General features: G+C 41.2%; 2 protein-coding genes across 4 annotated transcripts in view; one reads left to right on the top strand and one right to left on the bottom strand.

Annotated features, from left to right (window-relative positions):
* Positions 1-26,644: 26,644 nt before the first annotated feature.
* Positions 26,645-122,479, top strand: LOC133402757 (alpha-1,3-mannosyl-glycoprotein 4-beta-N-acetylglucosaminyltransferase C-like). Of its 2 annotated transcripts, XM_061676861.1 has the most exons (6): positions 61,711-61,759; positions 75,858-75,920; positions 103,852-103,989; positions 118,471-118,610; positions 118,689-118,836; positions 119,470-122,479. In XM_061676861.1, exons 4-6 carry the CDS (start codon positions 118,482-118,484, stop codon positions 120,624-120,626), a joined length of 1,434 nt encoding a protein of 477 aa, XP_061532845.1. In that variant the 5' UTR covers positions 61,711-61,759; positions 75,858-75,920; positions 103,852-103,989; positions 118,471-118,481; the 3' UTR covers positions 120,627-122,479. The 2 variants fall into 2 exon arrangements, with proteins under 2 accessions (XP_061532846.1, XP_061532845.1); XM_061676862.1 differs by lacking the exons at positions 61,711-61,759; positions 75,858-75,920 and adding an exon at positions 26,645-26,696.
* Positions 122,480-142,005: 19,526 nt separating this feature from the next.
* nts (neurotensin) overlaps positions 142,006-144,179 on the bottom strand; it is a 6,226-nt gene continuing 4,052 nt past the window's right edge. For both annotated transcript variants that reach the window (XM_061676852.1, XM_061676851.1), the window contains 2 exons: positions 143,056-143,313; positions 142,006-142,261 (listed from right to left, as the gene is read on the bottom strand). In XM_061676852.1, coding sequence (XP_061532836.1) covers positions 142,115-142,261; positions 143,056-143,313 — 405 coding nt within the window. In that variant the 3' untranslated portion in view covers positions 142,006-142,114. The remainder of the gene's footprint in view (positions 142,262-143,055; positions 143,314-144,179) is intronic.

Here is a 144,179-nt window from a genome sequence, read left to right as displayed (position 1 = left end):
TTATTTTTAGTTACGTGTCATGTGACCGACATGTGCAGCCTCGTGTTGTTTCATTAGCGAATGTTTCGTTCAAAAGACCGAATCTTTTCAGTGACCGTAATGAACGAATCCGTTTATGAAACAATTGGTTCTTTGAGCTCGGTCGCCATTAGCGAGTTGGCTGAGGGCGGAAACGGAATTGCTGCAGCGTTCTGTGCAGTCTTCACTTGTCAATTGAGACGTACAGCTGTTGCGGCGGAGAAGATCCGGTCCCTTTTAAAAATAAAACACATTTGACACGCGAAAGGCAATACAACGAAAATTATATAAATTAGTCATTCTATTTATGCGGCCCGGTAACCGGTCCGCGGACCAGGGGTTGGGAACCACTGCTCTACACGACTGTGAAACAAGCAGCGTGAGTGATAACAGGACCTGCAGGAAAGGGGTGGGGGCGCTAGGTTTAATTCACTGTCAATATTAAAGCTGGACCAACGGGCCGCCCCTCTTCATTTGTTGAAGAGGTTGGGACGATTTCCTACTTTATTCATATTGGTTCAATCCACTGTCTATATTAAATATGGAGCAACGGGCCACCACCTCTAAATTGTGGGTCAGTCCCTTAGAAAAAAGAAAAACAACAACAACAGTGTCGTAATCATCCTCAGAGTACTGCTGGTCTACGCGCTGCTGTCAGGGGAAAAGTGCATGTGATGTGTTCATAATGCACACATTTGTACAGGTAGACGCACAGGCTCACACATACGCACACACAGACACTTGCATTAAAGTATAGCAAAATAAAGCAGCGAGCTCGGAGATGCGGCACGCATGAAAGATGAGCGCATGGGACGGTCTGAGGCGTCCCTGAGAGTTTAGGCTTTGAAAGTAGCTCATTCATATTTGAATCACACTGGAGGCTAAATTAATCACAGTTTAAGGGTGAAAGCAATGAATATTCACGCGCTGAGCCGCTCGACTTCTGACCCCCGCTGAATAATATTCCCACGCATCCCCGCTCCTCTGCCACGACTCCTCAGGGTCTTTCAAGGTTGTTCCTTTCGTGGCCTGACATGCTCAAGACGACTGCTTTTTTTATTTTTGGAAAACAGAATACAGGGCCATTTTGTTTGTGGTCTTGAAGGGTGTTTTACAGGCTCATACAATCCACTTGCTTTGAACTATTATGTTTTGACAACGACATCCTCAATGACTTTATTTATTAGTTTGAATATCTACAGTGTATGTATACTGTACCACACACACACACACACACACACACACAGTGGTGTGCTGAGATGCGAGTTTAATTTATTCAGTGTCCATGCTTTGAACTCAAAACACTCTTATCTCAAATCATCTTTCCCCATTGAAATGAAATCCCTTTAATCTGTTCTGGCCTTCCCACCCCAGAAAAATCTGTGTTTTTGTTTTTAAATAAGGAAACTAGCACTATAGAATATTGTACATGATAAAAACAGAACATTAGAATAATTAAATACAATGTAAAGCATTAAAGTTTTTGAATCATGACTGAATAATAATAATAATAATAATAATAACAAATGCCCCTCCTGGAAGCCCTCACCTTATTGTGGTGGTGTCCCAATGATCCTAGGAGCTAAGTTGTCTGGGGCTTCAAGCCCCTGGTAGGGTCACCCATGGCAAACAGGTCCAAGGTGAGAGCCCTTTAAAGCACGACCAAAAGACCCCTCTGATGAAAAATAATGGATCTAGGTTTCCCTTGCCCGGATGTGGGTCACCAGGGCCCCCCTATGGAGCCACGCCTGGAGGTGGGGCTGGAAGGAGAGCGCCTGGTGGCCGGGCCTGCACCCATGGGGCCCGATGGTGGGGGAAGATGCCTGTCCGACGTGGCAGGCCCAAACGTATTGTGAGGGTCTGCTGGGAACGTCTGGCAGAATCCCCTGTAAGGAGTTTCAACTCCCACCTCCGACAGAACTTTGCTCACGTTCCGGGGGAGGCGGGGGACATCGAGTCCGAGTGGACCATGTTCCGCACCTCCATTGCTGAGGCGGCCGACTGGAGTTGTGGCCGTAAGGTTGTCGGTGCCTGTCGTGGCGGAAATCCCTGAACCTGTTTGTGGACATCAACGGTGAGGGATGGCGTCAAGCTGAAGAAGGAGTCCTATCAGGCCTTTTTGGCATGTGGGACTCCTGAGGCAGCTGATGGGTACCGGCTGGCCAAGCGGAATGCAGCTTTGGTGGTTGCTGAAGCAAAACCTCGGGCATGGGAGGAGTTCAGTGAGGCCATGGAGAAAGACTTATGGACGGCTTTGAGGAAATTCTGGTCCACCATCCGGCATCTAAGGAGGGGGAAGCAGTGCACCATCAACACTGTGTATAGTGGGGATGGGGCACTGCTGACCTCGACTCGGGACATTGTGAGCTGGTGGGGAGAATACTTTTAAGACCTCCACACGCCTTCCCATGAGGAAGCAGAGTCTGGGTTCTCTGAGGTGGGCTCTCCTATCGCCGGGGTTGAGTTCACCGAGGTGGTTAAAAAGCTCCTCGATGGCAAGGTTCTGGGGGTGGATGAGATTCGCCCAGAGTTCCTAAAGGCTCTGGATGTTGTGGGGCTGTCCTGGTTGACACGCCTCTGCAACATCGCGTGGACACCGGGGACAGTGCCTCTGGATTGGCACACTGGGGTGGTGGTCCCCCTTTTTAAGAAGGGGGACCGGAGGGTGTGTTCCAACTACAGGGGGATCACACTCCTCAGCCTCCCTAGTAAGGTCTATTCAGGGGTGCTGGAGAGGAGGGTCCGTCGGGAAGTCGAATCTCAGATTCAGGAGGAGCAGTGTGGTTTTCCTCCTGGCCGTGGAACAGTGGACCAGCTCTACACCCTCGGCAGGGTCCTCGAGGGTGCATGTGAGTTTGCCCAACCAGTCTACTTGTGTTATGTTGACCTGGAGAAGCCGTTCGAGCGTGTTCTGTTTTTATTTATGTTTAACACAACATCCCAACTTCATTGGTATTGGGGTTGTACGTTCCTACCCTCACCTATGGTCACGGGCTGTGGGTCGTGACCGAAAGAACAAAATCCCGGATACAAGCAGCAGAAATGAGTTTCCTCCGCAGGGTGTCCGGGCTCTCCCTTAGAGAGAGGGTGAGAAGCTCGGTCATCCGGAAGGATCTCAGAGTATAGCCGCTGCTCCTCCATTGGTTTACATATGCCATGTGGAATTGTCTTTGTTCTATGCTCAGTTTGACCATAAACGTCATGTGTCTGAAGCATGTGAGAGGGGTAAAAACTTTTTTAAATGGTCTCTTTGCATTGCAGCCTCGTAAGGGTGGGTCTGGAACATATCCTCTCGCAATAAACGGAGATTCACCGTATGCTTACTTGACTGAATAAAGTTCAGTTAAACAGACCGGTGTGCTTCTTGTTGAAAGCCGAAATAATGACCTACTGCAGATTTAGTTAGAGTGTAAAAAGTGGAGAGTAAAAGTCGCCGAATCTGCAGCGTCCGTGTCATTTGTTACGGCACACAAAACCTCCTTCGTCTTGGCTTCCCGGCCCACTTGTGCAGCTGAGCGACCCGCGCTTCTGACCCACTTTCCGACCTTATCCGTCACGCCAGACTCCCGCTCATTTCCCTAGAATCCAATTTAGTCCTGCTGAGCTTCTGTCATCATAACCCCCACCCCCTTTTACCCATTTGAATATTTCATTATAGAGCTGAAACATTTTAAATATGCCATGGGATGGGATTCATACAGGGTATGATTCATACTGGGTGTAATTCATACGGGATGTGATTCATATGGGTGAGGAGTTTTTCTGAAGTGTTGTTATGGATGACCCGAAGAATTAGCAATGCGAGCGGGAAGAACAGCGCCACCTGATGACCTCGCTGGAGGCAACCAGACTGAATTGATTTTAAAGCCTTAACTCTCGGGAGCTTTCAAATGGATCCGGGGCCCCGAAGCAGCTACTTTAACTTTGCCTGGAAAAGCTTGTTTTTTTTCTACTGTGGCTGTTCTGTGTGAAAGGTCGAGACAGGAGTAATATTATATTATTATTATAAACCAATCCGTCAATGTCCGTAAAGCTATGCAGAGCTGCCACAAGCCAAGCAAAAACAGTATGTAAAAGTAGTAGTAGTATATATGTGTTGTGTTATACAACAATATTATAATACATTTATAATGTTGAATGTAATTGCAGTCACTGCCACCAAACGTACGCAACAGATGCACGTCGAGTCGCGAGCTGGTGGGTGACGTTATGGTGATTGAATGCTTCTAAAAGTATCCTCTTCTCTTTTTTTGCTTCACCTATGTGACACGTCCCCTCCTCTGTGGGTTGTGAGTTGTTGAGCAGTGGGTGTACAATCCAGCGCTTGGTCAATTCTGACTCACAATGATCGTAAGACCCCCCAAAAGGTCGCTATGAATGCTTGGCCTGGCCGGTGAGGTAATGCCATTCGCCAACGGCAAGTCAGAGCGAAGCTGTTTTCCGTATTTAAATTGAGAAGATGAATGCTCCAATCAGCACAAAGCTGATTTACATGTCACATATTCATGAGAAATCCAGCGGTTTCAAAATACCAACTCGAATTGAAAAGACTTTCTGGGAATTTTCAACCCAAATTATCTTGCATGTCTGATACCAGGACATCAAAGATTATGAAAAATTATTTGCAAAAAAATGTGATGAAGGGGGCCTTTAAGATGAAAGTTAAGGGAAGAAACTTGAATGTGAAACACTGAAGTTGAAATTTTACTTTGACGACTGGATGGCAGCTTGCCAGACTGCCACCACAGTTCGATGGTTTTGTCATCAACTTGACGAACAACACGTCGAAACAGCGTATCCCTCCCGCTTCCCTCCTCCACCCCCCAATCCAAGTATCAGATGATTAAAAAGAAACAATTCCCTATTGATTTCCTGCTGGAGGCGCTCTGGCACACTTCTTTTGTTTATTACGAATCACAACAGACCGAGCACAGTGGGGAAAGAGTCATTACAAATGCAAATTTCCAATAAGTGCCTGCGAGCTTTTGTGCAAAAAAAAAAAACAAAAGCCCTCTGCTGAATATAATTACAGCACGGCCTTGATTACCTTTTACAGGCAGACGAGGACCGACGCCTCCGATTCGGCCCAGCCAACAAACGGAAAAAGCCCCTGCCTGCGTAACATTTGAATTAAACTGATTACGACGTCGAGAGCTGGAGTGTGAAGTGGCACCTCTCAGAAGGCTTTATTAACACTCTTAAAACACAGCGTGACCACGCTGGCTTTGCAATGCCAGGCTGTTATTCCTTCTCATGACGAGCACCCTCAGATACGTTAAGCCGAGATAAACGCGACGAGGGCTTGCACGTTAAACACTGATCACTAATCGCGTCGTCTCAAGCGACTCCACGAAATTGATTGGAGATTTTGTTAACGTGATGAAAGGGAAATTCACCCCTCATTGGAAAGAAAAGAGTGTATTATTGTGATCGTAACTGTTTGGACGATTAGTTTTTATTTGTGTAACTTTTTTTTTTTTTTTTTTAACTTTAGCAAATTTTGTTATAAAATATATCACTGACAGGTGACTTTTTTTTCCACCTGCGAGTAGCATTTCCGCTTCAAACACGTTGCTGGCAGCTTGGAGTTGTTTTTTTTTTAAAGTGCAGGGGTCCCACTACAGTCATTGTAATGGTGCGATGGTGAGTTTCATGTTGAATCATTTGTTTTTATTTGCTTTGTCGGTCATCAAATACGTTAAAATGACTTGCCTGGTCCGTGTCGCAAGAAAGCTACTACACCACTGAGCTATCCCTTTTTGATTGATCCATTCAGTCATAAGCACAGTATTCTATGTTATTTCGATGTTTCTGTCATGTTTCAGGCTCACTGTTGATGACTTTGATCGACTGTGACTTTTATTTCACCTAAAAAAACAACTTTGATTGCGCCAGCCAGATTGTAGACAAAGTGGCTCCACTTTAAAAACCAATCACCCTTTGTAACTGCCGTTTACAGAACAATCAAATGGACCAAAAGAACATTGATTAAAAAAAGCAGCCCTCACTCAGTTCAATAGAAGCTTCAATAGAATCATTTCATCCGCTCTTTTCAGTGGCGTTGTGAAGGCAGAGGCACCAGCTTGGTCGCTGTGACCTTTCTGTTTTGGCTGCCAACGCAGATAACAATTTTTCAGCGGGACGCCACCCCTCCGATGAAGAACCAGCCACGTTCACGCCGGACAGATGGAAAATAGCTGGCGAACCACTGGGAAGAGCTTTTGGAAGCATAGTGGAGGCCGGACTGTTGCTGCTTCTTTATTCCCTCTGCACACACAAAATGCGAACATAATGTGAATATTGGCTCGTCTACTTGTCAATCACAAGATGTAGCCATTGGGTGGTTGGTGATTTGACTCAATTCAATCAATTTGGGTTGCTTGTAAAACTGAATTGCCCCTCTGGAACTCATAAAGGAATCTGAATATCAATTATAAAACACAGTACCATTGATTGGTTGGTCATTCAACTCATTCCCTATACAAATATTACTCAGTCTTCAGCTCATTCATAATGCACAGCACTATTAATTGTCTTGTCATCAGTACCCTCCGCTTACAAACACTGGTCAGTAATTTTGATCATTCCTAATGCAAACATTGATCAGTCTACATATAAATTATTACAAGGAAGACACCAAGGAAGACACCATTCATCTCCTAGTTTTAGTGGAGGCTATTCCATTAGTTGTTGTCACGACAGCAGATGAATAGAATACATGAAAACATGCACATCTTTTCAAATCATTCAAGATTGTGTGGTTCATAAGTCAAAGCCCTTGCTTGTGATGATGTGTTTACTGCTTCCTCCTCCAGCTGACGCTTGAAAATGTGCTTATGAGCCACCCTGCTCAGAAGCACATTATTATTTATCCATGTCTATAAGGGTCTGACAGAGGCCCACCGGGCTGCAGGGCTTCTCTTTTGACACATCAGCCCAGTCGACTAAACCACGCGAGCCCACCAGTGCTGGCTCCCCCGACCTGTTATATTGCTCGTTCAGCCAAACGATAAGCGTTACACGCTGTTGTGCCCGTGGCGTACAGCTACTCGTCTGCGCTGACCTGCATTCTGCTGATGTTTACTGACATGCAGAGAACGACTTATCAGGATGCCCCCGGCAGGCTTCCTCCTGCAACCATCTCAAGATGTTTTGTTGCCTCCCGCTTGAACATGAAGATGCTCTTACAGCCTGTCACTCCCCTGACTATTTTTTTATCCGCTGTGAAAGTTAAAATGAGTGGAACAAAACAGCCAATACATCAAAGCAACAACATGAGCAGATCGAGGGCATACTGGTGCCAAGACTAAACCTTCTCCGATTGTGTTGTAGGCAAGACACGCCCCGTTGCCACATGATTGGCTCCTGCATTGGGGGAAGAGCCGGCTACGCAGCTCTAATGAGACGACCATTACAAATATCTATCACAATTGTACAAAATAAGTACGAACAAGTTTGTTATGGTTAGGTTTAGGGCTAGGATTTGGGTTAAGGCGATCTAGAATGGGTTAAGGTTATGTTTAGTTGGATTCTTATTAACGCCTCCACACTTAAGCCACATACTTCTTTTCCCGCCAGGGAGCAGTAGGGCGTGTTCTACCAGGACACAGTAGCCAATGATATTGCAGCTGCGCATGATCCTGCAGTCAGTAATATTGGAGCAGGGCGTGGCCTAGAACACGAGTGGGATTCCTAATAATGTGACGCTGCCCCACTAGGCCAAAATGCAAGTCGACTGTAAGGGCAACACTAAAATATACAAATAAAACAAACTAATGGACTGACGGACTGACTAATTAACAGACTGACTGACTGACTAATCGACAAAGGATGGATGACCCAAACGAATTTAACTAACTTATGAATTAAACAATCTAACAAATTAACCAACCAACTAAATGAAGGGACAAACAAGCTAGCTAGCTAACTAAACAAACAAAAAAATGAACTAATAACCAACCAACTGACCAAATAAAGAAACAAACTAATGAATTAAACTAATCAACATCTCAAAGGACTAACAAACTAACTAACTAAATAACTAACTAAAGGAAGTAAGAATTTCAGTGAACAAAAAACTGACAAACCAAATTACAAATGACCGAACTAAATACGACCATCCAGCCATTTTCTACATTGCTTATCCCTATTAGGGTTGCGGCCGTGCTGGAGCGTATCCCAGCTGACTTTGGGTGGGAAGCAGGGTGCTAACAAATTAAACAAACTAACCAACCGTCTAACTAACAAATGACAAACACCAGAATGACCTAACTAAACAAATTAAAATAACAAATTGAAGTAACCATGAATGACCTAATCAACTAAAAAATTAATTTCAAAAGTATTAATGAATTAAACCAAAGGACAAAGAATGAACATACAAATCAACGAACAGATCAATGACCTGACTAAACTAAGTAATATTTAAATCACTCACTAACCAACCGACAAAATTACGAGAGTGGCAATAAACAGGTTAGCCAAATTTTTGAACATCTACTAATGTTATCTGCCAAACTGCTGCTTGCTGCAAAGCGAGTTAGGCCACCTACCACAGTACAGCGCTCATAACTTTCATTTACACTTGCAAATCAATAATCAGTCAATCGACGGCTCGTAGCTTCAAAAACTCGTAAGTTGAGTCACTTGTTTCTCAAGGCACCACTGCATCATTATTGTCTGTTTTTTTAATTCATTTATTTCAGTATTTTTCAACATTTTATTTTATTTTATTTTAAGAGATTGACTAAATTACTCCAAATGTAGTACTGCAAGATAAAAACTTTTATTTGATGCTTGTTGTTCCGTACTGTACTGTTCTGGTTTTTCTTCGATGAAAACCAGGAGACTGTAGGTGTAGTATATTTCCTAGCATTGCAACAGATGTTCATCCATGCTAACTGGTGACAGTTTGACGTGGAAGAATGTTGTCAGAATTTCAAAGTTATAATCTAATTAAAATATAATAAAATATATAATTAAATCATAATATATAATTTAAAAAATATATAATTAAAATATAATAAAATATATAATATATATACAGTTGTTGTTTTTTTTAAACCGTTTTTTTCTATCCATCTGTGACACAAAACAAAAGCACCCCATGGTTTCTGTAAACATTATTGTGTTTGTTTCTGGTTGTATAGATTGTGTAGCGTTTAAATCAGAGGATCAGAAACACAACAAAGTTGACGTCGGCAGTGGTGATAGATGGGCCTCAGCGGAGGGATGACGGCCAAGTGAGCGGCCATGTTTATCACTGTGATTGATGACCTCCAAATCACCCCAAAAATTCAGAAAGCCCAATAGAGAGTTGGTGCGCCAACACATCACCATTTTTCTCACTAAATATATTTGCAAAGGTGCTACTGACATGAAAATTTCACCAGATGTTGGGAACAATGCAAGTAATCCTACATACAAAGAAAGAAGACAAATAAGATCATAAATTGTGTGTAATAATGTGAAATGACACAGGGAAAAAGTATTGAACACATGAAGAAAGGGAGGTGCAAAAAGGCATGGAAAGCCAAGACAACACCTACAATCTATCAATAATCAAAGAGCAATCCAGCCCCTTGTCAGTGCAAATGAATATCAGCTGGTTCAGTCCAAATTGATGGCCTACAAAAATGTCTCATTGCCAAGGTGTGAGTAAAGACACATCCCATGATGGCTAAGAGCAAAGAGCTGTCTCAAGACCATCGCAAAGTAATTGTTGCAAAACATCACCTTGGCATTGGTTACAGGTGCATATCTAAGCTTCTGAACGTTCCAGTGAGCATGGTTGGGGCCGTAATACGTAGGAAGAAAGCTAATCATACCACCATAAATTTGCCTCGATCAGGTATTATATATATATATATATATATATATATATATATATATATATATATATATATATATATATATATATTTATATACTCCACCAGCCAGCACTGCAAATGGACTTGTATCAAGTGATAGCGCTCAGATGTAAACTCGTGTCCAAGTCCATTTGTATTAAGCGGTGTGTTGTTGTGTTTCTACCAACTGACAAGATAAATGCTGACGTTCCTGACAGGCTGAAAGCAGAATGCTGCTCACGCCGTTGTATCAACTCTGAGAACAAGCTATGGACTTAATGAGAGGCTCCCTAGTACTTGGGATCATCTAATAATCATAATCTTAATGTGCTAGTGTTAGCATTCCGCTTGCAAGACAAGATCAGTGAATGAGGAGTGTTTGCAATCGTCTATACTCGGACATACTGCACAGTAGATTGCTTTGGTGGTGTCATACATCTGACGCTGCTAAAGCAGTGATTTTCAACCTTTATGGAGCCAAGGCACATATTTTACAATTGAAAAATCTTACAGCACACCTTCAAACAAATATGTCACAAAAAGTGGATACATTCATTACTGTATGTACTTCCTGGCATCTAATAGAAAAGCATATATTCCTTCTTTCTGTCACTATGCCTCACTGGCATAAATAGATGAAGAAATATACATTGTTTCATGTAAAGAAAATGTTTTGGAGCAATTAAGTAAAATTTGATAACTTCTCACAGCACAGCTGAAAAGTGCTCTCGGCACACTAATGTGCCACGGCCCACTGGTTGGGAATCACTGTGCTCAAGAGTATGTTGCACTCAGCAGTAGTTAGCTTAATTCATTATTTTATTTATTTTTTAGGCACACGGGGTAACAATTAGCATGTATGTGGCAGTGTTGTTACCCTTCAAGCAACGGCTATCTGAACACAAACGGTGCAGCAACACATGTCGACAGATAATATAACAATAATCACAAGCATATATTCTTTATCATCTCTGAAGAACGACTAACATTAGTGCCTCAATAGGAGGCCGAGAGAGGAGCTGAGTCTCCGCTGCAGTATATTTGTATGTTTGTTTTATACTGCTCCCAGGTGGTGATTTTTTTTTTTTTTTGTGTGCAAAAATTTTAATCCAAATTATGAATTGTACAAAGTGAGGGGGTTGGACTTGGCCCAAATTGTCATACGATAATATCATTTGATTTTTCATGCAATTTTAACATTAGAACAGATCAAATTCCTTTGATTTGTCACAGTATGGTAAAATGATGCAGGATAGAAGTTGGAATTTAGAAGTTTTTAGAAATCTTTCGTTATATGGTGATATAAATTATATTAAGAGTAGAAATTCAGAAGTAAAAACTGGAATTGGCCCAAATACATTACATTACAATGGTACCTTGATTTACGAGTGACCCAACTTTTCAGGTTTTTCAAATTATTGTAATGTGGACAAAGAGAGCCACAGTCTCCAATGTTTATTGAACAAAAATGCATATGCATGATACAGTTTGAACGCTGATATTTTTTCCACAAAATTAGAGTTGAATTCTCAATTTGTACCAGGTATACCTTTGTATTTAAATCCATTGTTTAGTTGCGGCGCTATTGAACGCTCTTAAATTGATCATGAACGTGTCGATGCTTAACTGAATAAATGTCAAAGAATGAGCAGCTAGCTGGATACGTAAACACCGCTTCCAGGTCCACTTGTGTTTAAAATTGCTCATTTGAGCCCGTGGAAGAAGGACTGATCTGACCAATCTCAAGCGGTGAACTTTAACACGGACCCAAACGCATGCCTACGGCGCATCACGGTGCAGAGAATTGATGCGGTGATGACACGGCATTGAATATATTTTAGTCTCGTCGACTGCCATTCAATAAACGTTTGGCCCCGCCAGTGAGAGCGGAAAATCCGACGGGACTTCCAGAGACGGGTAAAGGCTCAGCACGGCGTCAAATGACATTTGACTATTGATTTATTTCCCATTTAGAGGCTGTTTTCTCCCGTTGATTCATTCTTTCTGACAGTGCCCTTGTATTGCTTTTCTTTTTCACACACTTGACTGAGATTGACTCACACTAATACTTGTCTTTTTACCTCTACCTCATCAGAGCTCAGTTCAACGTACTTTTTCATTGTTCAATTTTTTTGAGACACAACGCCGCTAATTTTCTGAATTCTCAATTCGACTGTAATGTTTGTTAAAAAAAAAAATACGTTTCTTAAAAAAAAAAAAAGTGATCAAAGGAGTTCAAACTGCATTTTCGGGGATGGTTCCTCCCCAAAAAATTAAAAAGAAAAAAAAAAAACTACAAAATAATCGGTATTTTTTTTATCCAAAAAAATGTAACAACAAAAAAAGAAAAAGAAAAAAACATCCGTGGATAGGTGAATCCATGGGTGCCGAACAGCGAGTATGCGGGGTCCACTGTAATTAGTTTGTTAGCTAGTTAGTAGTAGCATGGGACTTTCTGCTGTTAGCTGGGGGCCATAACTAATTGTTCCTACCAGCAGTGATGAAGACTTACCTTCTTAAAAAAACTGTCCATCCTTCGTTCTTTTCCTCATGCTGCTTTTAGTCAGCCCTGTATTGTAAAGCTCCTGTCCTGACTTCACAATGGGTGTTTACATACAGATGGAGGTCATAGAGTGAACTTAATGCATGAATTCACACCGTGAACCAACATACACTATGTATACATATCTTTTTGTATAAGAAAATAAAAATATGTTAAAAAACAGACTGAAATAACATTAAAAATCTAATGGTGACTTTTAACTTTTACCCAGTATTGTATTGTTTTAAAATCTGTCCAAAAACGTTAAAACGCAATTTCTCAGTCTTCAGCTATTTGTGAAATTTTGTGCTCGCACGCTACATTCGCAAGGGCAAATCCTGGGGGCTAAGCCCCCCGATTCATAAAACCTAGAGACGACCCTGTGTTAAATTGTCAAGAGAGATCAAATAAGTACAAACTACTATAATGTTAGCATTTCACAAAGGTTAAAATTCTCTATTATATTTGAGCCAAGTCAACGCTCCTGAGGTTGTACAATTCTGAATTCGACGGACAATTTTAAGAAAAACATATAACAAAGCAAACGATGTTTGAACTACTATGTTTGCAACGTTTGCATATCCATCCATCCATCCATTTTCTGAGCCGCTTCTCCTCACAAGGGTCGCGGGAGTGCTGGAGCCTATCCCAGCTATCATCGGGCAGGAGGCGGGGTACATCCTGAACTGGTTTCCAGCCAATCGCAGGGCTTGTTTGCATATCATAAGAGTTCAAAGTATTGACTCATATGACATGTCTGGGTCAAGTCCAACAAAAAATACAACAAAATATGACTGACATTTTTGGGTAAAAGGTCACAGTTCCAACCGCTGTTGTGCAAAATGTTATCATTTTGTGAGACGTCAAAGGTGTTTGAAATGTAATGTTAGCATTTCATGAGTGATCAAAGGTTAAGTCGAACGCCCCGGTGTTTGTACAATTTTGTGGAAAAACTTCAGCAATCGTACTGCTATTATGAGTATTCAATCGTATAACATATTAAGGTCAAGACCAACATCCCTGAGTTTGTAAAATTTGGAGTTCGACTGAGATTTCTGCCAAAAAAAGTCACTGTTCCAACTGCTATCGTGCAAGATGTTATCATTTCACGAGAATTCAAAGGATAAAATCCTCCATCATGTCTGGGCCAAGTGCAACATTACTGAGTTTGTACAATTTGTAATTCAACAGTTTTGAGAAATATTTCAGTGTTTAAACTGTTATCATGCATTATGTTAGCATATCATGATAGCTCAAAGTATTAAATTACATAACGTATTTTGGTCAAGTCCAGCGCCACAGAGTTTCTACAAATTCATAATCTGACCAAAATTTGGAGAAATTCTTCAGTGTTCAAACAGCTGTCATGCATGATGTTAACAAAAGTATAAAGTATACAAAGTATAACATCATACGACATATTTGGACCACTTCGCCACTGAGTTTGTGACTTGACACTTCCAACTACTATCTTGCAAGATGCTTAAATGATAAAATCTATGGTGGGCCATGTACACTACACTCACGCAGCATGAGCTGCCACTGCATATTTATACTTTTACCTCTTTAAGTGGATGATTGTTATACATAATGTTTATCCTGCTTTTTTTAAAAACACATTTTGTACATCGTATGTCGTGTTATTACTGCGGCTTAGGGTTGTTGCCACGGGCTCCATTGTCAGACTTATTGACATAATTCCCTGGGTCACATTGTCTAATGGATGGTGCGAAAGAGCCACAGCAGCAACAACAACAGCAGCATTGTCGTCAAGATCGTCATGCGAATGCATAAAATACGAGATGCATCCCCTGGGCCGCACTGTTTACGACGCGGGGCAAACGAAGACACATGGGGTTATTATTTTGGGATTAAGAAATGAAGGCGAGCTGAATTTATCCAAAGGCAAAAACATTTGAGGTATAAAAAGAGATGAATTACATCCACCAAAATGTTGCTTTAATAATGTATTATTGCGCTTTCATTCGCTTTTAGACCAATCTTCATCTGACCATGAGGCTATATTTAAAAGAAATAACTCTGAAAATCAGCCTGAATGTTTGAAAACAAAACAGACGGCTGTTTTGAAATAAAATGGAAACAATCACTCCTACCCAGAAATCTGCCACAGTAAAAGAAAAGATTTCTATGCAATAGTCATTTAATTAGCTGCTTATTTAAAAAAAAAACAAAAGAAACACAAAATATTTCCAAACTTTTTCAGTGTTAAAAATGGCTTGGTAAAAGATGATGTTTCTATAATATGTATGTAATATGTATTCGGTCCAATTCCCTTAAATTTGTTCAATTTGGATTTCGTATTTCGTCTGAGTCCAACCTAGACATTGCATAGTTGACTGGTCGACGCATCGACTTTACCACTCCTCAATGACAATTCTAACTTTCGGACGATGAATCGCCAATCACGTGTTTTGACAATAACAACACGGACGCCTCAATGAATTCAACATGTGGTGGGTTTTCACAGCCATTTACCAGCAGTGCTTCAAGCGTGTGGGGAATATTTAACAAAAAAAATGTAATTGGTTGCACGGTCACTTGCAAAATAAACAAGTCTATTCTAAAATATAAACCCATCTGAAAAGGCACCTACTAACGCTAGCTGACCGGCCGCCTTAAATCCTCACGTAACAGTGAAAAAAGACAGACAACATATTGCAGCGTCTGCATTGACGATGAAACAAAGACAAGCAGCAGTCGAACAATAACCTCTTCTTGCAACAATGAAAGGTTAATGTGACTAAAGCAAGCATCCAACTGGCAATCTCAACCATCAGCCTTCATCCCGCAGGCAGCCAGACATTGCAATCCTCTTCCTTCTCCCACTAACCCCGCCACCCAACTCACTCAATCAATATAGATCACAGAAACCGTCAGGTCATCACAGACAGTGGGATCTTATAAAACGTTTTCAACAATTCACATAGTGACCAGTTGTGCTACATAAATTGATGGTTAGAGTTTTAGAATTTCCAACTGTCTGCGAGGCAATGAAAATGTCTTATTGTGATTGGATAAACAAGTCAGGGGACGGGGCCAGTACAACCGAGGACGGCGGGAAGAGTGAACGAGCTTGTGTTTGGAAGGAGGCACAGCGAGTTGACAAAAAAACAAAAATCAGTGATGCCATCGATTAATCGGAATTGACTCGACTCTCAACACCTTAGCTTCGACTCCAAAATAATTGAAGTCATTCAACCCCTAGTCCAACCTGAGTTTGTAGTTTGAAAGTTGACCGAAGTCAGTGTGAAAACTTGTTCGAACTGCTTTGACGCATGATGTTATTACATCATAAAATATAAGATTACATTACGTTTGAGCCAAGTTAAACCCGGGTTTGTACAATTTAGAATTTGACAGAAATCCTTCCCCAAAAATTTTTTCAAACATTAACATGAGACAAGAGATCACTAGCATACAATCACGATCATATTAAAATAGAACATACAGTAATTAGTAATCGTAACGACATAGTTGCAATCCAGATGTCAAATAATGAACAGATGGGAAGTGACATCATTGGGAAAGATTTACAACGAGCCCATTAAGCCTTTTGTGCAAAAATATGCTAACGTTTGAGTACTGAGGTCATTTCTCACCGCAAGGGAATAAAATGGCTACTCCCTCTTGTTACACAGGGCACTCAATTGATTTTCTGGACGGTCTCATTATTGGACTACACATGAGGAAATGGGCTCTCGCGGTAATTAAAAAGCGTTTTTTTTTTTTTTAGGGGCTTTTGGTGCACCTCATTAAAATCTCAGCATTATCTTGTGAAATGACAGCCAGGTAGTTGACAACACCGGTGAAATGAAGCCTCAACAATGGCAGGGGTGTCGCATTCAGCTCATCGTTTCCCCGCCGAAAGATAGCGGCTAATTGGTGGCTACGTCTCAAATGACGCCCCCCCAATGGACAGTTCTGTGCGTGAAAAGGTTAAGCCATTGTTAATTCCTTCTCGTCTCATCCTTCTTCTTCGGAAGTAGCCGTTCTTCAATTTCTAAATTTGTCAATCAATCAATGCTGTTACCTGATTTTTTTTTCCTCCTGCATAATCTACTGCCTAATTTAAAGTACCGTATTTCTGCAAATAGTGGCTCTGGGTGTTATTTAATGCTACATTTCATTTGCTTTTTTAATCCCTGTTAGTGTTTAATTGCAATATATTGAAACTAAATAAAAAGGAGCGATGAGAGACTTACTTGTAACAAGGTCAAAAATTTATTTCTGACGAACCACACAGACTCAGATGTCATATTAAAGATTTTGATTATTGTATTCTTGATTTCTCCTTATGTAGATGGTATTTCCTTTTGAGATGAAGCGATTAAAAACAACTTTTTTTTGCGTGAACATTTTATTCTCCAATATGCAAGAAGCTTACCATATAGGTTCTGTGACAATTGTAATAGGTCAAATTATTAAAGAAAAACTGCGTAAAACCCTTGGGGCCAAGGTGGGCTATAGGTTCCACGCCATTGCCCTCAATCAAAGTTTACCACAAAGACAAAAATCAATTTGTGACAAACCAAATCGGGTCATATATAGCATATTGAGGGCTCTGATAAGCAATTTCTAGATCTGGCATTATTTCATGAATGCCTCTTTATAAGGTGACACATTGGTAATTAAAAAAAAAAAAAAAAAACTCATCCCTGATCGAATTTTAATTACAACTAGGTCAAAAATCAATTTGGGACAAACCACACTGAATCGTACGTCATATTAAAGACCTTGATACAGCAAGCGCTTTTCAGATCTGTCAGGAGTTTGTCAGTACCTCCTTATAAAGTACCATAGTTCACTTTGTTCGAGAATACTATTGAACTAAATCTAAATTTACCAGCAACTAGCTTAAAAATCTATTTGCGACAAACCACGGACTTATCAGTCATATTTAAGGACTTGAGCTGTCATTATTTTGTCAAAAACGGTCTTTATAAGGTGACTCAATGGTGAAAAAGTCATTCTACTTAAATATCTCCGCCTTCGATCAAAGTTTACCAGAAAATAGAAAAGAAATCAGTTTGAGACAAACCACATCCTCATGGTCATGCTACAGGGCTTCATAAAGCACTTTCCAGATCCTTGATGGATATTGTCAATATGACCACATGAGATGAAGCAATGACTGAAAAACATGTTTCTTTTATTTCACAGGAAAAAAATGTGGAGTATTGTATTAAAAAAAAAAGCCGCCTGCTTTACCTTTTTTTCCCCTTATCTCCTACTCTTGATGCAAAAGTACAAAAAGTAAATAATAAAAGACTAATAATAGATTCAGTGGGGATTGGTGCGCATTTTGTTTGAAGCCTACTGAAAATCTTTGCTTGGGGAAAGGCACTGAGGACTCATTTTGAGTCCTCTCCTTGTGAGCCTGTCATCTGTGCTTACACAGAAAGAAGCATCACAGTCATGTGCGAGGGGTGGGCCCGCCTTCATCACCAACCACCACAACAACAACAAGGCGCACCAATCAGTCACTCCACAATGCAACTTGTGTCCTACAGGAGGCCAAGTTGTCATTTCAACCGTCCGTCCACAAGATGAATGTCCCCTAATTCCCGCCGCCCGAACGCTGCAAAACAAATTTATGACAGCGGGCGGGCCCCCACGGATGAACGATGACACGGCCTCGAGAAGGAGAGGTAATTTGATCTTAATGTAGTGCCGTAAACATTTATCATTGCGGGAAGGCGATGGAGGCGATTCTGACTAGTGTTATAGTGTCATTGCTCTACCTTAACTCACTTAAGTCGCCTAAGTGACAACAAATAACAAGGAACACATTTATTTTAAAAAACACTATCAGTGTTTTCCGACTGTTATTGAGCCAAGGCACACATTTTATGTTGGAAAACTCTAACACCACACCACCAAACAAAAATGTTGCAAAAAGTAGATACAGGGGTACCTTGACTTACAAGCGCCGCAACTTATGCTTTTTTTCCTTCTGAGCTGTCTCTGGGTCGACTTTAATTTTTTTTAATTTTGCTTCATGTCGAGCTTCAGGTGTTCTGCCACTAGATGGCAACAGTGAGGTTCACAATGTCTGGCCACCATCAGTTCATGTTGGTTACCTCACCGTGTCTGTTGCGTTTTGTCCTCGCATTTTCTGTTTTAATTTAAAAGTGTTTTAGACAGTGAGTGTTGAGAAGAAGAAGCGGATGATGTATTTTGAGTGAAACCCAAGGAATGCATGTTGGACTAGCTGGCAAATAATTCTACTTCGCTCGTTAACCAAATTGCTAACAATATGCTATTAATGCCCAGTTACTGGCTCATTAGGCGAACTAGGCGCTCCTAGTTCCAACATTTGTATTGGCCAAGTTCGTTCTGCCTAGTTAGCCAGCTAAGATAACGAGGCTATTTCCTGATTGCAACATTTGTATAGAACTTGTTAGCTCTGGATAAAGCTATGCTTGTCAGCACACTCATTTGAATCTCAAGAAATAAACAAACAGGCACACCTTTTGCCTGTTGATAGCCCTTTGACGAAAATACGGATGTTATGTGACTTATGTGAAGCGTTGTCACTGTCAGTTACCAGCTAACGAAGCTAGCTAAAAAAAAGACCAAGTCGGAAACCTTGGTGTACTGCTAGATTCCGACCTGACTTTCAACAGTCATATCAAATTAATTACTAAAACTGCCTTCTACTATCTGAAGAACATATCCAGAGTGAAGGCTTGCATGTGCCAAGCAGAACAGGAGAAGCTCATCCATGCTTTTATCTCAAGTAGACTTGACTATTGTAATGGTCTTCTGACTGGACTCCCCCAAAGAGCATTAAACAGCTGCTGCTCATTCAGAATGCTGCAGCTCGGGTTCTGACCAGAACAAAGAGGTCAGAGCATATTACTCTAAAGTCTTACTTAAGTCTTTACACTGTCAGTTTTAGAATACATTTTAAAGTTCTGCTACTGGTCTATAGGTCCTGAATACATCAAAGAAATGCTAATGGCATATACTCCAAGTAGGGCTCTGAGAGCTACAGACTCAGGTCAAATAGTGGAGCACAGAGTCCATATCAAACATGGTGAAGCAGCATTTAGCTATTATGCTGCACACAAATGGAATAAGTTGCCAACAGAAGTGACGTCAGCCCCAAGTGTGAATCTTTTTAAGTGCAGGCTGTTGTTTATCACTGGACAGCGACTGGGATCAGTATTTCCTGGTTGTGCCGCTGTTGTCACAGATATGAGTACTAGATTCGGCTAACCGACGTGCCTACCTGGTGGCCATGTTGGCATTGGTGATGTTCCCATCAAAGGCAAGGCATGGACATTAGCTTGGCGTCACCGTAAGCACTTAGCTCAAAAGGGGCGTCTTGAATTTCCCTATTCATATATCTATGGCTGTTGTTTACTGGAGCTATCGTCGTGTCTCATCTCTCGAACATTCTACACTGATTTTGATGCAGTATACAGTTGCTTTTGGGCAATCCCTTCACTATGGCATATAATCGCAATGGAAGTGGAAAAAGGAAGCACACTAACCTTACTATTGGTGACAAATTAGAACTTTTTAAGAATCTGGAGTATGTGAGGGCTGTGGGGTGAAAAAACAAACTGTAAGTGACATATATAAGAGTAAGGAAAAACTCCAAGCTTTTGCAGTGAAATTTAACGTGGACCCTACCAAAGATAAGAAACGTGTTGTGCATAAGAACCACATGAAATTCTGTGAAATTAGGGACCTACAAGTGGTATGTGCAACAGCACTTTCATGGTAGTATAGACCAATGTTTAAATGTAACTTAATATCCAAAGTTACCTTACCTAGCTTCAATGTTTTTTTTTTACATTCCTTACAATAATTTTGGACTGTACCGGGGGTTTTTAGGCCATGAAAAAAAGTGCTTCAAATTTACGGAAAAAACAGAATTAACGGATGCCCCCTGTCCCCTATTAGTCCGTTAAATCGAGGTTCTACTTTACTTATGTTAGCTTTTTTGTTAACACAAAACACTAACGTTATGCTACGAATGTGAGCACTAGTTTACAGCGAAAGCCAAACAAATTCCCACATGATTACAGTTCAGTATTGGGAAGCAGACAATGAATGTTATTTGCTTCATTAAGACAACCCTTGTTTCGCTAATTAGCCTCCCCAATTAGAAGCATGCCTGCTAGTTCGTCTGTCAGTGTACATTTGTTTCTAAGAAATGAGTGTAATCCATTCAGGGTACAGTGAATGCAGCAATTAGCCAAATGTCAACTTTGTTGTTCAAGTCGCTCTCCATTGTTATGTCGACCAGATCCGGATCTTTTTTTTATTACAGAGCATAAGTAATGATTGTGCATTTTTGGATGCATCGCAGTATACTATGCTATACTGCGATGCATCCTCTTCTAAACTATACTATACTAAAACGCCCAGTACAGTACAGAGTTATTGTAAATATAATAAAAGCTTGAAAATGTTTGAAAGTTTCACATTTTATCCAAATTTACCATGCCGGTGTGCTTGGTCACTGTGACACAGTTGACATCAGTGTTGTACCTGAACGAGTTCAAAGAACGAAAGTTCATTAACTAGTTCATATTTTGGGACAACGTGAACTGAACGTAGTTCAGAAGAACATTATTGAGAACGCGTTCTTTTTGGTGTCAAAAAACAGTTTTCAATATAAGACGAGATAGACAAAATATTTTGTCAATATCATCAGCCAACAGCTGCAAGGAATGACAAGTTATCAATGTCCTTTCACCGTCGTTCCTATCATACCGTGTTACATGTTTTTGTTTGCACATTAAGGACAAAAGTCCTGTTTTTGTTTTAATTCCTCATTTAAAAACAGGACTATTCAAGCAACAGGTTTTTCTCATGTTTTTGAGATTGTAGGGTGAAAGCAGACGCTGGCTACTAGTGAGGACTGAATGGGTGGCAACAATGGGGAAATGAAATGCCAGTATTTTGAGGGTAAATAGCCCATCAGCAACATGTTGGGGGGGAAAAAAATAACTATGAACTTGGTCATTTTTGGAACGATGAACTTAGTTACAAATTTTGAATTATGAATTGAACGAGATCATTTTTGAAACGGTGAACTGAACTTTGTAGTTGTTCGCATAGAAAATGAACTTTCCCAACACTGGTTGACGTACAGTACTCATCGTAGGCGCTTCATGAGCCGCGGGAAATCCGTGTGGTTCCTAGGCCCAAACCTTTTGCTAAAGGCAAACGACTTGACAAAAAAAAAAAAACCGGTTACTGTCATTGTCGTCATTGTCTTCTTTCTGATATATACTCTAGGGATCCAAGTTAAAAATAATCTGAGAAAACGCCCAGTTCTCTTTTGGATGCCTAGCAGCATACCATTCACTATTGTGACTCTTGCCACATAACACTAACAACAGCCATTCTTTATCACAATCCAAGTGGAAAGAAAAGTGAGAAAATGTTGCGTTTTGGCAAGTATTGTGTTGACCTTCGGCTGTTGTGTCATTGCCGAAGCGGTCCGAGCTATTTTTGGCATTTGGCGGCGCGGCGGCCGTGATTCAACCGCGAGGTGTGACGTGCCGAGATGCGTCACTCCGCTAATTGTCGCTCCGGCTTATCCCAAGCCGTTCTCGAGGGCCCATGAGCTCTCCTCTGACCTCAGCTTCGCTACGACGATGCTACCTCAGGGAAGTATTCTCTACAACAACAACACGAACTCGGTTAATGACTATTTCTGTTGTATACTGTAAAAATCACCTCAACAGACCTCATTTCAGCCAGCATCAAAGGATTAATGCTGGGCCAGTCTTTTGCTATTCCTTTTGCTTTTTAGCAACCCCAATGTTTGTGCTGTGTTTGACAAGGAGCACTGAGTGACGATGTAGACTGCTACGTTATCTTCTTGCGCTAGGTGCTAATTACTTGTCCGACAGTTCATGATAAAAAAGGAAGAGATGTGTGTCTCATTTTGAGAAAAACATTTGAAATAAAAAAAGTCATACAGCTCTAGTTTAAAAAGACAAAACATAACAGTATTTCACTAACGGCGGCAACCTGTGCTACAGACAGACTGCTGTTAACTTCCCCACGTTGTGCTTTAACTTTAATAAGCCTTCTCCTTTGCTTTCCACATTCACTTGTTTCCTTCTCGCCTTCTGCACAAGCTCTAACATTTTACTGCGTTTAAAAAATATCTATATTTTAATTTTTTTTTACTGCTGCCGAGACGGAGTCAACGATGCGGGGTCTTGAAACATTTTACTGTGTGCACATTTCATTGTCACTTTGATGCCAGGCCATGTCCACTGGCAGGAATACAAAGCATCCTACATTTCCACTGTTACGCCTCACCTTCTTCTTTAACACCTATTGTGAGGCTGCTCCTCCTTGTATTGCAAAAAAGTGAAACAGTAAGAGAAGTGAGGTCTTTTACAGCCGAACTCATGTCTCATGACGTCGAATTCTGAAAGTTTTGTGCGACTTCAGAGATGTAATTTACAATGAAAATATAGGGTTCAATAACACATTTTATGACCTTATGACCTCAACATGGCAATATCAGAGGGGGAAATTGTATTGAAAAGAAATTCCCAAGAAAATTGTCAAAATATTACCAGAATAGTCTTTCTTAAAACAACAACAACAACAACAACAACAAAAAAACATCCAAATATTAAGATATTTTGGATATTGTGACAACAACCATATTTTTTCCCAAAATTTTTTAATTTGATGAAATTAAAGTAAATTTTCAGGAATTAAAAAGTCATGTTTTCTGAAGTTGTGACAGATAGTAATTCAGTTTATATTTCACATTTTTGTTCATTTACTTCATCTTCATTTGTGAACAAATTACTTCAGTTTAGAACTTTCTGTGAGTGGTGTGGTGTATTTGAGTCAATCAGTTTGACAAGAAGGAGCTTCTTTGTTATCTTAGCATGCTAGCCATTAGCGAGACAACTGGCTGTTTCGTCCAAATTCGGTTCTTTTAGACCAAATAGAGTTTCCATTATTATTCTGACTTTAAAACTAAAAATATGAATTATTCCAATCAGCAGTTATTGTACATGCACAACCAAAAACATTTCCATTAGTGCCTATTATTGTATGTCAAGGCAGCGTGAAATTATTCGTGAGTAAAACACAGAATGGGAATAATTACCGGCTGGCTTTTTAAATAATGCAATCAGCATTTTAATGCACAAGACAGGTGAGATAATTTCCGTGTGCTGACGCCAAACGTAATGTGCAGCTGTTAATCAGTGTTTCTGTATGCAAATGTTATGGAGAATAATGTGGATTTAAAAAAAAAAAAAGGTGTGCTGCATTAATAGTCAATTGCTAATTGTTATGTAGATGAGCACTATCATGAGTTACGATCATGAGCAGACAAATAACGAGTATGGCGAAGGAACCAAGTGCAAAACACTGAACCACCAGTGAAGTTAGAAAGGATTTTAACAATCAATTCAAGATCAACTGTGACAGGTCAATTCGAAGCCAGGCTGCAGAGTAGTGATGGGCACGGCAGTTCTTTTGAGTGTACTGAATCATTCGAATCAGTTCATTCAAAAGATTCGTTCACCGAATTGTTCAGTTCTTTTTTATTATAATATATTATAATAATTATAGTTAATCCAGGCAGCAGGGTGGACAACTGGTTAGAGCGTCGGCCTCACAGTTCTGAGGACCGGGGTTCAATCTCCGGCCCCGCCTGTGTGGAGTTTGAATGTTCTCCCCGTGCCTGCGTGGGTTTTCTCCGGGCACTCCGGTTTACTCCCACATTCCAAAAACATGCGTGGTAGGTTAATTGACAACTCTAAATTTCCCGTAGGTGTGAATGTTGAGTGTGAATGGTTGTTTGTTTGTATGTGCCCTGCGATTGGCTGGCAACCAGTTCAGGGTGTTGCCCACCTAATGCCCGATGATAGCTGGGATAGGCTCCAGCACGCCCGCGACCCTTGTGAGGAGAAGTGGCTCAGAAAATGGATGGATGGATGGATGGATGAATAGTTAATCCGTGATTCACAGGCAGCAGAGACAGGGAAAGACACACCTTGTTGACCTTGTGGCAGACTGCACAACAGCCACGGGGACAGGAACAGGTAAACGTGATAAGGCAGAACTCTCACTGGGTCACGCTGAAGTGTCTTGCATGTATGATTGTCGGACACTCCGACTCTGATTGCATCATCAACAAGACCTTAAATAGGGGTTGTATCACTTCAGCTAGTACAACCCCAATTCCAATGAAGTTAGGACGTTGTGTTAAACATAAATAAAAACAGAATACAATGATTTGCAAATCATGTTTAAGCTATATTTAATTGAATACACAAGAAAGAAAAGATATTTAATTTTAAAACTGATAAACTTTATTGTTTTTAGGAAATAATCATTAACTTTGAATTTTATGGCTGCAACACGTTCCAAAAAAAGATGGGACAGGGTCATGTTTGCCACCGTGTTACATCACCTTTTCTTTTAACAACATTCAATAAATGTTCGGGAACTGAGGACAGTAATTGTTGAAGCTTTGTACGTGGAATTCTTTCCGATTCTTGCTTCAGCTGTTCAACAGTCCGGGGTCTCCGTTGTCGTATTTTACGCTTCATAACGCTACTAAAACTGCATAAAATAACACTGCATAATGCAGTCTAGTACCCGCACTCTTTTACTACGAAGCCATGCTGTTGTAACACATGCAGAAAGTGGTTTGGCATTGTCTTACTGACATAAGCAGGGGTGTCCATGAAAAAGACATTGCTTGGATGGCAACATATGTTTCTCCAAAACCTGTATGTACCTTTCAGCAATAATGGTGCCTTCACAGATGTGTAAGTTACCCATGCCATTGGCACTAACACAGCCCCATACCATCACAGACGCTGGCTTTAGAACTTTGCGTCCATAACAGTCCGGGTGGTTCTTTTCCTCTTTGGCCCGGAGGACACGACGTCCACAATTTCCCAAAACAATTTGAAATGTGGACTCGTCGGACCACGGAACACTTTTCCACTTTGCATCAGTCCATCTTAGATGAGCTCGGGCCCAGAGAAGCCGGCGGCGTTTCTGGGTGTTGTTGATAAATGGCTTTTGCTTTGCATAGTAGTGTTTTAAGTTGCACTTACGGATGAAGCGCCTAACTGTATTTACTGACATTGGTTTTCAGAACTGTTCCTGAGCCCATGTGGTGATATCCTTGACACATTGATGTCAGTTTTTGAAGCAGTGCCGCCTGAGGGATCGAAGGTCACGGGCATTCATTGTTGGTTTTCGGCCTTGCCGCTTACATGCAGTTATTTCTCCAGATTCTCTGAACCTTTTGATGATATTATGGACCGTAGATGATGAAATCCCTAAATCCTTGCAATTGTACGTTGAGGAACATTGTCCTTAAACTGTTCGACTATTTTCTCACGCACTTGTTCACAAAGAGGTGAACCTAGCCCCATCTTTGCTTGTGAATGACTGAGCAATTCAGGGAAGTTTAATGTTTCAGTACTTTTTGTAGAACTTTCTCTCTCTCTCTCTTTCTCTCTCTTTCCCCCCCCCCCCTCTCTCTCTCTGTCTAACAAGCATGAATGGCAAAATATACAAGTGTTTGATCCAGGATAATGTCCAGTGACATCCACTTCTGTGCCTTTCTGTGACTCTTCCAATCTCTTTGCATCTCGAAATGTAGCAACATGCCGATGAGACTCCGTGACATTTAAGTGCACGTGTATACTCTTCATACGTACAGCTCTGGAAAAAAATAACTGCAAAATGATTGGTTTCTCTGATTTTGTATAGCTTTATGTTTGATTAAATTAGACACTTTTGCTCAGGAATGGCCTCTTTTCTATCACCAGTAGGCCTACCGCACCTATTATCGTGTGTGTGTGTGTGCGCGCGTGTGTGCGCGCGCGCGCGTTCCTGACAGGTGTGTCCAGGCCAGCCGAGGCTCAGTGCACAAGCGTGCACACAGCTGGAGCAAGCGTTCTCCCCAATCTGCTTGCGTCTCTCGCACTGCCCCTCCCGAGCTCTCAGCTCCGCGCCGCCGCGAAGATCCGCTCCAAGAAAGCAGCGGCAGACAGCGCACAGAATCCGGACCGATGGCACCTCTGGGATGCGGCAGCAGTTCAGACGGCTAAGAAAATCAATTCAAAAAAGTGGAGCGAGCTCAGCAGGGAACGAGGAGGCAGCGACGCCTGCGTGGAGCCTGCCTGCCTGCACCGCCGCCCGCCCGCCCGCCCGGTGCTTTGTGGCGGCGTCGCCCGGTGCTGTGCTGCCGGAGCGCGGGAATCCGGCGGCGGACATCCGCGTGTGCTGACGCGGAGGTGAGTGACGCACGCGCGCACGTTTGGAAGTGAGCGTGGACATGCAAGCCAATGTATTATCATCACGGGTGTCTTTACTTATTCCCATTTTACTCTTAATGGTTTAACGTATTACTATGACGTTATTACCGTGAATGACTTTGGTTATTTTATGGATGGCCTTAATTATTACTATTATTACTATTGATGGCGTTACTTATTACTATTGACCTATAACTGTTAATGGCTTTACTCAATACCATGGATGACTTTACTTAATAGGTTTACTTATTACTATTGATGGCTTTAGTTATTTATTTGGATGGATTTAGTTGTTACTATGGATGGTTTTACTCATAACTACATAAGGTTTTCCTTGTGACTATGGCTTTACGTTATAACGATGGAAATATTTTTTTATGGATGGTTTACTTATTACGATGGATGGCTTTATTTATTGCTATTAATGGCTTTCCTAATTACTATTGATGACTATAGTTGGGTTGTAGTTATCACTAATGGCATGAATTATTACTGATTACTAAGGTTTTGCTTCTTATTATGGAAAGCTGTACTTCTTACTAGAGATGTCTGGATCACATTTTTTTTGCACCTGACTCAGAGTACGAGTCACTTGACTTTTGAGTATCTGCTGATATACCGAGTCCTGATCTGATACCTTGTCATTTGATTAAGAATAAAAAGAGTGCATCCAAATTGTCTTACTTTTTTTGTGTCTATATGGCTGTAAATCTAGTGCAGCATTGGTTCAAAACAAGTAAACAAATAACAGTGTTCGCACAGCTTTATTTGTGACCTCCAAAAATTAAGAAAATTATCAAATCTGATATTTTTCACCCGATACTGATCAGCTGAAAATTATGTGATTGCCCCCGATTTCCAATCACTCGACTGGATCGGGACAACCGTACTTCTTACTATGGATGACTTTAGTTATTACTGTGAGCGAATTCAGTTATTACTTTGCATGGCTTTACACATTACTATTGATGGATTTACTTATTGCTATAGATGGCTTAAATTATTACTATTTATTTCAGGCCAGTACTACCTCATAAAAAAGATCAAAGAGAAATTCTAATTCTACATCATTAGAATGCCTGACTTCCTTTTGCTGCCGGCTCTCCCCGTCCTTTATCTACTACAATCACAGACTTTTATTTTATTTTAATCACGCAAAACACAAAAAGAGTCACACGTCGACAAGGTCAGACAAAGTGGCGAAGGAATTGCGTCATGTTCGGGTTTCTGCCGCCGGTGTCCCACATGCACACAGGTTTCTTGTTTTAATAAGAAGGCACAATGATTCATCGGGAAAAGATTAGTTTTATAGGGGTCAAAATCAACAGCATTCTTGCACTGATGCAGCACAGTACCATCATGTATCCTTAAATTTAGTCCATAACGTAGCCCTTTCTTGCATCAATATTGGCTGTAAATGTTCAAACACTCCTCCTTGGTGTGAGTCCTGAGGTTAATCAAAATGCACTCTGCAATATCAAAAGTTATTAACATAAATATGGAGTAAGTGCAACGATGCTGTGATTAATATTAAAATTATTCACTGTCTCGATTGGTCATAAAAGTCAATTCGTTTTAGGAGTAGCTCTGTAATTAAGTGCATTTTCTCAGGAGAAAAAAAAAACTCGACATATTGGTTTTCTTAATTCGGTACAGGTATATAATTCAATTTAAATTTGCTAGTTTTATGTAATTAGATTTTAGAGTTATTTTTTTTATATTAAAAAAATAATTTAAAAAATTAGCGGAGAGTAACTAAATGTCTTGGTTTGTTAAAGGTTGTGACAGGTTGGCCCCCAAAGCAATAAAGTGTGGAAGTAATGACTAAAAGTCTTTATTTCAATAAAGATTCACCAAAAAGTGCTACTGTACCAATGAGTAGATGAGGACTGTGCATGCAAAAGTACTAAATAAGAAGGCTTTTAACAATAGGCTCTAGTAACTAGTAGGAAAACGTATCAAACTAAAAGACTAATCAAGAGTGAGAGATGTTTGGAACAAATAGTAATTTACAAAGTACCAAAAGAACAGAGAAATAAACAAAGTGCTGCAAATACTGTTAAGTAGTAGGGTAAGTTACAACGTACAAACGAACATTGAGTAACAAGAAAAGAGTAAACCAGGGAATATTACCAGAAAAAAATATGAAAACTTACTACAAAAAACACAGAGCACAGAAAATATCCAACCGAGAGAAATGCAGGGAGCGTCAACTGAACATGACATGGTTTATTTTTTTGTAATGTATTACTTCAATTGAATTAGTTTTTCATGACATTTTATTATTTTAAAGTGCAACATACTTCACCTACCTGCCTATGTCTACTACCTATCTTTCTGTCTGTTTCTCTACTATCACTTCATTGTGTGTCCATTTCAAATAATCATCCGTGAAAGGTTAGACAAATGCTAGCAATAATGGTTGTAATGCTGCAACCCCCCGTTTGTCTCTCCCCTTGTTGGTTGTCTGCACTAGTGGAGGTCATAAAGGTCCTTATGACTCATTCCACCTGCACAACATGATAAACCCTGCTGATGCACCTTACGCATCTTTTGCCTCCAACCCCTAAAACCTAACGTACGTGTGCTACGAAACATCAAAGACAATTTAGAGTCTTCAGTAAACCAAAAGTATGCATTTTTCTCCATCTATCTATATAGGTGCTGTATCGAAAACACTTAACGTTTTTGTGAATCAAAGACAATTCACTATTCAACAAAGCTAATGTGTTTGAATGCAACAATTTAGAATATTATATGTACCTAGCGTACATGTTTTTATGAACAACTAAGGCTCTTTAAAGCTAGCATTGTTTGTAAAAACATTTAGGATTTTCAACAAAGCCGTGTGTTTTGAATCATTATAGCCACTTTAGAATGGTCCTTGTAACTAGTGTATGTTTGAACATTGTACGTGTTTTTATGAACATCAAAGGCCATTTAGCGTCTCTGAAGCTAACATTGTGTTTAAAAACATCACAGACAATTTAAAGAATCTTTTCTACGGAGCTAATAACACGTTTTTGGAAATATCAGACAATTCTGTCCTTAATAATGCATACAATGTTTATTGTAAGACTCAACATTTTGAATTTTGAAAATTCAGAAACCAAAGACAATTTAGTCTTTAATAAAACGAATGTGGCGGCACGGTGAACGACTTGTTAGAGCGTCAGCCTCACAGTTCGGAGGACTGGGGTTCAATCCCCGGCCCCGCCTGTGTGGAGTTTGCATGCTCTTCCCGTGCCTGCATGGGTTTTCTCCGGGCACTCCGGTTTCCTCCCACATCCCAAAAACATGCATGGTAGGTTAATTGACAACTCTAAATTGCCCGGAGGTGTGAATGTGAGTGCAAATGGTTGTTTGTTTATATGTGCCCTGCGATTGGCTGGCAACCAGTTCAGGGTGTACCCCGCCTCCTGCCCGATGACAGCTGGGATAGGCTCCAGCACGCCCGCGACCCTAGTGGGGAGAAGCGGCTCAGAAAATGGATGGATGGATAAAATGAATGTTGTTTTTGAAAACGTCGAAGACGATTCAGTCTGCTGTGACGTTAAATCACCAAAGACAATCTATAGTCTTGAAAAAAGGTATTATCGTGTTTTTGAAAACTTCAAAGACAAATTACAGCTGTCAAAACAAAGCTTATGTTGTTTTGGAAAACTTCAAAGACATTTTAGAATCTACGACCGCAACGTACAACCCCAATTCCAATGAAGTTGGGACATTGTGTTAAACATAAATAAAAACAGAATACAATGATTTGCAAATCATGTTCAACCTATATTTCAATGAATGCACTACAAAGACAAGGCATTTAATGTTCAAACTGATAAACGTTATTGTTTTTAGCAAATAATCATTAACTTAGAATTTTATGGCTGGAAGATGTTCCAAAAAAGATGGGACAGGTGGCAAAAAAGACTGAGAAATTTGAGGAATGCTCATCAAACACCTGTTTGGAACATCCCACAGGTGAACAGGCTAATTGGGAATAGGTGGGTGCCATGATTGGGTTTAAAAGGAGTTTCCCTGAATTGCTCAGTCATTCACAAGCAAAGATGGGGCGAGGTTCACCTCTTTGTGAACAAGTGCGTGAGAAAATAGTTGAACAGTTTAAGGACAATGTTCCTCAACGTACAATTGCAAGGATTTAGGGATTTCATCATCTACGGTCCATAATATCATCAAAAGGTTCAGAGAATCTGCAGAAATCACTGCATGTAAGCGGCAAGTCCAAAAACCAACAAGGAATGCCCGTGACCTTCGATCCCTCAGGCGGCACTGCATCAAAAACAGACATCAATGTGTCAAGGATATCACCACATGGGCTCAGGAACACTTCATAAAACCAATGTCAGTAAATACAGTTTGGCGCTACATCCGTAAGTACAACTTGAAACTCTACTATGCAAAGCAAAAGCCATTTATCAACAACACCCAGAAATGCCGCCGGCTTCTCTGGGCCCGAGCTCATCTAAGATGGACCGATGGAAAGTGGAAAAGTGTTCCGTGGTCCGACGAGTCCACATTTCAAATTGTTTTGGGAAATTGTGGACGTCGTGTCCTCCGGGCCAAAGAGGAAAAGAACCATCCGGACTGTTATGGACACAAAGTTCAAAAGCCAGCATCTGTGAATGTATGGGGCTGTGTTAGTGCCAATGGCATGGGTAACTTACACACCTGTGAAGGCACCATTAATGCGGAAAGGTACATACCGGTTTTGGAGAAACATGCTGCCATCCAAGCAACGTCTTTTTCAAGGACGGCCCTCCTTATTTCAGCAAGACAATGCCAAACCACATTCTGCATGTGTTACAACAGCGTGGCTTTGTAGTAAAAGAGTGCGGGTACGAGACTGGCCTGCCTCCAGTCCGGACTTGTCTCCCATGTGTGGTGCATTATGAAGCGTAAAATACGACAACGGAGACCCCGGACTGTTGAACAGCTGAAGCTGTACATCAAGCAAGAATGGGAATTCCACCTACAAAGCTTCAACAATTAGTGTCCTCAGTTCCCGAACGTTTATCGAATGTTGTTAAAAGAAAAGGTGATGTAACACAGTGGTAAACATGACCTTGTCCTAGCTTTTTTGGAACGTGTTGCAGCCATAACATTCTAAGTTCATGATTATTTATCAGTTTATCAGTATTTATCAGTTTGAACATTAAATATATTTTTTTTGTTGTGTATTCAATTACATATTCTGCTTTTATTCATGTTTAACACAATGTCCCAACTTCATTGGAATTGGGGTTGTACATGTTTTTGAAAATAAGGACAATCTAGTCTTCAATGGGGCGGCACGGGAGCCGACTGGTTAGCACGTCCACCTCACAGTTCTGAGTTCAAATCTGGTGTCACCTGTGTGGAGTTTGCATGTTCTCCCCGTGCCTGCATGGGTTTTCTCCGGGCATTCCGGTTTCCTCCGACATCCCAAAAACATGCATGGTAGGTTAATTGAAGACGCTAAGTTGTCCGAAGGTATGAATGTGAGTGTGCATGGTTGTTTGTTTGCATGTGCCCTGCGATCGGCTGGCGACCAGTTCAGGGTGTACCCCGCTTCCTGCCCGCAGTTAGTTGGGATTGACTCCAGCATACCCGCGATCCAAGTGAGGATAAGCGGTGTAGAAAATGGATGGATCGTCTTTAATGACGCTAATGTATATATATTTTTTTGCAAACAGTGAAGATATTCCATTTTCTCCAATGAATCAGATAAAAAACGACCCTATCGGTGTAGGGCTTTGTGGAACCAGTGCTCTTTTAAAACTATACTGAGGAACCGTTAGTCGTTGAGCTTCAGTAACTCGATAACGTTGTCCACAAAAACCTCCAAAGCACATTTATTCGCATTGAAACAAATGTTTCTCATGCCGTTAACTAATGTACAAACACGTTAGTCGGCCTGTCACTTCCGTTTAAGCGTCCTTCCTTGCAACCCTACTTTCTAGGTGGGGAAGCTGCCGCCACATCGCCTCGATCAATAAATGGTAAAGATGACGAGATAATGTCCCACGTTCCATCTCTCCAAACCACAACTCCGCTGTCCTCTGGTGGGCATCTGCACGCCGTCGCCACATCAATGGCGCTCATGAATTATGGAGGCATGTCCCGCTTCTGTCTTTCACCCGTAAGTCTATGGTAATTAGCTTGGCCTTGACACCTCTCATCACCGTGTGCCAAGTAGAGGTTTTGGGGAGCTTCTGTTGTTCATTGGGTGATCCTTTGGATTTCCATCAAGCGCGTCAATCCAGTTAGGGATGTTTTTCTTTGTGTGGTGTCTGCATAGGTGGGATGGTGATAGCACGACATCATAGCGTGGCGACACATGAATTCAATGGAACGGCATTTTTAAAAAAACACACAATTAAGTGCTTGTTTCGGTAAACATCAAAGACAATTTCGTCTTCAATGAAGCTACCTGTGAGGTTTTTGAAAACAAAGACAATTTAATTGTTTTATAAACCTAGGGTACATGTGTTTTGTGAAAATCTTATGTTTTTCTATAGCTCAAAGGCAATTTAGGGTCCTCTACGAAGCTAACGTCACATGTATGAAGACATCAAAGACAATTTAGTCTTCAGTGACGCTAATGTATTATGTTTTTAGTGTACAAAAAAACTATTGAATCGACGAATCTAATGTTGTTTTCCAAAAACAATTGGGGTGGTGTCGTGCAGAGGGTAAGCGAATGCCCTGCAACCAGAGGGTTGCCGGTTCATATCACCACCCAAGCACATGTTGTCGTTGTGTCCTTGGCCAAGACACGTAACCCACATTGCCTACAAATGAAAGTGTTTGAATGTTTGGTGGTGGTGGCAAGGGCGGCAGGCGCAGAATGTCAGCCACGCTGTCGTCACACTGCCCCGGGGCAGCTGTGGCTACACAAGTAGCTTACCACCTGTGACTGATGAATGATGCATGAAATTGTAAAGCGTCTTTGAGTGCCTAGTACAGCGCTATGTAGGTGTAATGTATTATTATTCAGTTAACCTAAATACAGGTTTTCATGAATACCAAATTTAAAGTGTTTTAGTACACATTAAAACGGTTTTCTTTCGAAAGAGACTTAATGTATGTGTTTTTGTAAAACTCACAGAGCATTTTGTTTTTAAATTAACCTAACATTTTTGTGCACCTCAAACACAATTTGGAGTCTTCAATGAACACAACGTGCATGTTATCATAAATATCAAAGACTGTTTTCGTCTTCAATGAACTTAACACACGTTTTTGTAAACACCAGAGACAATTTAGTGTCCAACGCACCGAACATCGTACTTTGAAAATATCAAAAACTATTTAATTTTCAATTAAGCTTACGATCACACATTTGTAAATGGAAAAAAAAGACAATTTCGAACTTTCTACAAACCTAACCTTTGTGCTTTTGTCAATACCAAAGACAATTTAGTCTTTAGTGAACTAACATGTTTTGAAAAACCCAAGACAATGTTGTCTTCAGTGAACCTAACAGATGTTTTTTGCATACATCACCTATTGAACCTAACCTACATGTTTTTTAAGTACCAAAAACTATTTATTCTTCAATCAAACTAATATGTTTTGAAAAATATGAGGCAATTTAGTTTTCAATCAACCTAAGGTGTTTTTGTAAAACCAAATAAAATGTTATCTTCAATGAACCTAGCATGTTTTTTTTTTGTTTTTTTTTCAATAAAAAAAAGCTCCCCAAGGGAATGTTTACAAATGGCTAAACCGCATGTCCAACCTACTTGGCTCCGTTTGCCGCCAATGTCTGCTCAGGCTGATGAAGTGCTCGCGATGTGGCTCAGGTGATCCCTGAGAAGAAGTGGAGGTGATGTCGAGGTATGAGGGGAGAGGTGGGGGTCCGTCTGGTCAGCTGATGGACGCTAAGGAGCCTGAGATTTATGACCCCGGCAGAACAAAGCTGTGTCTGCCAAGGGCCCGTGAAGCATAAATCAGCCAGAAGTGGGTCAGGTTGGGTCAGCATGGCAGATCTGCTTTCCCCGCTTTTTTAGTTCCTAAAGGTGCACTCGTTTTTTTGTGTGCAGATGATGCTCTGCTCTTTAACTCAGCATGACATTGAATTAATCCCCGTTTTTTATATGCTAAATGCTTTTAGGGTTGTGTGTGTCACCGCTAATTCACATTGTGCGATCTGAGGCTGCTCGAGTCTTGAATGAAGCTCATGCTAACATAGGTTTTTATAAAGATTAAAGACAATTTTGAGTTTTTAGTGAACCGAACCTCCGTCTCTGTAAACACCAGACAGTTAAGAGGCTAGAATGAACCTAATGTACGTTTTTCTAAACATCAAAGGCAATGTTTGGTCTTTAATGAATCGAACATACTTGTTTTTGTAATCATCAAATACATTTTAGCCTTCTATGAACCTAATGTCATTTATTTTGTAAACATCGAAGACAATTTTTTACCAAACAAAAGGTTTTTTTTTGCAATCATCAGAGGATTTAATCTTAAATGAAGCAAAACATGATTTTTGTAAACACCAAAGACAATTCAGAGCCTTACATGAGCCTCATACATGTTATGGAAACAACAAAGACATTTTCCAGTCTTTGATAACCCTTATGAACTTAATGTGTGTTTTTGTATTGGAGAAGAAAATAAGTGAAGCTACCGTGCATATTTTTTGTTAACTGACGACAATTTCAAAAACGCTTTGTGATGGCTTTTCCACTCTTGCGGCCATTTTAGTTCTCATGGCTTCTTTTCCCGTCCACTTTGGTGAGTCGTCTTCCTGCAGGCTGCCAGAGTACACGTGGAACATTTATTTAATACGCGAAGATTACTGTTGCGCGCTACAGGCCTCCGCGTTACATTACGCTGATTAATCCGGGATCGGCACGCACGTAGGCACGCACACGCAGATGAAAAGATGCTATCGGGTTAGCGCAACAAGCTCGAATGCATGTTTGCCCAAGTTGAGATGGCTCGAGTGCAGAGATAAATAATCAGCGGCAGCAAGTACGCATCATTTCTTTGTCTGCGCTGTTAACCCTTTTAAAACGACGGGGATCTCCAGTGACACTGTGCCGCATGTGTATTTAAAATTATCGTAACTCCTCGCTACTTCGTGCAATTTTAATCAATTCAAACTGCCCCTAAAAGCTGTGAAACTAATAAATACATCTATTATTATGGTGCTAAAAGGGTTAAAGACCACAATGAACCTGACTCAAATTAGTTGTAAACAGCAAAGAGTTTAGAGTCTAAAGACAGATTTGATAGTTTTCTTTCTAAACATCAAAGACAATTTTGAATCCTCAATCACGTTTTTTTCTTTGTAAACATCAATTACAATTTAAGCATCATCAATGACTTTGTAAACATCCATCCAAACTATGGTCTGGTCACCAGTCCATTTCAAAGCACATTTAGAAAAATGATAAATTGATTGCCAGTCAATTTCAGGGCACATATTAAAAAAAAATAAATAAAAAAAAAACATACAGTGGAACCTCGAACTGAACGGACTAATAGGGGAGGGGGGTCAATTGTCTGTTACATTGAAGCACGTTTTCTTTAAGGCCATATGCACCCGTATTACTGTACAGTACAAAAATATTGTTTTGTAGTATTTTTTTCGTGGCCTGAAACCCCCAGTACACAACAAAGTTATTGTATAAGAATATATATATATATATATATATATATATATATATATATATATATATATATATATATATATATATTCTCTCACATTGTTCAGTCCTGTTGGTCTGATTTAGCCAATATCATTTATATCGGAGTCCGTTTTATCAAGGTTCCACTGTACACACATATAAACAACCATTCACTCACATTCTCTCCTATGGGGAATTTTGAGTCTTTATTGAACTTAACATGTTTGATTTGGGAATGAGGGACAAAGCCACAGAGCATGGGGAGTATAAGCACATTCCACACAGGAAAGCAGGAGCTGAGATTGGAACCTTAACCTCAAAATTGTGAGACAGACATTCAAACCACTTGTTTACTGCTCTACCTGTCGCAAATCAAACAAATGCAAAAACATGTCTGCCATCTAATGCAAATAAAACTGAATTTCATAGTCGTGTTTATGATGAAGTGCGTCACATTGTCTTCAGTAGAGGGCGAACAGGAAATGAGCGGGTGCTAGCGGGAGGCGTGCGGTGCTATTGTTCTGCTCTTTGTGATGGTAATTTCTTCCCGGTGTGCGCAGCGAGGGAACAATTTCCCCGCCACGTAATCCAATTTGAACATTTACACATTTATTGTGGAAAGGCGAATACACACAGAAGCTAACAGCAAGTTTTCTTTTTAGCTCGCAGATAAACACTTGAAAAGAGAGAACCAATCATGTTTGGCTTCAAGTGTGAAACAAAGACAGCCTCTTGAATATGTATGATTATGCTTTTTATTTGTTTTTGTTTAAAATCTTGTTGTTTTCAAATGTATTTTTTGGAGAAGAGACAAATTCAGTTGCAGCCTATTTCATTTCCATGTTCGATATTAATAATACGAAACAAAGACAGCCTTAAGGGAGCTAATGTAAGTGTTTCCTAAACATCAAAGGCAATTTGGAGTCTATAATGAACCTAAAGTGTTTTTGTAAACATCAAAGACTTTTATTTAACCGTTATTTAACCAGGTAAAAGAGCAGTTGAAACAGAACATCTCATTCGCAATGGTGAACTGGCCAAGAAGGCAGTAAGTTAAATGTCAAATACACGTCAACAAATGAGATACCATCACATCGACTATCCACGCAACAAATAAGGAGCACAATTATTACACATTTAGTCTTTAGCAAAGTCGTGTTTTTGGAAACATTATACAGCCTTCAATGACTCATCAAAGAAAATTTCTAGTTGTCAATGAATGTTTTGTAAACATCAAAGACAATTTAGAGTCTTAATTATCCTAAAAGTGCAGAGACCATTTAGTCTTCAATTAACCTAATGTGTGCATTTTGGAAAACATCAAAGACCGTTTAGTCTTTGACTAAGCTGTTTTGTAAACATCAAAGACAATTTGAGCCTTTTGTTAATATCAAAGACAATTTTGAATGAACCTAACATGTTTTGTAAACACTTCAGTGTCAATTAGTGTCTTAAAAGTATTTTTTTGTAAACATAAGAGAATTTAGTCTTCAGGTTTTCGTGACATGAAAAGGCTATTTAGTATTGGTTGGTACCTCAGCATATAGGTACATATTGGTACCTCGCACTACTCGCTTGAAGTCTCGGCGCCCTTTGCACAATGGTCCTTGCACCGGACTATTGCAATATTAGTCATTCGAACTGCTCTAAGTGCTAGAGGACTCTGCATCTTTTTGCACAATTGTCAAAAAATAAATAAATTACAATAATAATATTTTACCGGCATTACCAGATAACTAGCAACCCTTTATTGCTCAGTGACTGTTTTTGTCAATGTCTTGATGCAAATAAAGACGATTCTGATTCTGATATGTACCTTAAGTAAACATTAAAGACAACTGAATCTTCAATTAAAAATTTTTAAACATCAAATACAATTTAGTCTTTTTTTTTACAATTTAGGAGGTTTTGTACATATCAAAGACAATTTAGATGTGCACCAGATTAGAAATTTTATCTTAATTAGATTAGAAATTGAATCTTAATGGGAACACTAAATTATCTTCATGTTGCAAAAAAAACAAAAAACAGCAAAACATGTGCTTTGATCCATGCTTTAGACCCTGATATTTTCAGTACATTACCCAATTGTACAACCTCAGCAAAATACCGCTTACCCTGTTTAGGGTCACGGGATGCTGCACCCTATCCCAGCTGACTTCGGGCCAGAGGTGGACTACACCCTGAAGTGGTCACCAGTCAGTTGCAGGATACATATAGACATAGACAACCATTTGCATTCACATTCAAACATCACTGAGTGGGAACTGAACCCACGCTGCCTGCACCAAAGTCAGGCGAGTGTACCACTACACCATCAGTGACTGGGAAAAGTCATTGTGTCAGAAAACAATTTTCACAATTTTTTTTTTTTTAACAACAAGAAAGGTAAGGCTCTAAGAGGAAAAAGATGCTTTGCTGTTTTCTAGATTTTTTTCCCCAATTTCTTCTCCCAACGCATCATAAAGATTTCTTGAAATGTGCAGAATGCTCCTCTTTACCTTTTTAGAAGGTTGTCTCTGAGGAACCTGCTGAGCTCTCTAGGAAAAGGCTTTTTCTTCTTCTTTTTTTCAAGCTCTTTGAATTCAACATCTTTTCTCTGGCTTGAAGTCATGGCTGGCCCCAGTATGATAATTCCTCCCCCGACAACTTTGAATGAGGCATGATGTCTCACGTCGTGCGCTGACGCTCGTTAGCTCGCCACTTAAAGACGACGGCAGGCAATCACGACATTTTTATGACGTCTTGGAGTTTCTTGAGCGCGAATTAATTCCAAGATGACATAAATGTGTAAGCTGTTATTTATTCTACCTCGGGTTCGGAATGGGGCCATAAAGGATGACGACGGTGATAAAAGTGGACATCAGGCTGGCTGTCAGTGTGACGTATCATCCTATTGTATTGCATCGCAATTGGAGCGAATCCTATTGTGATTTAATAGATATTGCAGTGTAGCATATCGCCTCTTATCAAAATTGGACTGAATCGAATCATGTTATTGAATCATAATTGAAGCTAATTATATCGTATCAAAAATGAAATTTAGTTTATACGAAGTGGAGACAATCGTATTGTACTGTATCCTACTGTATCGTGTCATATCGATAAAAGTAGAGTTCAACAATTGTGGCATGTCATCAGTGTGATCTCAGCACATGGTGCAATTGAACGGTCGTCACGTACAGTACATGGCAAACTCGGATAATGATATCACTTTATTACATTTTTATGGAATAAATGTAATACCAGATTCATTTCCACTAATTGGAGTGCATTGTATGCTCATATATCACATCGTAATTGGAGTGAATTGTATCGTATCAGTTCACGAAGCATCATATTGCATTTTATTGTAAGTAGAGTGAATCATATTGTGTTGTATTGTTGTATCATAGTTGGAGTGAATCGTATTGTCTTGTATCACATCACACTGGAATTGGACTGAATCGTATTGTAACGTGTCGTATCATATCGCATCACATTAAAATGTAATTCGAATGAATTGTATTGCATCGCCTCGTAATTTGATTTAATCATCCATCCATCCGTCCATCCATCCATTTTCTGAGCCGCTTCTCCTCCATAGGGTCGCGGGCGTGCGGGAGCCCATCCCAGCTATCATCGGGCAGGAGGCGGAGTACACCCTGAACTGGTTGCCAGCCAATCGCAGGGCACATACAAACACACAACCATTCACACCTACGGGCAATTTAGAGGTGTCAATTAACCTAGCATGCATGTTTTTGGGATGTGGGAGGAACCCGGAGTGCCCGGATAAAAACCCACGCAGGCACGGGGAGAACATGCAAACGCCTCACAGTTCTGAGGACCGGGGATTGAACCCCGATCCTCAGAACTGTGAGGCAGACGCTCTAACCAGTTGGCTACCGTGCCGCGCTGATTTAATCACATATCATAATTGTAGTGAATCATCTCGTATCGTAATTTGAAAGAATCGTATCGTATCATAATTGTAATAAATCATATCGTATTGAAATGTGTCACATTATAATTTGATAGTATCGCAATGTATATCAAATTGTAATCTGGTAGAATCATATCTTATCATAATTGGAGTGAATTAGATTTAATTGTAACTGGAGAGGATGCTATTGTATCGTGATGTATCACACAGTAACTGTATCGTGTCATAATTGGACTGAAATGTATCATATTGTTTTGTATATTGTATCGTATCGTAATATTGTATTTGGAGAGCATCGTATCATATCGTATCAGATGGTAATTGGATTTAATCGTATTGTATGTCATAATTGGAGTGAATTGTATCTTTTGGAGTCACTTGTATTGCATCATATGGTATTTTAATTGCATTTGATTTGTATTGTATCGTATAATATTGTATCACATCTTATCACGATTGGAGTGAATTCTATTACATTGTATTGGAGATAATCATATCGTAATTGTAGTAAATTGTGTAGGATCATAGCATATCGGAATCGGAGTGAATTGCGTTGTATTGCATTGGATCATAATTGGAGTGTATTGTGTTATAATTGAAATAAATTTTGTTGTGTCATATCGTAATCAAAATTGGAGTGGACTATCGTACCAAAATGCACTGTATTTGGGGTGAATCATATTGTAAGCAAAGGGATTGTATCATAATTAGAGCTAATCATATGTCATCGGAACTGAAATGTTATTATTTTGCATCGCTATTGAATGAATCTTGTTGTATTTTTATTGGAATCATATTGTAATCATATCATAATTAGAAACTTATCGTATTGAATCATAAGAAGCTTTCCCTATTGTACGGCCCAGTCCTCAGTGTGGTGAATTCACATCATAGTATACGCAGTATCTCGAAGTCATCGGGAGGCAGCCGCTCGCCTCGACCTTCCCCGCACGGCGTTGTTGTGCCACCTGGACGTCGCCAACGAACGTGCGCTGATTGCCGATTGTCTTATCGCAGGTGAAATTCCCGCTGCTTCGTGTTGTGTGTTGAACGCGAGCGAACGCGGCCTTGGCGGCGGCGAGATTAGGCTGGAAATTGACACTGACAGATCTCATGCGTTATGGCTTCTGGGAGGCAACTATGTGGGCCCGGCGAGGCGGCAGGCAGCGCATCCCATCAAATCGCACCGCCTTTTCGTCAATATGCCTGTAGCACGCTGGCAGGATGCGAGCCAGCCAGCCTGCCTGCCTCCTTCTCCAGCGGAGATAAGGCCAGGTGTGCTCGGAGACGATTCATTGGACTAATGTGTTTACGGCAACCGTAATGAATAGAGTGTGAGTCATTAATTTTAGTTCTTCCAGCTAAATAACAAAGCAAATAAGGGCAAAACTGTTTCATTTCCCTTTGGAACAGAAAGCAACACCTCCCCGCTACGAGCCCACCCCCGTACAAACCCCCACCAGCCTCCTACTGCATCTGCACTAATGAGATAAAACCAGCCTGCTTTGATAAGAAATCCTACTTTGTTGTTTTTGATCTGCTTTAGTGGAAAAATGAAGGATGGAATTTGCAACCAAGCATTTACATACATTTCTTCGCTTTAATATTTTTTGGATGGGATTTACTTTCGCCTACCTTGGTAGCATTTTTATGCAACAAAAAAAATGGCATCGCATGCACATTAGAGCGAATTGGATTGTATCATAATTGGGGTTAGCGTTCCCCTATTATTATGGGTGGAAGTCAACTAATCACTAATCATGTGTTTTTGACATCCAGTCTTCCCATTGTCCAATTTGCAGAGGACTTTTGACTCACCCATCTGCTGCCATCGCTGGACTATAGCGCTCTCTGAAGCAGCGAAATGTCGAGATCTGCGTGGGTCCAAGAGTACGAATGTAAGCTTCTAATGGATGAGAATACTGGTCGGCTAGCTCGTTTCGGCTATTCTGATCGCCGCTAGTTTTAAGAGATTCATACGAGCGGTACCTCGGGATTGGCGGCGAAGAACCATGCACGGACTACTTCTGTGTGCTAACAAGAACGTTAGTCATCATGGAAGTTGTTTGCTACAACACACACCAAAATCGCCATATGAATTGTAATGCCTCTTATCACAAATTATGATGTCTTTTCAGGATGTAGCTGTATGTTTACAAACAAGTTACTTTCGATTCGGTATTGTAATATTTTTCCGACACTACAATACCATAAATATCTCAATACAGTTCGAATAATCTACAATGTTTTTTTTAGTGTGACTTTACTACTTTTCATCCTACAAAATAATACAGTCATGATATTCGCTATGTATTAACATACTAGCTGTAGATTTGCGGAACTAAAATATCATAAAACAGTGATATATCTTTCAGTTTCCCTGGGTTTTCTCCATAATGGTCTTTTTTTTTTTTTAGTTTTAAACTCCACTGTGACACACAATAAATTATAATTCAATGCTATCATTCTTCAAGATTAGTCCAAAAAATGCTTCACCCCATCTGCAGTAAAATAAAATTTAAAAAAAATGGAAATACATGACAGGAGTTAGCGTATGAATAGTAGTGTATATTTCTTTCTTTTGGACACTCAAGGGTGCTCTGGGCATTGCCTGGCAACAAAACGTGTCCCTGGAAGATCTCTCTGAATTTTGGTGAAAAGTGTTAAGTGTCAATTTTGAGAGTGTAAAAGTGTTCCTTTCCCCTCGACATGTACCATGTCTTCTATTGAGCTTAGAGAGAGGTGCTACGAGGTGACCATGAGTGTAATTGACTGATCTATTCACTCCTCATAGATGACATATCACTGAAAAATTAAATATCAGCTGTTTACACACTCCTTTTGTGGCTTGCAGGGTGCGTACAAAAAGCTGGAGAACTTTGCCCTGTGTAGTCTTTTGTTTGATTGACACTATCGGAGAGGAGGTCATTTAATAAACATTTTGTTAAATGAATACCTCTCAAAAGAGAATGTTATTATTATTTTTAAAAGGTAATTTATTGCATCAATCTCATTACATTATGCAAGAGGTATACCTAATGCTGTGTCCATTCAACGTATAGTACATAGGGTTAGGCATTGTTTGAATTTGAGCGATTCCGGTCCTGATTCCGGTTCCTCATTCGATTCTGGTTCCAAACGATTCTCGATTCCGACTCTTTTAGGGGGCTGGGTCAAAAAAACCAAAAAGTTTGCATGGTTTAAATAATGGGTGTCCAAATTATAAACATCCATTTTCTTAGCAGCCCGCAGCGTAGACAAAAGTGAACATTTGATTCGGGGTCCGTAATGAGGTTCTCGGCGTTCTTTATAACCAGTCTCAATATCAAACCTATGAACTAAAAGGCAATGTGTGTGGAACTAACCCAATTGACTTAATATTCATGAATTAATGTTTCAGCTAAAAGTTAAATATAGCATTGTTAAAATAGTTATTTGGGACTGTTTTATCACATCAAATGTTCTACATGTGTAAGTTTTAACTTGACTTCCTGTTGTAAGCTTGTAGCCTTTTATTTTGAAGAGTACGCACTGGAACTCAGCGTTTTGGCACGAAAAGTAACTTCACACGACACCGGTGAATTTTGAAAAGGAAAGTAAACCTAGATGGGAAGAAAAAGAGTAATAAATGGAACCAAATACTATAAAACGTTGATTCCTTTACCTACCCACCAATGAGACACAAGGTTAGTGTTTGTGATACTGTGAGACCTTTATGTGAATTTTGTTCCAATTCATTGTGATTTCAAGTTGCTAGTTTGACCTTTGGTGAAGTTTTAGCACAATGTTAAACTTTTTTTTTCTGTCATCGGCTCTTATGTTAGTTTGAAGACTAAAATAAACGCTAAGAAAACATCAGTGCAAAAGTGCAACCCACCGTTTAACTTTTATGCTGCAGCACTGTTGGGATAAATGTATTTTATTGTTTCACTGACCCAATTTGACTCGACTGAAGTTCCGCGTGGTGTAGACTGAGGCTCGGAGAGAAAGGGAGTACATCAGACTTCTACACATCGTGAAAGTTTCATTTGCGCAAGATAATCTTATTCCAAGTGATGCAATGAGGCAACTTGTCATTTATTTTAACATAGTGAGGGATGTCTTTTGGAATTGGAGCTAGTCATATTGTATATCTGTGACCCGGAAATGCGTCAGTACCATTCTCTGCCTGCATTCTGCCACAGCGCCTGTGAACAACAATGGGCAAAACAAAAACAAAACAAAAAAGTAATAATATACACATATGTATGTATATATATATATATATATATATATATATATATATATATATATATATATATAATTTGTAAACATTGTTTCTGCATTTTTTAATTTTATAATCATGTTTATTTGTTTGTGGTTCATTTTAAAATGTTATTTTGTATTTTCATTATTGTCATGTAATTAGTTTTTTATTATACATACATACTTTTTTTTTTGTCCATCCATCCATCCATCCATTTTCTACCGCTTATCCAGCTCTTCCGGGGGGATCCCGAGGCGTTCCCAGGCCAGCCGAAGGACGTAGTCTCTCCAGCGTGTCCTGGGTCATCCCCGGGGTCTCCTCCCGGTGGGACGTGCCCGGAACACCTCACCGGGGAGGCGTCCGGGAGGCATCCGAATCAGATGCCCCAGCCACCTCATCTGGCTCCTCTCGATGTGGAGGAGCAGCGACTCTACTCTGAGATCCTCCCGGATGACCGCGCTTCTCACCTATCTCTAAGGAAGAGCCCAGACACCCTGCAGAGGAAATTTCGGCCTCTTGTATCCGGGATCTTGTTCTTTCGGTCACGATCCACAGCTCGTGACCATAGGTGAGGTTAGGAACGGAGATCGACCGGTAAATCGAGAGCTTCGCCTTTCGGCTTAGCTCCTTCTTTACCACAACGGACCGTTTCAAAGTCCGCATCACTGACGCTGCACCAATCCGCCTGTCGATCTCCCGTTCCATTCTTCCCTCACTTGTGAACAAGACCCCAAGATACTTGAACTCCTCCACTTGGGGCAGGATCTCATCCCCGACCTGGAGAGGGCATGCCACCCTTTTCTGACTGAGGAACATGGTCTCAAATTTGGAGGTGCTGATTCTCATCCCAGCCGCTTCGCACTCGGCTGCGAACTGCTCCAGTGAGAGTTGGAGGTCACGGCTTGATGAAGCCAACAGAACCACATCATCTGCAAAAAGCAGAGATGCAATACTGAGGCCACCAAACCGGACCCCCTATACGCCACGGCTGCTAAATAGAAATTTTGTCCATAAAAGTTATGAACAGAATTGGTGACAAAGGGCAGCCTTGGCGGAGTCCAACCCTCACAATACGTTTGGGCCTGCCACGTCGGACCGGCATCTTCCCCCACCATCGGAGCCAACTCACCACCGGGTGGTGATCAGTTGACAGCTCCGCCCCTCTCTTCACCCGAGTGTCCAAGACATGCGGCCGCAAGTCCGATGACACGACCACAAAGTCGATCATCAAACTGCGACCTAGGGTGTCCTGGTGCTAAGTGCACGTGTGGACACCCTTATGCTTGAACATGGTGTTCGTTATGGACAATCTGTGACAAGCACAGAAGTCCAATAACAGAACACCGCTCGGGTTCTGATCGGGGGGGCCGTTCCTCCCAATCACGCTCTTCCAGGTCTCACTGTCATTGCCCACGTGAGCATTGAAGTCCCCCAGCAGAATGATGGAGTACCCAGCGGGAGCGCTCTCCAGCACCCCCTCCAAGGACTCCAAAAAGGGTGGGTACTCTGAACTGCTGTTTGGTGCATAGGCACAAACAACAGTCAGGACCCGTCCCCCCCACCCGAAGGCAGAGGGAGGCTACCCTCTCGTCCACCGGTGTGAACCCCAACGTACAGGCGCCAAGCCGGGGGGCAATAAGTATACCCGCACCTGCTCGGCGCCTCTCACCGTGGGCAACTCCAGAGTGGAAGAGAGTCCAACCCCTCTCGAGAGACTATATCTAGTCGGAACTTCTCGACCTCACACATCAGCTCGGGCTCCTTTCCTGCCAGAGCTGGTGACATTCCACATCCCTAGAGCCAGCTTCCGTAGCCGGGGATCGGATCGCCAAGGTCCCCGGCTTCGGCCACCGCCCAGCTCACACTGCACCCGACCGCTATGGCCCCTCCCACAGGTGGTGAGCCCATGGGAAGGGGGACCCACGTTACCCTTTCGGGGCCCCATGGGTGCAGGCCCGTCCACCAGGCGCTCGCCTTAGAGCCCCACCACCAGGCCTGGCTCCAGTGGGGGGCCCCGGTGACCCGCGTCCGGGCAAGGGAAAACGAAGTCCATTGGTTGTCGTCATCATTAGGGGTCTTTGAGGCGTGCTTTGTCTGGTCCCTCACCTAGGACCTGTTTGTCATGGGTGACCCTACCAGGGGCACAAAGCCCCAGACAACTTAGCTCCTAGGATCACTGGGACACACAACCCCCCCCACCACGACAAGGTGACGGCTCAAGGAGGGGCTTTTATTTTGTAATTTAAAAGAATATTTTAATTTTATAATTATGGATATTGTTATGCATGTATGTATTCTTTGAATTTTCTATTTTTCTTCAAATAATATTTAATTTTTTCAATCATTTTTATTTTCTTGTTTTGTATTCCTAATTAGTTTATAATTTAGTTTTTGTTTTATTTATTTATAGTCAGTATTTTTATTTTATATTTTTTATTTTATATCTGTACCGCTTATCCTCACTAAGGTTGCAGGTTTAATTTTGTAATTTTTTTAAACATAGTGCAGCATCACGCTGAGCACATGGAGGCACTGCAATCAAGCTCCCTCACGTTAAACACGATGCTGTGTGTCACGGACAAACATTTTTTTGCCTTATGGGCCTGATTGCGACAATCACAGTCACCTTCTCATATTTTTTCTCCCGTTTATTTATTTATTTATTTATGAGTCCATTTTTCCAGCTGATGTTCATGTGCACCAAGTGGACCAAAACCAATCACAGACTCATGACGCCATCGTTTCCAGCCGTTCTTAGTCTTTGACTTATATCAAAATAGTGTTTCTACCTTGTTGTCCATGTGAAGGCACCGTGATGGTCTTAACCCACTTTGAGTGCCAAGGCGCATAACAAGCTGTAGTGTTGCTCTTTGGAGAGTGACACGAGAAAGGCGGAAACTTGAAAAGAGGCCGGGAGCGCTAATGAGCCTTATTTTAAGAAACACAACACGCCTCATGAATATTTAACAGCTCGTCTCCTTGATGAACCGCAGCCACAACATGAAGGGGAAAAAAAACACATTATGTGTGAAAAATAAAAATCATGTCTACACTCTGCTGCTGCCAATGATGGACTCGTTCACCGCGCCAACTTTGTGCTGCTCCGACAAGTGTAAATAGAAGTTTACCACTAGTTAGAGGTGGCAGAAAATAGTAACACTGTGTACTTTTAAGTCCCTGTAAAGTCCAAATAAATACAGTATGTCTTGTAAATTTGACACACCACAGAGAAGAGTGTTGTAAACAACCCTGCCAAATTTGAATGGTTAAAAAAAAAAAAAAAAACACTCAGTATATAAAATGAGCATTCAAAATCATGAAAAATCAATCCGTTGTAAAGGAACCTGTGTTTTAAAATCACCTATTAACTCTCGAGGTTCCAAGCGTGTTCGTTTTTTTTGAAAGAACTACGATTATAACGACGTGTTAAAAGCCAACCAATTTATTCCTGACAGAGGAGTCTATACATACTTCAGAACTCTGGATCCGGAGCTACCCCTATCTTAGCCTTAGCAGAGATAGTGTAGTCCGAACAAAGCTATCTGTTCCTGCCCCAGACTTATACAATTTTTCAAAGAGGAAGCGGGGAGTTGTTTTCATCTGGTTGGTCCAGGGTCCATTGACGTGATCGTTGCTATGCAGAATGATGGCCGTTTGCCGCTGGTGCCAGACGCTGTCTCAACACTTCTCACTTCTCATAAAGTTTGCAGCAACGCTTTGTAGCCACTGTTATCTCCGACAGATGTTTCCTGTGACCTCCACATGCACCCTACTGGGAGCTTTCAGGCAGCACACCCCCACACCATTATCTTCACTTCATTTTATCTTCACTGCAACAAAGCACCACTGTTCAAGCACAAACCAATTAAACGGCAAAACCATATCACATTAGTTGTCTCCACTCTCGAATGCTGTGGGCGTGTCACCTGCATGCGCTGAAACCACGCCCTGCTCAACTGTCAATCAAGTAACACTGCTCCAACCAGGAAAAATGGATGCCACTACGACCATATTTCTTATACCTACACATAGGTACATGATTGAGTTGTGAAAATATAACCGTTAAAGCCTCTAGTGGCTGGAATATATCCCACCGGGTCGTTGCGGGACATTTCCTTGCTGCGACAACGAGGCACTCTAAAGCGGCCACACAAGTGCAAAACTGCCTGTCAAGGCAGGGCTGCCTGTCAAGTCAGACTTAAAAAAAAACAACAAATCAGCCCTCCTCGCTCTTCCGTCTTTCTCTGCATGACATCCATGTTTCCCAGAGTTTCTGACTGACCGCTTTCGTCCATTGTACAAAAAGAAGCGCTGTCTGTAAAATATTATCATATAATAGTATATAATAGTATAGTATAATATACTTTATGCATGACAATGCACCATGCTCTCATGCTGCAAGGCATACCTGTGCGTCATTGGCTGCAGTTTGAATGAAAGGTGAGAAACTCAGAACTGCAGCTCCTATTCTTCCCTGACCTTAACCCTGTTGAGAACCTTTGGCGCATCCTCAAGCAAAAGATTTATTTGGACGGGAAAGATCTATGAGGGTGGGCGGCAGTCCACATCCAAACAGCAGCTTGAGGAAGCTATTCTGACATCCTGCAAAGAAATTCAAGTAGAAACTCTAAAAGAAGAACAAAACAAAAAAACAAGTTGAATACCTGTACGAATTGGGAATCTGCTGTCAAATAAGGGGTCCTATGTTAAAATGTAACTTGACCTGTGCAGATGTTTTCGACTGAAATAGCTTTTGATTTCAGTAAATGACCTCCTAATGCTCCAAATTGAAAATATGAATATTTTCAGTTCTTTAAAACCTACGAAATCTCTTTGAACTCTGTTGTGTGTAATATATGAATGTTTTTTTTCCAAAAATAACAAAAATAATTTTACCATTGGGAGGTTTGTTCAAAAACATTCCAATAATGCTCTAACAGTTGAGAACTTGAAAATTATGCTGACTGGCATTTGCATCGACTATTTAGGAATATGAGAGACAAATATCATTTGGAACGCAATGTATTTATCACATGTAGACCCCTGCCAATCCTCCACCGTGACACGCCCCCTCAAAACCGATTGCTTGTCGGCATTGCGACTTGTCTATTAAATAATGCTGCAATCTCCCCTCTTCCCCCAGCCATATTTCTCCGTGCCGCTCAGCGACTCGCCGTATATTTTAGTTACGGCGGAGGCTTCATCACCCTTCAGCGGCGACGTCCCCTGTAAATATCCCGCACACAATTAGGCCGACGGGACACAAGTACGCACAACAAAACGAGTTAGTGAGCGCGGCGCACCGAGAGGAGGACTCAATTAACGAGGCGGCGTTCAATCACCGGAGACGGGCTGGACCCCCCGAGGAGTCAAACCAAACGTTATTGGTGAAAAAGAGACTTTACGTCACCCACTGTGGTCAACGCCGTCAATTATTTGTGTGGACTCATCGTACCGCCTTCAACTGTCCAGAAGAAACGATGACGCCGATGAAAAGTGGGACAATCACAATGATCCATGGTGTTTATCCCTCTTTTTTATTATTACTGCAGTAAGCCCCCTGGCTCCCCAATGCTTAAATCTTTAAATGGATGCCATAAAAAAAACACACACACACACACACACACGCACACACACACACACACACACACTGTACACTCGTATTTCACATTGTGCTTGCTACTGATGGACTTGTGCACAAAGATACACAAATATTGGGAATAGGGCTGTAATTAACGATTATTTTAATAATCGATTAATCTGTTGATTATTTTTGGGATGAATCAGCAAATTTTTTTTTTACATTTTTAAATCTCCATCCTTTTTAATAAAAGGACATTTCAAATCGACAGTATAGAAAATCCAAAAACATTAATGGATTATGATTCAGTTACTGCCTGGTGAGTATAGACAATAATATAAAATGTGACAAGAAATTGTAAAAAATATTTTTAAAATGCACAAATGACGGCAAAAATAGGAAAAATAAAATAGTACAACATGGTAAACAAGAAAATATAACATTAGGAAAAAACTAAACTATTCCAAAAAACAAAAACTATTCCAAAAAATACAAAAAGATTAGCTATAAAATAAAGTATTAAAAAAAAGTATGAAATTTTTTTTCAACAATAATACATATATTCAACGAATAAGTGAATACTGGAATAATAATAAAAAATGGGCCAAAAATATTTGACAATGCAAAATATTAGAAAATAATACAAAACAGGCAATGTAATTTAATAATAAAAATACTAAAATACTGAACACAACAGTACTCAGTAATACTCAACAGTAATATTGGAATTTTTTTTGAAAAATATGACAAAACATGACAATAGAACTAAATATTTGACAATACTAAAATATTAAAGAATTTAAAAATATTAGGAAAACACTTTTAGAATAATGAAAAATATTAAAAGACTAAAATATTTTACAATACAAATGTGAATTATAAAAAAGGAAAAATATTTGAAACTGATAAAAAAATAGAAGATAATACACAAATAGTGCTACAATAATTCAAATTATTACATGAAAAAATATTTGATGAAAAATAGTACAAATCATACAAAGTATTAGAAAATCATACAAAATACGAGACAAACATGCAAAAACACTCAAATATTATAAAAAGACAAGTAGTACAAAAAAATACAAACCAGACAAAAATCCAGAAATTGCGAACAATACAAACCTTTATATACAATACAAAATAGTGAATAAAAAATACAAATACATGTTTATAAAATAAAATAGATGAAAAATGCACAAATATTGCAATATGTTTAGAAAATTACACAAAAAATAAGAGAAAAACAAAATCAGACTAACAAGTTAGATGAAAATAATTCAAGAATATTCGAAAATACTCCAAAATGAATTGATATAAACTAAAAAGACAATACAAAATAGACTGAAAATTCATATGAAAAAAACAATTCTTCAAGATTTTTGAAATTATACAAATATTACTACATTATTGTTACAATAGACAAAGATCACAAAACATAATTGCATATTAGACAGAAAAACAATTAAATACAATGGGTGAATATTAGACAAAACAAATGCACTGAAAGAAAAAAAATCTGTCTTCTGTCTGTGGAGAAGACAGAAAACTACTAATTTCCGAGACTCTTAATAATAAAAATACATTTGCAGTAGTAGCACTAAGAACCATGTGAAAATTTGATCACTAAACCGTTTTCAGCTCGACTTGGAACATACCAAAATACCCTTTGCTATCAAGCCACATGCTGCTTCCTCAGACATCATCTCCTCACCTGTAGCTGCATTTTGTGCTCAATTTCAAATTACAGATCCCCTCCAAAATACTGGTTACCTTTGTGTAGTTTCAAAATAAATGTAAAGTAAACGTTTATTGAATTAGATGCGCTTCCTGCCCTTCGGATGTCCGCTGTGTTTCCTCGCGGCTCAGCGGCCAGCATCGGTCCACCCACAGAGTGCACCTGTGGGCTGACGGAAACAAGAGTGAGCTCTTGTAACGGGCCACGGCCAGCGTGTAATGGAATTGCAAGCTCATTTCACAGAGTGCGGCAAAGCGCGGCCCCGCTTCGGGGACACCAAATCCCAGCGTAGGCAAACTTTTTTTCCCCCAAAACTGCTTTACACTTTGTTGAGTAACAACTTAACATCTGTCACTGTCACATAAATGTAAAAAAGGACAAATGGATAATACAAGTAAAATAATTATAAAACCTGTCATCCTTTGAGCAGAGCTGAAAGACACCTGTTGGTGAATTTTAAATTCTACTTTGAAGCCAGGGTTAAGGTTTCAAGCAAGGGTTAATATTAGGGAAATTAGGGTTTCGACACGGTTTGATGTTCGGCAGGTGCGTCGCTAGGCCTAGGCTGAAGCCCTCCCCCAGGACCAGGTTTTACTGTCTTAGCCCCCTAAAACAAATATTAAGCCCCCCTAAACTATTTTGTAGTGCACCCAAAATCCTAACCCCCTGTCTTGAAACTGTAATTTGTAACCCTAACTTGAAACACTGACCGCCTGAAGACAGGGTTAGGATTTCAAACAAGGTTTCAAGACAGGGTTTGGGTGTCAACTTGGGGTTTCAAGGTAGGTTTAGGATTCCAAGCTAAGGTTAGGGCTTTAAATTAGAATTTGGACCATTTTGGGTTTCAGAGATGCGTTAATGTTTCAAAGCAGAGATATGGTTTAAAGTAGGGGTTTCAAGACAGTGTTAGTTTTAAATCACAATTTCAAGCCTGTGTTCGGGTTTTAAGCAGGGGGTAAGGTTTAATTTCGGGTTTCAAGTTTTGAAGCTACGATTTCAAGACAAAGTTAGGGTTTCAAATTAACGTTTCAATGAACGGCTGAAGAGGGGAAAAAAAACAGTCTGGAAGGGCCTGGGTCAGCGTCAGTGTCTGACCTGAGACTCCTCTCGAGCGAGGAACAGCGCGAGTAGGCCTGGGCACTTGGCTGGTGACTTTTCCCAAAGTGTGTTTCTAAAAATGTCTCGTTAAGATGAAGAATTAACACTCAGGCACAACTCAGGCTCCGGTCCAGCTCTCCATTGATGAATTAATTGATTAAGAGGCTTTTGTCCATATTGTGTATTTGGTTGCAGGAGCAGCCAAGCAGTAAATTGCCTTTTATTGGGCTCACCTTTTTACTTGTGGGGGGTCATCGACGAGAGTTCTCTGCTCCACATTCTTAATTTGTAATTAGTTCACACTACACAGAATGTGGACGGTCTTTGAGGTGCCTTTGAAAGTCACAAGCAAACTAACACTAAACACTTTAGGCCTGATTTACTATAGGTTTGCAACCTGGATTGCGTCTGCCAAACTGCCGCACAGTTCAGGAGCAGCTATGCAAATGGCTTAATTTAGCAAGCGCAATGTGAGTTATCAAGTCTGAGACGAATTGCGCTTGCTGATTTTGTGTCTTCAAAGGCAGGTTCTCTTTTGCCTGGGCTATGTTGCCAGCATAGCCCAAGCAAAATGAGACGTGATGGAGAACGTTTCTGTAAACATTTATGAAATGTCATGAACAAAAAGGATTCAGACATATGGTCTATTTAAGCAAAGTAATTTTGGAGCTTATCAATGATCTCAGGGCTGACTTGGACCCGGTCACAAGAAGGAGTCATGCCATATCACCGATGACAAAACGCTGCATCAACTCTGCATTTTGTGTGTGCTTTCCCAATTTTTAAAATACAGCATTATACAGGATGTGTCACGATACGAAGGTATCAGTTGTGACTGGACCCGGAAACAAGCGGAGTCTGAGAAGTTTGTGGTGAACGGGTTATTGAAAAGGAAATTGGAAATGTGAGGCATAATGACAGGGAGCGTGCGGCAGCGTGAGCAGGTGGATGGCTTGGCGGTATGGTGGAAGAGTTCAACAAGGCAGGGAACACAGCAGGAGCACTGAGGATGAGGAAGAACATAGAAATCAGAGTAATAAAGCTTAGCTTACATGCAAGTACTAGGCCGGTGTACCACGAGTGAACATTAATACTCTGGTGAGGGCTTCCAGGATCTGACAGGCTGTTATGCAGCCAGAGATGATGACGGCTGATTGAAAACAGGTGCGCGGCCAAGGTGGTGCTGATTACAGGGAAGGGAGAGAGAGACACAGAGAGAGAGAGAGAGACAGAGAGAGAGAGAGAGAGAGAGAGAGAGAGAGAGAGGGCAAGAGGGGCGCAAAGTGCCACAAAGTGCCACCCAAGCTCCAAAACAGGAACTACAAGGATAGCTCATGACAGGATGGGCACTTACATCCAATTGCCACACACTTGGGCAAGTTACATAAAACAAAACGTGTATTTGCTGACTACCCTAAAGTTATCAGAGTGATTAATATATTTCCTGTAATATTTGTTTACCTAAACTGTCTTTTAAATACAGTGGTCTCCATCACTTTAGCATCTTTTCCCAACAGCACATGCAATCTGTTCGAGTGAAAGCGCGCTTTAGCACCCACTATTTTGGATTCTAGTAAATCAGGCCCTTAGTCTTATGTACACTAATGCAGCCCGATGGGGGGCACAAGCCCTGAGCCCCTTCCTGTTTGTAGTGGTGATGGATAGGCTGACAGATGCGGTTAAACTGGAATCCCCGAGGACCATGATGTGTGCAGATGACATTGTGATCTGCAGTGAAAGCAGGGAGCAGGTGGAGGAACAGTTAAAAAGATGGAGGCATGCACTGGAAAGCAGAGTTAGCATTTCCAATTAGGGTTTGAAAGCAAGGTTAAGGTTTCAAACATGAGTTACAGGTTTCAAATGAGGGTTTCGAGACCAGGATTCAAACAAGCATTAGGATTTTAAATAAAGCTTTGAAAGTAAGTTTAGAGTTTCAAATTAGGGGGTCTGTGTAGGGTTTCAAGCCTGGGTTCATGTTTGAAACCAGCGCATTAAGAAAAAAACATCAATTGGTTAATATGCAAAACATTTCATGGCATGCATTAGTCTGCTGATCACTGCTAATAAGATGACTTTGAATAGCCAGAGGAGACACTTGAAAACAAAGGTGTGCCTGTAGATTTTTGACACATACTGTATAATAATGCCTATTAGTCAGATGCTCTACTTTTGTTATTAATGTCCTCCATCTCTAATGAGGAGTCACCCCGGGAGGCAGATGGCACATTAGTGCTAATCAAGCAAATCGGACTCGCAGCCATCCTGTCATACGTTTGTGCTGTGTTGTATAATGTATCTGGGTCGGGCCAAGAGGTGTGCGACGTGTTCAACCGTGTCAGACTCTGTGGCAACGCATCATATGTTGACGCGGAGATAACAAAAAAGGAGCGACGTCAGCGTTTAAACTTGCTGATGGCACGATTTGTTGTTGTCAGCAATCTGGTGAAACGTTATCCAGGCTTATTGTACATGCTTCAACATACCGTATTTTCATGACCATAAGGCGCACTTAAAAGTCTTAAATTTTCTCCAAAATGGACAGGGCGCCTGATAATGTGTGCACCGAGTTCCAAAATCTGTAAATGTTGTGTGACTTTGATGAGCGCTGCGCTTGACTGACTGGGAGCATTTCCTGGCAACACGCTGCTTATATAGAGGAAAGGCGGACGTGACTTGAGTACAGCATGCGGACGTAAGGGGGAAGGGTGCGCGTGAAGGAGGATGCTAAAGGCACGCCCCCAGTAGGTATATAGCAGCTGTATGGACATTGTGCAAAACAACATCGGTTTGGCTAAGGCCCCCCGAAAATGGCACATATGAAGAGACACGCTTACGCTGCACAGTTTAAACTGCAAGCTATCAGTTACGCGGAGGAACATGGGAATCGAGCGCCCGCGAGAGAATTCAAGATCAACGAATCCATGGATCGCAAGCGGAGGAAGCAGGAAAACGAGGTTTCCCAAGTCAAGAAGACGAAGCTGAGTTTCTGCGGAAACAAGGCGAGGTGGCGCCAGTTGGAAGAGCAACTCGAGCAATGGATTAATGAGCAAAGAACGGCCGGGAGAAGCGTCTCTGCAGTCACCATTCGACTGAGGGCAATAACGCTTGCAGAAGAAATGAGAATCGAACATTTTCAAGGAGGTCCGTCTTGGTGCTTTCGGTTTATGAAACGGTGCCATCTATCCATCCGGGCAAGGACTACCGTGGCGGTGGCTTTGATGGATTTGTGAATGATGATTGATCAAAAAAGAATGTGAGTACATTGTTAAATACTTCAGTAAAGTACAACCGAACTCAGTTTTGCTCCCGCTGCCTTTTTAAAAACATTGTTTTAGTGTGCATGCACGCTACCGTATGTTTTAAGCTAGCGTATGTTTTACCATGCCTGCACCCAATAATACGGCGCGCCTTATGTATGTGTTAAATACAGAAATAGAGACTCCGCCTTTTAATACGGTGCGCCATATGGTCGTGACAATATGGCACATTACACGTGTCCTATGGACTTTTAAACGAGTATTTGTGTGTGGTTGGGGGGGTTGGTTGCGCCAACTCTTTTTCTGATTTTTATTGGTGCGCCAAGGCAGGCTTTTTTTTTGGAACAAATCCAACTCCGGATTTTGGGGGGATTTTTTTGTGTACAGAGAGGGTTTGCTCAAGAACAGGTTTATTTGGATTTATGAATTAAAGGTAGCCCACTCTGGCAATATTTTTACATTTTAGTGTGCGTTAAAGAAGGGGGTGCTCCAAATCAAGTTTTAAAAAAACAACAACTATTTGCATATGTGTGCTTTTTTTTTAGCGTGGGGAGAGGATGTATGCCAACTCTGGGATTTGTATTGTCTTCTGAGTAGAGGGGGTGTTCTAATTCATTTATTTATGTTCTATTTATTTATGTGTGTGTGTGTGTGCTGGGGAGAAGAGATGCAGGGACAGGGTGTGTTGAAGTTGAAGCTTTTAATTGCTTTTTTTGTATTGGTGTGGGTACAGGGTAACTTTGTGTGCAAGGGAGACGGGTGTGGGCCAACTGCGTCTGGCTTTTTTGGAGAGCTTTTTTTTTTTTATTGCAGTAAGTCTTGCAAAGCACTTACTCACCAGGTTGTCTTGATGTAATGAATACATTCAACGTGATTGTTTTTAAGGTGATCTTGGCCGCGATGTGACATTATTGATCTGCGAATATAAACACACGCACACACACTCGCACGCACACGTTCACATACTGTGAATGTGGTCACATGAGGTTTTCACACCTCCTTGTCAGTGAAAATGAGCAATATTCATTTTTTAAAATTGTGTTTGGGATGGCGGCACGGTGGGCGACTGGTTAGAGCGTCAGCCTCATAGTTCTGAGGACCGGGGTTCAATCCCCGGCCCAACCTGTGTGGAGTTTGCATGTTTCCCTGTGCCTGCCTGGGTTTTCTCCGGGCAATCCGATTTCCTCCCACATCCCAAAAACACGTGTGGTAGGTTGATTGAAGACTCTAAATTGCCAGTTCAGGGTGTACCCTGCTGTTTATAGCTGGGATAGGCTCCAGCACTCCCGCGACACTAGTGAGAATAAGCGGCTCAGAAAATGGATGGCTGTGTTTGGGATAGTGTGGGTGAACCAACTCAGGCTTCTTTTTAAATGATGAGCCCATGTACCAATTCAGACTTTTAATGTACCTTTTTGTCAGGCCTTTCTTTTATATGTGTGAGGAGAGGATGGATGCCAAATGGGGGTGGGGGGGTGGTGCTGGTCAATGTGATATTTTTGTGTGCAGGTAGATGCTTTGTTTTTTAGTGTGAGGAAGTGGGGGTGCACAAAATCAAGTTGGCCACATTTTGGTGTTTTTGTTTACAGGCAAGACGAGGTCTGCCAGCTTGTTTTAATTTTTTTTTCAAACTCTTTTTGTACGAGGAGAGGTGTTGTACTAGCTGAGGCTTTTTTCTTTGTTTTTAAAATGTAGTTTTTTCAGACTTTATATGTGTGTGGAGACAGGCGGTGTACCAAATCAGGCTTTTTGGACTTTAATCGTATTCAGGGTATAGGGTGCGTATATTTGTTTTGTTTGGAGACTCTTGGCTCAGTGTGACGAGTTGTGGCCGCCCGAGGCTGCGACTGAGGAGATTATGGAGGGAGGTGGGAGGTAGGCTGCGGATTAAAGATGATATCGTGCGGCGGCGCAGGAATGATGGCGGCGATACAAGACGGAGGCCGAGTTGCTGGGAAAGTAGTTTTAAGTTTTCTCATAGAATATTGACGAGAGGAGTGGGGTGCCTCAGAGCATTTGAGACTCAATTTCACTTGTTTGGCTCGCACCAAAATCAGTTTTGCGGTGGCTGAGAGGGTTTAGGGTTTGTTAAGTGTGCAATGGGGTTTGCCTGTTTAGCACACACCGCTTGTTTGGTGTGCACTGAGGTAGACTTGAGTGGTGTGCACCAGGATTTGCATGTTTGGCTGGTTCAGTTGTCCAGTTTCAAACTTTAGTGCGCTCCAAACAACTGAGTGGTTCGGTTGTTAGGTGCACAGCAAGGCTCCGTTGTCTGGTGCTCATTGAAGTTAACTAAATTGGAGCGTTCCATTGTTTGCTCGGCCCCAGAGTTTGAACGTTTTGGTCTGCACCCAAGTTTGCTCGTTTGGCGCACCAAAGTTCTTTGGTGCGTACAAAACAAGCAAACATAAGTACCAGGCTTCACTTGTTTTGTTGGCACAAGGGATCACTTGTTTATTTCGTTGTTTGGCGCTCACCACCTTTTTGATGTGTCCCAGGGTTCAGTTTTTTGGTGCATACCAGCGATCACTTTGACCAGGGCTTACCTGTACGGAGCACAGTGGTGTTTAGTTGTTTGGTGTACACTGTGGTTACCTTGTCTGGTGTGCATTAGGATTCAGTTTTTTTAGGGGTGCATCAGGGATCGCTTGAACCAGGTTTAAATTGTTTGATGCACACCTCAGTTCATTCGTTTGGTATGTACCCAAATTGATTTGTTTGGTTTTTGGCTTTGCTAATTAGTTGTGCACCAGGATTATTTTTTTTTGTCCACTCTGGGATCACTTGTTTGGTGTGCACCAGGTTTCATTATTTAAATTTGTTTTTGGTTTTTTATTTTGGGGGGGGGGGGGGGTGCACATCAAGGACCACTTGCACCAGGGTTCAGTAGTTTTGTGCACACTTGGCGCACAAGTGCTCACCTGTTTGACTCGCACAAAAATAGAATTGATTGGTGTACCCCTGGTTTAATCCCATTTTGTCACATGGACCAGGAGTACCTGATAAAGTGTCCAGTTGTTTTTTTGTTTTTTTATGAGGATCCCATCAGGATAACGAATAAAAAAGATGCATAAATAGTAAAAGCAAAGAGAGGATGAAGTGCACCCATTAATCCCGGAGTCAGAGCAGTCTTGTAATCCACTCACTATGCTAATTGCCTGTTCTTTCTGCAGCAGAGGGGCCTTTTACAGGCCATTAAATGGCGCTGAGCGCTTGACAAAGGATCGCCAGCACGCGCACCCATCTCACTACACACCACTGCCCATCCACTCGCTCTCTATTTTAGACTCAGTCACACTGTTGCGTGCCCACATGCTGCTCCTCCAAATAAAATGGTGGAAAATAAGTGGCGCTGGAGGACGTTGTTTATTTTTTAGATATTGTCGGCAAGGACGTGCAAATTGAGTTCCCGCTGCGACACAAAGGCGACAAAATGTGCGTCTTGGAAAAAACACACCTTTTGATCTCGGCGTGCGTGCTGTTGCTTGTTCCTGGTGAATAATGTATGACATGCTGAGAGCTGTTGTCCTCAGACGCTAGTGCAAAAATATGGCCACACCGATTTGTTTGTGTGCGGTGGAAAGGGGGTGCACCAACTCATTTTTTTTTTTTTTCTTGCACTCGCCCCCCAAGTGAGTATGTGCACAAAGTGTTTTGGGTGGAGTGGTAGCGCCAAATCAGGCTTCTTTTGTACTTTTTTTGTGTGTGAGGAAAAAAGAGGTCTCAGCAACTTTCATCCATCCATCCATTTTCTGAGCCGCTTCTCCTCACTAGGGTCGCGGGAGTGCTGGAGCCTATCCCAGCTATCATCGGGCAGGAGGCGGGGTACAACCTGAACTGGTTGCCAGCCAATCGCAGGGCACATACAAACAAACCGGAGTGCCCGGAGAAAACCTACGCAGGCACGGGGAGAACATGCAAACTCCACACAGGCGGGGCCGGGGATTGAACCCCAGTCCTCAGAACTGTGAGGCAGACGCTCTAACCAGTCGTCCACCGTGCCGCGGGTGCACCAACTTGTGCTTTTTATTTTTACTTGCACTCACCCCCAAGTGAGTGAGCAACAAGCTGTTGCTTTTTTTTTTTGAGAGGAGATCCACCAAATCAAGCCTTTTCATTACTGTTTGTGATGGAAGAGGGAGTGTGCCAACCCGGGCATCTTTTTGCGATTGTGTGCCAAATCAAGCTTTTTTAGTACTTTTTTGTGAGTGAGGAAAAAAGGGGGCGGCACGGTGGCCGACAGTTCTGAGGACCGGGGCTCAATCCCCAGCTCCGCCTGTGTGGAGTTTGCATTTTCTCCCCGTGCCTGCGTGGGTTTTCTCCGAGCACTCCGGTTTCCTCCCACATCCCAAAAACATGCATGAATTGGAGACTCTAAATTGCCGGTAGGTGTGAATGTGAGTGCGAATGGTTGTTTGTTTGTATGTGCCCTGCGATTGGCTGGCAACCAGTTCAGGGTGTTGCCCACCTAATGCCCGATGATAGCTGGGATAGGCTGCAGCACGCCCGCGACCCTATTGAGGAGAAGTGGCTCGGAAAATGGATGGATGGATGGAAAAAAGGGGGTGCGCCAACTTATTTTTATTTTTAGTTGCACTCACACCCTATCGAGTTTGTGCACCAAGTGTTATTTTTGTAGTGCGCCAACTCTTTTTATATGCAGAGTAGAGAAGGGTGTGCTCACTGGACCTTTTTAAAAAAAAACAACAAATGTGTGGTGGAGAGGGGGTGCATCAACTCTGGCTTTTTCTGGGCGAGGGGGTGCTATATAGACAAAAGTAGTGCTTTGCTGCTGTCTTGTGACATCCATAGGCAATTAAAAAAAACATTTTGGGGGGGTGTGTCATTATTTGCTCAGTTTTACGGGGCAGCACTTCAAACACAATATGCATGCAGAAGCTGCTGTCTGCCACAGCTCACAACAAGACACACACACAAACTCGCCAATGTCACATAGCATGCCACCAGGCCCCACCTCTTAAAGGCACATGCATCTATAAAGACTCGACTATATACAGTATTTTCTACACGTTTTATGCTTGCATTTAAAGTGCGTCAAAGTGTGTTTTGACAAGTTGGTTGATATGGTCTGTCAATATTGTGGATTTTCACCTATTGCTGGTGGGTCTGGAGCATATCCCCCGCAATAAACCTGGGTTCACTGTACTGTATAGGTAAAAAAAGAAGGTCATATAAGAGCGTCCTCACCCTCTCTCAACTGCCATCCATTAGTGGCAAGGTGCAAGTGTCAGTGCAGGACGATGGGTTTAGGAGCCCCCCAAAATTAACAACAAACTAAAGGCGGCCAATCGATAGATTGTGTCTGGAGAAATGATGAAGCGGCACTTCGCAGGAGGGAAAATCAATGTCACTTGCTCTCCCTCGTGCGCCTCCATCTTTCTTTCACACAACTTCAACTTGAGCTTTACTGGACTTGTGTGTGTGTGTGTGTGTGTGTGTGTGTAGGAGAGAGCCATTTAATGTTCCTTTTGTTTCTTCCCTTTTAAGCCGTAAGGACCCTCTGCCACTTTGATCTGTGAGCTCAGCGATGGCCCTGCAGTGGAAGTAAGTACTCTAAGTGTGCCACCTTCACCGTTTATTGTCCCGCTCGTTTATCCACATACAACTCTCTTAGGTTTTCATATTGGTTACACCGCTCACTATGTAGTGTAAATTTAGCCCTCACGGGCAAAACACAACATATGACATGCATTCAGTGGTCGTTACTGCTTGAGTTCTGATTATAATGAATTTTATTTTAATTGTGGAGAATCACATCCGGTGAATCACATGACATTGCAATTGGAATTTATTATATTGTATCGGAATTGGATGAATCATATCATAATAGAATCTAATTGTATTGTAATGCTAATGAATCATATTGAATCATAATTGGAGAGAATCATATTGTAATTGAAGTAGGTCATGTTGTAATTAGAGTGAAACATGGTATCTTAATTGGAGTGAATTGTATCATAATTGAATTTAATTATATTGTGTTTGAAGTAAATGGGATCAGAGTTTAAATGAATTGTATCATAATGTGAATTAATTGTATTGTAATTGGAGTGAATCATATAATTGGACTTGTTTGATTTGTAAATAAAGTTAATTATATAGTAATTGGAGTGAATTGTTGCATAATTGGAGCGAATTGTATTGTAATTACAATGAATCATATTGAATCATGATTGGAGTAATTCATATTGTAATTTTTTTTCTATATTGTAAAAAGTTGTGTTGTAATTGGATTAAAACATATAGTATCGTAATTGGTGTGACTTGTATCACAATTGAGATGAATCATATCGTAATTAAAGTGAGTTATATCATAATTCGATGGAATCAGAGCTTATTTGGAGTGAATCTTGTAATATAAGAATATTGTAGTTGAAATTAACGGTATTGTAACTGGTGTGAACAGTATCATAATTGAAGTGAATCGTATCGTATTTAGTGAATTGTATTGTAAATGGTGTGAATCATATCACATTGTAATTGTGGTGTGTCATAAGTAAGGTTTTATTGAATCATAGTGGAGTTGGAGTGTCTCTTATCATAATTGTAGGAAATGGTATCGTGACTGGAGTGTATCGCATCTTAATTATCATGAATAGCACTGTCATAATGTTCAACATTGAGCGCTATTTATTCCTTGGGTTGACACACCCCGCAGTAGAGGGAGGCGGGGTGAGCAGTGGCTCATTTGCATGTGACAGGACAGGCCCCCAAAACCGGCTGATTTCAACACAGCTGTAAAAATATGGAAAGTCTCCTGTAATTCTTGATTCTTGGCCTAGTTTGACATTTACATTCTTTTTTTAAATAACTATAACGTACATAACGTCAGGCCGCCACAAATGAAGACGTGCAAAAAAACTCACCAGTCCAGCGTCGTTTTTTTTCCATTTTTTTTTCATTTTAATTCTTCTGGAATGACAACATGGCGAGCCTTTGAAAAATAATCCCATTATGTTTCCCCGGCATTACGTTAATAAAGTTCTCAGAGCGGAAAATCGGAGCCTCTGGAGCTCGACATTAGCTCTCACAGAGTGGTAGCCGTCCAGTTGAAGAAAATAAAAAAATATATGGATAAATAAATAAAGAGACGTCACAAGAGAAGAAAGGGTGTGTGAGTTTTTGCGAACAGCACAATATTGGCTCTGTAATGTGTTGTTGTTGTATTATGACGCAGTGCAGAATAAGTACCGTATTGGACGGGTATAAAAGAGTCATGTGACGTTACGGACTTGATGCGTGTTGACGGTTGATTGGATAGAATCGTATCGAAATGGGACTTTATTGTTAGACATCATTATTGGTGTGAATTGTATCGCATCTTGATTGGAGGGAATCACATTGCGTCGTAATGGTACGGTAAAAAAACGGTGAAAAGAAGTCTGCTTTTCAAGGAACTTTTGACGTCATTGACCTTCAAAGATCGTCCATCGGGACAGCGACTGTGTTGCGTTTGTCCAACAACCTGTCTGGATGAAAGGGACTCAAGCAGCACGTCTCCTGCTTCCCCCGTCGGCCGTCTGCGTCCCGCTGAGGTGGCTTGCAGTAGTCCGATGCCTAGCCACCTCCACCTGAGATGAAAGATGAGTTCGCCTCAGTGGAGGTTCCCTGCTCGAGATCTTGAAGCGTTTGGACGTTTGTCACCGAACAAAGAAACAAGCATACTAGTGTGTCCAACCTCAGAAGGAGGTGAATGCCGGGCCAGCACTCTGGTCTCAGAGCTCCACAAGGATAAAGAGCTTTGACCTAATTAGCTGACTTTGTTAAGTAAAAGTGTACAGAGACCAACCCCCCTCCTCTACAACGTGATTACAGCTTTAATGAGCTGCTGTGAGACTGTACGCATCCTTACACTGGATGCACTAATCCAGTGGTTTTAACATTTTTAACAAGTACCACCTTAAAAAATACAAGTACCACCATCATGACCAACAGCTGGGTAAGAGGCCTTTGTGTTAATCAAAAATGAGGCAGAGGTTTTATCCCAAATATTATATTTATTATTAGAAACTGTGAAGATTATACAATGGTTGAACTTTAAACTGCCGCTGAATTACAGGAGGAAAAACTGTACTTAAATTATGATTCAATAAAAGGTATTGCACATAAAAGTAAAATAAAAATATTGCTGAATAAATGTTTAAAAACGAACCATTCTTAAAGACTGAAAGTGAAGTTAAAGACAACTGAACTGTACTTAGGCAGTGATTCTTTGTGGACCACTAGAGGTACTGTGATGGATGAATGCAGGCCCCCTTTTACTTCGGGATGGGAGAGCGATCGACAGGCGATGATGATGATAACGAAGACTCTGGGAATCTATTGCTCGTTGAACAAAATAGAAATTGTCAGTAAGCAATAGCATTTAACATCGTCTGCAGTTTCTTGGGAGAGACGAATTTGAAAATGGTGACTACCCCGTCACGTCGCAAATACATGCTTATAAAGCCTTTATAATGTCAGCGCGTTGGAGTACCACCATCCCGTGCCAGAGTATCGGAATATCGGCAACATTTTTTTTTATCCTGGTTTGGTTGCCAGTTAATCACCACGGTCTGGTCACCCTGTACTGGTGGTCTGATACCATTTACTTGGTAGCAGACCGATGCCAATTCTTGAAATTGGTAGTCGACGCATTGGGCCGTGGACTGGTTGCCAATCAACCACCCTGGATTTATCACTAGCTGGTCACCACAGATTGTTGACGAGTCGTTCACCCCAGACTGGTCGCAGGTCAGTCACTCTGGACTGGTTACCAGTTAATTTCCCTGGAATGGTCGCCTGCCAATCAGCACAGATCGGTCACTAGTTAGTCACCCTGTACTGGTCACCCGTCAATCACCTTAAACTGTCCGCCAGTCAATCACAAGAAACATAACAGGAGTTTTAAAAGGCTCCAGTGCGACAGCATCATGAAAGCTTGATTTGCAACCTCCAAGTCATCCTTCCCTGCCTGCCTTTGTGCTTCTTGCTCTGAGGCTAATCACGCCGCAGCCAGATGATCAATGGCGCCTTCCATGGCCAAACGCTCTGGCGGACTTCAACAACCAGCCTGTCACCACGCAAAGATTTTCTGCTGTTGATGGCTGAGGATTTTCTTTGACTATAGTGCCTCGCTCTAGTCTAGACGCACGTTCCCACACAATTTCCGACCAGGACAGAAAATGCAGGGGAAGCATCTGCTTTTTTTTTTTTTAGTCTTCCTTTAGTTTAGCAAGAATCTGGTTTTGTTTCCATTGTTGAAGGATTCTGTTTTGTATGACGGGTAGAACCCTCTTGATATTGAAAGATGTCAAACCCTTAGACGTCTCTATAACATGTAACGCATCGTTTTCAAGTCAGCGCAAGAACCCTATTCATTTTGAATGACACCAGATAAGAGGTCATTGATTGAAGGTAAAGTACTCCGATTTTAAACAAAATTTCAGATGTGCAAATTTTTTGTTTTATAGTGCCCAAGGCCTCTGTTGATATTGACGTACGCAAGGTGAGTGTCCATATTTACCCAAGCAGTATAACAATCACAATTCCCAACCTTTACCTATGGCTCCTGGAAAAAAGAAAATCAATTCAAAGCTACCTGTCCCTGTGCGAAAAGTAATTGCCTCCTAAACCTAATAACTGTTTGGGCTACCCTCAGCAGCAACAACTCAAATTAAGCGTTGTTTATGACTGCCAATGAGTCTTTCACATCTCTGTGGAAATATTTTGCCCCACTCTTCCTTGCAATATTGTTTTCATTCAGCAACAATGGAGGGGTTTTGAGCATGCGCGGCTCTTTTTAGGTCATCCCACAGCATTTCAATCGGATTCAAGTCTAGACTTTGACTAGGCCACGGCCAAATGTTTTTTTAAGCCATTCAGAAGTTGACTTGCTGGTGTTTTTTTTTGGGATCATTAGCCCGCTGCAGAAACCAAGTGCGCTTCAACTTGAGGTCACGAACTGATGGCTGAGCATTCCCCTTCAGGATTTTCTGGTAAAGAGCAGAATTCATGGTTTCATCAATCACAGCAAGTCGTCCAAGTCCTGAAGTAGTGGTAATCATTCAGATGTTTTTTGAAAAAGTAAGACGAGCCTTTATGCTCTTTTTTGTCGACAGTGGTTTTTGCCTCGAAACTCTGCCATGGATGCCATTTTTGCCCAGTCTTTTACTTATTGTTGAGTCAAGAACACTGACCTTAACTGAGGCAAGGGAGGCCTGCAGTTCTTTAGATGTTGTCCTGGGTTCCTTTGTGACCTCCTGGGTGAGTAGTCGCTGTGCTCTTGGGGTAATTTTTGTAGGCTGGCAACTCCTGGGAAGGTTCACAACTGTTCCAAGTTTTCTCCATTTAAGGATAATGGCTCTCGCCGTGGTTCTAAAGCTTTCGTAATGGCTTTGTAACCCTGTCCAGACTGATGGATGTCAATTACTTTATTTGTCATCTGTTCTTGAATTTCTTTGAATCATGGCATTTTGTTGCAACTTTTTGAGATCCTTTAGCTGACTTCATTGTGTCAAACAGGTTCTATTTAAGTGATTTCTTGATTGAACATGTCTGGATGTATTCAAGCTTGGGTGTGGTCCATGAAAATGAACCAAAAAAATTTCATTAGCCGACAGTTAATTTATTATTTACCAAGGGGGGCCATTACTTTTTCACACAGGGCCGGGTAGCTTTAAATAGTTTATTTTCCCTTAGTAAATAAAATGACCATTTATAAACAGCATTTTATGTTTCCTGGGTTATCTTTGTCTGATATTTAGATGTGTTTGATGATTTTAAACATTAAAGTGGGGAAACTATGCAAAATATAAGAATTTGAGAAGGGGGCCAATACTGTAGTTCTCAGTCTTCGCACGATTTCAACAATTAACTTCAAGTGTGTATAATGTATTTAGAAACAAATGTTTGAATTCACTTTAGAGGGTCTTTAATCGTCTTTCTGACTAATACCAAAACCCATAATGCTTAAATCCCTGATACTAAACCCCTAACCCTAATGTTAACATTAGTACAACTACCTACCGGTTTCATTATTGTTCAATATCTGCGCAAGCACCCTATCGATTTGTCATGATAATTGTTCTGACTAGTTTTAAACAATAGATGGGGGGGAACTACACATGAATTCAAGAGACGCCTCTATTCTTCTTCTTCCATTATCCTGGCATATATTAAATCAATTTCACACAGGAGCGCCAAGTAGCACCTTAGGAAAATGTATCAGGTAGCAATAGCGAGCTGAAGGACTCACAGCATACCTTTAATGATGACTCAACAACAGGCGCAAAAAATAAATCTCGGAGATTAAATCCTCTGCAGACGTGCACGTGTGGAGGCGGGAGGAAATGTAAACGAGTGAGGGAGAGCATGTAGGGAGAGCTGTGACAGCCTGCTTGTCAAAAGTCTACCATGAATATTGCACCACACTTCACATTCGCAACACACACACACGCACACATCCACACACATGCACGCGCACACACACATGCTTGCACAGTAAAGATGACTGCTGAGGCGTGCAGGGATGGACGAATGGATGGATTAATGATGATGTGGGATGGATGGATGGAAGTCTGGCTGTGGATGGATGATGCTGAGGGATGGATGATGTTGTATATGGATGGATGTACATATAGAAAGATGGATGGATGGATGTACAGACGGACGGACGGACAGACAGACAGACAGATGGAAGGTTGGCTTGTTGATGTGGCTGGATGGAGAGATGAATGGTATTGAGGTATAGATGGATGAGGTGGATGGATATATGGTGTACACTCCTTGAAGTCTCGGTGCCCTTTGCACAATGGTCATTGCACCGGACTATTGCAATATTAGTCATTCAAACTGCTATAAGTGCTAGAGGACTCTGCATCTTTTGCACAATTGTCAAAAAAAAAAAAAATGTACCGGCATTACCAGACAACTAGCAACCCTTTATTGCTCAGTTTTTTTTTTGTCAATGTCTTTATGTCTCAAAAGTGTTCTCTGTCAATTGACTGTCTGTTGTCATACTAGAGCGGCTCCAACTACCGGAGACAAATTCCTTGTGTGTTTTTTTTTTGGACATACTTGGCAAATAAAGATGATTCTGATTCTGATTCTGGACAGATGGATGTTGATGTGGATGGATAGATAGATGGATAGATAGATAGAGTCAGTGAATGCATGGATTACTAATAGATATTGTAGAACGATGAATGGCTTGATGGATGATGTGGATGGATGGATTGATGGATGGCGTTAGGGCTGTCACGATCGAATCTTTATCGAATAATCGAATAACAGTCTCTCTCTTATCATTATTATTATTTATTTACAATTAACATGCATTTTATTGAATCTCAGATTCAGGAGGAGCAGTGTGGTTTTCGTCCTGGCCGTGGAACAGTGGACCAACTCTACACCCTCGGCAGGGTCCTCGAGGGTGCATAGGGAGTTCGCCCAACCAGTCTATATGTGTTTTGTGGACTTGGAGAAGGTGTTCGACCGTGTCACTCGGGGAGTCCTGTGAGCGGTGCTTCGGGAGTGTGGGGTACCGAACCCCCTGATACGGGTTGTTCGGTCCCTGTACGACCGGAGTCAGAGTTTGGTCCGCATATCCGGTAGTAAGTCGGACTCGTTTCCGTTGAGGGTTGGACTCCACCAAGGCTGCCCTTTGTCACTGATTCTGTTCATAACTTTTATGGACAGAATTTCTATGCGCAGCCGAGGTGTAGAGGGGGTCCGGTTTGATGGCCCCAGAATTGCATCTCTGCTTTTTGCAGATGATGCGGTTCTGTTGGCTTCATCAAGCCGTGACCTCCAACTCTCACTGGAGCAGTTCGCAGCTGAGTGTGAAGCGGCTGTGATGAGAATCAGCACCTCCAAATCTGAGACCATGGGCCTCAGTCGGAAAAGGGTGGCGTGCACTCCCCAGGTCGGGGATGAGATCCTGCCCCAAGTGGAGGAGTTCAAGTATCTTGGGCTCTTGTTCACGAGTGAGGGAAGAATGGAACGAGAGATCGACAGGCGGATCAGTGCAGCGTCTGCAGTCATCCGGACTTTGTATCGAGCCGTTGTGGTAAAGAGCTAAGCCGAAAGGCGAAGCTCTCGATTTACTGGTCGATCTACGTTCCTACCCTCACCTGTGGTCACGAGCTGTGGGTCGTGACCGAAAGAACAAGATCCCAGATACAAGCGGCCCAAATGAGTTTCCTCCGCAGGGTGTCCGGGCTCTCCCTCATCCGGGAGGAGTAGAGCCGCTGCTCCTCCACATCTAGAGGAGCCAGATGAGGTGGCTGGGGCATCTGATTCAGATGCCTCCCGGTCGCCTCCCTGGTGAGGTGTTCCGGGCACGTGCCACTGGGAGGAGACCCCTGGGACCTCCCAGGACACGCTGGAGAGACTACGTCCTTCGGCTGGCCTGGGAACGCCTCGGGATTCCCCCGGAAGAGCTGGATGAAGTGGCTGGGGAGAGCGAAGTCTGGGAGTCCCTGCTAAAGCGACTGGCCCCGCAACCTGACCTCGGATAAGCGGTAGAAAATGGATGGATGAATGGATGCATTTTATTGTCATTTATGAGTAATGGACTTCGATGCTTGAACTGCATCTGTCGGGACTGAGTGTGTGGTATATATTTGGTGTACCGAATTTCAGAGAGCAAAATGCTAAATGCTAAACGGTGAGCAATCGCAATTAGCATTAGCGCTCTAGTGATTACCATTGTAGGTCAAAAACGCTAACTACTATTCAGCTCACTCATACATCATGTAACAGTACATGTACAGTACATTACACGTCTAACAGTGTCTTAAAAATCACGCTCCTCATTTTTGGCAAATTTTCTTCTGGTCCAATACGGCATAAATTTTGCGGCTACCTATTTTTTAAGTCGACTTAGCCGAGTTATTCAAGATTCTTTCCTAGCCCTAGATGGCTGATGAACTAGTAGATGGGTTATCCATCCATCCATTTTCCAAACCGCTTCTTCTCACTCGGGTCACAGGTGTGCTGGAGCCTATCCCAGCTATCATCAGGCAGGAGGCGGGGTACACCCTGAACTGGTTGCCAGCCAATCACAGGGCACATACAAACAAACAACCATTCGCACTCACACCTACGGGCAAGTTAGAGTCTCCAATTAATGCACGTTTTTGGGATGTGGGAGGAAACCGGAGTGCCCGGAGAAAACCCACGCAGGCACGGGTAGAACATGCAAACTCCCCACAGGCGGGGCCGGGGATTGAACCCCGCTCCTCAGAACTGTAAGGCTGATGCTCTCACCAGTCGTCCACCGTGCCGCAAGATGGGTTATGTCAATGGATAATGAAATGGATGGATAGAATAATGAATGTAGGAATGGATGCATGGATTCCGTATAGATGTTGAATTTAGATGACGGATGACATGGATGGATGTTGATGGATGGATGAGTAGGTGGGTTGGTGGATGGATGAGGCAGTGGTCGTTTCATTAGGTACACTTGCATTGCATCATCAGAGAGGATCTCTGCTTGCTTAAAAAAGATACAAGTCCTCAGCACTGCCATTTCAGCGCTTCACTCAATCGCACTCCATTGTAATCCACGTTGCAAGTGCCTCACGTGGCCGCCAACCTGGGTGTAAGTGTCCCCGTGGGCTTCCAATCAACAGAGCCTGCAAGGAGTCCTGGAGAGAGTGATCGTCACGCCGACCTGATTTCTCTCTGTTGTTTCTATCTCGCTCTCACTTGAGACTCTTTGGGGTCCATTTTGTGGAGAGGACCACTCTGAAATGACACCATGCTTACAGTCCACTGGCTTGAGCATTGTCATTTTTCATGATTTTGTCAAATTAATGTGGTGCATAATTGCCTTCTTTATGATGCCTGACACCACCATGAATACTGCACCAAGTCATCATTACTGAAGAGGAAACGGCATCCGTCCATTTTCTATTGCGCTTATCCTACGTACGACCACGTCTGAGCTGGAGTCCATTTCAGCTGATGGTAAAAGTAGACTACACACTGTGAATCTACCCGGACTGGTCGCCAGTCAGTCACCCCAGATTTGTCAACAGTTCATCATGCTGGATTGTTCATCAGTCAATCACACTGGATTATTCGCCAATCACCTTGGAATGGTCACCGGTCAGTAGCCCTGGATTGGTCAAAAATCCTTCACCTCATGCTCGTCACCAGTCAGTCACAGTGGATTTGTTGCTTGTGAGTCTCCCTGGACTGGATGCCAGTCGCAGCTGTTGGCACAATAAAGGACAAAAAAAAGAGCCTCTTTGCGATTGGATTGCGATGGAAACACCTGCCCCATCACCTCAACCATCAAAATCAAATTCCACACCAGAACGTATGCACAAATCGGGAAGGGGGTGCTGCCTTGGCATATGACTAAATCATTAAAAGAAGAATGCTGCATAATTGCCTGTCAGATAATTAATTAGTGTTTTATGGTGGAGTTGGCCACATATATTAGGTCGGCTGGCAGGCGCCTGCCATATCAATGGCACAGCTAATTAGGGCAATAATGAGGTTAGCTTTAGGACCATGTTGGATGCCACATCTGCACCACAATATCACACATTTTTCATCTTCTGCTCTGTAAGATAACTACCCCTGTAGTTGTCTTTTACCATCCCTCAAGGTCCAGTCTCCTCCCTATAGGGATAATTATTAGAATCCAAAAGTACTGGTTCCAAATGCTAAACAGGTACGGGTGTATTCACTGACTGTAGCCCTAGCTGCATATATAAAATATATAAACTTTTATTCCCAGTAGATAGTACTTACGGACTGTAAAGATTCCTCATGAGAATTTAGACAGGAATTTAGAATTACCAAAAATCCCTCCAGATAAGATTCTTCTCTGCATGCATCGCTATATGTATAAAATATGATTCAATCTAATTATGATACAATATGTTAAACCCAAAATAAAATGAGATTTGATGCTCCATTTAAGAAACCTCCTGATACATTTAACCTTAATTATGATACCATTCTCTACAAGTACAATGAGATTCAATGTGATTCGCCCCAGTTACAATATGATACAATAAGATACGTTTCACGCTAACTACGATACTATTCACTCCAATTTTGATGTTATGCGATACATTGAACGCCAATTTTGATGCAATAGACTTCACTCCATTGCGATATGATACAAAACATTGAAATCCAATTACAATGCCATAGGATCCACTCCATTACTACGTTTGCCTCAAATTTGGCATGATTCACTCCAATTACGATGATACGATACGATCCACTCCATGTACGGTGTGATACATTTAACAGCAATTGCAATGCAATTAACACCAAGTACAGAGAGATATATATGTTTTACATATGTCCAGCCCATATATTTTTTTACAATTGCAATACAAATCACTCCAAGGACTATGTGCTACAGTATGTTTACCTTCAATTCTGATGAATTATAATATGAGATGTTGAACTAATTATGATACGATTCACTCCAATTAGGATGCGATGCGATACTATTCACTACAATTATTAAGCGACACAATATGATACTCTTAACTGCAACAACAAAGCGATATGATCATGGTATAATACCTTACGATTCATTCTTACTTAAAGGTACATTGTTATGATTCACTGTATGTACGAGGATACACTGGTTAATTCCAAGTACGAAGTGATACATACAATGAGGAAAGTTTAATTCTGTTTATGATGCGATACAATTCTCTTCAACTACAATGCCATGCAATATATTTTATTTCAATCCAAACCCAATAGAATTCCCTCTAATTACGATGCGATATGATAAATTCAACTCCACTTTCAATATTTTATCCTGTCATTCACTCCAGTTATAATGTGATGCTATACACTCCAATTACATTGCGCTATTATAGGGTTAACTGCAATTACAGTGCCGCCCCATTTTCTGAAGTGATTGCTTTTTTTAAAATGTGTTTTTACTGCTGTTGGCCATAGCTCACGCCCAGACACTCACACATAAACTCACCAAACTCACCCGCCACCCCACCAGGCCTCGCCTCTGAAAGGCACATGCATGTGCACCAACACTACATACAATACAGTAAAGTACAGTACAGTATTTTCCATACATTTTAGGCTTGCAATTTTTTTGTGTGTGCAAAAACATTTACAATGCATTTAAAAAGTGAGGTTTAATAAATTCAAATTAGTTTAAAGTGTGTGGGAGGCATAAAGTTAGGTCCCTTTATATAGCAGATTTTAATTTATTATGGGTAGGTCTGGAGTGTATCCACAATTATGATTAATTCACACCAAGTGAGTTACAGTGTAATATTTTTACAGCAATTCCAATGTGGTCCAATGTTTATCTCCAATAGCAGCCACCCACACTTGAACGATGTTTTTTCCTGGTGTGGCCTTTTGCTTTGTTTCACTCCCTAGCGAGTTAGCGTCACAGTGGCCACACAGAGAAAGAAAAATGATGGAGTGCTGCTGCTGCTGCAGTGTCCTGATTTCTAGCAATTAGCCGCGCGCTAGCAAACATCCTTGACGGTGCTGACCTCCCGTCATGCAGCGACCGTCACGACTGGAAGCCTCTCCCGGCTTATTACGGCTCCAAGTGTTATGGTAATGGCAAGCGGGTGTGTGTGGCGGTGATAGCACCGCGAGAAAGGATAGCCTATTATCCGCTGCTGTGTGCTCTTATCCACTGCTGGCCATTGGTAATAATGGCGTGGAGGAGGGCGACCTTTCTGTTCTAGTGATAATGCTGGTGGCCGGAGAACAGTGCATTCATCCATTCATTCATTCTCTTCCACTTATTCAGAGTTGGGTTGCAGGGGCAGCAGCTTTTGCACTGGTGGTGTTGTCTGCTCTCAATCTACTCTATCTATTTAACATACACAGTTAGTGGTAGCTTTAGTCAGTTAGCAAAACTACAACACAGTACAACTTTTATATAAACAGTTAATGGTAGACCACAGCGCACCACTGTTTTTACGTACACAATCAGTGTTAGCTTTAGCCAACGAGCACAACCACAGCACACCCCTATTTGTTATGTACGCAGATAGTGGTAGCTCTATCCAGTCAGCAAAACGACACCCCGACTTTATTTGACATACATTGTTAGCAGTAGCTCTAACCAACTACCACAACACAAATTAATCTACATAAAGTACATCATTCGCGTTAGCCAGTTAAAACATGACCACAACGCACGTCTATATTTTACATACACCATCAGCGTTAGCTTTAGACAGTTGACATGACCATAGCGCACCTCTATTATATATATACCATCAGCACTAGCTGTATCCTACGGAGCCCCCCTGGTGCAAAGGTATGAGAAAAATAAAATTCATTAATAATCTGTTCCCTCAATTTAGTAATCTGTTCCCTCAGTTTAGTAAACTGTACCCTCAGTTTAGTAATCCGTTCCCTCAGTTTAGTAATCCGTACCCTCATTTTAGTAATCTGTACCCTCATCCTCATTTAGTACAGTTTACTAAATTGAGGGTACAGTTTACTAAACTGAGGGAACAGATTATCAATGAATTTTTTTTTTCTCATACCTTGGCACCTTTTTTTTACTTACATCGTTAGCTTTAATTTACACCAGCGGCTGGTGTGCGGCCGGTTTGCAGCCGAGGGTGAAGCGGCTGGGATGAGAATCAGCACCTCCAAATCTAAGATCATGGTCCTCAGTCGGAAAAGGGTGGCGTGTCCTCTCCAAATCGGGGATGAGATCCTGCCCCAAGTGGAGGAGTTCAAGTATCTTGGGTTCTTGTTCACGAGTGACGGAAGAATGGAACGGGAGATCAACAGGCAGATCGGTGCAAGGTCTGCAGTGATGCGGACTTTGTATCGGTCCGTTGTGGTAAAGAAGGACCTAAACCGAAAGGCGAATCTCAATTTACCGGTCGATCTCCGTTCCTACCCTCACCTATGGTCACGAGCTGTGGGTCCGTGCTCTTCCTTAGAGATAGAGTGAGAAGCTCGGTCATCCGGGAGGATCCCAGAGTAGAGCCGTTGCTCCTCCACATTGAGAGGAGCCAGATGAGATGGCTGGGGCATCTGATTCGGATGCCTCCCGGACGCCTCCCCGGTGAGGTGTTCCGGGCACATCCCACCGGGAGGAGACCCCGGGGACGATTCAGAACACGCTGGAGAGACTACGTCTCTCGGCTGGCCTGGGAACGCCTCGGGATCCCCCCGGAAGAGATGGATGAAGTGGTTGGGGAGAGGGAAGTCTGGGCGTCCCTGCTAAAGCTACTGCCCGACCGCGGATAAGCGATAGAAAATGGATGGATGGATGGAAGTTTGTTAGGGTTAGGGTGGGTTAGAGTTAGTGGGAATTAAAATAACGCCGCTACACACCAGTCAGATACGACCCTTCCTGCCTGGATGCATCAGCCAGTCATATTGCAGCAGGTCGTGTCCTCCAGCCAATCATATTGCAGCGGGGGGGGGGGGGGGGGGGGGGGGGGTCCTGCCTAAAAGTCTAGTGGGATTCATAAAAACGCAGCACAACCACAGCACACTTTTTTTTTTTTTTTTTTTTAGCAAACAGCAAACATTAAAAGAAGGACATTGTTGGTAGTGGTGTTTTTGGCATTTGTGTAAGATGTGTCTAAGAAGTTAGTACTCCAGCTTCGTATATAAATATGACGGCACAGTGTGACATTAGCATCTCTTTGATTTTCAGGAGCAGCTGACAACTTCCTGGTTTGAGTCAACCTGACGGCCCACGAACACACCTGAGACTTTGGTAAGAATTCCTGAAGTTGAAGAACGCGTTTTTTTTTTTTTGATGATGCCAATCTGATGATGCCCCACACAATGGGTATGTGGGCGAGTAGATTCCTCCCAGTCTTGAATTCACACCCTGTGACAGACTGAAAGTGTAAAAAAAAAAGTGTTAGTGTTGGCTGGCTCGCTGCGCTGCCCACAGCCTTTATGTGCCAGAGGAAATATTGACCGTCAACACTTGCACTTTGCTGGCGTTATTACTTTTTGCATTGTGCATGTGTGTGTGTGTGTGTGTTTTGTAGACAAATAATATACATTTGCTTGAATAAAGAAAACACGAGCAAAAGTGTTTTAGTAAGCCGCAAAAACACAGAGGAGTCTCTGAATTAATGTTTCGTAGCTTGTGTGTGTTAGTTTGTGGCCTGCTAAATATTTGTGCTGGCGCAAAGCTACTTGTTTGCATGAGCATTTAAGCGGGGCCAGGGATCTAACTCATTCTAACCCTAACCCGAACATCATCTTAACAACCATAACCAACCCTTACAATAATTCTAACCCCAGCTATGATTAATTCAAACTTTTAACATACCCTAAAGCAGGAGTCGGCAACCTGTAGCTCCGGAGAAGCATGTGGCTCTTTCATCATTCTGCTTTGGCTCTGTGTCTTTGGAAAATAAATAATCAGTATTTAATGTCTTTTTTTTTTTCATTTCCTTCATTTTCCAAATTTAATTCGAAATTTTAAGATTATGGTTATCTTGTAACATTAAAATAAATGTCAATGATAATGATGTGCGACACCTGGCACCAAGATTTATTGAGCTATTCAACCCCCGGTAGATAAACCATGGATAAATCCAAGAAAAGAAAAGTTTCTGAAGAAAACAGAACGCCGAATGCTATGTGCTACATGAACTATATTAAAAACAAACATCGCTCACGCCTCACAGATGACAGTTTAAAATCATGTGTCAAGATGAAGGTGACGTCTTGCTACCCTGACGCGCCGACACTGTGCGCTGAGATTCAGGAACAAAAATCACATTAACCAAGTAAAATAAATGTTTTAATTGGCTATTATTTTACAAATATATATTTTACATTGTTAAGTGAAATAGTCATTTTTAAATCAAGTTGACAGCTGACTGCACACTCCACAAATAGTAAAATGATGCTGGAACACTAAAGCAGACAACATTTTGGTTTCGCTGCAGGTGGATAATTTCAATTTTTGTTTAATTTCATTAACTACGAGGGGGACTCAAATAGACATTGAGTATTTTATTCGAAAGTAAGCTTCAACCAAGTGTCTTTTTTTCGGCGTTCAGAATGTTTTGGTTTCATGCAGAAATCCAATTTTCTGTTCTCTGTAGCAGTTACTTGATTTCATAAATGCACACTATAGTTTCTTATACATGGATATTTAAAAAAACAAAAAAAAAGAAAATACAAATGCAGTTTTATCCTCACTTTAGATGTCAAAAGGGTTTCGTGGCTAACCTTGTTTTTTTTTTTCTGTGGGAGATGGTCCAAATGGCCTTTTGAGTATTTAAGGTTGTTAACCCCTGACCTATAGGCTGTAAAGGTTATAATTTGAATAATAAGTGATTACAGTCATATAATGTGTGAGTGTGACTTGTGTCACATTAGCGTGTGAGCCTGAGTCCTATTACAATCCCTCTCATGCACATCTGACATCTGCATTAATGTTATTGTACTTTTTAAAGCATGCATTGTAATTGCAGCGCACACAGCATTTACAGCTTTAACTGGCTCTCAAGCCCCTGGTGGAGTGGCACACTCCAATCAAGCAGGCCCTTGCCATTCGGTGACGGTGCGGGACTTGAAAGACTGAAGCTGCTTAAAGATTCACTCAAACACACGGTGCTGGTTTTGGTGCTTTTGGGTGCTTTATAATGTTAGTCAGTTCCTGGTAGTTTTAGTGCTTGTTCTATTGGAAGTGTTTTTTGTTTTTTTTTGTCTTGGTCCTTTCAGGTGGCTTTGTGTGTCAGTTTCTGGTACTTTTAGTCCTTGTTTTATGGTAAGTGGTTTTGGTCCTTGGCCCATTGCATGTAGTTATAGTCCTTGGTCCATTTCTGGTGAATTTGGTCCTTGGTTTGTTGCATGTCTGATTTAAAAAAAAACATCTGTCTGATTTTAAAAAATATATATATATTGTGGCCCCTGAGCAAAAACGTTTTCCACCCCTGGTTTACATGATACTTTCTCCCACTTGGGCCGGTAAAAACAGAGAATGAGCTTTAAAGAAGCAACATAATGACGCTCTCTCCTGCAGTAAGATGGGGCCTTGACCTCATCTCCCGAGCTCGCAAAGAAAAAAAATCTCTCTGAGCTCGCCGATTGCCAATTTGCGACTCTTGGGAAATGCTGCCGCCGCCCCCATTGAGTCGCAGTAGGAAGGCAAACAAACGCAAACGGCACGTAGGCCTCTGTTATCACGCCAACGCTTTCCTCACGTTAATAAGCAAGTGCCGCTCCTCTTGGGACGAACAGCTGGTCGTGTTTTTACAACGCCGTCAACGCACGCCACTCCTCGTTCATCAGCAGCTGTTAGCCACGCATCCTCGCACCTAATTGCTCTCGCTCGCAGTCTGGCCACAACGCAACATTATTTTTCAGTAGCAGTTATCTGGGCCTGATGGATGCTGGGTGTAGCACGGTGCTAATTGAGGAGAGTTCTTTTTTTCTTCAAACCAGTAGTTCATTGATAACTGTCATTGATAACTGAGCTCAATGGAAACACAATCTGTTAAATGAAAGCTAAATGGAGGGAGGTGGTGGTGGTGGTGCGCACCAAACAAGCGAACCCTGATGTGCGCCAAATGAGTAAATCCTCTTGAGCAAAAAAAGGGAACCTTGGTGCGCACCAAACAAGTTTACCCTGGCGCCCACTTGACCAGTGAACTGTGCTGTGAACCAGAAAAGTGAGGCTTGGTGAGCCCTAAATAAGCAATGAGTGAGCACTGGTGCACCACAAAAGGAACACCTGGTGCACGCCAAACAAATAATAACTGGGGCACAGCAAACAAATCAACCCCGGTGTGCAACAAACAAGCCAATCCTGTTTCACACCAAATGGGTGAATTGTGGTGCATCATCGTGTTGGGTGATTATGAAAATAAATAATAATCACAATTATTTTGATTGCTATTGAAATCACGATTGATAAACACGATTATTCATTGATTTCAAAACTTTGTGTTCATTCAACTACCAAAACTAAACTGGAAATATAGCTTAAAAGAATAACCAGAAAATAAATTAGTTACAAGTAAAATAATAATATATAAATACCTGCTGTTCCTGCTGTGCACGCCTTGGCCTCTTAGGGGCAGTGCGGTGCACACATGGCGATACAAACATACACTAAGATAAAAAGGATAGAAGAAGAAAGTCGTGATTTATCAATATAAGTCATTTTTCTCAGATTAAGAATATATGCCTGTGACAATTGTTACATTACCTGTCTGTATGCGTTACTACACCGTTTGCATGTGAAAATTCGTTATATGAAGATAAATCCCTGCCGTAACTTCTCATGCAAATTTTTGCTACCGTCCAAAGGGTTTTCCATTGAGTGCTAGCATTAAGCTGGCGATGTTTCTAAAATAAAATGTCATGTATTTAAATATATAATGTGGGTACTTCTTTTTCTTGTGTGTTATTTTCACAGTAAACTCCAACTGGGGTGTCGATTAATCGCCAAACTGGTGTTTTGTCATTAACAACACGAACACCTCGCTGAAATCAACAGGTGGTGGGTTCAAGCAGCAAACTAGCAGCGATGCCTCAAGCGTGTCACAATGTTTTTCAAAAATGACTTTATTATCAAATATAATAAATGAACGCCCATCTAAAAAAAAGCAGCCCTAAATCTTCACATCAGCAAATGCACCGAACGCCTACCAGTAACAGTGAAAAGACAGACAATAAACTGTAGCTTCAGCTTAGACAATGAAACAAAGACAAGTGGTGGTTGATAAATAACCTCTTTTTTTTGCTTCATCAATCATACTGTACACTATTGTTGTACACCGTAGCGAGTAGCGACTCTGCAGGTGTGGTATGTGAATTGGTGTTAGAGTCTTACAATTTCTCACTGTCTGCTAGACGGGGTGTGCACCAAACAAGCAAATCCAAAGTTCACTTGTTTGGCGCGTACCAGGATTTACTTGTTTGGTGTGCGGGGCTCACTCATTTGGTGTGTACCAGGGAATGCTTGTTTGCTTCGCACTTGGGTTTCCTTCATCTGCTGTATCAAAAACGGGAACACTGCTGCGCACCCACGCGAGCAAACTTTATCGGGGCAAGTAAGTAAACACAAGATTTGTTTGTGTGTGTTTTTTTTCCCCCCAAGGAAGAATGTCCTCTACGTCCTTTTTCATCTTGAGTATACTACCTGATGTGAATCGGAACAATGTAGGAATTGAAGTCAGCCGACCGTGAACACATCGTCATCATAGCCTCTCTCTCTGTGTGTGTGTGTGTGTGTGTGTGTGTGTGTGTGTGAGTGTGTGATTAACATACATATTTGCTCTCGCTGCATTGGCTGACAAAAAAAAACAAAAAAAACACACACAACACGTTTGTGGACGTACAGTACAATGAACCTTTACTAATGCTCGAATAAGAAAGATTTGCAAATTATGGACACCCGCCCCCGTCCCCCCCCACAAAAAAATAAACAACCTTTACAACTGCCTATATTAATAGTTTAAACCCTATATATACTCCAAAATATTAAAATATGATTGCAAACGCATCTTACAACATTATCCTTAAAGATAAATGGCTTCCAGATGATTTGATTTTAAAAAATAAAATAAAAAAAACTCACTCAGAAGTGCAAGGACACTGGTGTGTATGTGGCTGTTGTGCAAACAGTAAAAATTACGATTACTACTAACCTATTAGGCATTTTATGAAATGTTTTACTTAGTGATACATAGGTACAGTGTTCCCCCGCTACATCACAGTAGACTGTTGGCACCCCGATTATCGTGTGGATTTTTTTAAGCATTCCTTTTGTATGTTTTATTTTTTTATTTTTTGACAATATACAAATAGGGGCAGAGCGTGACTGCTAATAGTGAATTACAGTTTTTATCTAACTTGTGTGCAATTAATTTTAATTGAATCCTTTATGTACACATTTTCTGCTTTCCCATATTTAAGTGAGATCTTAATGTTCAAACTGTAATGTTTCATTGGCGACAATAATATTCAATAATACTTATTAGGAATAAAACCTCTCTCTCGTTTTTGATGAACACTTACACATTCTACGCTACTGTATTTTAATATTAGCCATTATGCTGGTTCTCGGAGAGCTATTTTTTTAGGTGGTACTTGGTGTAAACAGACAGTATTTTGACACAAAAATTTGTTTTTTGCCACGTTCCAGAAAATTGCGACTTGGCGACTTTTTCCGCGAATAAAATAAAACCTGTGACAAGGTGAATTTGTCAATGCCAAACAGCAAGTCCACAGTACTTACTGTAATGTCTTTGCATGTGAGAAAAAAGGAGAGCCATAGTCGCCAATGTACTTTTCAGCCGTTAAGTGAATGTCGGGAGAGCAGTAAAACACACAAATGTAACCAGCACACGTACGAGCTGCTGTCAGCAACAGCTCACACCCGGACCCTCACGCGCAGACTAGCCGACATCGCACGCAACCCTACCTGGCCTTAAAGGCAGATATCTACTGTAACTCACCGACACTAGTATTTTCTCTACATTTTATGCTTGCAATTCCTTTTGTCAGAAAATTGTTTTAGTTATCTTCGACAAAAACATTTGTGAGCAAGTGAGTTTGCCGGGGTTCACTCTATTCATGAAACCGCTGTCTCTTTGGTCCCTAGTGTGGCGTCGCTACGAAGACACCGTAAATGGAGGACAGGAGGTCCTGCAGCAGCTGTTCCCGTACGTGAAAAGATAATTGTCTTCTCGCCAGGAGAAGAGGGGGAGGGGGCACCCTCGAGCAGGTACGAGGGTCCCTTCTGAGGTGTCGTAATTACTTGTGCTGATAGAGGTGAAGAGAGGACGGTGCCTGCTTCCCGGCAAAACCGCCCCCTCCTCCCCTCCTTGCGCTTGCCATATGCAGTGTTTAATGTCAGTGTAATCTGTAAAGGTTAGCGCTGTACATCTCCACAAGAAGCTGAATCAGTGCTCTGGAAACACACAGTGACATCAAGAAGCACGGCGCCCTTTCGTCCGCTTTAATACGACCACACTTTGTGTGCTTCCAAACAGTAGTCACACTGCGGACTGGAAACCAACTATTCGCAGGCTACTGGTGCTTACCAGGTATCGCTTCTTTGGTGCGCAGAAGGTTTTACTTTTTTAGCATAAGAGACGATTTGAAGAGTTCAAAAGAAAAAGCCTATTTTGTGAATTGAGTAATTTATGTTTTTAAATCTCTCGTTCCAGTTAATCCGCATTATGCGGAATGTCTTATGACCAAACCCGGACTTCCTGTGTGCGTGCCGTTAACTACGATAACTACTGGGCTTCTTTTCATCTAATACATGCACGCAATGCACTAAAAATACCTGAGTCACCTATTTCCATGCCATATGGGAATGCACACCAATTAAATGCTTTTGGACTTTGGTTATGCAGGTTTCCACTTTCCCCATTATTGTGCATACTTGGCGACTTTAGCATAATCGGGTGCCCTGTGATTGGCTGGCGACCAGTTCAGGGTGTACCCCGTCTCTCGCCCGAAAATAGCTGGGATAGGCTCCAGCACGCCCGCGACCCTGGTGAGGAGAAGCAGAACGGAAGATGAATGAATGAAAAAATGACCTCCCCAATAAATATTCACAATCAATTCTTGTTGTGTTAGCTGCCGCTAAGAAAACAATTTTATTAAACTGGAAAAATAAACAATCTATTAATATTAATCACTGGTTAGAGCTCATCATAGAGTATATTGCATTAGAAAAAATATCTGCAGAATGAAAAAATCTATTACATAATTACACAGATAGCTGGTCACCCTTCTTTAAGAATCTAGATCTTTGATTATGTAATATTAATGGCTGAACAAACATGCTGTTTTTTAGATTTCCTGAAAAGTGATGGATTTGGAGATGAGAAGTTTCCGCCCGACGACAGCGATATGCAGGTTGTTCGTGGAGCCTGCCTGATAGAAATTCTACTTTTGTATGTACTCTGCCCTAAAACTATCTACAGTATAAAGTTTAAAAATGCGTCCAAATTTAACTTAGCTACTTACTTAATCTCTTACTATTGTAGTGTTGCTCTCCCTTACCTCTCCCTTCTGCTTAGTTTGACACACAGATGCCGCCACACATCTTGACCAATTACATGCAATTTAAACAGAAAAAGGTTGAGAAAAAACAACAAATCAGCTCGCAATCAGCCACTGTGGGCACCCGTCCACTTCACACCAGTTCGTCGAACCATCGGTAGTGCAAAGCAAACCAGTGAATGGTGCACACCAAATAAGTGAAACTTGGTTCGCACAGGATCTGCTTGATTGGTTTGCATCAGGTTCACTTTTTTGGGGGCCACACACCTTTCTGGAAAGTGAACCTTTTTGGACACCAAACGCGAACTCTTGTGTGCACCTAACAAGCGAATCTTGGTGTCCATCTGGATTTGCTTGTTTGGGCTCACTTTTTTTGGAATCCCAGACAAGTGAACCCTGGTGCATACCTGAGTTAAAGTCCCTGTAAAGTGAAAATATATGTCTTTTAAATTTGAAACACCACAGAGAACAGTGTTGTTAACAACCGTGGCAAATTTGAATCATTAAAAAATATCACCACGTGTATGGCTGGAATATATCCCATGTCATAAGTCCTGTCGCAGGGCTTTTCCACGTCGCGACAATGAGGCGCTCTAAAGAGGCCACTACATAACGCAGCCCCGTTCCACATGCTGGCTGTCAAGTCGGACTTTTTCAGGTTTGTTTTCCTCCCTTTCTTGCTATTCCGCCATTCTCTGGATGATGTATGTGCACTCACAGCCAACAACAAGGTGCTCTAAAGCGGCCACGCCAGCCCAAAGCCCCGGTCCACATGTTGGCTGTCAAATCTGACGCCCCCCTCCTTTATCTCCATGACGTGCACGCACTCATGCTCTAAAGCGGCCATGCAAGCGGACTATCTGATAGGAAGATGTGTTGTCACGGTGTAGGCATAGCTAGCTAGCTAACTGTAATTACGACAGATAGCCGCTGTTGCAAATGAAGACGCCGAAGTTCTTATATACCAAGGGGTGGCCGACTCATGCCCGGGCCAAATTGCGCCACTGGGCCCCGTTTTAGCCACGCCCAAAAACTCAATAAAACTGAAACAGTGAAAAAGAGTTTAATCCTATATCTCCATAATACAGTACTACCTATTTCTCAGTCTTTGCATGTTTCCAGCAATGATTTTCAAACATGTACAGTATAATGTACTTAGCAACAAACCTCTGTATTCACTTTATAGTCTTTAAACTTTTTGACACACCAAATGATTGAGCGCACCGGGATTGACTTTCTTTTTTTTTTGCATCATAAATATTTATGTTGAGCTCCACTGTTTATTCCTTTTATATTAATAGTGGTTCACTTTGTTTTACACATGCCTGACTAGTCAGAATTGCACCACAGTTCAGTGCATTTTATTATTTATAGTTAGTTTTACCCTTGAACAGGTTTAATCCCATTATCTCCTCTGGGAATATTGGACAATTTGACATAGATGGTTGTCATCAAATTGTGATAATATCCCGTATGTATATAGTAATAAGGAAAATACATCAAACCGCTGACCCATTTTCATGTGAATGAGGTCACGTAGTCCATGCATATAGAAATAAGTCCTATTTGCGGTGTGAATGTATGAATGTGAACGTATGACTGTGACAGTGTTACGGATTGGAGCTATCTGATTTGCACAGGCAGGCAAAATTGCTCTAGTGACACAGTTGACATCAAAGGACACTAGCCTCCGAGCGCAAGCTGGCGTGACCGTTTCGGGGGAGTGGAGGAAGGGGGGTCACGAGCTAAGCGGCGACGGACCACCGCATCCCACTGAGGTGGGACGGCACCTGTGTGTGTGCTTGAAATCCACCGTTTACGTGCTAAAACCGTACTGCTTTGCTGTCATCTTGTGGTACCTAAGTGCCAAGGAACTATGTTGATGTGATTTGTGATTTCGGTCCCTTCAATATATTACAATTTACTGTAGGCAGTTTGCAGTTTTCTTAACCGTAACCAGCCATGGTAGGATTAGCCAAGCAACAACAAGGAGTGTCGTCCAACTGTTGGTGTTCACTTTCGTGAAAAGATAACAGTTTGATATATTAGATTAGATTATATATTATGTGACTATATTTTTCTGTTTATCATTTGCTGCCCTCAGTTTGCAGTTGTTGTTTTCTTAACCATAACATCCCATGCTAGGATGAGCACAGTGAAAACAAGGAGTGGCGTCCAACTATTGATGTTGCACTTTCCTAAAAATAAAGCATTAAAGATGTTATTCCTCACTTTTACTGTATTTCACAATTATAATTTAGTAATAGCGGTTTGCTATTCTTAAATAGCAGACCATGCTTCGATAATAACAAGGATTAGCATCCAACTATTGATGTTGTACTTCACTAAAACAGCAGAAACTAAGCCATACATGCATCTCTAGAAGTTGCCCTTCACTTTCCTAATATGAAACAATTTAATCTGCTATGTATTAGATTTGACTATTTATTATAATTTAATGCTTGCAGTTTATTTTTAACTATAACAAGTCAAGCTAGGAGAAGCACAGTGAAAACAAAGCGTGGAGACACAAAATCCCATCAACACGGTCATTATCATCCAACGTATGAGCTTTCCATCTTCTTCTCAAAGTCAGTGCACTCGCTCAGTGTGCATTAGCGGTGTGTTTTGATGGGTAAAATGGGACATTAAGTCGCATCATGGCATACGCGTGGAGCTGCGTGGCTCTATTCCGCCATTACAGAATTGTCCTCTGACACTTTTGTGTAATTTCCCCGCCGCAGTTTCTGAGTCGCCAAGTAGAAAATTGCTTGGCACGGGTTCATAATTACAGGCCGAGCGCGCATGCATCACCTCTGAGCCGGCGCGCGTTGCTTCCGATCAGATGCTCTGCGCGGCGGATTTCAGCACAATGCCGCTAATCACCGCCGCTTCCCCTTGGTGGTGGCCGTGCAGATCACGTGACGCCAAGTGTCAAAATGGATTATCTGTTGTGAAAACACATCCAAATCCATACATATATGAAAGATCATATTTTAATGACAATAACATAGCCATACAGCAATGACATAATAACCGATATGCAGTGAATCCCCGCATATTTGCGGTTCATCATTTGGTGATTTTCCTTTGGAACCTATCCTCCATTATTCGCTGAAAATCTCACTTGCTTATACCGCTTCTGTACAGTGCACATATTGATTACCCATGTGTGTTGTAATGATAGTTTGTGCTTGTGTGTTATTTACTGTAGCTTAGTATCCTAGCTAATACTATTGATGAGTCTCATGTGAAGAGGATTTGTTTGCGTTGAAAATTGTAACTACTTAATGCAGGTGTTTATGTAACATGGGTTATTGATTGTGCACATGCTCGATGCACAAATGTTGATGCTTTGCTGATTATTCTTTGTGTCGTTTTATACCACAGTCAATATATCATTATACAATCCCTTTTTTTACAATCCTGTTTGTTTTAGGAGATTTGCTTCCTGGGGGATTACTTGCAGTGGAATTACTTGCAGCTTTTCGCTATTTGCGGGGAAAAGGGACTGAGGCCTGCCGCGAACAGCAAAAATCCTCGGGTTCTCTGGACAATAATCCCCACTATGTCATGGTTCACCTATCACGCCAAGTGTGTTTTAATAAGTTTCAATAATATGTGTGATGTAAAAAAAAATTAAATACAAATGAAAAAATCCATGATATCTTGTCACATTCAAATCTATATACAATTTTTAAAAAATTCAAAATAGTGTGACAATTTTTTTTAATTGGGCACTTACTGTACTTAACGTTAAGCAGTTAGTAGCTGTTAACTTCCACCAGTAGGGAAATGGACCTTTCTTTACATCATCTTGAGAAGTTTAACATCCTGCTTTGTCTGGCGGAGTAATGCCTGCCTGTCAGACTTCTACTGGAATCGCAAATCGCGCCGCTGTTCGCTCTCAAGCTGGCTGCCTGTCAGTCGTGGCTAATGCTAGCTACTCCTTTGCTAACATGTTGCCTTAGAGGGAGCAGGGAGTTTGGGTACAATCTTGTGGCATTACAGAAAGTGCACAAGATGACACAGCTACAGGCACGAATCGGTGAGTTTTTCAACAAATGGTTGTTTGTTAGGTAGTACAGAAAATATTGAGAGTCAGTGAGCTACAGTATACAACAATCCACACATGCTTAACTACGGAACACCAAAAGGGAGAGTTCAAACAATCCCGGAGTTTCAGGCAGCGGGTGGGAAATGAGAAAGCTGGCGGGGGGGGGGAGGGGGGGGTATCGATGCAGAAGGCGAAATTAGAATTGATTTGTGGAGAAGTAAAGGGTGGTAGGCTGAGGGGGCTTGCGATCTGGCTCGAGCTCCTGTGAATCCCTAATCTGCCTGTCTTTGAGGAAATCTCCGTGGCAGAAGCAGCTTCTCATTACTCTCACAGACAGACGATCTGTTGCAGATAGGATGCGAAACAAGCTCCAGGGCGGCGTTAAGATGCCAAGTCTCGCCAGGCCTAATGGGATTCTTGTAAACAGGCGCCTCACCGGAGGACACCCGCATTTTTACTGTTTCACAGGTGGTTGATCCACTTTAACACCATGGAAACCGCCCACATTCATGATACATTTCCTGGGTTGTCTAAAAATGTTACGACCAGTGCAAGGCCTCAGGTTGTCATAAAACAAAACAAAACAACAGGGTATTTGACGAGTAGAGAAGAAACCCTTTTAAGCTGTTGGACTCTAAGGACCTGGTTCTAGGTCTGACAGAAAAGCATTGGAATTAACTGGAAAAACCAATCTTGATCGATTTTTATGTTGCTTTTTGATAAACCACATGAATAAAGCATAAACCCTCTGGGTGAGTCTTTTGAAATCTGGTGCAGATTTTCTCTAACCTGTAACCCGTTACCCTAACCGACAAACCATGACACTAACCTTGACATAAAGAAAAACTCTGCTCTTGACCCTAAAGCTAATGCCGACGCATAACCCTAACCTACTAACCTTTAACCCTAAACACCTAACCAGCGAACCCTGACCCCTATCCTAGCACTTACCCTTACCTTAACCCCAACATAACTCCCTATTTTACAAACCATTATACTTACCTCAAATCCTACCCTCATTTAACCCCAACACACGAAACTAACCACAATCCTAACTCAATAATCATAATCATAACTCTAACCCAACCAACTAACGCTAACCTTCAAATCCTTACCGACAAACCATAACGCATTCCTGCATCTTAACCTCTACCCAACACCCTAACCTACAATCCAATTTACTAACACAAACCCTAACCCCTAACCAGAGGTGGGGAGTAACGCACTACATTTGCATTATATTTACTTAAGGAAAAATAGTACTTCAGAATCAGAATCAGAATCATCTTTATTTGCCAAATATGTCCAAAACACACAAGGAATTTGTCTCCGGTAGTTGGAGCCGCTCTAGTACAACAGACAGTCAATTTACAGAACACTTGTCAGAGTAGTTTCAACACATCATATTTTTTACTCATATTTGACCATTATATATTTTTCGTAAGTGAAAAGGCTACTCTTACTCTATTACATTAAGCCACATCACAATCACTACTTCTGATTGCATTGTCTCACTGTTAGCTCACTCAAAACTTGGAAAAAGGTCCAAACAATGCATTGCGCCAGCATCAGCCAGCAGTGAGCTGACATAAGCTTACTGTACGCGGTCACCTCTTCGGTCCTTGCTCCTCTGTTTAAATGTTAGCGCTTTCCACTAGAGATACGATTGAGGAGACGGGTACCGTAGACATGCTGTATGACGTGACAGGTATGTCATGCCATCTCTGCCGGGTCAGCCTATTGTGCTGTTTCATGAGTGTAAACAAAAAAAGTTCATTTAAGTTTATTGTGGTTAAGTTTGCCTTATTCTTATTCTATGTTAATTTGTAAATAATTTAGTATTGTTGTAGTTCAAGTGATATTGTTGGGCAATATTTGAAGTTGCACATTCCTCTTTTATATTTTTGTCTATTTGACATTCATGCTCAAATTAAAAAAAGGATGAATCATAAGTTACTCACCAGTTACTCAGTACTTGAGTAGTTTTTTTACTTATTTATTCTTACTTAATAATTAGCTGGAGGACTAGTTTTTACTTGTACTTAAGTCATATTTCTCTGAAGTAACTGTACTCTTACTTGAGTAAAGTTTTTGGGCTAGCCTACCCACATCTGCCCCTAACCCACTAATCATATTCCTGACCTTAATCTGAAACCCAACCCTAACCACAACACTTAACTTCAAACCCACTAAGACAAACCTTGTAACCCTAATCCTCACCCTTACCCGAACTCCAAACCCATTGACCTTATAACCCTAAATCTAACCCTCAACCCTAACCATAATGCCTACACTGACCCTAACCCACTAATCCGAACCCCTTACCCTGACCTAGCCCTAACCATAAAACTAACTCCTAACCCACGAACCTTATTCGTAACCCACTTCTAACACTACCCCTAACCAGCAAACATGTCTTCTTCTTCAGCTGCTTTGTGGTTGTCAACCACTTTGTAATTATTGCACACCACCACCACCTACAAGACAGCTGTGGAACAATAGTGGATGCAACTTCAGACTTAACATTAAAACTTATATTAGCAGCAAACAAAATAGTTGTACAATAGCCTTATGAGTCTTGGATTTGTAATGAATGCACTTTACCGCCAGCTACAGGACTGGTGTGACTGGAGTGGTTCTTCTTTAGTCCATGCATAACGCTAGTGATAATCTTTGATGGTGCTTTGTAGCATTTTTGTGCAGCCCTGGCAGAGGTCTGGTCTCCACTGAATGGTCCTGTTTGCCGATTGTGTTGTCTGCCGAATCAGATTAACAGCTCAAGCAGTCGGAGGCGATGCCAAGCCGCCCGCAACGCGCCGGGAGGTCAAGTGGCTGGCAGCCATTTTCCGAGCAATTGGCATCGCTAACCCCCACCCCGTGGCAAAAAGCGTAAGTTTGCACTTAATGAAAATTCTGCATCCCAAAGGGGGGTGCTCATGTTCGCACAGAACGTTGCAGTCGATTATCTTCGCTTTGATCCCGGCTCACAACCTCGAGCCCGTTCGCGGCGGCGCGGCGACAAACCACTTTCATCTTTAACGACACCACCAGCGCAACAAGCTGTGATCACACGCCGAGACGCACGTAACGGAATTAGCATTTGCGCTAAAGGCACCCTGCTGTCAACGATCAACCCTATAAACTCATATTGAAGGAAATAGTGTGTTTTATTCTTGTACCGCTTGCCATTCTGGGATGTGAACTTATTGAAAATCACAATGTCAAGAAAAAAAAATCAATTAAATGTTGCTGGTCTGTGAGAAAGGGACCAAAGGCGTCCCACAAATTTCCCAGCTTCTCGGGTAGCATCAGAAGCGACTGTGAAGTCTCTGATGGGCCAATTTTGTTGACACTTTGTGAAAGGGGCAGCAGAGTGCTGATTAAATGTGTTTTTTTATTGTATTGTATTGCATACACATTGAGTTTATTTGAGAATCTGCTCGCATGTATCACTTTAAATGCCATTAACTCTAGGTCTCTTAATTTGTACCGAGTGTGCCAAACCGTGGCCTTAAAACCGAGGTATGGAAGGACAGTGATATTTGGTGAACCTTAACACCCCAAAACGTAATCAACTTCATCATGGCTCTAAGAAAAAGAAACACGAAAACTGGATTTAACTGTAAAGGAAAATGTCGTGCATAACAAGAATCTCAACACTTGCGGTGGAAAGACAACAGCGGGAGCACCTCTGCGATGCTCCCGCTGGGTTATGAAGCTTTTCGGATGAAAGGAGAACGTCGGCAAGGCAACCAGCTCCGGCGCAGGGGGACTCGAGTTTAAGTCCCACTGTAGATACTACTTTGGTAACCATAGTGACGAGAAACCCGCACTCGTTACAGAATCAGTAAATCCAGTTTTACTTAACAATATGAACTTCGGTACGCTTGTCCATCATGAATCGCCCAAAAAAAGCCTCAAGATGCTATGCCTGAAAAGACACAGGAAGTCTACCGTTTTGATTTGGCTATTTTACACTCATTCCAATCATACTTACTCACTCATAAAATATGCCTCATGTCAAACCCTCCAAATAAAAAATAAGAGAACAACTCTAAAAATCATAATCCTGTGTGCGTGTTTGTGTGTGAAGGGTAGGTTAAATATTGCGCAATAAAATGCTGTTGTTTCGCAGCACCGATCACAAATACTGTACATTTTTCAGTAGACTTTTTTTTTTCACGTCTCGTCATAAATATCACAAATTTCCTTTAAATATCGCAATATCATTTTGAGGTCATATTGCCCACCGTTAGTAAGAGCCTCAGACATCCACAGTCTGTCTTTTAGTTTCCCCCAATTTCCTCTCCTTGTATTATTATGATACATCTCCAGCGGCCAGGGCAATCAGCTTCTCCCTTGACCATCACTCCATGTTTTTTGCGGTTCAATCAAAAATAATAAACTTGTATATGTGACGCCTCAAACGTTGCTTCCCAATAACACCATTTTTCCATCTCAGCGAGTTGGTTACTGTATGTGTGCGAGGGTCAATCACCTGGTGTGCAAGTGTAAGTCGCCAACTGAACGATTGTCCAGTTAGTTCACTTGCGTTCGGCTATGTCGCTCATTAAGCGGGGGGGCCTCATTCATCACCGTCTCCACTTTTCTGTCCCTCAGGCTCCGGCTCCTCTTAAGCTACTGCATCGGTGTAGGTAACAGTAGGTAAATGAGGAGGTAAACAGGGCCCATTGATCTCAATAAGTGGCCATTTTTCAGTATAGATTAGCTGTTTGGAGTCGTCATAATTTGGTGCCTCTATCTGTGATCCTGCTATTGGTCGTTTGCATAAAAAAGGAATCTCAGCATGAGCTGCGAAAAAATATCTAAATGAAAAACAGACTGTCAAGTGTGTTTTCCAAGGAGCGACCTGTCAAGAGAACAGCCCAATGGAAGCTGTATAAATTATTAGCGCGATCGCTATCGGCTCATTTCCGAGTGAAGCCGAGTGAAATGAATGCATGGACGTCTCATTATGGTTTATCAAACATCCAGCTGGCAGCGGTGTTCAATCAAGAGCAAGGAAATGATGCTGTTGTTTACGCGCACCTTCTCCAAGGTCAAAACGACACCAATAATCATGTGAAGACTGCAAGTTTCTCATCACTATACTGGATTTAAATTTCAACCAGTTTCACTTACGAACATTAACTTTGGAAGGCATGCCTTTCATAAGTAGTGGCAATACTTTGGCCAAGATTTTCAGAGGCTTTCCTACCATGGCCACAAATGTTCAAACACTGCTGAACCAATTGTGAGTCATCAAACTTTGTCGCCAAATTCCTCACACATGCAATGATGGAAAATCAAAAGCTTCACAGTATAGCAATGCTTATCTATCTAGTGTTTTGAAATTTGGTAGCAAAAGGACAAAATGGCCACTTCAAATCAAAGTGGCAGAACCTTTGTCTTTTCAGGCATAACCTCTTGAGCCTTTTATGTATGTCTACTCATGATACAAAATCCATCCATCCATTTTCCATACCGCTTATCCTCACTAGGGTCGCGGGCGTGCTGGAGCCTATCCCTTCGGGCTGGAGGCGGGGTACACCCTGAACTGGTCATCAGCCAATCGCAGGGCTCATATAAACCAACAACCATTCACACTCACATTCACACCTACAGGCAATTTCAAGTCTTCAATTAACCTACCATGCAAGTTTTGGGATGTGGGAGGAAACCGGAGTACCCGGAAAAAACCCACGCAGGCACGGGGAGAACATGCAAACTCCCCACAGGCGGGGCCAGATTTGAACCTGGGTCCCCAGAACTGTGAGGCAGATGTGCTAACCAGTGGCACACCGTGCCGCTTGATACAAAATATGCATACCAAATTTGATGTTAAGTATAACTGGCCTCGGGGATTCAATTCCAAACAATTCTGTTCAGCATACCAATGGCGAGTCATTATACTTTGCCACCAAACTGCACACGCGCAATCATTAAAATTCTAACTTTTTGAAATTTAGTGCCTGTCATCTGTTTGAACTCCACAGTGCAAGTACAGTATACCTAGAAATGACCGTAAATGGCAGAACCAAACCAAAATAGCAGAGGTCCTGTCTTTTTGGGCATGGCTTCTTGAGACTTTTTTTGTGGCCGTGATGACCAAATCTTATGTTGCTAAATGAAACTAACTTCGGGGCTTGATTTTGTGAAGAATTCTAGGGTGCAAAGCCCTAGAAATCACCCTAAAATGGCAGCTTCAAAACAAAAAGACAGATCTCTGTACCTTTTTGGGCACGGCTGCTTGAGACTTTTTTTTTTTTGGACCTACTCATGATAGACAAATTTCATGTTGCTAAGGAGCCGAATTTTTCAAACATTCTAAAGGGACAAGTTATCTCTTGAAATGACTCTAAAATGGCAGCTTCAAACTTCTTGTGTCTTTTTGGACATGGCTTCTTGAGACTGTTTGTGGGTCTACTCATGGTAGACATGACTACTACATTTCATGTTGCTAAGTGAAAATTATTCAGGGGCTGAATTTTCAAAGGAATTCCAGGGGACAAAGATCCATAGAAATCACCTAAAAATAGCAGCTTCAAAGCAAAATGGCAGACTTCCTGTGTGTTTTCGGGCATAGTTTCTTCAGACTTTTTTTTTTAGCCTATTCTTGATTGTCTTACCTACCAAATTTCATGTTGCTAAGCTAAACTCACTTCAGGAGCTGGATTTATTTATTTTTTTAAGAATTTCACATGGCAAAAATCCCGAGAAATCACCCTGAAACAGCAGCTTCGGACCAAAATGTCAGACTTTCTTCGTCTTTTCAGGCATGGCTTCCTGTGACTTTTTTGTGGGTCTACTCATGATAGACATGGCTACCAAATTTAACGTTGCTAAAAGAATCTGACTTCAGGGGCTGGATTTTCAAAAGCATTCCAGCGGGCAAGAATCCCTAGAAATCACCTAAAATGGTACCTTCGAACCAAAATGGCAGACTTCCTTTGTATTTTGCTTCTTGAGACTTTCTTGTGGGTCTTCTTATGATATACATGCCTACCCATACTATGCTACCAAAAATCTGATGAGATGTTATCAGCGGCGAGTCTTTGCAACGCTTTGCAAACCTTAAGCGCTCATGAGGGGATCCAAAGCGTTTTTCATTTTCATTTATGCCGAGCCAAATGAGCAAATTACTGACGCCTACTTCACAAGCCAAAAGTTTAACGGCGCAATTAAATCACAATAGCGCGCTGTCCGTCCGGCGATTAACCTTTTGCTAAACCAATAATTATTTAGTGGCTACACCACGACAAACGTTGGGTCCTGGAGGAGCCCCTAACCCGCCGTAATGGATGTCTTCTGCCCTATAAAAGGATGGAAATGTGTGCATCCATTTTCGAATACGTTATTAATTAAATATATATATATATATACTTGGGCTCGGACATTTTAAAAAACGACACCTTTAATTGTCATGGCCCCCCAACTTGTGTTGATCGGTGAAACTGAGTTTCCCATAGTAACTTTCTAATTCTATGGATTTTAATCCAACCCGAGATGAATGTGGCATAGCAAAATAATGTTCTTGTGTTAATTTCGACACAAGATTCCTATTGCTTTTGAGCATCATTTAACCAAAGATGGATGTGACAAGAAAACAAATCTTGTTGATGCCCAAGCAAGAATTATGTTACTTTTAAACATTACCGAACTCTACATGGATATGGCATGACAACAAATCATGTATTCCTCTGTCAATGGCCAAGCAAGGACTCTATTAATTTTTAACATTACCTGACCTAAGATAGGTCAACAACAAAACAAAAATGTTCTTGTAATAATGCCAGAAAAAGAATCCAATTGATTTTAAGTATTCTCCAACCCAAGATGAATTTGGCAAAAACAAAAATGTTCTTGTATTAATGTATTAAAGTGTCCTCCAACCCAAGATGGAAGTGCCACAACACTGTTCTTTGTTGATGCCCAAGAAAGAATCCTTCAAATTGTAGTCGTTAGGCTAGATGGATGTGACACAACAAAAGGTGCTCTTGTCAATGCCTTAGCAAGAATTCTATTGATTTTGAACATTCATCTACCCAAGATGGATGTGGGACAAAAAGAAAACATTTTGATACTCAAGCAACAATTTTATTGATCTTGAACAGAAACTGACCCAAGATGGATGTGACACAGGAACATAATGATCTGTATTAATGCCAGAACAAGAACCTATTGATTTGGAACGTTTTTCAACCCAAGATGGATGTGGGATGCTGTTATTAAATGGCTCTCATTTTTGCTCTTGAACCCGTTTCCACAGCAACCTCGACATCACAAACGGAACCGAGCCGTTTTTCCGTCTCAGTCAATCCGTCGACTACTATCGGAGCGCAATTGGTCACTGGAAGTATGCAGCAAAATGATGTTGCCCAATGATTGATGGCCGCCAGCTCGTTTGTCAGGTGACCGGTGACAACCGGCTACCAATCGCATCCCTCGTGGAACTCGCGGAGAACCTTACTCGGTACATTTATCAGCGGAGACGCCATTAGCTTCTGTGCGATGGGGAATAGATTATATCCCAAATGGAGCTGTCTGCCCTCCAGCTTTGCAAATAAAAGTAGCCTGTGAAGGGTTTGGATGGATATCACTAAGTGTTATGATTGGTGCAACAAGTAACGGCTAATGCTATTTATGAAATATGTCACAATCAAATCAGAGCTTTTAGATGGCCCAAACATAAGGTAGCGAGGAGTAATTGGTTCAGTTAGTATGTTTGTTTTATTGGTCGCCTGTCCCAAAATGAATGTACACGCTGTTTCAAATGTTGCGACATAATAATTTGTTGTAAATTATTTTGCGGACCTCAAAGTTACGGCTCGTAACTCCCATTCAGGAACCCCAGTTTGAGAACCACTCACGTAAAGGATCTGATTAGATAATGTACTTGGTGAACCTGAAATTGTGGTAGTCCAAATCCACACACTCAGCCACACTGCAGTCTTTGTCCTTTAGCACCTCCTTAGCTCTGAGCGTTGACATAAAGACGCACGCCATTTTGATCCGAGCGGGAATCCATAATGATAATCGCGGCAAATCAATAGCACGGCACATTGCGGAGTCACTGTCACTGCGGGATATTGATATACCAGCACTCATTTCCTGTGAGACCATGCCGTTAACGACTAAAAATGTCATAACCACCTGTCAGCTGTCATCGAAAGCGGCGGGAAGGAGGAGGCGGAACACAAATTCTCACAAACCTTTCTTCATCTTCATCAAGAATCAATGATCACAGAACTGCATTAGATGGCATATGCAAAAAAAAAAAAAAACCTTCACAATTTACGGTTTTGTATACCTGCTTCCAATTGGGGCTCATTTGGCCCTCATAGGAATTTGTCAAAGTACGAGCAAAAATTGCCCCAAAATGAATGCTTTAAATCAAAATGGCTGACATTATTTTCAGTTTTGGTCTTGGGTCCTTGAGACTTTTTCACACGTCCTGTTATGATACAGATGTCCACCCAATTTCAGGTCAATCGTTGACACTAGTGTCGGGGGCAAACTTTAAAAAAAACATTTTTTTTAAACTTTGCCACTAATAAGTGATTTGGACCAAAATTGCTGCTTCTAACCAGAATGGCTGTCTTCCTGTTTAATTTACAGCATGGTTCCTTGAGACTTTTTGTGCATCCTGTTATGATAGACATGCAATTTCGTGTCAATTTGCGATTTCAGCCAAAATGGCTGCTTCAGACCAAAATGGTGAACTTCCTGTTCAAGTTAGGGCATGGGTCCTTGAGACATTTTTGTGCGTCCTGTTATGATAGACATATCCACCAAGTTTTCTGTTAATTGGTGAAACTGGTGTTAATTTTAAAAGGGAAAAAAAAAACTTTCCAGAGGGCACTATGGAGTGAATTCATCCAAAATGGTGGCACCAAACCAAAATGGCCAACTTTCTGTTCCATTTAGGGCATGGTTCCTTGAGACGTTTTTTGTGCGTGCTGTTATAACAGACTGATTGACGCGCCTAATTTCGCGTCAATCAGTGAAACTAGTGTTGGGGGGCTAATTTTTTAGACTTTCCAGGGAGCACTAATGAGCAAATTCAGCCAAAATGGCTGCTTCAAACCAAAATGGCCAACTTGTGGTATGAAAGACATGTCCACCCAATTTTGCGTCGAAGGGTAAAACAGGCACCAGGGGCTGTGTTTTTTCCCAATAACTTTTTAATTCTGTTGATTGTGAACATTCTCTCACCCAAGATGGATGTGCCGAACAAAACATTTTCTTGTTGATGCCCAAGCAAGAATCCTATTGGTTATTATCATTTTCCAAGCCACGATGAATTGATAGTCTTGTCGATGCCCAAGCGTCTTATTGATTTTGAATGTTCGCCAACCCAAAATGCCAAACGTCCGCTGTCACTCCTCAACTTTCAAACTGTTTTTATCTTAAAAGAAAAACGACTTCTGTTGAGTTTTATTTTCTTTTTTTTCTATTTTTATTCCGATGTGACGGGCAGCAGTGGGCAATCATTTCACGCATGAGGTGGCTACCGGTCCCTGCCTTCTGGACCTGGATCACAAAGGTCCGGACCTCTAGCCGCTCATTAGCATAGACTCATTTGTTTTCTATTCATTATGCATTCATGTCAAGGCACTAATGATGGCAAGGTCAAGGCGTACCAGGCGGGGGAAGAATGCCGGAATATTCCTCGCGTCTCTCTCACGGTGCAGAAGTGGGGGCTTTGCGCCCTACCTTTGAGCCTTAGGGGCCGTTAGCACATCATCTAATCGGTGACATTTTGACCTGAAATCGCTCATTAAGAATCTGTTAATTGATTGTGGATTTAATGCCGTCTCCGAGCGATAGAGTCCCCCGCTTGTCTCCGCCTTTGCCTTACACTCAGATGCCCGGCCTGAGGCGGGATTTGACACAAGCGTGTACCATTTCATGCAAAGACAGTGATCAGATAATTACATGTAGCGTGACGTACTGTATGAAATAGCTGTCTGAAAGCAGGCATTGCTTTCAACACAACGGGGCAGGAGCAGGGTGTACGGTAAAACCTCACAGAGCACATCCTAGCATTGCCGAATGCTCTTCCATACGGACACTGTCCCACCTCTGTCACCACTCTCATCCTTGACTGTACATCAGGTGGCGGGAATTGATTGCTGTCCTGCCGTTAAATGTCGTTTATACAGAATAGCAAAGGTAGAATAACAGCTTTTAAAGGAAGTATAAAAGGGAATGAGACTATAGTCGTTTCACAGAAATACTGTCGCATTAGACACCATTTATCCACCTTTGCCTTTACACAAAAGACAGTAATGGTGGAATACTGCCACAACGGTTAAAATTGCTTTCAGCACAGCGGGGCAGGAGAGGTGAGTGTCGGGTGATTTAACTTCAAATCCCCGTGCCGGAATACGCAATGGATTATTACCCTTATACGCAGACGATGTGCAGCCTTTGTTACTAAAAGTGCTTTCATCTCTTCATTCAAAGTCAGTGTCATTTATACAGAAGAGCGACAATCACAAAAGGTCGAATAATGCCGGCGGGGGATGGGCCGCTATCAGATTCTGCCAATATAATAAACTTCGCAACAATATCGCGGATTCAAGGTGTCACCCTATTGTAATTACAGCTATAAATGATATTACCTTGAAATGTTTGGAGAAATAACTTTTCTTTCCACGGAACATGCTCCATACATAAGTAAAGGTAAAAAAAAATAAACAATTTATTATTCTAATCAAACTGTAGTCAGTGCTTATTTCTAAAAAAATCAAATCAAAATAAATTAGTAGCTACTTTCTTCTTCGCTTTGCGCAGTAACGTCAGAGCGGAAACAAATTGATGTTAGCCATGCTAGTTAGCCATGTCATCTGGCTCAGTTGAAAGTCTATCGTATTCATTTCACCAATTGTGGACACGCTAATTAGGTAGTTTCAAACTTTCATTTCCAGACAGTGTTAGAGTAATATATTAACGTTATCTTGAATTTGTCAACCAGTGATGGGTGGCACTCCAGTAAATGTGATATCCTTCACGGTACTACGGTACTCTCACTGACTGCTCGCACCAACAATGGGAGGGGGACGGATGAAGTTACTTTGCCCCCCCAAAAAACAGCTCATACCGCTGATGGAAAGATTTAGCAGTTTTGAAACGGTGGCATTTTAAAACAGCGCTATACCTTCAGACAGAGGTGAGCGTGGGAGAGGTGAGTGTTGGGTATTAAACTTCACACCCTTGTGCCGGCTTTTACAGGCTGTGTAAAATGGACTTGAGACTTGACTCCTTTCACGCAAAGATCCTCCCTTTTAGACAGAATCCGGCAGGATATTGCCAAATATTAACAATTGCTTTCCACTCGACAGGGCGGGCGCAGTGAGTTTCAGGTGTTCAACGTCATACCCTCCTTCCCAGCATTGCGGCATAACCTTACACACAGATGCCTCTGTAACTCTGACTCTGACCGTGTTTTTCATCATTTTGATATCATAAAAGGACTTCTTTTTGTATTGAAAGAAAAACACTCTTCCTGTTGTTGACGAAGTCGTTGTGTTGTAAAAGGGGTGAGCAGAAGCACAGCTGTCCTCTTTGCGTCCTTCTGCCTGGCCGCCACACTCTCATTAGCGGTCGCCATCTGTCCGAGCAGACCCCACACGACTGCGTCAACACTTTCTGCTCTCGGCGCCCTGTCACACCTTTGGACACCGCGTCCTCCTCGGTCGGAATCGCACCTTCATCATCCGCGTCCTCGTCGAGTCGGCTCAACCTCACGTCTCTTCGTCTTCACGCAGTCTGAAACGAGAAAGATTATGACTAAAATCAGGGATGTGCGTCGACATCACTAAAGACGATGTGATACATATTGAATATACTGCTACCGTGCCATGCGTTCACCATAGTTATACTACTCCCAATGCCGTAAGATACACTCCAATTATGTGGTGCTATGATTCGTTTTAATTTCAATATGTTATAATACAATTCACAACAATTACCATAAAATTCCCTCCGATTACAATTCTGTACAATTCACTCCAATTAATATACGATATGATTCAATCCAACTTTGGTGTGATATGATTTTATTATGAATTGAAGAGAATCGTATCTCAATGAAGTGAATAATATAATACCTCATCCAACATGAACTGAACCATATTGTAATTGATTGATAGATGGACTTCTTTATTGACATTCTTTCAATTATATAAAACAGTGCACAATAAAACAACAAAATGTTGTTATGTCAGCTCTGCTAAAACGTATAAAAATTATAATTACATTGAATCAGATCGTAATTGGAGTCAGTCGGATGGTAAGTAAATGAATCTGTTGTAATTTAGGAGAACCATATCGTATCGTGTCGTAACTGAAGTGAATCGCATCATAATTGAGGTGAAACATATTGTAATTCAAGTGAATCGCGTCATATTGCTTTATGGAGTAAATCGTATGGCAATTGGAGTAAATAGTATCGCAGTTGACCTGAAATGTATGTAATGTGAGTGAATTTTATTGTAACTACCGTGAATCCAATCATATTGCATCATAATTGGAGTGAACGGCATGGTATCACATGGTACTCTCCGTCACTCGCAGTACAATTATCCCGCTTTCACATCAACACCGTGACATTTCCATCTTGTCAGTTTTTTTTTTTTTTCTCTGAGCACGTTCAAAAAATTCAGTCCTGGGCTTAAACGCGCTATGTCTTGTCGCGCTCGTAATTCCCTGGAGAAATTGGAGCTGACAATCTTCCGCCGGCCAGATATGAAATCCCGTTGATCCGTTAGGACAAGTCGCTGCCTCTGAGGTCCCCCCGCGGGCACAGCGAGTCAGCCACAACAAGGCGACACGGAGACGACACCAAAGACAAAGCCGTCAACTCAAGGATTCCTGGGAGGTTTACTCCAGTGTGAAGCTCTCAAAGTCCCCGCCGACACTTTCTTAGATTAAAAGTTTGACTGACGCCAACCGAGATAGAGATTTGTGTCTGGATACTTCACCTTCAACTTACCTGGCCACTCACCAGCCACAATATTAGGGACAACTGAAGCAAGTCATAATTAAATCACATCATCGTCGGAATCGTATTGAAATAAGAGTGAAACGTATCATCGTTGGTGTGAATCATATCGTAAGAGAGAATTGTATCTTAATGGAAGTGAATTGAAATGTGACACAATTTGAGCGGATTGTATCGCTTCACAACGTAAGTTGATTAAATTGTATCATAATTGGAGTGATTCGCATTGTAATTGGAGTGAATTATATTGTATTGTAGTTGGCAGGAATCGTATTGGTTCGTGATTGGAGTGAATTGTAATGCGTCAGAATTGGAGTGAATCAAATCGTTACTAGAGGGAATCATGTCATAATTGGTATGAATCTTACTGTAGACCCACTGACTCATATCATTTCATAATTGGAGTGAATCCTATTATAATTTAAATGAATCATACTGGAGCGTAATTGGAGTGAATCGTATTGGAGCGTAAATCAAGTGACTCGTATCGCACAGTCACATCACACACAAATGTGTCGGATCACATGATAATTATTTTGAATCGTGACGTAATTGGAGAGAGAACCTAGTGTCATACTTGTGAATTGTATTACGGTGCAATATGATTCATTCCTAAAAGAATATGATTCAATTAAATTATGTTGCGATTAATTTCAATAACTATGTGATTCACTCCATTTATGATGTGTTGCAAGACAATTCACTAGTGCTTAAGGTGAAGGTACCTAAATTACCACTTGTACACCATGTAATTATATAGCATGACACCCTATTTATCTGACATACAGTACATGTTAGAATCCAAACAAGGTGTCAGAGGGGAGTATCAACGTGATGATTGTAGTCTAGCAACAGCAGGCAGCTGACAAAACACGAAAAAAAATTATTTGTACCATGTGACCTTTTCACATGTTCACCTTTAAGAACGCCTTGCTTCTTTCCGGCACACAAATAAATAGGAAACATTGGACAAAATAGCTTTCACAGCTTCCACCGCAGCTTGCGGGAGTCCAACATGAGACCTTTATGATTGGAACGTTACCCCCAAAGGCCAAATTGTTGAATGTCTGTAAATGTCAGTCGTAGTGACTCAAAAGAGAGCCTTTAAAAAGTGTGCTGGTACACTACAGATCACAAATGACAAGCATATACAGGCAGCTAGCACAAACACATGGACCTTCACATAAAAGCTGGTTCTATCGATGAATAACAAACAGGTAGCACCAACCACCTATTAAACTAAAACCATTAACAGCTCAAACTACATCTCCAAAGATCTGTAAAAATTCCTTCATTTACAAAATCCTGGTCCTGTCAAGAGAACAAAATCTAAGCAGCAACCTTTCAACTCAAACCAGTAAAATCACAAACTACACTTCCAAAGATTTGTACAAATAGATCCAAATCGTCCTTTGTCCACAAAAACTGGTTCCATTGAGCCAACAAGATTAGAAACAAAGACAAGGAAGTTGCAACTTATCGAACTAAAGCCACTAACAGCACAAACTACTGTCTATCTCCAAAGGCCCAAGTTCTAAACATAGACCAAAATTAAAGTCCTTGGTTCAGAAAACAGTTGGTCGCATCAAGGCAATGGGAATACACATTGGAAATCGCAAACCATCAAACTAATGAGTAACAGCACAACAAATATTTTCCCAAATTGTAAAAATATGTCCAAATCCATATCGTTTGCTCACAAAAAGCTGGTCCTATCAATCCAATGGTAATGGGAATAAAAACAGGAAGTAGAAACCTTTGTTGTGAATGAAAACAAGAAGTAGCAGCCTATCAAAGTAAAACCAGTAAGACCACAAACTACATCTGGTGCAGTAGCAGGTGACTATATCACAAGGCATGCCTTCCACAAATGTCGGAGCCAGCTCAATTTGTCCAAATTCAAACTGCTTTTGGGAGAAAACCTGGAAGGTTGAGAAAAAGTGTCGTTAAAATTATCGGAATTTATGGTGATTTTTAATTTTTTTTATTTGAAACGTCACTTTCAAGTTTTTGGCTTTGCGTTAACAACTTAATGAGATTTCGTGCTTTCCTCGTAGCTTATCAGTAACACCAAATTCAAACTTTTTGACGAATTCTCTGCTCTGTTTCACCTGCACTCGTGATTCCTCGTCCTCACCGTCAGACGTGCTTGGTTACCAGAAGAAACTTTACCTGTTTGAAAATAAACAAAATTAGGAAAGAGAATCCAAATTTGATATGCAGGAAAAACTCTGGTTCTCGCCTGTAGTATCCGGTGCACATGAGGCAAAGACCTCCTGCGTGTGCTTTTCATTGTGTGTGCCATGATGTGTTGTTCATTGTGTGCTTTTGCTGTGCTGTCCATTGTGATTGCCTGAGGATTTGGAAAGCGTGCACCTCTCCTCCACTCTGCTGCCATTAATAATGCACACCAGCTTTTACTGGCTTCTTACAAGATACACGAGCACTTCCTTTCTTTCTTTAGTTCCTTATTTCTTTTTTTCTGCTTTCGACCCTCTTTTCGTTTCTATCTACTGAAGATGTATAATGTGAAAATTGGGCTGCCCGAGTTGCAGGGAACTAACAAAAAGTCTTCATTTGTTACAGCCTCACTCGCACTCTCTCACCCAAGGCCAGATGAGACGGAGAGGCAACGAAAACACATTTCTGAATGGTTCCCGTTGGCTTGACAGGACCAGCTTTTTGTGAACAAGTGGCCAGCTGCCATGAGCTTGTAATCAAAAGGTAGAGCGCTTTATTTGGTTTATGTTTTTCCATGACATCGTTGTTGGCTTGATAAGACTCTCAGCTGGATCCAGTATCGAGCACCTTTTTGTAAACAAAGGACTTTGATTTGGAGCTACTTTTACAAATCTTTGGAGATGTTATTTTTTTCTGTTACAGGTTTTTATTGAAAGGTTGTGTTTTGGTCCCATTCTCTTTGGCTTAAAAGGACCAACTTTTTGTTAACAAAAAAAACCAAAAAAAAGATTTGGATGTATTTTCACAAATGATATAGTTTGTGCTTTAAATGTTTTTTTTTTTCGTTTGACAGGTTTTTACATCTTGTTTTATTCCTATTTTCTTTGGTTTGGTAGGACCAGCTTTTTGTGAACAAAGAACTTGGTTGGGTTTTATACTTACAACTTGTATCCTTGGAGATGCTGTTACGAATTTGAGTTTGATAGTTTGCTACTTTTTGTTCTCATTTTCATTGGCTTGACAGGACCAGCTTTTTGTGAGCTAAAACAACTTGAATTTGGATGTATTTTCATAAACTGTTGCAGATGTACTATAGTTTCTGGCTTTTAATGGTTTTAGTTTGATGGGTTGCTACTCCTGTTTTTGTTCCCGTTGCATTTGTTTTGTTAGAACCAGCTTTTTGGACTTTGGTTTGGGTCTATATTTACAACATGTACCTTTGGATATGTAACCTTTGCTGTTACTAGTTTTAGTTTGATAGGTCGCTCCTTTCAATATCTGTTCTCAATTTCATTGACTTGACAGGGCCAGCTTTTTGTGAGCAAAAGACTTTGATTAGGATGTGTTTTCACAAATCATGCCTTCGTCGATGTAGTTTGTGCTGTTACTGGTTTTAGTTTGAAAGGTTGCTACTCCTGTTTTTGTACCCGCTCCCGCTGTCTTGATAGAGCCAGCTTTTTGCGAACAAAGGGCTTTAATGTTCTGCGACTAGTGCGGAGCATTCGAGTCACAATTCATTGCCTGTGCAGTTAATATAAATTTGTTATGGCTACAATTTGACCATGGGGCAAAATGATTGTGCTCAGACTGGAAGGTCCTGATGTATTTTGTAAATATGTATAAAACATAGTAATTCAATGAGGTCTGTGGTGTCTTGTTTATAGCAAACAAACAGACTTGTTTATTTTTCATCGGCGGTCGTCACGGCGACAAGGCCCCACCTTTGGCTAATTTCCACAGCCATTTCCGAGCAGACTGTAAAATGAATATGCATGACTCTTTTTTCATCCATTTGCAAGTCGGGATGGTAATAAGGACAACGGGTGGCTTTAAAAAAACAAAACAATGAATGCAAAATAGCTGCTCGGTGCTTCTAATGAGACGTGTTTTCATAAGCAGGTATGTCCAACATGCTCACCATTTGTAAACATGGGCGCTCCGATTGCGACACGACACACGCCAGCGGGCTGAAATTAAAATAAAAACATCTCGATGTTTGATGCGAGGGAGAAGAGCTCCGAGTAACCCCCAGATGCTCACTGAATGTTGTTTTTACACTTTTTTTTTTAAACATTTGAAATGAAAAGTCACCTTGGGATGTGAGCACTCGTGTTGTATATGAAAATAAATAAAGTCAAACAAGCTGCTTACCCAAGGAAGTACAAGTTAATCACCGGAGGTGTTTAGAAACACCCTACATTTACATTTACTCACATTTTGGATAAATTGTACTTGTTAAATTGTTTTAATGCATCATACTTTTTACTTTTACTTGAGTATATATGTTAAGAAGAAACAGTACATTTACTCCATTGCAGTGATCTACATGCCACTCGGTACTTTAGAAAAAACAAAATTCTATTATTGCATGCGCGATCTATTTTTAGACTTCGCCTTCGACTTCCGCACAGGGCTTCGTTGCACCAATCCAACGTGATCACTCATCTCATTTGAATTCAGTTCACCAATAAAACGGCACAAGGCAGCCACATGACCGCACGCGAAGCGTTCGTGGGCCAATCAAAGTTAAATCTGCCGCACGACTTGTGTTTACATTACAAACTCCGAAATACAACAGCTTTGTCATGCAGCGTAGTCTTAAATTATGACCGCTCAAACTTGGATTATTTCAACCCAGACTTGAGAAGACACCTTGCAGCAAGTTGCAGGTGTTTTTGTTGTTGTTTTGGCTGTGCAACATTAGCTCTATTTTATGGTCATAAGTAACTGTAAAACATGCATCTTTGGGGTACATTCTGTAATCTCTCTCTCTCGGTCGCTCAGACACACACTCCCACTCATACACAAAAGCACACACACACGCGCGCACACACACACTCACACGCACACACACTATTAATAAGTCTGTTCAACAAACAGCTTCTTCATTCAGTCATTTCTGTGAATAAAGCAAAAAATGTCTGTTGTCGTACTAGAGTTTGTTTTTGACATACTTGGCAAATAAAGATGATTCTGATTCTGATGTGTTTGAGGGCACTTTAAAATGAAATGGTGGCAGGTGTGTGTGGACTCCCATTTGAGTTTGAATGTGATTGGTTTACTCCTGAACACATCCACATGCCAGTTATAAGAGGGAGTGTGCCCTTGTGCATTACTACATTATTACATTACTATTATTGTTATTTTATTTCAACTTTATTTAACCGGGTAAAAGACCAGTTGAAACAGAACATCTCTTTTGCAATGAAAAGAAACTAATAAACAATGAATACATTAACCTATTTTAGAGCAAAACATAGCTAAATTCATGCCATAAGGAATACAGGACTCTGAACTGGACTTTGCCCACCCGTTGATCAAATTTTTTTTTTTTGCTTTTTCTTTGGCTTTTTCTTGGCTAATTTAGCAGTTTTTGTTCCTAAAATTGGTTAATAACATGTATTTATTCATTTTTTGTTACATTTTTATTTATCATGTTAAATAATTGGGTAGTTAATTCATTATAAGAGTTTTTTTTTTTTTTTTTTTTTTAATTTTTAAATTTACAGTGATGCCTTGAGATACGGCATCACTGATACCAAAAATACCAAAAAAATGTTTTAATAAGGAAAATAACCCTATTCAGAATTTATTTATCAATGTTATTCATTAGCCCGTCTATGCCGTTTTGCATTATGTGTGAGCATTAAGACATTAACATGTTTGCTTCATTCTATAAACTACTGACTAGCAACACAACTCCAAAATTCAAAATGCAAATATTACCCTAGCCTGCGGGCGATACTCTTCTCACCCTTGGGTTATACACACAGCAGTAGCGTAGTTAGTTAAAATGCATTACTGCTACGTTGACCCCCTTTCCACATAACACCCCACACAGAAATACAACAGTGAGTCACTATGAAATGGAATTGATTGACAGGCAAAGCTCTGCCAGGCCCAAATGTCTAAACAACCAAGCTAATATGCTATATGAGCCCTTTACGAAATGACTCCAAGTGACTTAAGAGTCACACATTGGACATGACAGGCGCATCCTTCAATAAATGTCTCGACACGGTCCTCCATTGTTGGCGTTCCGTGCGATCCTATAGGATTTGCCGGCTAATGACGGCCTCCGTTCCGCCGATTTTCCCCGCCGTGAGTCATTGTTGGGCATCGGGCCATCATTGTGGCATTGCGGAAAGACGCTAAGCCTCTTTTCTCTGCATCCAGGGCCTCCGCGAAAAAAGATGAGAAAATCTGCGCCGTAACAGCTCTAAGAGGTTCACTTCCCGCCTGCGTGACTCTTGGAGCAGAATGTTCCGGGAGAACGCGCTGATGTCATCCGGCGTCCTTTCACACAGTATCTCCTGGAACATTTTCTCAACTTGCTTTAGTTTCGGCATGGGCGGTCAGCAACACCTCGTGGAAGGAACAGCGGCACTGGCAGTTCTGCTCTGCATTGTGTCACTGGCTGACGTACAAATGTATATTAAAAAAAAAAAAAAAAAACATTGTCCAATGGTGGCAGATAACTTGACAACAAGCAGCAGATAATGAACAATTCTTCACAAAGAGGCCAAATGCTTGCTTCAAGCTCTTTATTGCCATTCCCAGTTGATGTTTCAAAATTAAACAAAGATCATTGCATGTGTATTTTATCAAACCAGCTAATTTACGAAAGTCCACTTGTTCAATGGTAACACCCAAGGCCAAACGCCATAGACAGGCTAACAAAACTAGCATCCATGCTGGAGTAGTTATAACTAAGGCTGCAACAAACAATTATTTTAATAATCCGTTAATCTGTCAATTATGTTTTGGATTAATTGATGAATCTGAATTTCCAATACTTTATTCAAAAACAATACATTATTTCAAATTAACAGTGCATAAAATTAATACATTGGTTATGATTAAGTTACTGGTTTAGTCCGCAACGTCAGAAAATGGGAAAAAATGTTGATCATTGTTTTCCAACATGAAATCAAACATTTGCAAATGTCTTATTTTATTTTAACACAAAGATAATCTGTCTAATTTCTTGGATGATTACAGAAATCTGAAAATATTTACCGTTGTGAGGCTGAAACGAGGATTTGGACAATTTTACATTAAACAGGGTCTCTAATGATTAATCAGACATCAAAATAGTTGATTAATTTGATAATCGATTAGTTGTCGATTAACCTTTGCACAGTACAGCAACACATGTAGACAGACGATACAACAATATTTACAGACACAGACATTCCTTATTCTCTGAGAAAAACAACTAATCCTAATAAGATATCCTATTAAGCAGACAAGAATGGGGGCAAAAGCAGGAAATGGAAACCTATCAAACTAAGACCCACTAACAGGTGGTGCATCAAGACGACGAGACTGGGAATGAAAACAGGAAGTAGCAACCTGTCAAATTAACCACATCTATGAAGATTTGTCAAAATAGATCCAAATCATAGGCCTTTGTTCACAAAAAGCTGCTCAATACTGGGTCCAGCTGAGAGTCCCATCAAACCAACAACAGCGTCATGAAAAAACAATACAGATAAAGCTGCCTACCTTTCGATCACAAGCTTGTGGCATTTAGCCAGACCGCAGTCATTTATTCACAAAAAGCTAGTCCCATCAAGTTAACAGGAATAGGAACAAAAACAGGAAGCTGCAACCTTTCAACTAAAAATTATAAGAGCACAAAACTACATCTCTGAAGAATTGTAGAAGCGGCTCAGAAAATGGATGGATGGATGGATAAATATATATATATACATATATATATATATATATTAGTGGAAATACAACAGCTTGCTTTGACTGCAGTTCTTTGTTGACCTCTTTGTTTACCGTGGTTGGGTGTTTAATCAAGTTATTATTGAATTTATTCATTGGGGATTTGAGAGCGTGTTCATTTGGCAGAGTGCTGCTCTTGGTGCGAAGGTTATAAGTGTGAATGTCAGCGAGCATTAACAACCTCCTGTTAATTAAAGTGTAATCGTGTCGCTGTCGGGCCAGAGCTTGCTATAAATTTGCGCCATGCCCCCAAGCACAAGGCGATAATAACGAGCCTTACAGGATGCGACCCATGCTGGCTAAGAGAGGTTTTTTGAATATGATGATGATGATGATGATGTCATCACCATTGTGATGGTGAAGCATAATCTGCCTCTGACCTAATAGAGGCCTGGTCCTCACTTAACCTCAGCAAATAAACGCCCCACTACCGTTAAAGTGGTGTCAAACTCATTTTTGTCGTGGGCCACATTATAGTTACGTTTACCCTTAGATGGCCGTCATGACTGTGAAACCATATAAATGTTTAATAGTCTCATCATATTATTACATATACACAACAAATGGATGAATAACTCGTTTTGAAATCAGAAGTCAAGGATTGTAGTTTATTGAACTATAGCTCAAGTTACTATTAATATAGGTTTTGGTAACAACAAAAAAGTACGCACATGCTTTGCTTTCGCGGACCACATAAAATGATATGGTGGGCCGGATTTTTGAAACCAGTACATTACACGAAATGTGTCCGTGTTTAAAGGCCTGCCTTCCAATAAACGCCTTATTGTGAAGACGGCTATGTGACTCATTTGTTCCACCCAATCTGCCTTAGACCTAATAGAGGTCTGGTCCTCAGTCAAGTTGAGTAAATAAATGCCCCGCAATCACTACATGATGAAATTAGCTTTAAGCTATGAGTGAGCTAACTTCGACAACAACATGTTTGTTTGATTCCCAGAGGAAGGAGGGGGGAGGGACGCATTGGGAGGGGGTCGCAGAGAGGACTGATCCGTCAGGCCCATTGGATGGCCCACTAAGTGTCTAGTAGCCACTGGCCGGCCAACGCACTTCATCAAAGATTCATGGGCGCGTGTACGGGATATTGTGCCGTCAGTCCAGCGGCGTCCGGGAAAAGACGCTCCACTACTCCGCTTTCTCTTCTTCGTCTTCTTCTTCTTCTTCTTCTTCTTCTTGGTGAAGGTAGTGTACACTCCAGCTCGGCTCTGTTCATTTTAGGGTTGTGGGTTCGAGGCCTGTATTCTTATCTCTCTCATGGGTTTTAGATATAATGAAGTCTGTTTAACTGTGGTAAATGGTCACTGTGGTCAGTGGCTTTAATTGACATTTTAGCCATATTGTACTGAGCCCTAGTGGACAGCACATCAGCCTCAATGTTCTGCGGTTCCGGATTCGAATCTGGGCTGCGGCCTTCCTGTATGGATTTCGCATGTTCTGCTTGTGCTTGTGTGGGTGACCAGTCCTTTGTTTTTCTATTGGTGCCTTGCAATTGGCATAAAAAAAATAACATAGCTAACATACCAATGTATGTCAGTTTGGTTTGTTTATTGTAATTGTAGCTATATCGCTTAGCTTTCCATAAAAACTTCACATAGCTAAGGCTTACTTCCTCTTTTTGTTGTTTAGACGTATTGTACGAAACAGCCAGAGCAGAAATTTACATTCCGCTTTCCCACATCCTAAAAACTTTCTTTTCCTGTTCCATTGTTATCATCACATACTGTATATAGTATAGTTTGGTATATAGTATTCTTCTTGGGTGGCGATGAAAAAATATCAGCAGCATAACAACAAGATATTTAATGTACCGATGCATTTTCTGTTCTTTTTGTTCTTTTCAGCCATATTGTACTGAGCAGCCAGGACAGAAACGCGTGTACTGCTTTCTCAAGTCGTTCCAATTTCCGTCTCTATGACTATCGTCACCCAGAGGAGCAAGCTTGCGTTCCCTCCTCGGGGTGTCAGTGTGCCGTCTCATTGTGGCTTTCTGCTTTCATTTCCTGGTGAAAAGCCAGCCGGCCGCCATCCCTCACCAGGCGTGTCGACAGGAGATAAAGCTTTGTCATGTTGTCTGCTGCCTGCAGACATTTTTTTTTTTTCTTTTGACCAGGACGTGACCTTGACTGTCTAAATTGCTTTTAAGTGCTTTCCTTTTTTTTTCTCGAGAGACTGGGGAAAAGATCGCTTGCGGACTTTTCCTCCATTCTCTCATGCTGTCATTTAAGAGGCCAACAGAGCGGCTCTTAATGGACCCTTTCATTAAACCACGCCCCTAAACAGAGGAATGACAGTTCAATTTCATGATACATTTTACAATTTTGTATGTTTTATTGCTCTTTTAGAAAAAAAAGAAAACAAATAATTGGTTAGATTAGTTATTGAGAATAATGATTTGTTGTTGGTTTTTTTTGTACTCTTTCAGGTAAATGCAGGCTCTGGATGAAGCTAGTCATTTAGATCCCTCAAAAAAATCATCAGCCCATGAACTGTTGTTTTTTTTATCCGCATAAAATGCAAACATTATGCTACTCATATATGGCCAAGACTAGTCCTATAATGGTACCATATTACACCTGTACAAGGCCTAGACTGGACTTTGTGTTGGTCTAGATACATACTAGAGCTAGCCTAGACCAGGATGAGAGCTATACTGGAGCCATCCTTGACCTAGACTAGTCCAACGCTTGACCTAGACTGGACCTAGTTGGTCGTAGACTAGTAGCATGCTAGTCCTACACTACAACCATAGAAGATTTGGACCATATCCATGCTAGACCTTGACTGGACCTGCACTGGTCCTAGACTATAGCCATACTAGACTTACTGTAGCCTTCTGAACGATAGCTAGGCTAGAACTTTCCTAAAAACCATACGACAGGTAGGCCACTTCCTGGTTTAGCGAGGAAGAGGTCAATTGACACGACCTGGGCAGGGGCAGAACAATTCTGTTGCGACCTCAAAAATTATTTATGATTTACCCTAACCAAATGAAAAATATGTATTTGTATTATTTAATTCATGCGCATGTTGGCAAACTGGTAGAACGGTGGTTGACTGGTTAGCACATCCGCCTCACAGTTCTGAGGACCCGGGTTCAAATCCAGCCTCGCCTGTGTGGAGTTTGCATGTTCTCCCGTGCCTGTGTGGGTTTTCTCCGGGTACTCCGGTTTCCTCCCACATCCCAAAAAACATGCATGGTATGTTAATTGGGAACTCTTAATTGCCCGTAGGTGTGAGTGTGAATGGTTGTTTGTTTTTATGTGCCCTGCGATTGGCTAGCGACCAGTTCAGGGTGTACTCCGCCTTGCGCCCAAAGATAGCTGGAATAGGCTTGAGCACGCCTGCAGCCCAAGTGAGGATAAGCGGTACAGAAAATGGATGGATGGTGGCAAACTATTTCCTGGTCCAATGGACTCAACGCCTTGTGTTTTCCCTGAAGGCGATGTAGTGGACTGGTGGCTGGCGTCCTCGGGGACAAGCTCCACTTTCTCATGCTTCTAATAGCTGTGGCAGGGAGGCGGTGGTGGGAGAGGATGTGCGATGGGGTAGAGAGCCTGGGGGGTTTGGTGAGGTTCGTACATCTGTTCAGGTCCTCGGTGACACCGTCTGGATGCTGTGGTACACGGATGGGATGAGCTCGGGGTAAAAAAAAAATAATAAGCAGAAGTAGATCAGTTCAGGATACCAGAGTGTTGTTCTTGTTGCTTGTTGGTTTGGAGCACACTTCCTGATTCATGGAGGTTGAGAGGACTGGGCCATTTTTCATTCTGGGGCATCCAGACTCAAAGACCAGGACTTGAACCACATTAGACCCATACCAGACCTGGACTAGTGCTAAACTAATGGTAGACTGGATCTAGACTGGTCCTTGATACAAAACATACTAAAAACATACTGGGCCTAGACTAGACTAAAAATCATACTAGACCCAGGCTGGACCTAGACCACCAAGTTAGACTTAGCCTAAATTAACCTAGTCTGGGACTAGACCAAAACTAGACCCATACTAGGGCCAGACTGGACCTACTCTAGGACCATACTCGGTCATAGTAGACCTATTAGGGTTCTTGTCTGGGTCTAATCACACAGCAAGTCTAGAACCAAACTAATTTCTGACCAGTCCTTGATTGGTCCTAGACTAAAACCATACTAGACCAAGTGAGCACTATACAAGATCTTGCCTACAACCATACTGAAGCTGACTAGTTCTAGAATGGACCTAGACCCTGTCCTGGGACTTTGGCCTGACTATTCATAGACTAGATGAGAACAGAAGCTCGAATAGAATCATACATGGCCAAGTGCTGTCGTAGACTTGGGCTATACTAGTCCTATTTCAGACCAGGGCAAGCACTGCAATAGAACCATACTTGACCATACAAGGTCCAGATTAGACCGAGACTAGACCATACTATGACCTATTAGGGTTTTAGTCTGGCTCTAATGAAATACCTCTACCTAGGCTAGGAACATACGAATCCCAAGTCCAGGCGTAGCTTGGTCCTAGACTAAAATCATACTGGACTTTCTAAACTGACAAATGCACTGATTTCTAACATGAGAATAAATGAAATGATATAAATCTGGTATTTGGAGGTAAATTCTTCCAGACAGTACATGACTTAAACTGGAGCTTTACTAGAGCCACACTGGACCCAGACTAGAACCTGAATAGACCAATTTCATTGCATCTTCAGAAACACTAAAATAAGTGTCATATTTGTGTCTATTAAGAGATGTTCTGCTTCATGAGAATAATCCTAGGAATAGAGAGAGTGAAATAACAACCTTAGTTGTAGCCATGGAAGGTCATCAAGCCAAAGTATGATGGTCCGTGACGGCCCGCTGGCTTTGACAGGATTACAAATGTGCTTGCTGCTTATAATTAGCGTTGAGCGTTGCTTGCTGTTTGAGAAAGTTTCTTATTACTTCTGTGGAGCAGCCTGGAAGAACACCTAAACCCAGACCAGACCTACATTGGTCCTGGACTTAACGCATACTAAACAAAGAATGGACCTAGATTGCAACTAGATTCGACCGACACTGGATTGATCATAGCCAGACACATGCTAGATCAAGACTAGACTTGTACTAGACTCAGACGAGACCTAGTATGGTCTATACTAGACCTAGTCTAGCCTACATTATAACCATACTAGGCCTAGACTATTATTAAACTAGATCTAGAATACAGCCATGGTAAACCTAGACGATGATACTAGACTTGTCTCAGACTGGACCTAGACTGGAACAATACACGTCCTAGACTTGAACTAACCTAGACACAGACTAGACCCATACTAGACCCACACTAGACCCAGACTGGACCTAGACTCTACAAGCCTAGATCTAGAAAAGACCTAAACGTGAAGTAGAATAGACCCAGACTAGACGCTTTGTAGACCCAGACTGGACCCAGACTTGTCAATAATAGACCTTGACTTGAACAATATGAGAACTAGTCTTGATCTAGACTAGACCCAGACTAGACCATACTAGACCCACACTAGACCCAGACTGGACCTAGACTCTACAAGCCTAGATCTAGAATTGACCTAGTCTTGAACCTTACCTGAACCATACTAGACCCAGATGTACCTAGACAATACTACGCCAAGACTTGAACCAGACTAGACCTCGACAGGACCTACACTTGTCAGTATTACACCGAGATTTGAACTAGGCTAAACCACCTTAGACCCATGGTAGACTTTGTCTACACATGGATTGGACCTAGAATAGGACAATACTACACCCAGACTTGAACAACATTAGACATAGACCTGAACTAGACTAAACCCAGAATATAACCATACTAGATCCCAACTGGACAATACTAGACGATATAATACTTGACGATAGTAGACCCTGACTAGATTAACCGTCTGCTGGCTGTGTCTAATTAGTGTTGCTTGTTGTCTGCCAAGTGTGCAAAGACTTCCTCCTTTTGTGCGTCAGCCTGTAAGAAGCTCGACTCTTTGACCAATTTCAATGATTAACCAAACGGCCGTTCAGAAATGAAAGGCACTGATTATTCCTCCCCTGCCTGCGCCGCGTTTCTCTTATCAATAAAAAGCGCTGGCGTCTCTCATCAAGGAGGAGAAATCCATGGAAAGCCGACGTGCTGACACAAAGCGACTGCTGAAGCCCAGCAAATCTGCCCGCTTAATTGATTATTGGCGCCGGAGGCGGGTATCTGCGAGGTGCAGAGGGCCCCGCGGGAAATAATAGAAAACAGATAAGATGAAATGCTGGAGAATTGCCGTCGCCGCTGCCACCCGTTTGTATTAACGCCTGGCCCGTTTCCTCCCGGCGTGCCAACAAAGCTTTTCAAAATTGCCCAAATCGAAACGTAAACGTGATGTAATCAGAAAAGTGTCAGAGACACTTTTTGATTTCCAAAGTGACTCCGTTGTGTGGCTCCAGTTCAAAGTGTTCCCGCAGGACAACTTCCCTCTTGTAAAATACCGACGTCTTTACTTCAACTTTCAAGTGTTTAATGCGGACGTTTAATTCACTGCCTCATCTTTAGTAACGCTCCGGTTATGTGGTGGGTCAAAATGACTCTTAATCAAAAATAATAAAGTAGTTAAAAGTAGTTTTTCACTAAAAGTACCAAACCACCAACAAACTAACCAACTAACAAATCGACTAAAGATTCATCTATTTAACTAGCTAAGGTCCCAACAATGGAACAAATTATCCAACCAGCCAATCAAGTAACCAAATAATCTAAGAACCAACCCAGGAACTAACTAACTAACTAACTAACTAAACACCCAACCAAGGAAGTAACTGACTGACTGAAAACCAAGGAAATGTGTAACGAAAGAACAAACTGACTAGCTAGCTAAGTAATGAACCAACTAACAACCAATGAAGCAATCTAATCAACCAACCGACAGACTAAATAACTAATGAGCCAACCAAGAGACAAACTATCTAACCAACCAATGTTAGACTAGACTAGACTGTTAGACTAACGAACAAACCTTAGAAAGAACCAACTATGAAACCAACCAACTAGGGAATTAAATAATTAAATAACTAACCAGCCAAAGAACCAACTAACTAACTAACCAACTATCAGACTGACCAATAATAGCCAACCAAAGAGCTAACCAACCAATCAAGGGCTAAAAGGGTGGATTGCTATATTTTTGTTCATCTGTTCTTAGCATTGTATATCTTACTGCTTCAGATTCCTTTCATTTTTCATTTAATGTTTGTAGTACTCTATGCTCCTAATCAAGGCATCTCCCATAGTCAAGCAACCGATGAGAGATTATGTTGTTGTTGTGTTTTGGGGAAGAGCTGCAGGCTGTCATTGTCCTTAGTCCTCCTCACAGATCACCTTTTCAAACAGTGTGTGCGTATGAGCGGCGTGTGTGTGTCCGTAACAGTGGCACGGGTGTCATTTACAACACATTCAAAGGCATTTTAGCAAGGGTATTTTCAATTTATTTTAGCGAGGTAATAGAAAGTCGAAAACAGGACATGCAACACAAGGCCATCTCTGTTTAACAGCAATGAAATAAATGTGCCAATAGCTGCTAGAAGGCTGACGAAAATGCACTTATGTGATTATATAGCTTTCTGAAGCAATAAACTGAACATCTCTGAGATAATGCACCTAAGAAAGAAGCTTGCAATCTGACCACTGCCATTTAGGTTGGAAGGTTACCTTTCAAAATTATTGCTTTGACATATAAGGCAAGCACTGACTAGGATAAGTGGTTGTGTTCCACTGTAGTAAACTAGGCGGTGGTGAACTAACTAACTAACTAACTAACTAACTGACTGGATGACTGACTAACTAACTTACTTACTTACTTACACATTTATTAACTGTCTGATGACTGACCAACTAACTAATAAACAAGCCAATAAAGAAACAACTAGCTTATCAACCAACCAAATAATCAACTAACTAACCAATCAACTAAGGAACCAACTAACTAGCAACTAAAAAAGAGACTAATGAATCATTTGACCAATTACCTAACAAAGCAACCAATGAGGTAACTAACTAAAAATTGTCCAATGAACTAACTAACTAATCAACAAAACAGATACCAACTGACCAAATAACTAACAAACTGACTTGTGAAGTAAGCAAGTAACTGAACGAGCCGGCAACCAACTAACTTACCAACCAGGGAACTAAATTACTTACTAACTGGTTGAGAGACAAAATAATACATGAGCAAACAAATGAGAAAACCAAGAAACCAACTAGGTGACTGACCAACTAACTAACTAATAAAGCAATCAAGGAGCTAATAAACCAACCATGCAACTAAAAGGCGAGCTCTCACCTCCCGTTCAATGGACAGACTAAAGAGTGTGGACTTGTTAATGGCTGTGAACGAGCCAGCTGAGAGGCGACGCTGTGGTTTATGTGCTCCGCTTGACACAAGGTTATACACGCACACAAACACACGCACACACACACTTAACAACCTGCTGCTGGAAGTGTGCAGCATCCCGAGAAAATGGCGGTGCTGACATCCCAGCCAGTATGACTGCCAGTAGGACGCATCCATTAAAAGACACTTTAGTCCATGTTGGCAGGCTGGACAACTGCCACTAGAATGAAGACACACACACACAGAGACGGTAATGCATCCTGGGAATTTATAGCTATTCTACCATTCCAGGAATATAAGCGGGACGTGCAGTCTTGTCATTCAGCTGAGTTTCTGGCTAGGAGGAAAGAAGATGGTCGCTATGGCAACACCAGGGCATCATTGCCACCACACTACAGGAGTTACCCATATAAGCCGCATAGTACACATGAGCCTCATGTTATTTTGTGTTGTTGCCGTCATCATTGTGACACACAACAAGGATATAGCATTGAGGGGAGGTTATGATTGTGTTAATTATGGAAGCTGTTGAATAATGAACAGTATAGTGGGATCTCGAGAGTGGAATGCCTTTTATACCGCAGGTGTTGCTGGACGTGTTGTGTAGTGCAGTGATTTCCAACCAGCGTGCCGTGATGCATTTGGGTGCCGAGAGAAATTGTCGGATTTGACTTACTTACTAATTATTAGCTATTTATGACAAATAACGTATCTTTGCTGATCTATCTATGCCACGGATGTATTGTATAGTGACAGGCAGAACAATTAAATACTCTTCCACTTGATGGCAGAAGGTTAACTTGTGTACTCACTTTTTGTGACATTATTTGTTTGGGAGTATGCTGGCCAGCCCCTGCACTCAAGTATGATGCTAACATTTATCGGGACGTGTGCCCTGCAGGTGAGCTGACCATGAGGCTGCTGTGGAAGTCCCTGGACAAGATGAGGTGTTTGAGGAAGCGCTCGGCCATCCCCTTCCTCGGCGTCCTCATCACCCTCCTCCTCTTCCTCAACCTCTACATTGAAGACGGATACGTGCTGGTTAGTAATTCCAATGCCCTTTCTGAGTGTGCGTATTTGGGTGTTTATTAGCGCTGAATGCTCCACCTTGTCTCCCAGGAAGAAGATAAGAGGCAGCTCAGGGAGACGTCGGCCCACGCCCCGAGCGCAGAGAGATATGTGCACACCTTCCGAGACCTCGGTAACTTCTCGGGATCCATCAACGTCACGTATCGCTACCTGGCTGGGACTCCGCTCAATCGCAAAAGTATGTTCCAAGTTTTGTTAAAAATATTTTGCGATGTAAAGCAAGTCTGGTAAAGTGTCATTAACTAATTGTGTTTTGTCATCAATTTTTTTTTTTTTAAAGATGATATATGAAATTGTTCAGTTTTTATTATTCATAAATTAATTAATGAAAACCCAGGTTTGAATCATAGAGTCTGCACGAAATGGAAAACACAATTGTACACTGTAGGCCCAGATTTACTCCACTGTTGCACAGTAAAACTGTTTTGGCTTAAAAGGGATACAGATTCTCCATTCTGCTTGACCTAACATACAAACAGAACAGGTTAAAGGAAAGAAAAAAAATACAGATTTACCTTACTGTGCATTGTGGTTCCTCATAAATGTTAAAAAAACTTCAAAACATAATCAGCATGAGTTGTTCCTTGTCATCATCAGAGTGCCTGACCATCGGGCAGGGTTCACTTGTTTGGTGTGCTTCAGGGTTGGATCATAGTATTTGCACCAATTGTAAAAGGAACACCAATCGTACCATGTAGGACTGTACTAGATTGAACCAGATTTACTCAACTGTCCAGTCTAGCTTTTCATTAATCTTCACTGTGAAACCGTAAAAACATGATTAGCATGACTTGTTCCTTGTCATTATTAGAGTACCTGACCATCGGGCTGTCCTCAGTGAAGAGGAAGCGAGGGAACTACCTTATGGAGACCATCAAGTCCATCTTCGACCAGTCCAGCTACGAGGAGCTGAAGGAGATCGTGGTGGTTGTCCACCTGGCCGACTTCGACTCACTGTGGTGCGAGAACCTGCTGCAGGAAATCAGCCGCAAGTTCTCGCACCACATCATCGCCGGTCGCCTACTGGTGATCCAGGCTCCCGAGGAGTACTACCCGTCCCTAGACGGCCTGAAGAGGAACTACAACGACCCAGAGGACCGGGTGCGCTTCCGCTCCAAGCAGAACGTGGACTACGCTTTCCTGCTCAACTTCTGTACCAACCTCTCAGACTTCTACATGATGCTGGAGGACGACGTGCGTTGCTCTCGTAACTTCCTGACGGCGCTGAAGAAGGTGATCGCCTCCCGGGAGGGCTCCTACTGGGTGATGCTGGAGTTCTCCAAGCTGGGCTACATCGGGAAGCTCTACCACGCGCGGGACTTGCCGCGCCTGGCGCACTTCCTGCTCATGTTCTACCAGGAGATGCCGTGCGACTGGCTGCTTATCCACTTCCGCGGCCTGTTGGCCCAGAAGGACGTGATTCGCTTCAAGCCGTCGCTCTTCCAGCACATGGGCTACTACTCGTCCTACAAGGGTGCCGAGAACAAGCTGAAGGATGACGACTTCGAGGAGGACGCGGTAGACATTCCTGATAACCCGCCGGCCCGCCTCTACACCAACATCGATGTCTTTGAGAGCTATGATGCCGCCAAGGCCTACAGCGCCGTGGATGAGTACTTCTGGGGCAAGCCCCCATCGACCGGGGACTTCTTCGTGGTGGTCTTCAACAAGTCTGCCAAGATAAGCAGGATCAAGATCGCCACCGGATCTGACGACCGACGAAACGACATCCTGCAGCGTGGAGCTCTGGAAGTCGGTGAGAAACTGGTGGGCACCAAGAAGGGAAAGCAGTGTTCCTCGTACATCACCGTGGGGGAGTTTAAGAATGGCAATATCGAGGTCAGGGACGTCGACCACAAGATCAGTTTTGACGTGGAGTGTGTGCGTATCGTGGTGACGGCCAGTCAGAAGGAGTGGCTCATAATCAGAAGTATAAGTTTATGGACGACACCTCCGCCCAACCAATGAAGATAGCGCGCAGACTCTTAGTATATCATAGGCAAAATATTCTATGATATATACACATATTTCCACTCCAATATAAGCATTTTGTATGTATTTATCTATTTGGATTGCGAAATGTTTTTTTATACCTGCAAGTCTCAGATCATCCTCCCAGTCTTGTGTTTGTTGTTAGCACGACGGTAATGGAGAGTGGAATGACGAGCACAAAGCAATCGTAGCGTGGTTTTAAAGTTGTGATTCTTACACTTTATTGTCAATAAAGCCCACAAAGACCATTACCGTCAATCAGTAAATGCTATGAAGCGGTACAATGCGTTTTTTTTTCAACGTACAAAACCAGTCAGCAGAAGCTAACTTTAGCAGTCTACAACTTTACTCTGCCCCCCTTCTGGTAAAACATCACAGGTGGACACACAAGATCCAAATCAAAAGCTTTTGTTTCCAAAAAAACTATAAAGAACCGATACCTGGTACCGGTCCGCAGCCCGGTGGTTGAGGACCACTGTATTAGAGCACCTGTTGTAAAAACAAGAAAAAAAAGCAGACAGCATCACTGAGTGCATCATTATGTGGCCCTTCCTTTTCATGGCGAATCCTCAAAATGATCGTCAAACTTTGCTGCTGTGCTTCACCCACGTTAGATGACGTTGGGAAAAATAGCTCGGCCATTCAGCGTTGCCCATCTGTCTCGGATAGCTGCCTCGGACTAAGGCTCATTTGAATCAATTCCTTAGTCAGAACTCATCAGAGTACAAGGCCTGGAATTTTTTTGAACTTTGCAGACCACTTTTTCATGCAATTAGCCCCAAAATGGCTGCTTCAAATCAAAATGGCCGACTTCTTGCTCCATTTCAAGCATGCATCCTTGTTACGAGAGACATTTCCATCTAATTTCGTGTCAACTGGTGAAACTGTGTCGGGGCTAATTTTTTCTAACTTTCCAGTTCGCTTTTTTATGGAATTTGCCCTCAAAATGGCTATTCCAAAATAAAATGGCAACTTCCTGTTCAAGTTCAAGCATGGGTCCTTAAGACTGTCCACCCAATTCTGCGTCAATCTGTGAAACTAGTGTTCGGGGGCAGATTGTTTGTGTTTTTTTTGTGCGTTTTTTTGTTGTTGTTGTTTTTTCAAAATTTCCAGGGGTCACAAATGTGTGACTGATATTCAGCTTTAAACTGAATAGCCAGCTTCCTATTCAAATCTGAGCATGGATCCTTGAGATGTTTCCATGCGTCCACTGACTTTCTGCGTTGATCGGTCAAACTAGCTCTTTCTAACTTTCCAGGAAGCGCTACTGAGTGAGGTGTTCTAGATCTGGACCCTTAAAATTTAAATTTCATTCACTCATATACGCACGTGCAAAACTTGGTGAGTTTTGGGGAATGCTGAGGCCCCCAAAAAAGGCACTCAATAGGTATTAAATTCAATTTTGCAAGGTACTGAATTTTATTCCAATGCATTATTACATTTACCGTATGTATTTCTGTATATATCTTGTAATAAAAGGGTCAGGGCGTAGTACTTATTAGGAAGTGTAGTCTAGCACAACAGACGAATTTAAGGTGGAGGTGGGACTGCATCAGGGATCAGCCCTGAGCCCCTTCCTTTTTGCAGTGGTGATGGATAGGCTGACAGATGAGGTTAGACTGGAATGCCCGTGGACCATAATGTTTGCAGATGACATTGTGATCTGCAGTGAAAGCAGGGAGCAGGTGGAGGAACAGTTAGAAAGATGGAGGCATGCACTGGAAAGCAGAGGAATGAAGATTAGCCGAAGTAAAACAGAATATATGTGCGTGAATGAGAGGGGTGGTGGGGGAAGAGTGAGGCTACAGGGAGAAGAGATAGCAAGGGTGGAGGACTTTAGATACTTGGGGTCAACCGTCCAGAGCTATGGGGAGTGTGGTCAGGAAGTGAAGAAACGGGTCCAAGCAGGTTGGAACGGGTGAAGGAAGGTGTCAGGTGTGTTATGTGACAGAAGAGTCTCTGCTAGGATAAAGGGCAAAGTTTATAAAACAGTGGTGAGGCCAGCCATGATGTACGGATTAGAGACAGTGGCACTGAAGAGACAACAGGAAGCACAGTTGGAGGTGGCGGAAATGAAGATGTTGAGGTTCGCTCTCGGAGTGACCAGGTTGGATAAAATTAGAAATGAGCTCATCGGAGGGACAGCCAAGGTTCGATGTTTTGGAGACAAAGTTAGAGAGCTCAGACTTTGATGGCTTGGACACGTCCAGAGGAGAGAGAGTCAGTGTATTGGTAGAAGGGTGATGAGGATGGAGCTGCCAGGCAAGAGTGCTAGAGGAAGACCAAAGAGAAGGTTGATGGATGTCGTGAGGGAAGACATGAGGGCAGTTGATGTTCGAGAGGAGAATGCAGGAGCTAGGCTTACATGGAAAAGGATGACGCACTGTGGCGACCCCTAAAGGGACAATACCGAAAGGAAAAGAAGTCGAGTACAACAGGCTCTCCTTGAGAACCGCGTCCAATTACTTTAGGTAATTGTGTCTTTCGCAGCCTTTCAAGACAGATAACAAGGCGGCAAAGTGTCGCTCTGGGAATCCCAATAGCGGTTGTCCCCGTTTGGCCCTTAATGAGCTCACTCCGCTAAGCCACCAGGAGAAGCGCCTTCTTGAGGTGCTCGGATATTGAGGTGCTTTGGATATTCACTTTCAAGGCGTTTTTCTCCCCTTGTGTCACTGCGTCTGCTTCGTCCGTCTGCTTCGTGTTGTGTCATAGTGGCTGACAGAAGAACACTTGTTTGTTTTACGATGTGGAGATGAGATTTCTCAGTGAAGAATGAGCCGGTAGTGTTGCTTTGTTCCTTTTTTTTCATGTTGCAAAGTGAAACTGGCTTCAGCGGCTGATATTTTCAAAACTACTGAACCAATTGCGATCCATTATGCTTTGTCGCCATGCTCCGCCCAGTCAGATCCATCACCATTTAAAGTAGCCCATCTGTCTAGTATGCTACGTGCTTCAAATTTGGTAGCAATTGGACAAAATCTCTAGCACAAGTTTCATCTTTGAAAAAAATGGCCAAGTCAAAACAAAATAGCAGACTTCCTGAGTCTTTGCGGGCATGGCTTCTTGAGACTTTTTTGTGGACCTACTCATGATAGACAGACTATTAAAAAAACACTGCTGCACTACTGAACCATCAAACTTCCGCTGTCATGCTGCACTCACTCAAGGAAAAAACTAAATTTAGCTTCACTCATTTGTGTAGTATAAATGCTTCAAATTTGGAAGCAATCCGACAAAATCTCTTGGACTTTGTAGGACCCCTGTAAAGGTCCAAAATGACCGGAGCCTGTTATTAGCGTCGGTGGCAGTCTGGACTCACGATGTTGGTCATGTGATGCATGTTACACGTGCATGAAGTTTCCGTAGAAGATGACGTCACATCATACTTTGTCTTTACTTCTGTCCTCCTCGTTGCTGCTGTACTGTAAGATGACGCGTATATTTTTGTACTGCTATGCTATCGACACGTTGTATGATGATATTGTGTATCAAAAAGGAGACGGATTAAACCCAAGAATGGGCAGTGTCGTGCTTGTGTTGTTTGATTGCACAATATTGACATGGAAGTAGAATTATATGCAATAAAACAATCCGTTTGTGACATTTTCAGTCGGTTGAGGCATCCAGACACTAACGTTTAGCTGCCAGCTAAGAACATACAATATTTATTTCAATAGTCATAGTATGCTTTTTTTCTGTTCCGCTACTCAAGAGCATCTGTAATGAACGCTGGAGAGGTGGGTCACTGGGTCTTTGTTTTGATTTGCACGAGATACACACACATCAGATATACTGTGATACCTTTATAACTGTACTCCAGAAAGTATTCACAACGTGCCATTCTTATGCCAAAATGGAATAAATTCATTTTTCCCTCAAAATTCTAGACACTACACCCCTTAATGACAGCATAAAATACGTATATATTTTTTTATTTTTGCAAATTTTTTACAAATAAAAAAACGAGGAAATCACATGTTCAGAAAGTATTTCCAAGGCTTCACTTTTTCCACATTTTCTTATGTTACAACTTTATTACAAAAGGGATTCAATTCAACACACCTTAATTACAGACTAAAAAGTTGACTTTTGAAAAATTTGCCAATTTATTAAAAATAAACAACGAGAAAATCACATGTACAGTGGTTACAGAAAGTATTCAGACCCCCTTAAATTTTTCACTCTTTGTTATATTGCAGCCATTTGCTAAAATCATTTAAGTATTGACAGAAAAAAATGGAAAACAAAAATGAAATCTCACACAGCCGTAAGTATTCCGACCCTTTGCTCAGTATTTAGTAGAAGCACCCTTTTGAGCTAATACAGCCATGAGTGTTTTTGGGAATGATGCAACATGTCCTGAGCACTCTGGAGAAGGCTTTCGTCCAGGATATCCCTTGACTTGGCCGCATTCGTCTTTTGTTCGATTCCAGCCAGTCGTCCTGTCCCTGCAGCTGAAAAACACCCCCACAGCAAGATGCTGCCACCACCATGCTTCACTGTTGGGACTGTATTGGACAGGTGATGAGCAGTGCCTGGTTTTCTCCACACATGTCACTTCGAATTAAGGCCAAAAAGTTCTATCTTGGTCTCATCAGACCAGAGAACCTTATTTCTCCCCATCTTGGAGTCCTTCATGTGTTTTTTTTTTTTAGCAAACTCCATACGGGCTTTCATGTGTCTTGTGTGTTCCTAAGAGCCACTGTGCTCTTAGGAACCTTAAGTACAGCAGAATTATTTTGGTAACCTTGGCCAGATCTGTGCCTGGCCACAATTCTGTCTCTGAGCTCTTCAGGCAGTTCCTTTGACCTCATGATTCTCATTTGCTCTGTCATGCACTGTGAGCTGTAAGGTCTTATATAGACAGGGGTGTGGCTTTCCTAATCAAATCCAATCAGTACAATCAAACACAGCTGGACTCCAATGAAGGTGTAGAACCATTTTAAGGATGACCAGAAGAAATGGACAGCACCCGAGTTAAATGAGTGTCACAGCAAAAGGTCTGAATTCTTATGGCTTTGTGATATTTCTGTTTTTCTTTTTTAATACATCTGCAAAAATTTCAACAATTCTGTTTTTTCTCTGTCAATATGGGGTGCTGTGTGTTCATTACTGAGGGAAAAAATGAACTGAAATGATTTTAACAAATGGCTGCAATATAACAAAGAGTGAAAACTTTAAGGGGGTCTGAATACTTTCCGTACCCACTGCATATCCAGTGCATCCGGAAAGTATTCACAGCGCTCCATTGTTATTCTAAAACTGATTAAATGAATTTAAGAATTCTACACAACATCCCTTAATGACAACATTAAACTTGCAAAAGTATTTTTTTTATGGAAATCACATCATGAGTGTATGCCGAAAGTATTTGTAATGCTTCACTTTTTACACATTTTTTTTAAATTTACAGCCCTGTTCCAAAATAGAATAAATTAAATTTTCTTCAAAATTCTACACACAACACCCCTTAATTATGACTGTAAAAAGAAATTGCAAATTTACTAAACCTATAAAAAACATTCACATTGTCATCAAGGGGTGTTGTGTGTAGAATTTTGAGGGGGGGAAAATTAATTTTACAATAATGCTGTAATTTAATATGTCGAAAAAGTGAAGCGATCCGGAAAGTATTTACAGGGCTTCAATTTTAGAGACTTTTAGGAAGGGAAAAAAATGAATTTAATCCATTTTGGAGTACTGCTGTAACATAACAAAATCTGGAAAAAGTGCAGTGCTGTGAATATTTCTCGAATGCACTGTATAAAACTTTTTTTTTTTTTCTACTTTTGTTTTCATTTCACAACATTGGCAAATGTCACTAGAAGTTTCCAGTTTTCTCGTGGTCCTGTCAAAAGTCCCTTTAAAAAAAAAAAAAAAAAAAAAAAAAAAAACATGAAAGTAAAAAGCTGTCTGAGTGACATTTGAACTGCAGTGAGGTGTTAACACTGAGCAAAATGTCAAAACCAAAGCCCGCCTGGTGCCGTTTAGTTTCACATCACAGCAAGGCTGATGTGGCCCTAAAAAGTTGGCAGATGATTTTTTTTTTGTCATTATTGGAGCAATTCAGATTTGATTTCATCTGTTTTACTCATTTGGGTCCCTCCAGTCTGACCCTTTTTGAGTTGCAATCAATCAATAATAAAGTTGTACATCACTTTGCGATTCGCTGATCTACAGACGCTCATAGAAAAGATGTATTTGTAGTTCTGTGAACCACTACAATACCAAAAGCATACGATGGAATCCTCTGCATTCCGGTCGCGGTACATGATCAGTTCCCGGTCTCCGGAGACTCCGTGTTGCATCCTAACATTTTCCATTTGCTGCTCGTGTTTTGCGTGCGCAGCGTTTGTCTGCCGGCCTCCAGACCCACAACCTGCTTGGAGATGTACTCGAAAGCAGACGAGGCTCCTCAGAGACAACCGCCGTGAGACTTTGGTCATCGTCGCCGTCGCCAGCTGAACGGGAGGAATCCCCCCTCGAGGCAAAACACTTTCGCTGGCAACACTTAAACCCAGATGAGGGGAACAGGAGAGAGCGTGTAAGTGGGGGTGTCAATGACTCTTTTTTTTTTTTTTTTTTTAAAGCATTAATAATAAGCATTTGGCAGCGATTAAAAGCGTCGTTTGCCAAAGGGACGAGCCATTCGGAGGCGAGCGCCCACCAAGAAGCCTTCTCTTATCTTAACTCCTCCTGTTCAGTAAACGGCAAAACACAGTGGAAGGAAGATTGGGTAGAAATCTTTCAATACCTTTTCTGAGAGTCATAATCGCACCAGAGGGAAGAATTATTTCAGGAATTAAGTCAGATTTTCGGAGAAAGTTTATGTTTAACGGGGAAGAAGGCCAGTTTTCTGAGAAGGAATATCTTAAAAGACTCACATGGTGTTTTTTTTAGACGGTTGTGTTTATTTAGATAAAAAGAATCAGTCAAAAAGTCTTTTTTTTTTTTTTTTTTAGCTTTTTATATTATTATTTTTAAAGAAAAAAAAGAAGAAAACTCATCATCTCACAAAATGTTTTTTTCACTGAAAAAAAATGTCTTTTTTACCTCCCAGGAAAATAAATTAAATAAAACAATTGATGCTCCCAGATTGTTTTTATTTTTTGAAGTAAGGTTATACTTTTGGATGAATTTTAACATATTTTAATACAATAATAATAATAAAAACATTAATAATCATAATAAGAAATAATCTCATTTGAAATGTCATTTAAAGTTAATTTAACCAAATATTATATAAACTAAATAAATGTAAGTGTACATGTGGGATCCTTTATTTGAGTAATATGTTTTGTTGCGTATTCACAATAAATGAATTAACAAACAAATTAATCAGATAAAGGAATGGAAAATGAATAAGTACATGATATATGATCATGTTTGATTGTTTTTGTCAGTTATAATCCGATCATCTCCAAACTTGGTGAACATGAAGTTAGTGGAAAACCGCTCTCAAATGATTATATAGTCAAACGATTATGTTCTCAAATGATTATGTTGTCAATGGTCACATTATTTGATCCAAGATGTGTTGTACAAAGTTAAACATCTGTTTTTAATTAACCACATTGAGTTATACCTCACATTAAAGACCAAGATAAGCACTTTCCATATTTTTTAATAATTTGCGAATATGCCCTCATATGTTGATGCAACGGCCCAAAAACATGTTTTTTTTTTTGCTTGAGTTTGTCAGCAAATTTGTGGATTTAGGACAAAGGCGTGCCGCTCCGCTTTCAGACTGCGCAGCCTTGGCAGGGGTCTCCGTTGCGCTTCACCAGGTGCCACGTGGAACGCCTCCACTTTTGACTAACTTTGAATGCTCTACTTGCTCCTTTCTCATCTTGCATCCCACATTTGGAACATGTTCGCTTTTGCAGCCCGCCAAGCTGACACAACAGATGGTTGCTGTGACAATTCCATGAGGGAAAGAAACAAAACGCTCCAAAATAGCCTACAAACTGATTGGATAGAGGCTGTCACATGACTTTTTTCATGTTTCGGCTAAAAATACCTTTTTTTAATAATACTGAAGTGTCCTCATTTTTGGAAAACAGAAACATCTTAGCCCTAAATGATTATAATAAGGTTGTGTTTTATTTGAGGGAGGCCTTTCATTTATACTTAGACCCCTCCCAAATGGTTTTCCTCATTTTAAAAAGAAAATGTGTTGGCCCTATTTCAGTTTGGAATTCGTCAAGAATGATTTGGAGGAGGTGTTTAGGTGAGGAAGGCATTTAAAGCCCCCTCGCAAAGCTTTTTCATCATTTTATAAATATTTTTTCATATGTATCATATTTGTAAACCCAAATAAATAAACCTTTTATCCATTTTATATGGGACAACATGGACTTGAAGGAAATATTTACTTGCTTTTTATTTGTTTGAGTGAGTGAGTGAGGCATTTATTTGACTTGATCCTCCTCCAAAGTGTCCTCATCTTTGTAAAAACAAACAGGTTTGGAGGCCGTATATATTTGAGGGAGGGTTTTATCTGAGATATTCCCCCCTGACCCTCCCTCACAAAGTGCTAAAGTGGGAATGGGTTTGATAAAAGAAGGAAAAAAAATGCCTCGCTCAAATAAAAGCTCCCTCCAAGTCATTTTTTGACCAAATTTCAAACGATAGAGAGCCAACAAATTGTTTTGCTGTTGTAGTTGTTGTCATGAACGGCGCCCTGCACTCCTTTTGCTGGAGCCTGGGTGGCACTTTGCGCTCCTCTCGTCCTCTCTCTGTCTCTCTCTCTCTCTCTCTCTCTCCCTCCCTCTCTCTCTTCACAGTAACCGGCACCACCTCGACCGCGCACCTGTCATCAATCAGCGCACATCATCACCTGCATATAAGCCTGCCGGAGTATTGCAGCTTCTCCAGCTTTACAACGGCTCCCCAGTCTCCAAGCAAGCTAGTCAATTCCCCGTCATCGGTCTGACCTTCGTGTTCTTCCTTGTCCTCAGTGTATCCTTCGTGTCCCTCGTCAAGTGGCTCTCTGCCACCTCGCCGTCAAGCCAGCCGCCCGTCCTCGTCGCTGCCTGCCACGTATTCTCTGCCGCGACAACCCGCCAGCGCAGCTCAGGGACCATCCCCATCCGCCTTTCAATAAACTGTTCATCACAACCTCTCAGCCTCCGCCTGCTTTTGGGTCCAGTCTCTGTCCGATCGTGACAGTTGTTTCTATGAAAAAGGTTTTAATAAAAAAAAAAAAAGGTTTCATAAAAACAACCCCCTTCCTCAAATAAATGACTCCTCCAAGCCAATTTTTGTCAAATTTCCAATGGATATAGAACCAACCAATAGATTTTGATGTTTATTTTTAATTAGATTTAGGATGAGAATATTTATTGTAATGAAAACGCTTAATAAAAATAAATGCCTCTTTTTAACAAAATGCTTTCTCCAAGTCAATTTTTGCCAAATTACAAATTGATATGAAGTCAAAAAATGTTTGTTGTTGTATTTGTTTTTCTGAAAATACTTTGGGAGTTGACTTAGTATAAAATAAACGCCTCCCTCAAATGAACAACTCTTCTAAGTCCTTTTTTTTTTTGCGGTTGGCAAATTTCATTCATGCGTGCACTCAACACACCAACATTTCCCAGTGAGAATGTCCAGTAGTGCTGCTCAGTGCACATGTAGCAGTGTGTGCTCTAACAAAAAAAAGCAGTCATTTGTTGGGAGGTTGCTATTGGCTGCTTCTTGTCAGTAAACGCCTTAGCGGGGGGGGGCAGATGTCATTCCCACAGGCAGGAGCATCAAAAGGCGAAGGAAGGAAAGAAGGAAGGAAGCCTGGCGGGCTTTGGCCTCCCATGTGATGGCAGAACCATGGCAACCGCGGCAATTGATGGTCCCGCAGTCTCCTGTGGGGCCGTGCTCGCTCGCTGCTGTGCTTCTTATTTTTATTCGTATGTCCATGTTTTGTTTTTTTTTCGAACGACATAACCGGATGAGCGTCACGCTGAAAAAAAAAAAAAAAAAAAAAAAAAACATCGTTTGGTTATGCTTGACTTTGAAGGACGGGCGCATGACATGCTTGGGAATGGTTGGGACAAGAAGAAATCTCAAGGACATTCAGACACATTTGAACATAAACGTGGAAAAAGACGTGTGTATATTCTCTTATAAAAGGAAAATAGAATCCTATACTGAGTTAATCTTGCGTGGCATAATGCATGACAGTGACTTTTGAGGTGTAGGTTTACTCTGAGGGCTCTATTTTCATAGACGGCACAGCTGCACTCGATACTAAACACCGGCTCATGTTGGTCTGCTTGCAGTTTCTTATAAACATAGTTTGCGCGCTTCGACCTCCCGTACATGAGCAAATCACTTTCTTCTTCCGTGCCGCATTTAAAGGGAATGAGAGGAGTGATGATGATTGATGATTGATTGATGATGTATGTATTGATGATGTAGACGTCCGAGGTAGACGTCCCACTTTTAAATAGTGGGTTTAAATACGCTGCGCTGAGCCAGTTCCTAAAATTACCAAAACCGGGTCTCACCCGTCTCCTCGCAGAAATACGCCAAGTGCAGGGCTGGAAATAGAAAACAGAGCCCTGAATGTAACGTCAGGGTTAGAATTAGTTTTTGGGTTTTGGAGTTAGGGTTACAGTTAAGGGTTGGAAATGAACAGTTAGGATTAGGGGTTTAGGTTTAATTTGGGGCATCGGGTGAGGGGTTAGAGTCGGGTCAGGTTTAGGTGTTACGGATTACGGTCAGGGGTTAATTTAGAGGTTAGGGAATTTTACAGTAAGGGTTAGATAATGGTTATGCTGTAGTTTAGGGCTAGGGTTTTGGTTTAGTGGTTAGGCTTAAAGTTAGAATTCATGTTTGGGGTTAGAATTAAGGGGTTAGCGTTGGGGTTAGGAGTAGGGGTTATGGTTAAGGTTAGCTTTAAAGACGGTCACAACTCCTCAGTAAAATACAGTCATATTAGTCGTTTTTTTGTGGAGGATAAAGAATATATTACTGTCAGCATTGCTATATTGTCTGTCTACAGACAGACACTTCAAGACCATTTGTGTTGAACTAGACGTTGCTTAAAGGGTTATAACAACGCAACACAAATGCTATTTGTTAGCCCGTCTAGGGCGTTTTGCATTGTTTGTTAGCATTAAGATAAGCGGACTTTCCTAAGGCAAAGCTATGTGGTTGATTTAAATAGACAAAGTGTAATTCTCTTTTTTTTATGTTTATTTGTGTTTAATTTGACAGTACACGTCAGCTGGGAGTGGCAATAAACAGCATGACATCACTTTTTTTAAACAATTGCTTGGCATCTGCCAAACAGTGCTTGTACCTCACATTTTTGCTCACAAGTGAAACCAAAAATGTGGGCAGCTCATAGCTCCAAAAGAGGAAGCCCACTTGCCGAATGCTAACACACAATGTGGAATGCCGTAGGCTAACAAAACTAGCATCAATATTTCGGCAAATATAACCTTTTAACAATGGCTATTTGAACAGAAACTATGCAGCAACAGATGTAGACAGACAATATAACCATACACACAACCATATATTCTTTAAAAAAAAAAAACTAATATTACTGCAGCTTTGGACCGCATTCCTAATGGTTCATCAAGCTGCATGTATTACATGTAGGTATTGTACCGCCCCCTGGTGGTCAAGGCGCACACACCAGAACTGAACCAGATGACATTGTTTCTGTGGACATGAGTGTGGATTATATTTGGGGGGGGGGGGGAATATATCAAAATATTCACTTCCACATATTTCTTACAGCTTGGTCTGTGGGTCGCAAGAAAAAAGCCTTGACAGATGCACACGACTTTGATTTTTATCATATGAAATGAGCACGCGTGTGTGCACACACCGGCAGGCGTGCCTTTGTCAGGGGACAGCCTGACGCTGTAAAGGCGCTAATTAAAGCTTAATGTCAGCGTGTGCTGGTGTGCTCCCAGCAGCGTTTTGCTCAGAGGCATCCAGGCCGGACACCACCTTGTTGCTCACTCCACGAGCGGCTGCAAGTCTCCGGCCAGCAGGCGCATTAAAAACGAACGACGACAGCTTTTAATTAATTACGCACCTCATCGCAATGACTGATTTTATTCTCCGGAAAAATAAATAATTCTCGTAAGATTATGACTTCAAAAAAAAAAAAAATCCTGAAAAAAATGTTATGTTCAGAAAATATATACGACTTTGTTCTCCAGAAAATACAATCAAATTCTGTCTTTTTTTTCTGGAAATGTTCGTCAAAAAAAGAAATACTAAAAAATGTACTTTATTCAAGAAAAACAATGTTATCATTTTCGCCACAAACTTGAAAAATACTTTTTTCTTGAAGAATTATGATTTTTTTTTTTTTTTTTAATGATGTAATTCTTGTAAGAGTTTGACTTTTTTGTGAAAACAATACATAAAAAAATCATTGTACAGCAATAAGATTCTGACATTTCTGGAATAAAATATGACTTTACTCTAGAAAATAATACTATTTTATTTTCAAAAAATAATAGCCTACTTTGTTCTCGGGATAATATGACGAAACTCCATCTTTTTTCGAGACAAATTTCTGAAGAAATGTTTTGTTTTTCTCAAACAAATTGTCCCGTGTGGGGAGGAGCTGGACCCAAGAGCAGGCGGAGGCAGATGTAAAATGATGAACAGTTTATTGAGGAAAGGTTACGGAGGTGGTCCAGGATGTGTCGGCAGGCGGCTGGCGTGGTGGCAGGAATGACGTGAGCCAGGAACACAGGGGAGCACTGGGAACGAGGAGACACAAGAGGAGCTAAGGGGCTTACTTGAGTACGGTGGGGCGTGGTACGCCAGGGAGAGGCTGCAACACTTTGGCAAGGATTTCGTGGAACAGGCAGGCTTAAATACCCGTGGTGATGAGGCTGATTGGAGACAGGTGCTGAAAACAGAGAGGGGAGGGGGGAGAGAGAGAGGACAAAAAGAGCCCTCCAGGCTACTATAATGGAACTGCAGGGCAGTCGATGACACAAATCTCACTTTTCTTTCCCTCAAACCACATTTTCTTCCTTAAAAATGTGCTTTTTGTTCAAGGAAAAACAACTTCAATAAGAAAAAAAACATTCAGACTTTATTTTTTTTGAAACATATGTTTCCAATTTTAATCGAAATAATCTTCTTGTAAGATTGCCACTTCTTTTGCAAAAAAAAAACATTCTTGAAAAAGATTTCCACTCTTTTTGGATGCATTGTAATTTATTTAGGCGGCACGGTGGACGACTGGTTAGAGCGTCAGCCTCACAGTTCTGAGGATCTGGGTTCAATCCCCAGCGCCACCTGTGTGGAGTTTGCATGTTCTCCCCGTGCCTGCGTGGGTTTTCTCCGGGCACTCCGGTTTCCTCCCACATCCCAAAACATGCGTGGTCAGTTAATTGACGACTCTAAATTGCCCGTAGGTGTGACTGTGAGTGCGAATGGTTGTTTGTTTGTATGTGCCCTGCGATTGGCTGGCAACCAGTCCAGGGTGTACCCCGCCTCCTGCCCGATGACAGCTGGGATTGACTCCAGCACGCCCGCGACCCTAGTGAGGAGAAGCGGCTCAGATAATGGATGGATGGAATTGATTTGTATTTTGGAAAAAAATACTTATATCACACCAAAGAAAATTAGATATAACAAAATATATTTTCTTGTCGTAAGATTTAGGTTTTGTCACATAAAACGTATGACATTTTTCTATTTTAAAAAAAATCTGATTTTACTCTTTAAAAAACAGAACATTTATTCCTGAAAAAGAATATGATATTTTTCTTGATTCACTTTTTTTCTCAAAAATTATGACCTTCATCTAAAAAATGTATACTTTATTCTTTAAAAAAAATACTGTCTTTTAGTAAGATTATTACACTTTATTTAAATATAAATATATGGAGTAAAAATACTTCAATCTTGAAATATTCAGCCTTTTTCTTGAACAAAAAGACATTTCTAAAAAAAGGTGACTTTTACTTGCAGAAATATGACTATTTCATTTAAAACACTTATATCGATCCATTTTCCATACTCCTTACCCTCACTAGGGTCACGGGCATGCTGGAGCCTATCCCAGCTATCTTGGGGATAGAGACGGGGTACGCCCTGAACTGGTCGCCAGCCAATCGCAGGGCACATATAAACAAACAACCATTCGCACTCACATTTACACCTACAGCTATAATATAATATAATATATGCATATTATATATATATATATTCATGTAATCATATTCCAAACTATTTTCTCAAGAAAGTACAACTTTTTTCTTGCTGTGTTGAAGGATTTGTTCTAATATTGGGGGGGGAAATGACATTTTGTCGAGAAAAAGAAATGCTTTTGTCACTTATGACTACGCCTTTATTTAAAAAAAAGAGAAAAGGGGGGAAAAAAACAACTTTCATGTTGAAAGATTATGACAGCAGCTTGTATGACAAAAGCCTGCAATTGTCCAGGGGGAGTGAGTCATTTTAATTAGCGTAGGCAGGCAAAGATAACATTTTCCATTCGCTGCCACAATGACTGACACCCTCGTGTTTGTAACAGAGCGAGCCATCCGGCTGTGGGAATGGGACGCGCCTGGCGTACCAGCAGAGGTCTCGGCGTCGTGCAATTATGTGTTTTGTCGGCAGACGGAAACGTGTGCCAGGTCTTGTTGCTGTCACATAGCTGCACATTTTCATAACACACCATCTCACGGCGGTCCTCCCAGCAGTCAGTCAGGCCGTGTGCCATAATATGCAATATTCAAAACAAAATGAAACCACAACAAAAATAGGAACTTAAATAATATAATTTCTATTTCGGTGGCACGACTGGTTAGACCGTCTGCCTCACAGTTCTGAGGACCACGGTTCAATCCCCGGCCCCGCCTGTGTGGAGTTTGCATGTTCTCCCCGTGCCTGCGTGGGTTTTCTCCGGGCACTCCGGTTTCCTCCCACATCCCCAAAACATGCATGAATTGGAGACTCTAAATTGCCCGTAGGTGTGACTGTGAGTGCGAATGCTTGTTTGTTTGTATGTGCCCTGCGATTGAACACCCCCACAGTAGCATCATGCTGTGGGGGTGTTCTTCAGCTGCAGGGACAGGACGACTGGCTGGAATCGAACAAAAGACGAATGCGGCCAAGTCAAGGGATATCTTGGACGTAAACCTTCTCCAGAGTGCTCAGGACCTCAGACTGGGCCGAAGGTTCACCTTCCAACAAGACAATGACCCTAAACACACTGCTACAATACTGAAAGAGTGTCTTCAGAACAACTCCGTGACTGTTCTTGAATGGCCCAGCCAGAGCCCTGACTTAAACCCAATTGAGCATCTCTGGAAAGACCTGAAAATGGCTGCCCACCAACGTTCATAGATAGATAGATAGATAGATAGATAGATAGATAGATAGATAGATAGATAGATAGATAGATAGATAGATAGATAGATAGATAGATAGATAGATAGATAGATAGATAGATAGATATACAAATTCTGTTTATGAGAGGAAAAAATGAATATTTTAGGGGGGGAAAGCTCACATTTTTTAGAGGAGAAAAAGTGCTGTATTATTATTATCAAGTATGTTTTCTAAAAATGTAATAATTTTTTAAAAGAAATAAGTCACGTTTTCTTGAGATAAAACCTTTGTGAGGAAATTGCCATTTTTTGTATAAACTTGTTTTAAAAACAAAGGTTTTACTCCCATGGTATTTCTTATTCCTCCCAGCTGGAAGATGTGACGTCGCCATAGCAACAACTCGGCTGTCTGACTGAGGCGGCGATGTCATTGATGCTGTCGATGCTCGTGTACAATGTTTCTTTGAATGCGAGCACACACAGTGCACGTTCATTGAAGAGGCCACATTGTTCTCTCTGAAGACGTTCCGGCGCGTAAACGGCGATTAGCACGGAATGAAGTGGTGGGGGCGTGCCTAATTAACTCTGATGATTATCAAGAGGATTTATAGAAGAAGGTGTCAGCTTTTGACCCTGCTTGGATATGCTACGTTAGGCATAAGTCGATTCATATTTTCATTTGTGAAGAACAAAAATCTTCAGTATTCCCTCAAACTAAATTCCTGCTTAAAAACATAGAAAGATTGATGTAAAGATTATGGAAAAATCACCAAAAAAGTGATTTATAAAACAAATAAAAAATCCCCTTCATTTTATTCTCTACTACAAAAAAAAAAAAAAAACATCAATTTGAAGATTATTAAAATTAATTATCAAAACAATATTTAAATAAAATATCCTTTATTTCTAAAAACAAAAAATGTCAAAGTGTTCTCCTGTCAAAAAGATCAACAATATTTCTGTTAAAAAAGATAAAGAAATGTGAGTACAAAACCTATTTTCTTGAGAAAAAAAATAATATTAAAAAATATCAATTTTCCTCAAATGTTTTTTTTTTTTTTTTAAGGAAAGTTCATAACAGTTCTGGAAAAATCTTAATTTTCTTGGAAATAATGTATATTTTTTGGGGGGGAAAAGTACATTTTTAAAGAGAAAAGTGGTATATTTTAAAGAAAATGTTTTGGGATATTTTGGGGGCGAATAAAGTTACATATTCTTTTTTTAAAGTAGCATATTTTTGAGAAGTTTTTGTGAAGAAGTTTTATATTTTCGTTAAAAAAAAAAGTGTTATATCTTTTGAGAGAAAGTTGTATATTTTCTGAGAAAAAAAATTGTAATCTCATGAGAAAGGTCGCAATTAAAATTAAGTGATATTTTTTAGACGAAAACATCAGGAGGGAAGGTTTGTAAAAGAAAAACCATGTTATTATTCCAAGAGTGGAGCCCACCAACAAAGAGACAAAACCTCGGCTTGTGCCGAGCAGTCCATCATCGCATGACATGTTAGTTTTCCAGCACAGCAGATGTCCGACAACAGAATGACTCGTGCGACCCTGAAACGGCATCTGAGACCGTCCATTACGACCGCCGCCAAATCATTGGATTCCAGTCAAAAGTCGCTGAAAATTTGAGCTCCGCTGGATGTTGCCGCTAAAACGTGTCAATGGGACACAGATAAGCCAAGAAAACTTCCAAAGGAAGGACATTATTCTCCTTTGTGAGTCCATTAAACCCCTGTTCATCACGAGGAGTGATATATATAGAGAGATATAGCGATAACGCGATATAGAGAGACTATATCCAAATATTTTGTTTGTTTTACCCCACCTGCTTCCTTTAAATACATTCAAACTTAGTAAAACACACTTTTTCAACACATCCATCCATCCATTTTCTTAGCCGGTTATCCTCACTAGGGTCGCAGGCGTGCTGGAGCCTATCCCAGCTGTCATCGGGCAGGAGGCCGGGTACACCCTGAACTGGTTGCCAGCCAATCGCAGGGCACATACAAACAGACAACCATTCGCACTCACAGTCATGCCTACGGGCAATTTAGAGTCTCCAATTAATGCATGTTTTTGGGATGTGGGAGGAAACCGGAGTGCCCGGAGAAAACCCACGCAGGCACGGGGAGAACATGCAAACTCCACACAGTCGGGGCCGGGGATTGAACCCGGGTCCTCAGAACTGTGAGGCTGACGCTCTAACCAGTCGTCCACCGTGCCGCCACTTTTTCAACACATTGGAAACAAAAAAAAAATTGCAAGCATAAAATCTGGTACCCATTGTAGTGTCTGTGTACATACATGTGCCTTTAAGAGGCGGGACCCAGTACGGTGGCGTGTGACGTCGGCGAGCCCGCGCGTGAGTGTGTGGGTGCGAGCTGTGGCCGACAGCAGCTCCTGAGTGGGCGTGCTCTTTGCGTTTATTGGTTTTACGGCACTGTTCAATAAATGGCTGAAAAGCGCACCGGCGACTGTGGCTCTCCTTTCCCACAGGCGAGGGCATTTAAGTAAGTATAGTGTAAAAACACATTTAACAAAAACAAAAAAAATTGCTTTTAAAAAAAAATACAACATAGCGGGAGCCCAGACAATAAACGGTGATATATTTACTTCAAGAAAAAGTAGACAAAAATGTCGAAAAAAAGGAAATGAAAAATAATGTCAAACTGAAATAATGTTTTTTGTTCAAATTTCTCAGTTGTATTTTCTTCAGTTACAATAAATCTTTCTTTGGGGAAAAGTTGAAATAGTCCAATGATAGTACTTGTATGTTTGACAATTTTTTGCAAGAGATTCAAGATAAAATAAAATAAAAAATACTTGTAATATTACAAAAATTAAGTTATATTTTTCAAGAAAATATGTTCATTTTTAGAATTTAAATTTAAAATGTGTTTCTTAAAAAACATACTACTACTTGTTTTTAAAGATATTTTATCCCTTTAAATTATTTTTTCTCTAAAAACTTAAAAGCCATCTTTTTTTGTACAGTTCTGTCTTTTTCTATAAAGGAAAATCTGACCTTCATATTTTTTCTAAAGAAAAAGAAAACAATCGGACTTGAAAAAAATATACATTTTACAGAAAAATATGACTTTCAGATTAAAACTTTTTCTAAAAAAAAAAACAAAACAAAAAAAAACAAGAAAAAAAAGACTTCCAAGCACAATTTCTGCAGTTTGTTCAAGACGTGCACAATTTGGGATTCTGTCTTCTGGCTTTTCTGCTGAGGGAAGGCACACTAACGCACGCGCCGGTGCGTGCACACACACATAGTCTTTGAAAAGTTAACTTTCTGAGTGGGGGGAAAAAGACCAAAAAGTGGTGTTCCATTGTGCTTTTTCAAAGAGATCTCCGAAATGTCTTTCAAATGAAAGTCAAGAACTTGTGGCGCCTGCAGCACTCCAATGAAAGTCTCCACAAAACACTCCTTTGTTTTTCTCGTTCACCGGCGTCAAACTGGTGGACCGGGGGCCAGATCCGGCACACCACATCATTTTATGTGGCCCGCAAGAGTGTGCACCGACTTTGTGTTTCTTGCTAAAATACCAAAATTCCAAATTGGCTTCACTTTAAAAAAATATTGAGATATTGCAAGCATTTTTTTTGTTACCAAGTTCAGGGCGTACCCCGCCTCCTGCCCGATGACAGCTGGGATCGGCTCCAGCACGCCCGCGACCCTAGTGAGGAGAAGCGGCTCAGAAAATTGATGGATGTTCTAGTTCATTCCTTGTAAGAGAGAGGAGAGATTGTACAACGCTGACGCACAGCATGAAATACACAAGGTCACACACACTAATAGTGAACTCGAAGGCACTTGGTATACAATTATTAAATGGCGTACGGGAAAAGCCTTGGGCATTAACACCACATGCTGCTTCACCATGTCTCAAACGAGACAGAAGAATTAAAAGACACACACTCTTCGAAACAGGCAATCGGTATTGTGTTAGCCACCACTGCCATCTGCTGGCTGCGATGAGCACTCATCTGACTCTACATTTTTTTTATCAAACAAAAATAATATTGAAACGATAATAATAACACATACTGTATCCACTTTTGATGGACACTGTCAGAGAGCTATTCATGTAAGAACAAACAAAAAACACACGTTTGTTTTTGTGCTTCTAGTTTGCAGTGGTGAACAACGGGGTAATAACTGTGTTACTACTGTGTATTAGTAATAAATATCGCGATCAAAGGTTTTTTAAAATACTTTTTCTCTTTCGAAAAATGCTCAAGTCTTGCAAGATTACAATTTTCTGGAAAACCCCGAATTTAGTTTAGTAAGATTATGATTTTTTGTAAAATCAGGATTATTTTAATAGAAAAAAATTTAATTTTCATTTCTCCCCTCAAATACTTTATTTTCCTCACAAACGTATTATTTTGGCATTTTGTTCATGAAAAAAAAAGAATTTATTTTCATTGAATTACGATTTTTTTATAAACAAAATAATTATTTTTTCCTAAAAACAAGTTCCATAAAAGATTTTTTAAATGCAATTAAATTTTTATTTTTCTCGAGAAAAGAAATACATATTTTTAATGACTTTTTTAAAGAATAAATTTGATTTTATTTTTAAGGAAAAAACTACCACTGTGTGTGTGTGTGTGTGTGTGTGTGTGTGTGTGTGTGTGTGTGTGTGTAATTTAGAGGGGAAAAAATGTCATGAAGATTCATAATTTTAAAGGGTATTTTTGAGAGAAAGTGGTGAACTAAATTGCATTACTGGAATGAAGTACTTTTAAAAAGAAAAATGTAAAATTTTGTACAATCTTAGTTTCATTATAACAGTTCTATTAACATATAATAAATGTGTTATTAATGTGTTGCGACAGAACTAAATTGCTTGCAACATGAAGTGATTCATGTTTTGAACATTTTAAACTGTGATACAACTGTATAAAGGTACTATTTTTCAAGAAATGTAATTTTTGTTAGTCATAATGTTGAGGGAAAAAAATTATAGTAAAAATCACTGCAATATTACTAAAATGTATAACCTTTTAGACACGTAATTTTTCAAAAGTAAAAACTAATTTACATTTTTTTAATATAGGACAAAATGCATCCTTTTTAGATCGCAGATCTTTTCGAGAAAAAAACAAAACAATTTGGAGGAAAGAAGTCACTATATTACTAGAATAAAGTTAAAGATGTTTTGTGCTTAAAGAGTAAATAAAAATAAACCAGTTAATTTAAAAAAAAAAAAAAAAGGCCAAAGAACAAAAAAATACTCAGTACTCCATCCATTATCCAAACCGCTTACCCTCACTAGGGTCGCGGGGATGCTGGAGCCTATCCCAGATATCTTTGGGTGAGAGCGGCGGGGTACACCCTGAACTGGTCGCCAGCCAGTCGCAGGGCACATAGAAACAAACAACCATCCGCACTCACATTCACACCTACAGGCAATTTAGAGTCTTCAATTAACCTACCATGCATGTTTTTGGGATGTGGGAGGAAACCGGCGTACTGGAAAAAGCCCACGCAGGCATGGAAAGAACATGCAAACTGCATACAGGCGAGGCTGGATTTGAACCCCGGTCCTCAGAACTGTGTACTAACCAGTGTCACACCGTGCCAGACTCAGAACTACTAGGGGTTAAACACATGCTGTAGTTCTGTCTGCCAGGATCAAATAGAAGTTAACCGTTGCTAACAGAAAAAGCCAACGAAAAAGACACCGGAGAGCAGAATAGACACTCCTTTGTCTTATATTTTTTGTGTGACTTTAGCGGTGTATTTTTCTCTTAACATTTGAGTGTCGCAAAAAAATAAAAGCTAAAGCAAAATGTGCATTCATGGGACAACCCTTTGAAGCTGACCTCCCATCATTTTTATGTTGAATCCAAATGGAAGAAATCCCAGCGTTTTGCTTTGTTGAGCATTGAGGGCCACTGTACTTGTCTACCACAGGAGAGATGCTTTTGTACCATGATTCTTTAATGTACACAAACATATCAAAGAAAAGTGTCAATAAAGAAATCTAGCTTCTCATTCAGTTTGATGCTCGACTTTTTATTTTGGCAAGAGGAGCGGCAGAGCAGGAAAAAGTCGGTCGCGGCCTACGAGAGGGCGGAGGTAGAGGGGCTTGGTGGCATCAGGACGGACAACTGGGGTGGCGACCGATCAGTAAATTTCACTTCGTTTCAAGATGTACGGCCTCCGGGACTTGGCTGCGTGAGTGGCTTGCCTCTTGAGGATGTACGGTGACTTGCGCTTGAGCGGAGTGTCCCCGCCGTTTTCCGCCACGTACTCCCGGGAATCGTGGCGTAGCTGTCGGGAGAAAGGAGCTGCGTTATTGACAGGGTTTTCTTGCTCGGACCGATGAAACGCGACGATGCAGGTTTTTTTTTTTTTTTTTAAGCTATCGTTATACGGCTTTTTACTTACAGGGGCCTCAACTCATGGGTTTTTGGAGATTTTTTTTTCTGAGTGTTGTGAGCAAAAATGTGACCTACTAGTGACCCCTAAATGGCGGCACCAAACTTCACAACACCTGGCCACCATTAGTTCATGTTGGAAACCGAGCAGTGAAAGTAAAACTATATGATGTGTTTTAGGCTTACATTTTGTGTTTCTTGTGCAGGTGATTGTTCCCCCACTTTTTTTTTTCTAACCATGAGGCTGGATACAGCACCAGCCGAGGGTGTTAAAATAATTCCAAAGCTGCTGATCTCTGTCCATGAATAGATGATGAAGATGCTGAGAGTGAGGAAAGCGTTGCGAAAAATGCAAAAAAAGAGTGTAAAAGATCAATTCCGGTTAAAATATGAAGTGGAAAAACATAGCAATAAAAGGAAAACTATTTTTTAAACAATTTTTTTTATCATATTATTACTGTATGTTTTCTAGCGTACACTACTGCAGAGTGCTGTTTTTCTTTTAGGGGGGGCTGGATTAATGGCATTTCAGTTCATTTCCCTAAGGAAAGCTGATTTGAGATTTTGATTTGTTTTAGCTTTACAAGCACTGCCACGGAACAAATTTCAAACTCTTAAGTCAAGGCACCACTGTACTGTTGTATTTATGTATGCATGTAAAGGGTAAAGCGCGTGTGCGTAACTCACCCTTCCCTGGCGACTGTGCAGCAACGCTCTGCAGATGTGCCGCAGGCTGGAGAGTTCCTCCAGCCTCTGGTTGCTCCACTCCCTCATCATCATCTGCTGTTCCCCCTCCTCTTCCTCATCTTCCTCCTCCTCCTCGCCTCTCCTCCACCATGCCTCCTCCTCCTCCTCCTCGTCGTGCCGCAGCCCGGCGGCCAACCGGCACAGGTTATCCAGCGATAGGCGCCAGTAGGGGGCGCTCTGCTTGCTCGCCTGTTTCAGCTGTTTAAGACAGAGGGATCATCAGCACGTGAGAATACAGCTCAAGGAGCAAGAAATTTGAAGATGAGTTTTTAAAAAAGGTTCAAATGGATGGATGTAAAGTATTTTATTTTAATAATCAAATAATAATCACTTCTCATTTCGTATTGCATCAGTTAAAATTAACTTCATTCTAAATAATCAACCTTTTTAAAAAATAAATAAATACAAATGTTAAATGTACATGTAAAATTGTGTATTTTATTTTATAATTCTTTTTAGTTTAATTATATATTTTTTTAAACTAGGCTACTGACTAAAAACAAATAAAAAATGAATTAAAGGGACAACTGGTTAGAGCGTCTGCCTCACAGTTCTTAGGACCTGGGTTCAATCCCCGATCCTGCCTATGTGGAGTTTGCATGTTCTCCCCGTGCCTGCGTGGGTTTTCTCCGGGCACTCCGGTTTCCTCCCACATCCCAAAAACATGCTTGGTAGGTTAATTGACAACTCTAAATTGTCCGTAGGTGTGAATGTGAGTGCGACTGGTTGTTTGTTTGTATGTGCTTGGCTGGCAACCAGTTCAGGGTGTACCCCCCTTCCTGCCCGATGATAGCTGGGATAGCCTCCAGCACGCCCGCGACCCTAGTGAGGAGACGCGGGTCAGAAAATGGATGGATGGATGGATGTTTCCTTCAAACCAAAATAGGAGACTTTTCAAGCATGGATTCTTTTTTTGTGTGTGTGTGTGCATTTACTTACAATAAACATGCCTACCAAATTTTATTTGTTCAAAAAAAAATAAGTTTTGCGGGCTGAATTTAAAGAAAAGTCCAATACCAAGGCCAGCAGTAAGTTCACCTTCAAAGAACACTCGGAAATAAACA

The sequence above is a fragment of the Phycodurus eques genome, chromosome 5 (assembly GCF_024500275.1).
Source record: "Phycodurus eques isolate BA_2022a chromosome 5, UOR_Pequ_1.1, whole genome shotgun sequence".
Lineage (NCBI taxonomy): Eukaryota > Metazoa > Chordata > Actinopteri > Syngnathiformes > Syngnathidae > Phycodurus > Phycodurus eques.
This window is presented reverse-complemented; position numbering and strand designations above follow the sequence as displayed.

Bases quoted from the DNA above. Each gene is read 5' to 3' on its own strand.
- LOC133402757 (XM_061676862.1), top strand. From the start codon at position 118,482: ATGAGGCTGCTGTGGAAGTCCCTGGACAAGATGAGGTGTTTGAGGAAG. The intron at 118,611-118,688 runs GTTAGTAATTCC...CTTGTCTCCCAG, and splicing joins TTGAAGACGGATACGTGCTG to GAAGAAGATAAGAGGCAGCT. The intron at 118,837-119,469 runs GTATGTTCCAAG...TGTCATTATTAG, and splicing joins GACTCCGCTCAATCGCAAAA to AGTACCTGACCATCGGGCTG.